Source organism: Sapajus apella, unplaced genomic scaffold (genome assembly GCF_009761245.1).
Source record: "Sapajus apella isolate SASKATOON/1434 unplaced genomic scaffold, GSC_monkey_1.0 scaffold112, whole genome shotgun sequence".
Lineage (NCBI taxonomy): Eukaryota > Metazoa > Chordata > Mammalia > Primates > Cebidae > Sapajus > Sapajus apella.
The window spans coordinates 3696680-3820002 of record NW_022437052.1 but is presented as its reverse complement, the minus strand read 5'-3'; the positions used below and the strand labels follow the sequence as shown (position 1 = coordinate 3820002).

The window sequence follows — 123323 nt, the reverse complement described above, 5'->3', positions numbered from 1 at the left end:
CTGTCTCAAAAAAAAAAAAAAAAAAAAAAAAGAATCCGTTCCATGCTTACAGAAGCTTACAGAATGGAGCCCTGGGCTTCTCAACGAAGTTGCTGTGTCAGCTAGGGCAAGGCACTGCCATCTCTGAGCCCTCCTTGCTTTCCATCTCTGTGAAAGGAAAGGCTTGGGCGTGAAGTTCCTCGCCTCTGACTGGACACCCCTTCCCCCTCATCCCCAGAGGACCTTGCGATCCAAGCAGCTGCAGCTTTGCCGGGCTCCTGCCACTCCTGCCATTGGACAGAAGAAAAGCATCGGAGGCTCCCCCTTGGCCCGCCACATCCAGTCATGGTGACCCCCAGGGCACTGGAGCCTTGGTCCGTGGCAGGAAGAGGCCACATGCTCCTTCCTGCTCTGGCTCCCTTGTTACTGGCCCCTGGTCTGCTTGAGGAGACCCTGGGGGTTTGCCAGGGGGACTGGCTTCAACACTCAGGGCCTCCTTCTGGACTCTGGCCTGGAGGCTTGAGGAGGGAGAGGCCTGTCCTCCCTCACTGCCGCTTCTCCCTTATCAGTAGTAGGAGAGGTTATATGAATATTCATAAGGCATACATGAATATTGATGAGAACACTGCACCGGCGTTCTATCTTCTCGCCCTTGGGTACCTCCACAGCTTGCTAACTCGCCGCACCCATGGGGCTCTGTTGACCCTTGCATGTGAGCGAGCAAGGTGGCTTTGCCTCCCCCAGCAGCCATCTGCCTGGCAGCCCCACGGCCTCCTCGTCCAAGGACATCCCCGGGTGGAAATGATCCTTGGCCCAGGGCTCGGCAGTAGCGGGCCCCGTCTCAGCTCTGACCCCACCTCCTGTGTAGCGGCAAGCCTGTCCCCCAGCCTCAGTTTCCAACCCTGACCAAGGGTTTGGCCAGGCTGACGGGTTTCGGGCACAACACGTCCTCTCTGATTCCTCTTCCCAATGCTCCACTGCGCGGGGACAAAGACAGGAGGCTCCGGTTCCCCAGGGGTGTGCCAGGCCAGACTTCGGGTTACCCAGAACGGGGAACCAGAGAGCCCTTCAGTCAAGCATCCCTGCTGGCCACCAGGCCCACTGCCAGGTGCTATTCAGTGAGCCTTTCCCTGGCACAGGCCAAACTGAAGTGAGCTGGGGGCACTCGGGGGCAGGGACTGCAGGCATGGTTGGGGGAGCAATCAGACTCTAGAGCTCAAGGGCAGAGGGTTAGTGGGGCCACCGGAGGAAGTCAGGCTCCACTGCTCCCGGCCACACGACCTCGGGCAGGTCACACTTCTCTGTGCCTCAGTGTCGCTCTCAGCTGTGCCTTCCCCAGCTGTGCTCAAGGCTGGGCAGCCCTTGGCAAATGTGGATGCTCTGGGTGGGGGAGCACCTGCTCTGAGGACATGTGGCCATTTGTCCAGAGGAGACCCAGCTTGGGGAGCAGTGACACCATCACGGAGCCCAAAGCTTTGAGACTGCAGGGAGACCCAGCCTTACCTCTGCCCCAGATCGGCTCCAGATCAAGCTCTGTGGCTGCCAATCATGTGCAGCCTTCCTCCACCCAGGGGAGTGACACACCCCTCCTTGCCCTCTGCTGATTTTGTCTTTTTTTTGAGACAGAGTCTTGCACTGTCGTCTAGGCTGGAATGCAGTGGCACCATCTCAGCTCACTGCAGCCTCTGCCTCCTGGGTTCAAACCATTCATTCACCTGCTTCAGTCTCCCAAGTAGCTGGGACTACAGGCACCTGCTACCATACCCAGCTAATCTGTGTAGTTTTAGTAGAGATGGGGTTTCACCATGTTGACCAGGCTGGTCTCAAACTCCTGACCTCAGGTGATCCATCTTCCCTCAGCCTCTCAAAGTGCTGGGATTTCAGATGTGAGCCACCATGCCGGGCCTTTTTTTTTGCAGCTGGGACTACAGGTGTGTGCCAACATGCTCAGCTAATATTTTATTTTTCGCCCTGTTGCCCAGGTTGCTCTTGAACTCCTGGGCTCAAGCTACCCTCCCACCTCGGCATCCTAAAGCAATGGATGACAGGTGTGAGCCAGCACGCCGGGCCTATCTGCATATCTGATGCTCACTGGGCCTGGGAGCCGAGGGCCTGCTGGGTCCCATCCCTTCCTGGGTGCCCAGCCTCCCCTCCCCAGGGGATGGACCCTCCTCCAGGGGAAGTCGGGGGCCCTTGGGTTGCAGGCCTTATGCAGGGGGTGCCCCATCAGGGATCCATAGACTGGTTGCAATTGCCGTGGAGCCTAAGCCCTGCCCAGCACCTTCCAGAGAGTTCCAAGATGCTGGGGACCCTGGGGGCATCTTCTCCCGACGTCTCCTGTCCATTGAAGCATGTCTATGAGCTGGGAACTTTACTGATTCTCTGGATTCTGGGGGCCACAGTGTGAGATCTGATTCCTTCCCTTCAAGTTAGCAAAGAAAAGGCTCTGAGAAGTCCTGATCTCTGCACCTGAGCTTCCCAAACAGTCACCGGCCCCTCTCCTCGGGTGCTTGGCTCTGACCTTAGCAGTGGAGGTTCAGAGTGCTTCAGCGCTTGCTGAAGTTCATACAGCAGGCCAGTGGGGCTCCAGCCAGCATCCAGGCCTATCTCACTCACAGCCTGAGCTTCCAGCCGCCGTCAGGGATGGAGGATGCATGGGGGTCCCTGGAGCTGTGAGCTCTCTGCATGGGCTGACCCCAGTGAGCTTTGCAGTTCAGACCCAGCCTGCTGGTGTCGTTTGCCAAAATGTGTTCAACCTCATTTTCCCCCGAGACTGACACGGCCACCGCCAACATCTGTGGGGACAATGACAGAGGAATGCCTAATGAGGGCCCGGCGTGGCCCCGCCACGGAACACAGGCTGGGACAGATGGTCTATCATTACCCATTTTTATTAATTACTGCTCTCCGCGCCGTGATTGGCTCGGCGGCTCAGGCACGTTGGAAGCGCTGTGGCCGCAGCTATTCTGGAAGGAAGAAACACACCATGCCTTTCCTCCCAGCTTCCTCAGAGGCCACGGGCATTTTTGGCTCAGTGAGGTCCCTGGGGGACTAGGCTGTGAGGAGGGAGACGCGTGCAGCTGCCACCTGACTAAGGAGAAGGGGTGGCGGGGCTGGTGTGGGGAGAGGCAGAGCCCCTGTGACTCCAGCCTGGAGAGGCCCTGTAGGAAGACCCAGGACCCCTGCAGACCTGGCCCAGGACCCCGTCTGCATCCCACAGGCTTGGGCCCCATGGTCCCCGCTGCTGCCAATGAGTGTGTGCCTTACCTGGGTTTGTGCTCATGGGTGCGGATCGAGGTTGAGGGCCACAACCTCTCTCCTGTTTATAGACACTCGGGGTCCCAGCCCGATCTGCCCGGGGGGCTCCTTGAGGCTCTGGGACCCCACTGACCTGGTCAGAAGCCCCGAACGGGCTCCAGCATGCAGGGGTGCTGGGTGAGTCCCTCTCCACCTGTGAGCTTTGCACTCCTGCCTGTAGAATGGAGGTGCAGAAGCCCCTCCCATCAAATGCTCGGGTGGCTTGAGTGAGCCAATGCCCCAGGCCTGCCCTCCTCGGGGGATACCCACACTGCCATCCAAGTTTGGCTTTGGGCAAGTTTCCAGCCGCCTGCTGCTCTGTCTCCTCCATGAAGGGCGGTCATGTTCTGCCTGCCCTCCAAAACGAAGGGGATAAAAACGCGTTGGGGTGACGAGGGCCTACTCGGTCAGACCGTCCTGACTGGGGGAGGACCAGGGCCGAGGGCTGGGGCGCCCTACGTGGCATGACATCTCCCTGCCTGCCAGGATGCTGTGTCCCCCGCTGGCCGGCCTTGGTCTGGGCCAGTTAGCCTGGGAGATAATGGGACGTGAAGCTTGAGGTTTCCAGTCAATACAGAGGAGCCGGAGGCTTTTATATCTTGTCCTGTCACCCTGGGCAGGCATTTTATCTGCTGCATGCTTGACAGCCTGTCATAGAGCCAGGCCCTGCCGGAGTCCCAGCCAGCCTGTCCCAGGGAGGCTGCCTGCGGAGCGGAGCCAGCAGAGACCTGAGCAGCCCCTGCAAGAGGGGCTTCCGTGTGGGATGAAGCAAGCCCTCCACCTGGCTCCACACTAGGCTGTGCCCCTGTAGCCGCCAGCCTGGAGTCAGGAAGGCCCTGTCTGCATGAGTCTGCTCCGGCCGAGGTAACAAACCCCACAGACCCTGCAGTTTATGCTACAGGAATTTATCATCTCACATTCCAGAGGCTGGAAGTCCAAGATCAAGGTGTGGGCAGGCCTGGCGTCTCCTGGAGCCTCACCCCGTACCCTGCAGACGGCGTCATTTCCCTGCCTCCTCATGGGACCATCCCTCTGTGCCTGTCTGTGTCCTGATCTCCTCTTCTTTCAAGGACACCCGTCCGATTGGATTAAGACCCACCCGTATGACTTCATCTGGTCTTAATCACCTCTTCAAAGGCCCTGTCTTTAAATACAGTCCCATTCTGGGGTCCTGGGGGTCCGGGCTTCAGCATTTGAGCTTTGGGGGCACCACGCAGCCCATAACACCCCCCTCGTCCTGGGAAGTCCTCTTCCTGCCATCCCCTGACCCTTCCCAAGTGACTCAGGGCAGGCCCCTTTCCCTCCCAGCCTCTGTGACCTTCAGGGATGGTATGAAGATAGGCCAGGATCTTCAGGGTCATTTCTGTGCCAGCTGTGAAGTGCTTTACCTACAGAAGCCTGCAGATGACAGGAAGGGTGGAGAGGGGGCTGGGCCCCACGGAATGTCTGCGGCCTGGGACGCTGGATTCCAACACCTGGGCCTGGCCCCCAGCCCTGCCACTTACTGGCCATGTGACCGTCAGCAAGTTATATAACCTCCCTGGATTTCATGTCCTCATTTGGCAAACAGAGATAGTCATGATCCTTCCCTTAGCTGCATGGCAAGAATGAATGAATGTGGGTAAGATGTGCCTGGTGAACAGTCTGGGCTGAAGGAGGAGTTTGAGAAGGCAGCTATAAGAAGGGTGGTGGCCGGGCACAGTGGTTCAGGCCTGTAATCCCAGCACTTTGGGAAGCTGAGGTGGGTGGATCACTTAAGGTCAGGAGCCTGAAACCAGCCTGGGCAACATGGAGAAACCCCATCACTATTAAAAATTAAAATATTAGCCAGGCTTGGTGGTACATACCTGTAATCCCAGCTATTCAGGAGGCTGAGGCATGAGAAGCGGAGGTTGTAGTGAGCCGAGATCGCACCACTGCACTCTAATCTGGGTGACAGATAGAGACTCTGTCTCAAAAAAAAAAAAAAAAAAGAGGGGGTGATTTGGGGTGGGGGTGGAGCGGGGCTCAAACCCTGGGGAAGCATTTGTGTTTAGCTCAATCCCCGAAGTGGGGATTTCCTCCACAGGGACTCCTGAGAGATCAGTATCTGCAGGATGACCGCCAGTGGCTGGGTGACCGGGAGAGATGGAGGGGAGGGGGGCCTTTGCTGAGACCCCATGGAGGTGATGAGGTTGGGGGAGGGGTCACGTGGAGGAGACCAGCTAAGAGCACGGAGGGGCTGGCCTCAGGGACCACGCTGCTGGTGCAGTGACGGGGCGCTCATACCTCCCAAGCACAGATCCCGGTGAGTAAATTCAGGTACATGAGGCCAGCGGCTGCCACAGCTGGGCAATAGTGAGCTCCCTGGTGCTGGAGGAAATCAAGCACATCCTGATGCTCACTGGGTGGGGAGACTTGACTGGGAGAAACGGGAAGACCAGCATCATGGAGGGGTGGATTTTATTTTTACCAAAAGCAAGAGGCCCCGTAGGAAGACCAGGACACCTGCAGACCTGGCCCAGGACCCCGTCTGCATCCCACAGGCTTGGGCCCCATGGTCCCCACTGCTGCCAATGAGTGTGTGCCTTACCCGGGTTTGTGCTCATGGGCGCTGAATTGAGGTTGAGGGCCACAACCTCTCTCCTGTTTATAGACACTCGGGGTCCCAGCCCGATCTGCCCGGGGGGCTCCCTGAGGCTCTGGGGCCCCACTGACCTGGTCAGAAGCCCCAATATTTTTACCAAAAGCCTCTTCCAAGTCCTGGAAAGAAGCATTGGAGGAGAGATGGCTTTTGGGGTCCAGGGATGGACCCCCGATAGCTGCCCTGTTTTCTGCACATGAATTCATGCTTTCACGGAGGCTCAGGAACCAAACAGCTCTGCAAGTCAGGCGGTGATCTCGGGGTCCCACACAAGCAGCCCTGGAGGAAGTGATTTCTCTGGAGTCAGTGTCTGGTGGGATCTGAGGTTTGCAGCTGGTGATCTGGTCTCTGAGCTGAAGCTCTGCCCTGCAGAGGCACCAGATGCCCACCCAGGGGAGGCTTTCAGGGCCAGCGTGCCCTCAGCCAGGCAGATGAGGGTGGTTATGGATGGAGACCACTGCAGGGACTGTCACTTACTGCCTCTGACCCTAGGGATTGGGCCAGAACTAGGGAGTTCCTGCCACCTTGGAGACTGTCATTTACTGCCTCTGACCCTAGGGATCAGGCCAGAACCAGAGAGTTCCTGCCACCTTGGAGACTGTCATTTACTGCCTCTGACCCTAGGGATCGGGCCAGAACCAGAGAGTTCCTGCCACCTTGGAGACTGTCATTTACAAACCCCGCTAAGGCAGAGCCCAGCCGAGCTCCTACTTCAGCCTGGTTTCCCATCACGATGGGGACTTGGAGGGAGCAGCCTTCCCATGGGAGATGCAGGGGAAGGCCTGTTGCAGACGAAGAGGAGCTGAAGCAGAAATGCTATGAGCTCCTTGTGGTGTTACACCAGCGTCACCCATCACCTGCCTCTGTCCATGAATGCAGACTCACGGCACCTGGTTGGTCCTTCCAGCCACAGGTGCTACATGTAGATGCTGATAGGTGATGGGGGAAAGAAATAGGGGATCATGCATGCACACATACACATGTGTGCACAATCATGCAGGAATGCACACAAAGGCACAAACACACACGTGCAGATACACATGCACACAATGGCACATATATGTGTCATACATGCAGGTCTACATGCACACATATGCATAGGCACACAGAGGCACACGTGTACACACATATGCAGGCATGTTCACACACAGAGGCATACATGTACATACACATGCAGGCATGTTCACACTCAGGCACACATACATGCAGGCATGTTCACACACAGGCACACATGTACACACAGGTATGTTCACACACAGGCACACATGTGTACATACATGAAGACATGCTCACACACAGGCACACATGTACACACACATGCAGGCATGCTCACACACAGAGGTACACATGTACACATACATGCAGACATGCTCATGAGGCTCCAGGGTGCCCACCCCGGGAGGATGATGAGCAGATGGTGGTGCAGTCACACATGGACTCTCAGCTTCTGGAGCAATAAAGGGGCACCTATGCCATGCAGAAAGCTGGGAAACTCTGTGGGGGGAAGAAGCCACTCGCCAGGAGGACATACGAGCCCAGGCGTGTGGAATTCTGGAACAGACGAGAACTACCCTGGACTAACCAGGACTATAACTAACTAGAACTAATTCTAGAACTTACCTACAGTGGAAAACATCAGAACAGCAGTGGCCTCTGGGGTCAAGGGTAGGAAGGGACTGGGCAGGGGGATACAGCAGCCTTTTGGGGCATTGTCTGTTGTTGGAATAGATGTTGGAAATAGATGCTTGCTGCTGCAAAGAAAAATCAGCACTGAGACAAAGAATCTTTCAGCAATGCAATTTTTATTTCTGCCCTGCAGGAAAGGTACCCTCACTAGCCATCATGCCACAAGAGTACAACGAACAAAGGAAAAGCAGACAAATTTATCCCTTACACATTTGGGGTGGTCTTTACTGCTGTGTCTGATCTCCATTGGCTGGAGCCAGACCTTACAATCTAAACTAAAAGCTGATTGGCTAACAGCTTAAAACTTTCTAAACAGGTAAAAGCAATGGAGAGCTGGGACATGCCAGTGAGCACGTCCAACACAGATATGTCCTTAAAGTACAAGGACATAGAATGTACTATGTGCCTGTAAGCATGGCATGCCTAATAGCTACATAGGATAGGGCTTAACAAAGTTATTAGCACACTTATTCTTTACCAAGAAAGGAAGCTTTAAAAAGGAACTTTTCTATTTCCCCCATCTGTCTTTTTTATTTTTTAGAGGAAGGATCTTGCTCTGTTGCCCCGGCAGGAGTGCAGTGGCTCACTGCAGTCTTGACCTCCTGGGCTCAAGACATCCTCCCACCTCAGCCTCCCAAATAGCTAGGACCACAGACATGTGCCACTACACTGGGCTAATTTTTAAATTTTTGTAGAGATGGGGTCTCCCTGCATTGCCCAGGCTGGTCTTCAACTCCTGTGCTCCAGAGATCCTCCCACCTCTGCCTCCCAACGTGTTGGGATTATAGACATGAGCCACCGTGCCTGGCTTGATGTCTGTCTCTTGATAAGGGCTTGGGCTGCAGAAGTGATCCATTAGTCAGAGCATTCAATGGCCCCTTCAGAAGTATACATTTCATGGTATGTCAATTTTACTCAATGGAACAAAAAAATCCAAAACGAATATTGAACTCTAGCTCACCGACATGCAGTCAGCTTGTTAAGGCGGAGAGTGTACTGGCGTCTGCAACTTGGAAAGAGATTGATTTATGGGTGGGCAGAGGGACAGAGAAACGAGATGCAGCAGGTGTAACGAAACGTCAATTGTGGAATACAGGTGACAGCATCTGGGTGTTCACTGTGAAACCATTTCAACTTTTCTGGATGTTTGAAGCATTTCAAAGTTAAATATGAAAAGCAATGAGAAAGAAACTGAGCTTTGCAGACAAAGTGCTGGGACGTGAACTATCTGTGTGGTCCTATGTGGGTTTCTCAGCCTCGTGATGCCTCAGGGTCCTCACTATTAAGCATGGGTGGTAATAGCACCACTGTCCACGGTATGAGTGAGTTAACACAGGCAGGGCACTTAGTGCATGGCATACAGCAGGTGCTTAATAAATGTGCCCTTTGTTGACAGTGTTCCTCAACCCCGAATGTATCCGCCATGTTCGCCTCAGCTACTCAGAGATGCTGAGGGGCAGCTGGGCTTTGTACTGGGTTCAGGTGCAGCGGACCCCAAAGAGCCAAAACAAACTTGGAAAGGAAAGAACAAAGTAGGAAGACTCAGCTGGGTGTGGTGGCTCACACCTGTCGTCTCAGCACTTTGGGAGGCCAAGGCAGGAGGATCACATGAGCCCAGGAGTTCGAGACCAATCTGGGCAACACAGCAAGACTCCCAACTCTACAAAAAAATTTTTTTTAATTAGCTGGGTGTGGTGGCACATGCCTGTAGTCCCAGCTACTCAGGAGACGGGTGGGAGGATCACTTGAGCGTAGGAGTTCAAGGCTGCAGTGAGCTGTGATTGCACCACAGCATTCTAGCCTGGGCAACAGAGTGAGACCCTGTCTCTAGGGAAAAAAAGTGGGAAGACTCACACTTCCCAATGTGAAAACTTCCTACAGTAATGAGGACAGCATGGTACTGTGGTAAGGACAGATATGTACAGCAATGGGCTAGAAAGGACAGTCCAGAAATGAACCCTGTATTCTTACTCTATTTATTTCCATTAAGGGAACCAAGACAGTTGTATGGGGCTGGAGGAAGAGGAGTCTTCTGACACATGGTGCTGGGATAGTTAGCCACATGCAAGGGAATGAAGATGGACCTTACTTAACTCACACCATATACAAACATCAACTCACAATGCATCCAATACTGGGCGCGGTGGTTCACGCCTGTAATCCCAGAACTTTGGCAGGCCAAGGTGGATAGATCACCTGAGGTCAGGAGTTCGAGACCAGCCTGGTCAACATGGTGAAACCCTGTCTCTACTAAAAATACAAAAAAAGTTTAGCTAGGCATGGTGGTGAATGCCTGTAATCCCAGCTACTCAGGAGGCTGAGGCAGGAGAATTGCTTGAATCTCAGAGGTGGAGGTTGCAGTGAACCAAGATTATACCATGGCACTCCAGCCTGGGGAACAAGAGCAAAACTCCATCTAAAAACATCAAAAGCACATCCAAGACCCCAACAGAAGAGCTAAAACCATGAAACTCCTAGAAGACAATACAGAACCAAATCTTTATTGTGGGCAAAATGTTGTCAGATGTGACATCACAAGCCCAAACAACAAAATAAAAAATCGGACTTCATGAAAATTTAAAACTTTTGTGTTACAAATAATACCAACATGAAACTGAAAAAACCACCGACAGGAAGGGAGAAAATATTTGCGAATTATACATCTAATTAGGAACCATTTCTAAAATATATTTTAAAACTCCTACAACTTGATAATAAAATGATAACCCAATTTAAATGGGAACAAAAGATTTAAATGGACATTTCTCCAAAGGATACACAAAAGTCCAATCTCACAGGAAAAGATGCCCAACATCATTAGTCACCAGGGAAATTCAGATCAAAGCCACTAGGAGATACAACTTCACATCCTCTAGTATGGCCATAATAAAAAAGACAGATAATAGTAAGTGTTCAGGTTGGGTGTGATGGCTCATGCCTGAAATTCCAGCACTTTGGGTGGCCAAGGCAGGTGGATCGTTTGAGCCAGGAGTCTAAGACCAGCCTGGGTAATATGGTGAAACCCCAGCTCTATTAAAAATACAAAAATTAGCTGGGTGTGGTGGTACATGGCTGTAGTCCCAGTTACTCTGGAGGCCAAGGTGGGAGGATTGCTTGAGTCTGGGAGGCGGAGGTTGCATGAGTTGAGATCATGTCACTGGACTTCAGCCTGGGTGACAGAGTGAGAACCTGTCTCAAATAATAATAATAGTAATAATATTAATAATAAAAGAGTTGATGAGGATGCAAAGAAATAGAAACCCTCCTACATTGCTGATAGGAACACAGCATGTGGCATCCATTTTGGCAAAGAGTTTAACACAGGCTTACTGTTTGACCCAACAATTCCATTCCTAGGTATTTACCCAAAAGAAATGAAAACATGCACAGGAGAACCAGTACATGAATGTATCTAGCTGCATGACTTAACGCAATTATCTAGCTGCATGACAATGTCATTCCCAATGTGAAAACAACCCAAATGCCCATCAGCTGATGAATGGGTACTAAAATGTGTTCCACCCATTCAGTGGAGTGCTATTTGGCAAGGAAAGGGAATAAAATACTGAAATGCTACAACATGGATGAACCTCAAAAACAATGCTAAGTGAAACTAGCCAGTCACAGAAGACCATATATTGTCTGATTCAATTTATAAGAAATATCTAGAATAGGCCAGTCATGGTGGCTCACGCCTGTAATCCCAGCCCTTTGGGAGGCTGAGGCAGGCAGATCACCTGAGGTCGGGAGTTTGAGACTAGCCTGGCCAACATGGTGAAACCCCATCTCTACTAAAAATACCAAAATTTGCCAGGCATGGTGGCGGGTACCTATAATCCTAGCTACTCGAGAGGCTGAGGTGGGAGAATCGCTGGAACCCAGGAGGCAGAGGTTGCAGTGAGCCGAGATCATGCCACTGCACTCCAGCCTGGGTGACAGAGCAAGACTCTATCTAAAAGAAAAAAAAAAAAATCTAGAATAGTCAAATCCATAGAGACAGAGCAGATGAGTGGTTGCTTACCATTGTGGGGGGATGGTGGGAAATGATAAGTGGTTGGTTGATAGTGGATATAGGATTTCCTTTTGGGATGATGAAATGTCCTAAAATTAGATTGTAGTGATATTTGCACAACCCTGTGAACATACTAAAACCCACTCAATTTTACACTTGAAACGAGCGAATTGCATGCTAAGTGCGTTATCATTGATAAAGCCTTTTAAAAAAAGATAGCCTTGGTTCCCATCCTAACCTGGTCCTGCAGGATCCCCTTTGGCAAATCACCCCTTAAGATTCAGCTTTGTCACCTGTAAAAGGGGGAAGAAAGGATTTGCCTTCCTGGGTTACAGTGGGGTAGATGAGATGATAGAAAACAATTTTCCATTTTCATTTTCACATTTAAATTTATTACAAAGGAACATGTCTGCACATTGCACAGAATTCAAATGGCATTACAGGGGTACACAGGGAGAAGTCTCATTTTCTGGGGTGATGGAACTATTCAGCATTTTGATTGAGGTAGTGATTGCAACCCGTGTATAGATTTGTCCAACTTCAGAGCTGTACTTCAGAAAAGTATAAAACTGAAGAACTTCACATTTCACCTTACTTACCTGTAAGTAAGTGAAATTTCAAATTACTTACCTGTCTGTAAGTAAACAATACATTAAACATATTTTTAAAGTGAGTCCCCTTCCACCCTCTCCCCCAACCTTGCAGCCTCCAGCTTCCTACAGGAGGCCCCACTACTTCTAGTTGCTTGGGTCTCCTTCCAGATATCAGTGTATGCACATAGGCAAATAAAATGTCATTTCATCACCTCCTTTTTGTACACAGTGTAAAAAAAAAAGGTGCCATATACACTGTCCTGCCCCCTTAGCTTTTTCACACTAAAGAGCATCTGCCAATGAACTGCAATCAGTCCACTTTTATCCGGCCAGATATACCATGATGATTTAAGCACTCCACTGTCAGCGGGCACTTAGGATGCTTCCAATCTGCTGCTATTACAGAGTGCTTCGGCGAATAACCTTGTACAAGGCAATATATCATTTTTCACATTTGTGAGGAGTATCTGGAGGACAGATTCCTAGAAGCAAATGCTGGGCCAAAGGGTGTGCATATTTGGAATTTTGACATTGTTTTAGAGGTTCCAAGGGTGTCTGCTTCCCCACACTATTGCAACAGGGCATGTCATTAGACTTTTTAATCTGTGCCTATCTGATGAGTGAAAAATCACTTGTTAGTACAGTTTCAGCTTGCACTTCTGGCTTCAGAGTGGCTGTAGGCACTTTTTCATTTGTTTAAGCATGCTTTTTATTTCCTTTTCTGTTCATTACCTCTGCCTTTTTTTTTTTGCCTCTTGGCTATTTTTCTTATTGATTTGCAAGAGCTCTTTATATAGGGGGGAAACTGGCTCTTTGCCTGAGACAGAAATTGGACACACTATTATCTATGGCTTTGGGGTTTTGCAGGTGTTTGTTGTTGTTACTGTGAAGTTCTGGGAACAGGAAGAGATTATCACCATTTTTCTCTGGTTATCATTTCCTTAGGATGGGTGGTGGGGAATTCTCTCCCCACTCTTTCTTGATTAATCCCAGATGCTCCATCCCTCCCCTGCTTCCCACAAACACACTCAGACAACTGGGTCATTTGCTTCCAGCCAGGCCATCCTGGAGAGAAGGTACAGGAACAACCTGCAGGGATGAAAAGGCATCAAAGCCACCAGGTGAGTTCTCACTTATTCTGGAACTGTGTGCTGTCATGTGGGGCTGGAGCGGGGCATTGAGGCTCGGAAGTAAATCAGCCTGTCCTGCTCTCTCGAGCCCACGCTCTGCTGGAAGAAACGGACACATGAAGACATTGACAGTATAATATGGTGAGAACTTGGCCAGGGAATCCCAGGGTGTCCTGGAGCACAGGCTGGGGGCAGTGGGGAGGTGGGGTGCTTCCAACCACCTAAGAAGGGTGAAGCTCTGCAGCCCCTCAGTCCCAGGCTCCTCTGGCTCTTACTGACCAGCCTCTCCCCCGAGAAGTAGCTGGGTGGGTCATGAGATGGTGGTTGATTTGTTTCCATAAAAATGAGAATCTTACTGGCCCAGTTAGAGTCCTGGTCTCCTTCCCCAGTGGGGTTTCTGTTCAGGCAGTCTAGCTCTTTTTTTGTTTGTTTTTGAGAAACAGCCTTACTCTGTCACCCAGGCTGGACTGCAGTGGTGTGATCATAGCTCATTGTAACCTCCACCTCCTGGGCTCAAGTGATTGTCCCACCTCAGCCTCCTGAATAGCTGGGACCACAGGCACTGCACCTGACTAATTTTTTATAGATACAGGGTCTCACTACATTGCCCAGGCAAGCCTTGAACTGGGCTGTTTTATTCTGAATGAGGAGCTTATCGTGCACATCAGAAGGGCCTGCTGAGCCCTGGATCTGGCAACGGTGCCCAGGTGGGCAGGGGTGCGCCCACCATCACCAGTTCTGCCCTGGGTCCTGGCCCCGTAGACTCATCTCAGGAAAGACAGGCTGTCTGATGGACAGGGCCATCAGGGCTACGATCGGAGCAGTGGCAGCACCTCAGAAAGGAGGCCTGAGCGAGCATGCGTGTGTGGAGCGACTACGGGTGAACATGTGTGCATGCAGATGGGAACATGCTAAGCACAGCCGCCTTTAATTTTGACTGTCGGAATTCCAACCCCAGCTTCGCCATTTCCAGTTTATGATGACCTGGGCCAAGGAACTTGATCTCTGGACCCCTGGATTTCACCCTCTGCGAACTGGAGATCTTCACAGCGTTCACTTCTAGGGTTGCTGTGAGGACTGAAAGACTTGCTGCCAGCCACTGGTCCCTAGGAAGCTCCATCAAGGGAGGGCTCTTTATAATGCCACACCAGTGTGTGTGTGTGTGCGTGCCTGGGGGTTACACGGGGAGGGGGGGTGAAGAGGGGAGGGGCGGTGAAGAGGGGAGGGGCTGCCGGGGTGTGTGGATTCAGGGGTGTGTGAAGCAGGATACCTTTACAACTCTCCGCATAACCATAGTGTGAGCTATGGGGGAGGGGTTTCCAGGTCTTCCTGTCCCTACGAAGCTGTGACAGCTTCACGTGGGGGGACGGGCTTGTGGGGGAGTTGGGGCGGGTGTAGACACGCATCTTCGGATGTGCTGTGATGTGTCTACACAACGTTCATAGGCTGCCTTTGGGTACCTGTGTCTGCTGGGGGAGGAGGATCAGGAAAGAGGAATGTCTGAGAAAGAGACCAAGACAGAGAAAGAAAAGAAGAGAAACAGAGACAGAGAAAGAAAAGGAGAGAGGAGAGAGGGAAAGGGAGAGGGGGACAGGAAGAGGGAAAGAGACAGAAAAGGAGGGGTGAGGGAGAGAGGGGGAGAATAAACATATCCTCTGACAGAGGCAGACAGAGGCAGGGAGAGAAGGCTCCAGAAGAGGCCAGGGAAGGACAGCCTCCCTCCCTCCTCCTCCCCTCGGGTCTGTACTGGGGTCCCTCATTCACAGCCTGAGGTGTGTCCAGTCCTTTTGGGGGACAGTAGCCCGAGGGCAGCCAGGCTCAGCAGGGGCCCTGTCCTCTCAGGTGACAGGAGGGCATATTTCAGCACTGGAAGACACTGCAGAGGGAGTCAGTCGGGGCTGAAATTCCTCAGCACCTGGGAAGCCTCCCAGGACAGCTCCCCTCTTCCAACTTCCTCCAGGGAGCCAGGTCCAGGACTCCCCAGGCCCAGAGAGTAGGAGGTGGGGGGAAGTGAGAGAAAGGGGCTGCGTGCCCACCTAGGCCACTGCCTGCTCCAGAGCAGCAGGGACTCTCCCTGAGGGACCGGGCAAGACACACCCCCGCCCCCCAACCAGGCTGGGTTCTGTTCGCTTCCGCTGCGGTTCCCTGGAGGTCTGCTCGCCCCTGCGAAGGGACAGAGGACTGGACAGCCGCAGGCAGAGTCTGCGTCCTTGGCCGTCACCCTTCGTGTCCAGCAGTCCAGGGAACAGGCGGTGGCACCTCCTCCATCCCTTTCAATTACGGTGTCAGCCCCCTCCCCCCACTCAGTCTTGTAGGAACGAGTTTGGTAGAGGCTGAGGTCGGATGCCAGGAGCTCCGAGGGTGGGCAGCCACCTCACAGGCTGGACGGGGTTTCTGGGCTGCGGAGAGGCCGCTGGACCGGCGTCCGGAGGGGGGCCCGGCGCGCCTATCCCCGGCCCGGCCAACGTCGGGCCGTGCGGCTGGCAGCCTCCCGCACCGCTCCCATGCCTGTCCCAGGACCTCCTCCGGGAAGGACAACCCCGGGAACAGCCGCCTCCCTACCCTCCAGTAATCCCCGCCTCCCCCAGCCGCTCCCCCGCTCCCTGCCGTCGCTGCGGTCTGGGGCTCCCTGTCCTGAGGGTCCCATCCTGCGCGCGCCGGGGGTCCCAGGCTCCGCACGCGGCGGCTGGTGAAGCGGTGCGCGGGCCTTAGCCCGGCGAGGGCGCTCTTGAGCCTAGTTTGGCATTTTTAGCCCACGCCAAAGCCGAAGGCTGGGGAGGGGGCGGTGGGGAGTGGGAGACGCCCTGGAAGCAGGGAGGCCGTTCGGCTAGGGCTCGGGACCACCAGGGAGAGGCGGGGCCCCTCGGCTTAGATCCCAGGGAGATTTCAGATCCCCCAGGATTCGGGAGGCGCCTGGAGGGGAGAGGGGACTGATGGGAGGGAAATCCGCTAAACCTAACCTTCCGGGAATCGGAAGGCGGCGGGCTGCTCCCACGCCTCCCCCTCCTCCCGGCCGAAAGGCAGTGGGCGACAAGCAACGCCGAGGGGAGGGAGAGAGGGGTCGGCGACCTTGGGGTAGGGCGAGTCCCTGGAGACGCGGGGCCGCCGAGGACCGGACCCCGTCTCACTCCAGCTCCCCACCCCCAAGTGCCCCGCTCTCCCCCCCGCCCCGCAAACGCGCGTCCTGTGGGCTGTGGTTTGGTGCCCGCGGAAGCGCGCGCCCACAAAGGGTCTGACTTGGGGTCAGCTTCCACGCGGTTGCTGGGCGCGTGTGCGCAAAGCCATGTCCGCCGCACCCAGGTGCACACCTCCCTTCGCCACCAGGGTCCTGACCCCCAGACAGTCAGAGGCTTCCCTTCCAAACCGAAGCCTGGCAGAAGCTGGGTGGCCTGGGGCTGGGGCAGGGGGCGCTAGGGGCGGGCCGGGGGCTGGGGGAAGGGCGAAGCAGCCTCTCGGCTTCCTACGCCTCCCCTGCGGCTCTCCTACTTCCCCTACGGAGCCGCCCCCGGGCCATCCCCAAGCCCACCGACGTGCCGGCAGCGACCCCGCCCCCCGGCCGCCCCCGCTCCCCCGGCCGCCCCCGCCGCGGCCCCTTCCCCCGCCCGCAGCCCTCCCCGCGCACTCTCCCACATGAAACCTTCCATCACGCTCAGAAAGAATGTGCTGCTACAACCTCGGCGCTGCCGCGGCGGCTGCCGCCGCCACAGCGCCCGCGCCCGAGCGGGAGCAGGATCCGCCCGGGCCCTCGGCGTCGCTGGCGCCGCGGCTCCCCCGCCTGCCCTGCCGGCCCTGGCCTCCTAGCGCGCGATCCCCGCCGCCGCCGCCGCCGCCGCCCTGCGCTCGCCCAGCGCTTGACGCAGTGAGCGCCGCAGCCTGGCTCCCTCTGGCTCCGCTCGGCTCAGGGTCGCAGGCCGAGTCCAGCCGGGCGGGCTCCGGGAGGGGCTGGCAGGGCGGGAGGGGGAGGAGGACTGTCTGGGGCCTGAGAGCCCGGAGGAGGAAGAGGAGGTGGAAGGAGGGGAAGCCGCCGCCGCCGCCGCCGCCGCCGCCGCGCTCGGGGGACTGGGGTGCGCGCGCTCTGCTCGCCCGCGACCGTGCCTCCAGCCCGGGGCCCGCACCCCGGCCCAGGTAAGAAGGGGTCTGCGGGGGAGGGGGCTGTCAGGGGCCGGGGACCCCTCTGCCGCAGCTGCGGGACCGGAGGGTCCCGCCCGTGGGGAGGCAGGGAAGAAGATTCTCTATTGGGGGGCAGCGGGGGCAGCGTGGGGTCCCGAGCGGCTCTCGTAGACCGTGCCACCCCAACCCCGGTGCCCTGACATCGGCGTCCGAGCCCGGGCCGAGTCCCACCGCCCACGGGGCTCTGGATGAGGCGCTCGGGGCCCGCGTCTCCTGGGCGTCTCCATCCACCGACCCGGGTTCGGAGGCGGGAGCACCCGAAGTTAGCGGCCGCTAAGCCCGGGCGGGTCAAACTTCCCACCTAGACGCCAAGGCTAGAAGGGCCAGGACTCCGGACCCCTAGGGCTAGGAGGCGCCGCGGGGACCCCGAAACTTTCCGAGTTGAGCAAACAGCCAACTGGGTAGAAAGCGGGGGAGGGAGTTGGGCACGCCTCTGAGTGCGCTGGGGTAGCCGCGGCGCCCCAAGTTGACCCACAGACTAACCCCTCTTCATCTGAAACCTGGTCTCTGAGTCGGAGGTGGGGAGGGAGCGGGCTGTGGGTGCCTCTCCTTCGAGTAGCCCACGTGGGGGGCGCAGCGCCCCGCCCCGCGCAGCGGGAGCCTCCGGAGCGGGTGTTACGGGACCCCCGCCCCCATCCCAGCCGGTGGCCGGGCTCTGCCCGCCACTGCGGAGCTCCCGGGAAGGACCTGCTCGCGGCTGTTAATAGGCGTCGGTGACCCGAGCCTCTCCTGGTCCGGGAAGCCGGCGTGGCTGGGCTGGGCTGCCGAGCGGGGCGGGACCCGGGACCCAGAGCGGACCCCCAGCTCTTCAGGTCCCGCTTCCACCGCTCTTCCTTCCCCGCCTCCTGCTCTCCTCCCATTATCCCCTCTTAGATCTCAGGGTGTCGACCCCCCCCCAACTTTTTCTCTTCCCAAACTGCAAGGCGTGGACGGTCAGGGCCCTGGGCCGGACGCGCGCCATCCTAGCACCATTCCTGACGGAGTCCTCCGCCGTGGGCTGAGCGCGAGTCCCGCGGCTAGGCTGCCCAGGGAGCAGCGGGGATTTCCTGCCATCCGCGCCCTTCCCAGCCCACGATGAGCGCAACACCTTCGCTCGCTCCTGCAGCCCATCTGGGGGCGGGGGGAGGTCGCCGGGGGCAGCCTCGGGGGCTGTGGAGGGCGCGGAGGTGGGGGAGCCGCCGCGAAGCTCCTGAAGCGTTTGGGGATGCAGCTCGGGCTGCGTGTGCAGGGAAGAGGCAATGTCCCGGCGTCCCCCCTTCAGCGTCGCCTTCGCTCTCCCCGAGGGCCCAGGAGGGTTCGGTCTCCCCCACCCGACCCCAGTACTCGGGTCAGAGCCTGAGTGTTTTTGAGGATCTGAGGGACGGGGAATACGGGGTGCTTCTTCCTGCCTCGGGGTCTGCAGAGCCCAGCCAGCAGGCAGCTTGGGGATCTTTGTCCCCGGGGCCAGCGTCGGCCCCGCCCCCCTCCCGGTTAACCCCGGGACTCCGCCGCCCTCCAGCGCCAGCGCGCCCGCAACCTCCCAGCTTCGCCTTCGCGTCCTTTCCCCGGCTCTGGGTTTGGGGGAGGGGCAGGGGGCGTGGAGCGCGGCGTTGGGACCCTGACAGATGTCCTGGGGGCGGCGCCGGCGTCCCCGTAACAGAATTAATGACTTACACGCAGGCCGCCAATCGGCGTGGCCACGGGGGAGGGGCGGCCGGGCCGGGACTCCGGGGACTTGGTCGCAGCCACACGGCGCAGCCTCTGCTCGGGGTGGGGGGCGCAGCCGCGAGGACTCGATCCCCGCAGTGCAGGCTCCCCTCCAGTCCTCTGCCCTCCCCTCCCCAGCTCCAGGTTTCGCGCTCTGCTGGGGTCCCAGCTCCTCAGGTTGCGTGATCTCCCCTCCAGTTGACCTCCGCGGATCTCAGACCCCGAGTGGCCACAGAACTTACTTCTGGGGTCAGGCAGTACCGCTCAAGGGCGCTCTGAAGAGGCCCCCAGCCTCAGTTTGCACCCCGAGGAAATGGGCTAATAATTCATAATGCCTGCTCCTGGGAAGTAGCAGGAGATCCTGGCGCGGCTCCTCCGGGCAGGCGCCCAGCACAGCGCAGGGCACACGGGGGACACCTGCGAACGCCAAGAAGGCTCCTAACAGAGCTTCTGCGCTCTTCGCCAGCGCAGGTCTGGGGGAACCTGCTGGAAACAGGGAGCCTGTACCTCTCTTGGGGTTTGTGTTATGGCAGGTGGAATGGGTGGGCTGGGGCTTCCGTCCCTCGTGGTCATTTTTTGCACAGGTCTGGCCAGGCCAGAAGCTGGAGGGTAGCTCATCCAGGCCTTCCAAGCCTGACCAGGGAAGCTCTGGGGGCTGACCAGCTTCTCCCTAACGGAGCTGCAGCTGGGGAGACCTCAGAGACGCACAGGGAGGAGAGGGTGCCCCTCTTACTGCCCCCCTCTTCCACCACCCCAGGCCTGGCACATCCCAGGCTTGCAGTATCTATCTGGGTAAACAAGGACCTGCTCTTGGCCTGCGGCCTGGCTCTGACAGTGGTCCAGGTCCAGGCAGAAGAAGGGCCACAGCTTAGGTGTTCCAAACCACGTGCCCTTCCTCCTGGCCCCTGGGGCTGTCATGGTTGTCCAGGCCCCCTGCCCCCAGTACGTGTATGGAATCGTGGGGGCTCACTGGCTTTTGTCCTAGCACTCCCCTTCAAGGCTCTGCACCCCATCATAGGAGCCCCACCCAGCCAGCCGAAGGAGGCCACAAGCACCAAATTCCTAAATTCGGGCCAGTGCTGGAGGCCTGGGGGTCAAGGCAGCTCCGAGCCCATTCCCGCGATTCTAGCTCCTGTAGAGCCCTAGGAGCCAGGGGTGTTAGGCCCTGCAGCCGGGCGAGGCCGGTCCGTATAGGACTGAACGGCGCCGTGGGCGTTCATTCACATTCCCTCTCGCGTCCCCACACACTATAGGATTTATCTTGATTTGCTGCCTTTGAATTGAGTCAACTCTTTTGTATGCTCGTTGAATTGCCCAGCTGCTGGCAGCGAGCGGAGAGCGTGCCGGGGGTACTGAGGCCGGGAACCAGAGGCGGGCGGGTGACAGGAAGCGGGGAGGGGGCCCAGCGGGGGCGCGCGGGCTGCCCGGGGACTGGAGAGGGCCCGGAGGCGCCGGCCGCACTACACACCCGGGCTTGTCCAGGCACCGCCCGGGCCTGCCCAGCCCAAGCATGGAGTCCTGAGAGCTCCCGCCGGGGGTCTAGGGTGCTCCTAGGGCTCTGCCTCCGACGCGCTGTGTGGGGCGAGACTCTGGGCTTCTCTTGACTCAGTTTCCTCTCCTGTAACTTGCGGACGGGGGCTTCCGCACACACAGGCTGTCAGGGTGAGACTGAGCCGAAGAGTGCTCGAAGGTCCCCGAAGTCTTCCCTGAGGTTGGGGTGAGTGAAGGAAGGGAGGCCAGGGCTGGGCAGAGGGGGCCCGGCCTGCGCCCCGCGTTCTCCGTCCCCTAGGTCCCTGCCCTCTCCGATAAGGGGCGGACCGACGGGAGGACCTGAGAACGCCTTGGCTTTGCTTGTGGTGGTGGGAGTCGCGGGTGGCTGGTTCAGCCAGCAGCTGTCGCCCCCACTCCCCCTCCCAACCGTTTAGGTGTGGGCGGGGAGGGCCGGGGGACACGACCGCGAGGACGACCCCCTGCGCTTTCTAGGACCTCTCCTCCTCCCCCGGCCTCAGCTAGTCGCCGGGAGAGAGAAGCAGCAGGGCGGCGCGGGGAGCCGGGGAGAGGCAGGGGGCTTGGGAGGCCGGGAGAGAAGGGGAGGGCCGGAGGCACGGAGTCGGACTCGCGCGGGAGGAAGAGGGGGTGGAAGGGAGCGCGCAGGCGGGCGAGGGAGCGAGGGAGGGAGGAAGGGAGGGAGGGAGGGAGGGAAGGGGGGCGGGCGGGGGCAGGGCGAGCTTGAATCCCCCCCCGGCGGCGCGGCGAGGGGCGGGGCCGCGCGCGCAGATCGATGGGCGAAGCTGGGGAGGAATTTCAATCCCGGGAGCGAAGTTAGAGCTTGAAGGACGGCGGCAGCGGCGGGCGCAGCCCGGGAACGGAGGCCGGGCGGGCAGGTAAGCGTGGAGCTCGCCAAGCCCGAGTCGGAGCGCGGCCGGGCGCTGAACCTGGGGGACTTGGGACCCTACGGAACCCCCCGCCACCTCGAACCCGAGGCGTTCCCGAGCGCGCGGTGTGCGCCCCGGGCCCCTGCTGCGCCCCGGGCCCGGCGCACGATCTGAGCGCAGCGGGCAAAGTTGGAGGAACTTGGTGGCGGCGGAGCGGATGCCGGCTCTTCCCGGCAGAGCCGGGGGGCCCGGGTTGAAGTAACTGCCGCAGCCAGCACGCTGCTGCGTCCCTCCAAGCGGTCCCTTCCCCAGCGCCTCTCTCGCCTCCGTCCCCCTTCGCCGTCTGCACCCAGCCCTGTATCCCCAACGCGGCTCCCTGCCCTTTCCTTCCCGGAAACCTGGGGGTTGTCCTCGCCTCCTGGCCGAGTCGCTGACCCCTACCCGGGCTCGCATTGCCCCCCTTGCTGGGCCGCCCTCCCCCCGACGCTGCGAGCGTCCTCGCTTGGCTCGGGGATGGTCCAGCCAAGCAAGGGGAGGGGTCACATTCCTTGGCGAGGGGATGGTCCAGCCAAGCAAGGGGAGGGGTCGCATTCCTCCGTCCAGGCCCCTGAGTCTAACCCCTGGCGCGGGGATTGGGGTCTTCGCTCGGAACTGAACTTACTGGGTACTCTCCACCCTTCGCACCACCTTGGACCCATCCTCGTCGTCGTCCCTCTGTGGGGTGGGAGAAGGCTGCCAAACCTCCGTGCCCCGACCTGCCTTTAAAGACAAGGGCCCCCATTTCCATCCTTTGAAATCCGCAGGTCACCTGCTTGATGCTCAGGATGGGGCGAGGGGCACTGCCTGCAGTTACCGCACCCGCCCCCCCCCCCCCCCCCCGTAAAAACGACAGCCTCTGAGATGAAAATCAGGCTTTTCCAGGTCTCAGCTGAGTGACCTTGGGCCAGGTGATATCTCAGAGCCTCAATTTCCACACCTGTGAAATGGGGATAGGATGATACTGCCTTGTGAAAAAACAAAGCTTAGCAGAAAGGGTCGAGGCCGGGAGGGCCAGGTGTGCAGGTACCCAGCATGCCAGGACTCTCCCTTCCTGCACACCCAGAGTGGGGCCTCTTTGGACCCTGGCTTGGGTTGGCTGTCTGCCTCTCACTTCTTCAGTTGGGCTAAGGGTGTGAGGGGGGCCTGGTAACAGAAGCTCTGGAGGGACAGAGAGCCAGGAGCAGATATAAATGGCAAATCTCCCCCACATTGCTTCTCTCAGGGGCTGACCCCTAGAGAGGCCCCCAGCCTCCAGAGGTCTTCAGCCTGCACTCAGCTCTGGGGAAACCCCATCAAGTCAGGCGTAGGTTGCTTAAAAAGCACAAACAAGCTCCTCTTCTCTGCCTGGCTTGCCCCTGGCCTCCTGCCCCCGGGGTCCCTGCCCCTGCCATGCCCCTGCCACCTTTTAATTGAACAAGCATTGAGAAGACTGGCTCATAGGCCCCAGCCCAGGTTTGTGCCCCACTCCACCAAAGGCAGGGGGACAAACTTCAGAGGACCGTGGGTGGGAGGGGGTCACCCACGTCACCTGGATTTGAGGGTGTTTGGCACCCAACCAGGACCCCAGCAGTTGGATCCCTCATTTTCCTGAGCATACCATGGTCAGGGAATTCTGGTCCCCACCCCTGGTGGGCAGAAGACCTTGGGGTCTCCAAGTCTGAAAGGTTGGGGGCCATGCCCCTCCCAGGTCCTCCAGCTGGCTGTGCAGCCCCCTCCTCTGTGGCCACAGCAGCAGGCCTGCTGTCTTTGTATGATTCAGGATGATACAGCAGGCCAGGCAGGCAGCTCCCAACTCCCAGAAAAGCCAGTGGGCACCTGAAGCAGAGCCACACTCCTGAGGCCTGGCAAGCTCCGGGCGGGGGTGCAGGGATGTGGTGGCACCAGCGCCCAGGGTCAGAGGAGGGGAGGGCGGGCGGCGTTCCTTCCCCACCATGGCCGGGACTGCCACTGGAAAGCACTGATTTTTCAAAGTGTCTTTGGAGGCAGCCTCCCCATACCTGGGCCGGGGAGGACTGCTGCTCCTCTGCCTCCTTACCTCTGCTCCCACCAAGAAACAAGTGTCTGGGGCCCCAACAAGAGCCCAGGGTGAGAACCTGGAGTAGATGCCTCTCTCGGACCTCGGCATTTGAATATTTTCACCCTAAATGTATCCTTGCAGGCTTCACCTGCTTTCCAGGAGAGAAAAATTAATGGGACTAAAATATGACCACAGTGCCTTGGATCAATGGGCTAAAATCGGAGTGGCTGCATGAGTCCCATGTTGGTGACTGCCTCTGTCTGTTTCCAACACACACATATGCATCAGCTCCAGATTTTGATAGAATTTTCTAAGCACTCAGGAAAGCCTCCTTCTAAGGTCCCCTGGGTCATAACCCTCACCGGGGGATCCCTACCCCTCAACGGGCCCAGTCCCCATTTTGGCAGGGGACTCTTTCTCCATGCCAGACTCAGACGCATAGCGTCGGGGAAAATTTATGAGCAGAGGTTCATGGACTTGGGGTGTTCATATATCTCCACAAGAAGGAAACAGACAGGCTCTGGAGATGCCCGGGTGGGTGGTGCGTAAATACACGAGGGGGTGAGGGGGCAGGATTAAAAATGCAAGTGAGTGACAGGCAAGAGATAGATCTCCAGGGCCGGGTGACGAGGCCATAAATTTCCAGGCGTGAACCTGGAGCGGATGGTGGCATTGCCGCGGACATTGGATACATTTGTCATCTCCCCCCCCACCCCCCGCCCTTCCTTTTTTGTTTTGTCGTGGATTGGGTTTCTTCCAGCACAAGCTCGGGTGTCTAGTGGCCTTTGGTGGGTCTTTGTGGGGGTGGCTGGTGGTGGAGCCAGTGCAGTGGATGTTGGTATCATATATTCCAGCACCCGCTGTGCAGATGGGGAGACTGAGGCCCAGGGTGGGGTGGGGCGTTGTCTGAGGTTGCACAGGGAGGGGGCAGAGAGGGTGGTACAGGGCTCCTGTGCCTGGCACCTGTGTCCTGTTGTGTTGGTTCAGGTCAGGGGATTCCAGCAGGGTGGGACAGGCCTTGGTTGTTGGGGGTCCTTACCTCCCCTCACCCCGGTGCACCCTGAGCCAGTCGGTGGCACCAATGGGGAACAGGAATTAGAGTGGCGGCAGCTACGGCCACTCAAATCCAGCACCCCTTGCCCCCCATGTCCCCTTCCCGAGGGCAGCGAGTTGAAAACTGGCTCTGTCCTGTGTCTCCCAGCCTCCTGGGGAGGGGCGGCAGGTGGTGGAGAGACCACCCTGGGAAATCTGGCCATTGGAGCTGGTGGCAAACGAGGCCGACTGTGTGTGGTGCTTGGAGCCTGGGACAAAGCCCTGATGAGCCTGGCTGCCTTGGAGCTGGCGTTCCCAGATGGAAAGACAATGGTCTCACGAATAAACGCACCTCCTTTCCCATGGAGATCAGCCAGTCCAGCCCCATTTTCCAGAAGCGCCCAGCGTCACCCAAGATCACACAGTGAGGGAGCTTGAGCTGTGGCTGGGCCAGGACTCTGTGCCTGTGGGGCTGTCCTGGGGCAGTTGGAGTTTTGATCTTGGAGGAGAGCTGGAACCCAGGCTGAGGCAGCAGGAGATCCAGCAGGGCTTGAGAGACCTTCAGAGGAGAGGCAGAGAGGACCACTCCTCTCGTCCCTGCTCTGGGCCATGGGGGATGCACAGGAGCCAGTGGGGAAACTGAGTCCTGTAGGCTGGTGCTTGCAGCCCTTCCCCACCCACTTGGCTGGGACTCCTGAGCCGTTCTGTGGCAGTAGACCCTGGAGTCTCCGGATCTCAGGTACTCAGCCCTGGTCTCCTCCCTTCTACTCAGCAGTGGATTCCTTGGGTCTCACAGCTTCCAGGATTCCCTCCCCTTCGAGCTGGACACAAGCTCCTCTTCTGGGCTGCTCTGCTCACAGAGGAGGGGTCTGGCTGGCTTCTGGAGGGTGGGCAGCATTTAGATAACCCTAGAGGAAGAGGTGGGCGTCCAGGCAGGAGAGGTGGTGGGAGGGGAGGTGTGAGCCCCCCGGAGCAGTGAGCAGCGTGGGGAGAGGGGTCTTGACAGGGACGTTGACCGCCTGCCTGCGACGTCCACCCCGATGTCTCCTCTGCTGTTCCGGGACGGACTCCGGCAGCCACAGTGGGAGAGACTGGTGGAAGGGACAGGGCTGGGCCTCCCTGTCTGTTGTGCCTAGTGCCTCCACATAAAGCTGGGGTATGTTGGGAAACTGAGCTCTGGGCTTCCAAGGGAGGGGTGGGGACAGAGGAGGCACAGCCGGGCAGGAAACGTCCCTCGACCCAGCCCGGCCCAGCCATCACCAGGTCCACTGTTTGCTACAGCCTCTGATTCAATCCCTGAATTTTAAAGATAGGGACGCTGAGGGCCAGACAGGGCAGTGGCCCCAAGCTGGCATCAGAGCAGGCAGTGGTATCTGGGCTCAGCCCCCTCCCATGCTGTGCTCCCTACACCTCATATCCGGTCTCAGCTTGGACCCTGCAGCCCACGGAGTGGAGGTGAACTGGCTTGTCTGGGAGGCCACATTCTACCCCTCAGCACCCCCAGGCTCCCTGTGGCCCACTACCCCTCTAGGACCCCACCCCACAGAAGCATGTCTCTCTGTCATCCGCCCTCTCCAATGGTGACTTCTGTAGAGGGCTCGTCACAGAGCACTTAACACCCTGAGAGCTAGGGGTGCACACCCCAGCATTGCTGCCCCCACATTTGGAGGCCATTGGGTCCAGGCAGAATCCTGCCTGGGATGGAAACCCCAGGAGATGATTGACAGCCTGGAGGCTCCCCCGTGTTTACCGACAGATCCGAGTCTTATTTTCAGCAGGATCAAACTTGGGCACCTCTTAGTCATTAAATCCCTCTAGTTTAATAAACACAGATACAAACACAGGCAGCCATGTGCCCGCCCCACATGGATGAGAATCCTGGCTGGCTTCCGGGGGAAATGAGGGGCCATTGGGGGGCTCCCTGAACCCTCGGCCAGGGCACGGGAGGCATTGCAGGGAGAGGGCTTTGCAGAGCACACAGTGAGGCAGCACTGGCCTGGAGGGATGGGTCAGGGACAGCTGTGTGCCTTCATAGTCCTGCACTGCTGAGACAGAGCCTGGATGGCTGGAAAGCTGTCCTGGAAATGCCTGCGGCACAGATGCCCCACTAGGGCTGTGTGAAGGGGCAGCCAGCCTTTGGCTCCCTCGCCACCATCATGACCTCCACGGCCTCCCTGGAATCCCAGGAGGCTGAGGACCCTCAGGATGTATCTCGTGGGCCTGGACTCTGGGCTGTGCTAGGGCTCCTGCTTGGGTGGCCCTGGGTCAGAGTGCTGACCGAGGGAGGCTGGCTGGGAGGGGGACTGGGACGCTTCCCGGACACATCTGGAAAGGTGGCAACTGTTTCCTAGACCAGATCCCAAGGGAGATGGCATTAGCCAAGTGCCTGCCTCTGCCTGGAGGGTGCTGGTAGCGGCTCCAGGGCACCCTGGCTCCTGTTCCCCGGGCAACAGTGTTTCCTGGAAATCTCCAACCCCCTGGTTTGCTGTGGTTCCTGGAGAGGGTCCCCTAGTCTCAGTCTCCCTGCTAGAGGGGAGCCCTGAGGCCTCTACCTTCCTCACCGAGGGACCACCCCTGCGTCTATCTGCCCTGGGGAAGCCATGGAAGGGCCCAGCTGCAGATCACGGGGTGGCCTGAGGTGGGTCCCTTCCCCTCCTGGAGCCTTGGCCTCCCCTCTGTCAGGTGGGGAGGATGGTGGATGGATTGCCGTGGGTAGTGTAAATGGCTGACGCCAGTTCTGGACAGTCAAAGTCCCCGCGGTCACTGGCAGAATCCCTGCCCTTCTGATGTGCCCTGCGAGACCCTCAGACCTGCAGCCCTGGATCCTGGATGGGGTGCAGATTCGGTCCCTGCCTCCCTCTGTGCCCTGCTGTGTAATGAGGCAGGGAAGGAGGATGCCAGGGAAGGGATAGCAGGTGCAAAGACCCTGCAGCCGAGACACGCTTCATGTGGGTGAAGGGCCAGGTCAGTGCGGCTGGCTGTGGGGGCTGAGAGGCGAGCGGGAGAGGCTCCAGGGTCCAGGATTCTCTTGTGTCGGAGCTCTTGGGAAGAGTCGGATGGTGCTCGGATTGCCTTGGGAGTCTCTGGGGAGTTTGCAGCAGCTGAGAGACAAGGCTGGCTTTAAAGGATTCCTCTGGTGCCAACAGAGAAACGGATTTTAGGGGCACACCAGGGAATGAGCCACCCAGGGGACTGCCGATGTCTGAGAGCCATGAGGGTAGCCCGTACGGGGTGATGACGCTGGTGACTGAGAGACGGAGAGGCTGTAACTTCTGTTTTGACAGTGCTTAGAAATGGAGCTACGTTCCTATGGAGAAAGACATTCTGTAAGGCAAAACCCATTTTCCTATTTATATTTATTAAGAAATGAGGGAGGCGGTCCCGTGGCGAGGAAGGCTGTGCGAAGCAAGTCCTGCTTCCCTCTGAGCCATCAGCATCTCTGAGCTGCGTCCTGGGGGAGATGAACTCCCCCAAAATGGTTTGGTATGATACAGCGGGGTTAGCTTGGCATGGAACCCCTCAGGGTGCCCATAAGAGTGGGCCCATTCCTCAGGCATCTGGCATCCCGGCTTCCGCCAGGGAGACAGGATTTTCAGATCTTCATTTGTGTGTGGCTCTGAGTACAGATGGGTGTCCGAGTAAATCGAGGAGCAGGCACATGTGTGCACACATATAGATTAGCACCTGCATGAACATAGGAGTGTGCACACGTGTATGCGTGTGGATTCACGTCTGCCTGGCTAGAGGAGTGTGCACACACATGTGCATGAGTTCACGTGTGTGTAGACTAGCACCTGTGTGAATAGGAGTGTGCACCTGTGTGCATGTGGATTAATGTCTGCCTGAGTTCACATGTGTGTTGATTAGTGTCTGGGTGAATGGGGGGGGTGTGCACACCCTCCTGGCCCCCCTACCTTTTTCACCTCTCAGATACCACAGTGGGCAGCTGATGTGGGTTCTTGTATGATGGTGGCTCTGATGTGAAATTCCTTCAGTCTGAGGGTTTAGGTTCTGTAAAATGAATTTATTGTCTGCTTTTTCTTTTCTCTCTTTTTTTTTTTTTTTTTTTTGCAAATTCAGTCAAGTGGATGGAGGTTCTGAGATGCAGGGAGTGTGTGGAGCTCCCGCGGGCTCCTGGTGGGTCTAGGAGCGGCCGGCTCCCTGTCCTTGGGGTAGGCGGGGAGGGCCATTGGGAAGAGACTCAGGCCTCTGAGGCGTGTGCTGTCTGACAGACATCCGGGCGTATTTTTGTTGCTTCATTATATTGTCCCCACAGAACAAGAGCATGCTACATCTGAGGGCTGAGTCCCTGGAGACAGCTTTTCAGGGAAGCAGCTCACCAGAAATCCAGCCTTCCCGCGACTGAATCCACACCAGGCAGGGACCAAAGGGGACGCGGCTGAACAAGCATGCAGCTCCCAGCCCTGGGCACTTGTGCCCTCACCATGCACGATGTGCTCCCACACACACTGGGGAGGCATGCACAGGTGTGCGCAGGCACAGGTCACGCAGACACACACCATGCGGTCCTGGAGTGCAGCCCGTGCCAAGATGGGACCTCGGCTTCCGTCCCACCACGACCACCCAAGGCACCTAAGCCTCACACCCCACACCCACCTGGGCTCAGAGCAGCTCACTTTCCCACCCTGTGCCCTGCATGCCAGTTGTAGGTGAGGCCTACACCACCGGGCATCTTCACGCAGCCCAGAGGGAGGTGCTGTGTGCCCATTTCACAGACCAGAAGGCTGAGGCATGGAGTGGGGAAGTCATATGGTCCAGGCTCAAGGCTCATGTGTGCCAGAACCAGCATAGCCTGTATCAGACTCCCCTGGGCCCCCACCCCATATTTTGCAGACAGGTCTGTAAATAGGCTCAGGACATCCCGCGGTGCCCAGAGTGCCCCCAAGCCTCCTCCAGCGTCCTCTTCCTGCACCTACCACCAGCCTCAGCCCCAGTGCCCTTGCCTGGCTCCAGCAGTTGTGGGTGTGGCCCCTGAGCCCCAGCTCTCACTGTGCCCTCTGCCTGCCCATGTGGGTACCAGGGCATTCCCCATTTCTTTGTGATGGTCTTGGTGACTACCCGGCTTAGTGAGCAAGGGAGCATTTGACACAGTGAACAGTGGCACAGTGAAATTGGGAGTGTGGGGGTGAGCAGGCGTGGGGGGAAGCAGGTGGCAAGCATTGCATGGACACACTGTGAGTCAGGATTCGGAGCTCGGGTGATGCCAGAGTGAGCGATGCCAGGGACTGGCCTGTGCTCCCAGGAGTGCTTACCCTGAGGAACTGGCTTTGGTGTGGGCAGAGGAGGAGGAGAGAGCCTGAGGGAGGTGCTGACCCTCATCTCCCATCACCTCCACTGGCCTGCATGACCCTGAGTTACACATTAATGATTATGTCCGTCTTGCAGGGATGTTGGCACCAGTTCAGCTACAGCCCATCCCCCGTTTGACAGAGGAGCAGCCGGGGCTCAGTACGCTGCTAGAGTCCAGCTGGTGACCGGGGGCCGGGTGGGGGAGCCCCAGCCCAGGCCTGGGTCCGTTGTGCCTGGCACCATCACAGCTGCATGTTCCCCTCTCTGCAGGAGGCCCTGGCCCCTCCCCCAGCCTGGAGGTGCCTGGCCTGACCAGCTGGGCCATGGGCAGGACGCTCTGGGCCTGGGCCCTGGAGGACAGTCCCTGAGACTGCTCTGGGCTCCCCTGGAGCTGGCTGGCTGAGGGAACCCACAGGAACGTTCTCTGGAGGTTGAGGCAGGAGAGGAAACTGAGGCCCAGGCTGCTGCCTCAGCCCCATCTCCACCGAGCTCTGCTGTGAAGGGTGTGGGGAAGGGAGCAGGGGGTTCCCGCAAGCCTCACTTTTGCATCTGTGCATTAGACCTGCTAACTCCCGTCTGCTGGGGTGAGTCCCACCAAGCAGGGCAGCATTTACAGGGCATTGGCAAAGCCTGAATCCCATGGTTCTACCTGTCATTGTGCTCGGAATGAGGGCCCCTTCCCCTGCCTGCCCTGCTCCCCAGCCACACTCCAACAGTGACTCCCTGCTGTGACTCTGCCCCTGTCCTTGGCATCATCCACTGTCGTGGATGTGGCGTCCCCTCTGCTCCTCTGAAAGCCCTGTTATGCAGGGTCACCTCTGCCTTGTCCTGTCCACCGCAAGGCTCTGGCACCCAGATCTCCATCCTAGAGGGAGGGAGAGGGCAGGGACAGAGATGGAAGGGGGAACAGAAGGGGGCGCATGTGCTCCTGAGCGCACCTGTGTGTACGCACACAGTTCATTGCACGACTGTGAAATCAGGACATGTGGGAGTTACTCATTAGAGACAAAAATGTACGTTTATTCATTCACTCATTCATTCCTTCACTCATTCATTCCTTCACTCATCCATTCATTCACTCATTCATTCACTCATTCATTCCTTCACTCGTCCATTCATTCATTCATTCATTCATTCACTCATTCACCTACCCAGTGGACATTCTCCAATGCTGGGCTCTGAGCTCTGGTTTTGAAAGCCAAGCAGACATTATCCTGGGAGTAGCCTGGGCTTGCTTTGGGCATTCTGGTTTGTTCCGACCAGTTGTATCAGCCCAGGGCAGTGCTGGAACATCTCTCACTTGGAGGTGTGTCCAAGGCAGATCATGTGAGGGGAAAAAATTCTGCGTTCAATCTTTAGGAAGCTACCCCAAGATCATGAGGAGATCCTCCTGTTTTGAGTGAAAACCAAGGGGGCAGGATGGTCAAGACACGGATGGCCTGGGGGGTCTGCTAAAGTCATTCTGGTTCTCACCACCCTCAGAACAAGACGCTGGTCACCCAGGAAACTATGTAGAAAGGGGCAGCGACTGTGTTGTGCTTGTTTACCTTGCATGAGCTTGCATCTCCTTCCTTCCTGAGCAGCTTTACAGATGTATCATGTGCACCATGACACCGTCAGCATGCCTTCCACTGTCCATCTGCATGCCCATTGCGAGGGCACCAGGCAGTGGTGTTTGTGCATTCATAGAGTTGCGCAACCATGGCTGCAAACCAGCTATAGGACATTTTTGTGCCCAACTGTAGTGAGCATCCCCCACCCCATCCCCAGGCACTGATCTGTACCCTGTCTCTGTAGATTTACAATGATTTATTTATTTGAGACTGAGTCTTACTCTGTCACCCAGGCTGGAGTGCAGTGGTGTGATCTTGGCTCACTGTAACCTCCACCTCCTGGATTCAGGTGATTGTCCTTCCTCAGCCTCCTGAGCAGCTGGGATTACAGGTGCCCACCACTACACCTGGGTAGTTTTTGTATTTTTAGTAGAGACAGAGTTTCACCATATTGGCCAGGCTGGTCTGGAACTCCTGACTCAGGTGATCCACCTGCCTGGGCCTCCCAAAGTGCTGGGATTAGAGGTATAAGCCACAGTTCCCAGCCTGTGGATTCACATTTAATGGACATTTCACATCAGTGGAATCCTGCAGCGTGCAATCTTTTGCACCTGGATTCTACTTAGTGTAATGTTTTTGAGATTCAATCATCTTGTAGAGTGTGTCAGTAGTTTTTGTGTTTTATTGATGAATAGTATTCCATTGTATCGTTAGAGCAAGTTTTATTTATCCATATACCAATCAGTGGACACTGTGATGTGTGGATAATAGATTAATATATTATCCAAAATGTAAGCAAAGCATGTGTGTCCAGCGTGGGGCCATTATGAATCACGCCTCTGTAAACATTTGTGCACAAGCTATTGTGTGGACACATCTTTATTTCTCTTGGGCAGCTTCCTGGAAGTAGAATTACTGGGTCATCTGGTAAGCTCATATTTAAAATTTTTTTTTTTTTTTGAGACAGAGTGTTGCCCAGGCTGGAGTGCATTGTCTCGATGTTGGCTCATTTCAACCTCTGCTTCCTGGGATCAAGTGATTCTTCTGCCTCAGCCTCCCAAGTAGCTGGGGTTACAGGTGTACACCACCATGCCCAGCAAATTTTTGTATTTTTAGTAGAGACTGGGTCTTGCCATGTTGGCCAGGCTGGTCTTGAACTCCTGACCTCAAGTGATCCACCCACCTTGGCCTTCCAAAGTGCTGGGATTACAGGTGTGAGCCACTATGCCCAGCCATATTTAAATTTTTTAACAAGCTGCCAGTTTTCCAAACTAGCCAGACCATGTTACATTCCCACCAGCAACACATGAGGGTTTCAGCCCCCGTGTGTCTCACACCACCTGCTATTGTCAGTCTTTTTGTTACAGATCTTCAAGCGGATGTGTAGTGGTATCCCATGTGGTTTAAATTTGCATTTTCCAAATGACCGACGAAGTTGAACATTCTTTTTATGTGTCCATTAGGCATTCATATTTCTTCTTTGATAAAATGTCTATTCAAATCTTTTGCTTATATTTAATGGATTTGTCTTATTGAGTTTCAAAATTATTCAGAACTATTGTGGGTTCTGTGTATATTCTGGATACAAATTCTTTATCAGAAATGTAATTTCTGATTGCTTATCCCAGCTGGAGCTTGTCTTTCATTTTCTTAATGATATCTTTTTGGAGCACTAAGGCTTTTTATAAAGTCCAATTTATCATTTTTTTTCTTTTGTGGAGCATGTTTTGGGTGTCATATTTAGGAATTGTTTGCCTAACTGAAGGTCACAACGATTTTCTTCTAGGACTTCTATAGCTTTAGCTCTTGCACGTAGGCCTGTTGTCCAATTTCAGCTAATGTCTGCCCATGTATGGTGTGTAAGTCAGAGGCTATTTTTCTTTATACATGTTTTTGAAAAAGACTATCATTTCTGCATTATATTTTATTGGGATCATAAATGGAAAACTTTATTTCTGGACTCTGAATTCTATTCCATTGACGTATATGCCTATTCTTTTTCTTATTATTTTTTATTTTCAGAGACAGGGTCTTGCTCTGTTGCCCAGGCTGGAGTGCAGTGGTGGGATCACAGCTCACTGTAGCCTCAAACTCCTGGGCTCCAGTGATCCTCTCACCACAGCCTCCCAAGTGTTTGGGAACTACATGCATGTACCATCATGCCTGGATTTTTTTTTTTTTTTTTTTTTTGTAGAGACAAGGTTTCGCTATGTTACTGAGGCTGGTCTTGAACTCCTGGCCTCAAATGATCCTCCCACCTTGGCCTCTTGAGGCACTTTTTTTTTCTTGCCTTATTGCACTAACTGGGACTTTCAGAACAATCTTGAACAAAGAGAGGCGCTTTGTTCATGGCCTTAGAAGAAAAGCATTCAGTCTTTTACCATATAATGTTAGCTGTGTGGTTTCATAGATGATCTTTATCAGGTTGAGAAGTTCTATGCCATTTTTAGTTTATTGAGAGTTTTTCCATGAGTGGGTGTTGGATTTTGTCAAATTCTTTTTCTGTATTTATTAAGGGGATCAAAATTAGTTGATTTTCAGATGTTAAACCAACCTTGCATTCCTGGGAAAAATTCTACCTATATTTATATGTTGTTGGTTTTGGTTTGCTAATATTTTAAGGATTTTTAAATCATGTTTGTGAGGTATAAATGACTGTTATTTTTTGTGATTTTTTTGGTTTTGATGTCAGGGAAAATATTGCTCTCACAGAATAAGTGAAGTTTTTCTCCTTTTTATTTTGAAAGAGTTTGTGAAGTTTTGATATTATTTCTTTAAATATTTGACAAAATTTACCACTAAAGTCATATGGGCCTGGGCTTTCCTTTGTGGGAAGACTTAAAATTAATCAGTTTGTATGTTTTTTAACTTATTATATCTTAGTTTTGTTTTGTTTTACGGGTTATAAGTCTGTTCAGATTTTCTATTCTTATTAAATGAGTTTTGATAATTTGTGTCTTTTTAGGAATTTGTTCAATTCATCTAAATTCTCTAATCTGTTAGTGTACAATTGTTCATAATATTGCCTTATATTTCCACATACATTTGAAAACATTGTGAGGTCTTCTGGGTGCAGTGTTCTATAAATGTCAGTTAGGTCAGATCGGCGGTAGTGTTGTTCAAGTCATCTGTATCCTCGCTGGTTTTCTTTCTAGTTGTTCTATCAGTTATTGAAAGAGAGTGGAGTCTTGAAATCCCCAACTATTGTTGTTCATTTGTTTATTTCTCCTTTTAATTCTGCTAATTTTTGCTTCATGTATTTTGGGGCTTTGTTGTTAATGAGAATTTTCATTTAGAACTGTTACATATTCCTGAGGTATTGACATATTTATCATTATGAAAACTTCCTTTTTATCTTTGGCAATGTTTCTTGTCTTAAAGTCTTAAAGTCTATTTTATCTGACATTAATTTACCTACTCTAGGTTGGGTGTGGTGGCTTATGCCTGGAATCCCATAAGGCAGGAAGATTGCTTGAGCCCAGGAGTTTGAGAACATCCTGGGAAGCATAGGGAGACCCTATCTCTACAAAAATTTTTAAAAATTAGCTGGGCATGGTTGTGCACACCTGTAGTTTTAGCTACTTGAGAGGCTGAAGTGGGAGGATCACTTCAGCCTGGGAGGTTGAGGCTGCAGTAAGTCATAATTGCACCACTGCACTCCAACCTGGGTGACAGTGTGACACCCTGTCTCCAAAAATTTTTTTTTACCTATTCCAGCTCTGTTATGGTTTCTATTTGCATGTATATCTTTTTCTATCCTTTTATTTTCAACATATTTGTATATTTGAACTAAAATATACATCTTCTGGACAGCATATATTTGCGTTGTTTCCACACTTTGAATATGCCATTCCACCACCTTCTTCCCTCTGTAGTTTCTGATGAGAAATCAGCCATTAATCATATTGCTGTCCAGTCTGTCAATCCCTGCCTTTTATTTGGTGTGTTTAGACCATTCACATTTAATATAATTTTTAAAATTTCCTATGATTGCCATTTTCTTAGTTGTTTTCTATGTCTTATGTCTTTACCCCTTCTTTTCTCCTGTGCTGCCTTCTTTTGTGTTAGGTAAATACTTTTCATGTGCCATTTTAATTACTCTGTTAATTTTTAAACTAATTTTTAGAGTTATTTTCTTATTGGTTGCCATAGGGCTACAGTATGCATACCAACTTATTACCATCTATTTTGCATTAATACTATTATGGTAAAATACAGAAACTTTACTCCAAATAGCTCAATTTGCTTCCCTCTTTTGTATTATTATTGTCATATATTTCATCAATATATGTTGACATATGTTGTGTTATATAACAATATAGTGTTAAAATTATTCCTTTATACAATCTTAAAATTTTAAAGAAGTTAAGGGAAGGAAAGAGAAAATAATACATTTATAGAGCTTTTTATATTCATCTACATATTTTCCATTTCTGGTACTCTTCATTTCTTTCTGTGAATTTGAATTACCATCTGACATTTTCTTTCAGCCTAAAGGACTTCTCTTGGTATTTCTTCTAAATAAGCTGTGCTAGCCCTAAATTCTTTCAGTCTGTTTTGACATGTAATGTTTTTAGTTTGCATTCATTCTTGGCTAACAATTTTTTATTTGTTTTCACACTTTGAATATGCCATTACACCACCTTCTTCCCTCCATAGTTTCTGATGAGGAATCAGCCATTGATCATATTGCTGTTACTCTGCACACTGTGAATCACTTTTCTCCTGCTCCTTTCTTTGTCTTTCAGCAGTTGGGCTATGATATGTCCAGGTTTCGATTTTTCTTGTGTTCATCCTATTTGGTGTTTGTCGATCTTCTTGAATCTGTAGATTAATGCTTTTCATCAAATTTGGGAAGTTTTCAGCCATTATTTCTTCAAATCTTATTCTTGCCTCTTTTTCTCTCTCCTCTTCTCTTGAGACTCCCATCACAACTTTGCTGGTGCACTTGATATCTCAGGGATGTCAGAAGCACAGCTTATTTTTCTGTTCAATTCTTTTCTCTGTGTTCTTTATATTGAATAATTTTTATTGATTGATATTCAAATACACTAATTTTTTCTTTTGTCATCTTGCAAGCCTCTCATGTGTAATGAATTTTTCATGTCAGTGATTATACTTTTTACAGTAATTCCAAATTTTCCATTTTAAAATAATTTCAGTCTCTTCATTGAGGTTCTGTGTTTTTAGTCATTATTATTATCCTTTTCTTCAATTCTTAAAACATAATTGTCTTTATTTCTTTGAATGTATTTTTATTAGCTGCTTTGAAGTCTTTGCTATATCTAATATATGGGACACTCAGTGACACTTTGCATTGACCTTTTTTTTCTGATCATGGATCACCCTTTCCTGTTTCATTGCATGTCTTGTAAGTTTGTGTTGAAAACAAACAGTTCAGGTAATATATTGCAGCAGTTCCAGATTCTGATTTTTATCCCCAAGCATTTCTAGTATTGCTGGGTTTTGTTGTTGTTGTTGTTGTTTGTTTGTTTAGTAATTTACCTGGACAGAAGCTGTGAAATTCATTTTCCCCTGATGTGTGATCACTGTGTCTCTGTTAATTTGTCCTTGTTCTTTGTTTTTCTGTTTTGTGTTTTGTTTTGTTTTCTTTTTTCTTGTTGAACTTCAACACAGGATTTTTTTTTTTTTTAACACAAAATAGGACAAGTATCTTCCATCATCCTTCACCGATGCTGGTTTTCTTTTTTTAAAGAAGAAAGAGAGAAAGAAAGAAAAAGAAGAAGAAGAAAAAAAAAATGAAGGAGAGGAAGAAAGAAAATAAGGAAGAGGGAGAGAGAACGGGGGTGTTGCTTTATTGCCCGGGCTAGAATGTAGTCTAAAAATGGGTATGCCTATAATTATGCTTAATAATAGAGACATGAAAAAAAATGAGGGAAGAAAAAATCAAACAGCCAACCAATATTTCATTTAAACCTATAAGTAGGTGTGATGTGGTACTGATAAGAGTGTGTATTTTGTGTATTTAAAGTAGAGAGTTCTATAAATCTTAATTAAGTTTACTTGTTCCGGATCTGAGTTCAAATCCTGGATATCATTGTTAATTTTCTGTATCATTGATCTGTCTAATATTGATGTTGAAGTCTCCCACTATTATTGTGTGGGAGTCTAAGTCTCTTTATAAGTCTTACATATCTGGATATTCCTGTATTGGGTGCATATGTATTTAGGATCTTTAGCTCTTGTTGCATTGATCCTTTTATCATTATGTAATATCCTTCTTTGCTTCTTTTGATCTTTGTTGCCTTAAAGTCTATTTTATCAGAGGCAAAAATTGCAACTCCTGCTTTTTATTTATTTATTTATTTATTTTTGCTATCCATTTGGTTGGTAAATCTTTCTCCATCTCTTTGTTTTGAGTCTTTGTGTATTCTTGCATGTGAGATGGGTCTGGATGCAGCATACCAATGGGTTTTGGCTTTTTTTGCCTGTGTCTTTGGATTGGGGGATTTAGTCAATTTAAATTTAGAAATAATAATAATATATGTGAATTTAATACTGCCATTTAATGTTAGCTGGCTGTTTTGCCCATTAGTTGATGTAAATTCTTGATTATGTTGATGCTCTTTAATTTTTGGTATTTTTTAGAAAGGCTGATACTGGCTGTTCCTTTCTATGTGTAGTGGTTCTTTCAGAAGCTCTTGTAAAGCAGGCCTGGTGGTGATGAAATCTCTGAGTGCTCGCTTGTTCACAAAAGATTTTATTTTTCCTTCATGTATGAAGCTTAGCTTGGCTGGATGTAAAATTCTTGGTTGAAAGTTCTTTTCTTTAAGGATGTTGAATATTGGCCCCCACTCTCTTCTGGCTTGTAGGGTTTCTGCTGAGAAATCTGCTATGAGTCTGATAGGCTTCCCTTTATGGGTAACCTGACCTTTCTCTCTGGCTGCCCTCAGCATTTTCTCCTTCATTTCAACCCTGGTGAATCTGGTGATTATGTGCCTTGAGGTTGGACTTCTTGGGGAATATCTTTGTGGTGTTCTCTGTATTACCTGGAGTTGAAAATTGTCCTGCCTTGCTAGGTTGGGAAAGTTTTCCTGTATAATATCCTGAAGCACATTTTCCAACTTGGATTGATTCTCCTCGTCACATTCAGGTACACCTATCAAACATAGATTAGGTCTTTTCACATAGTCCCATATTTCTTGGAGACTTTGCTCGTTCCTTTTTATCCTTTTTTCTCTAATCTTGTCTTCTCGTTTTATTTCATTAAGTTGGTCTTCGACCTCTGATATCTTTTCTTCTGCTTGATCAATTCGGTTGTTAAAACTTGTGCATACTTCACGAAGTTCTCATGTTTTTCAGCTCTGTTAGTTCACTTATATTCCTCTCTAAATTGTGTATTCTTGTTAACATTTCATCAAACCTTTTTTTCAAAGTTCTTAGTTTCTTTGCATTGGGTTAGAACATGTTCTTTTAACTCACAGAAGTTTCTTATCATCCACCTTTTGAAGCCTGCTTCTGTTAATGGAACACACTCATTCTCCATCAGGCCTTGTTCTGTTGCTGATGAGGAACTGTGATCCCCTGTAGAGGGAGAGGTGTTCTGATTTTGGGTATTTTCAGTCTCTTTAGGCTGGTTTCTTCCCTTCGTTATAGATTTATCCACCTGTGACCTTTATAATTACTGTCTTTATAATTGGCTTTCTGTGAGTGGACGTCCAACTTGTTGATTCCCAGCGCCAAAATCTGAGCAACCCACAGTGCTGGCCAAAACAGCGGCGTTAAGATTGATGGTGCTTTTCTGACTCTGCACCAAAAACCGCCGCACCAAGGCAGCGGCAAAACCACCTCACAGGCCACAAGAGTCATGCTGGCGACCCGTGGCGCTCCTCCGCTGGGAATTTCCTGATGTGTGAGCAACAAAAATTCATCTGAAAGTGTGGCATCCTCTCGTTCTCTGCGCTTTCATGGGGAGCTACAATCCTGAGCTGCTAGTGATCAGCCATCTTGGCTCTCTCTCCTTTTTTTTTTTTAAGAGATGGGATCTCACTCTGTTGCCCAGTCTGGAGTACAGTGATGTGATCATAGCTCACTGCAGCCTGGAACTCCTGGGCTTGAGTTGTCCTCCCACCTCAGCCTCCCAAGTAGCTGGAACTACAGGTTCATATCACCATTCTTGGCTTTCTTCTCTTTTCTTAAATCCCTACTTGTTTTAATTCTGGCCTCCTAGATTACCTCTGTGTCTACATAGCTCTGTGGTCAGTCAATGATTGGTTTGGGGTTGTTTGCAAATACCTTGAGCCAGTCAGGCTTACACACTCCGCTGATAGATCTGCATGTGGGTCTGTAAGCACACCCAAAGGTCAGGTAGTTTTCAGGCCTGGCTTGGTTTCTATTTTCTTCAAGACACCTTTTGCCTCCTCTGCATATGCCTAAGGCTCTCAGTAGGCCAGAAATTTGTGAATTGTTTGGGCCCTCTCTCCTCTTCCCATGTATGTGTACTATCCATCCTCTGGGCACATGTGGAAGGCTTATCAGGTATCTCTATGACTGTCATATTTCATACATCTTGGTCAGATTCCCAGCTAGTCTGCTGGTCTATTGCTGCCTCAGCCAGGATCACAGCTTCAGCCTAGCGGAACCACTGGCTTTCCCCATTCACTTGTCACCAGGATTGCTGCTTCTTACTGACAACACTTCTTCCAAACGAGAGTTTGTACCTTCTGCTCCAAATCAAATCAGCCCCTAACAGCAAAGCTGCTAGTTATTATGGTTTACCCTGCCCTGCCCTGCTCTGTTGGAATGATTGCATCAACTGAGTGGGGCAGGGGGGAGATGGGAGAGCTTCAGGTAAGAATTCCAGAGATTCCACCTGTCTTAGCCTAAGTTCAGCAGTTTTTCATGAGTAAAAGCCTTTGGTTAATTTCAAGGATGTGGGAATAATTGTTTTTGAGAATTTAGACTACAGGTGTTGATCGACTTATGACCTATGCAACTTACGACCATTCGACTTTACGACCACAATTGCTAGCCACAGCTGCTCTGCGTCTGGCAGCACAAATGTTGCCCAGCTGGGCATACAACAGCGCAGGACAATAAACATATATGCTATATCATATCATTATTAGTCATTTTCTTGCCTTTCTTACTAAAATGTGAGTGGTTTATATCCCTATATCTTTAACAATATTAGAACATACTAAGTTTAAATTATATTTGAACAAGATATCCAGATGACATCTTTTATGATGAATGCTATATATTTGTATCCCATGGAAAGTCACATAAAATTGTGATGATTTACTTTTCTATTTACAATGATAATGAATAAATATCTGGCAACTAGTCCTTTTTAACCCTAAGACTTAACATAGTTCATACTCTTCTGCTTTTCAAAACTCATCATGTGCCGTGGTTTTTCACTTCAAACCATAGACCACCGTGGTTCAGTGATCTGTGAATATTCCACAGTTTTACATAAGGCTGCGCCTTTACCACAAGTTAAGGTGGCTTTTTAAAAATGAGATTTGACAAGAATGTTTTCATAATAAGCATTCAGGTCAACCTTTACTGGTAATGCAGCGTTTTATAGTACTTAAACCTGACAAATGTAAAAATAAGAAACAAAATGGTGTAGAGATGATACAAATGGCATAAAATGAACAAAGAAAATTATGATAAAATATGACTTAAAGATTTTTATAACATCATTTCACAGTACTGTACATATAGCCTACTCAACTTACGACCAAATCGTGTTACGACTGGTCTGTTGGAACCAATCGTGGTCGTAAGTCGAGCACTAGCTGTAGTTTTTAGTCGTTTTTTGGAGAGAAGATTTGGTGACCTTTTCACTATTCTGTGCCAGAAGTCCCACCCTGTGATATCTTTTAAAAACAAAACTTAAAAAAAGGTAACATATGCAAAGTGAAATTTGTGTAGGAACCATCTAGCTCAAGAAATAAAAATGGTACCTGTATCTCAGAAACCCCCACCCCATCTCCTCCTGATCACTACCCTTCCCTCCTCCAGGGGAATCTCTCAACTGCATAGGACTGTACGCTTGTTTCAAAATAGAAAAATTAATTCTAAGGAAATAAACTAATGCCAATGAAAATGGATAGTATATTTCAATAAAAGGGGTAAGATCAACTGGATTGGTATACCTGGGAAGAACTAAAATTGATCCCTACTTGACACCATAGATTAAAAAATTAATTCCAGGTGGATTTAAGGTCCAACTGTCAAATATAAAACAATATTTTAAGTCTTTGTCAACACTTGATGTTGTCAGTCCTTTTAAATTTTGGCATTGCTAGTGAACACCATTTCATATGTATATTGGCCATTTGGATATTTGGATGACATTTTTATTACATATCTATTTAAAAGTCTTATTTTTTTTCTTTTATGTGTTTATTTTTTGTATAGAGACAGGGTCTCACAATGTTGCCCAGACTGGGCCCAAGCTTCTTGGCTCAAGTAATCCTCCCACCTCAGCATCTCACATAGCTGGGACTACAGACATATGCCACCATGCCTGGCTAATTTTTTTTTTTTTTTTTCAGAGACAGAGTCTCCCTTTGTTGCCTAGGCTAGTCTCAAACTCCTGGACTTAAGCAATCCTCCTGCCTGCCTCAGCCTTCCAAAGTGCTGGGATTACATGTGTGAGCCACTGAACTCAGCCTCCTTTTCTATTGAGTTGCTTTCTTTATCTTATACATTTGTAGGAATTGTTTTTATATCTATTAATTCTTAATTTTTTGATTATATATGTTGCAAATATCTTCTCTCATTCCGTGGCTTGCCATTTCATTCTTCCAGTCCTGTATTTTAATGAGAAGTTCTTCATTTTAATGTTATTCAAGTTCTCCTCCATGGTTAGCACTTTCTGTTAGCTTATAAAGAATTTTTTTGTCACCTTAAGTTCTTGATGATGCTCTCCTATGTAAACTTCTAGAAGCTTTATTGTTTTACATTTGACATTTAGACCTTTAATACACCCAATTTTTTATCTATGACGTGAGGTGTAAGGATCAAGTGTCAGCTCTTCCCACAAATACTAATCCAGTTGACTTTACTCCTTTTATTAAAAAATACTGTCCATTTTCAGTGACATTATTTTATTTCCTTAAAATTTCTATTTTGAGACAATTGTACAGTCCCATGCAATTGTGAGAAATAATATAGAGTGATCCCATGTACCCTTTATCCAGTTTCCCCCAGTGGCAACATCTTGGAAAATTATAGTACAATGTCACAGCCTGGATGTTGACAGTGATACAGTCCAGATACAGAAAAGTCCCAACCCATAAATATTCCTCGTTTTGCCCTTTTATAGCCACAGCCCTTCCCTCACCCCTATCTCATCTCTGACCCCTGGTCACCACTAATCTGTTCTCCATTTCTATAATTTTGTCTTTTCAAGCGCAGTTGCTCCTCAATTTATAATAGAGTTACATCCTGATAAGCACATCATAAGTCAATAATATCATGTCACAAATGCATTTAATACTGTAATAAGCCCATCATAAAGTCAAAAAATTATAAATCAAAGCATCATCTTAAGTGAGGGACTGTCAGTCTGCTGTGTAAATGGAATCACACAGTATGTAACATTTTGGGATGCATTTGTTTTCCCCCACAAAATTCCCTGATGATTCATTCAAGTTGTAATGCTTATCAATAGTTTGTTCTTTTCTATAATTGAGTATTGACATTATTTCTTAACCTGGGCCTGTCTACACAGCATACTGTATGTAGTGTGTATACACGCGTGCATGCTCATGCATGTGTGTGAAAGTATAATTCACATAATTCATCCACGAGTGTGGAAGTATAATTTCAGCATTGCACAGGCTTGTAGTCACTATTCCAGTCATCTAATGTGTCTGAGGGCTGAGAGCTCAGATGGATAAGTAAGGGGAACAAAAGATGAAGTGAGATGCTGGGACAAACACAGATTCCTGTCTCAGTCCCCAAGCCACCGGTTGCTAAGGAACCATGAATACATTTCTGGGATTGCAGACTGACCCTGTTCCCCTGGGATCTGCAGAAGGCTCAGCTGGGCAGGCCTGGTTCCACCTTCACTGGGGGCTGGGTCTGGTGCACCATGGACCCTTGAGATGCTGTGGAATTGGTGGCAAGGGAAAAATATACCCTGTCTCCTAATTTTTAATCATGTTGTTGAATCTCATAACTACATTATCCATTTACAGCCCCCTGAGCCAGCCAACTTCCCTGGCATGGCCCAGTTGAAAGCCTCTGCAGCCATGTGTCCATTTCAGGTGGTGAGTGTTATACTGAGATGAGTGTCTTTCCCAGATTCACACTGTCCTGAAGCAAGGCCAATGGGGAGTCCTCTGGTTCCTTAGCTTTTGGTTATCTCCATGAGACCTAGAGTGGTAACAGGAGCTCTTCCCCAAGGAGTCAGGGATCTGAGGAAATGCAATGACAGAGTGGGAATGCCTTGAGCCCTTTGGACACCTGGCATCCTGGACAAGGCATTAGGAATTGGGGACTGGGACTCTCCCCTGGCACAGAACTGGCCCATTCCCTTCTTGACATAGGCATCATTAGATGGAGGAGTGGATGGATGTATAGATGGATGGATTGATGGATGAGTGGATGGATGGACGATGAATGGATAGATGGATGCATACATGGGTCAAAGGATGGGCAGGTGGATGGATGAGCAAGTGGATGGATGGATGAGTGGGTGGATGAATGGATGGATGGATAAATGGATGAAAGGATAGGTGGGTAGAGGGATGGGTGGGTGATTAGATGGGTGGATGAATAGGTGAATGGATAGATGGATGATGGGTGAATGGATGGATGAAGGATGAATGGATGGGTGTGGATGGGAAGACTGGTGAGTGAGTGGGTGGATAGGTGGATAGATGGATGAATGGATGGATGAATTGTTGGGTGGGTGGATGCTAGAAGGATACATGGATGATGAATGGATGGGTAGGTGGGTGGATGGATGAATGGATAGGTGGGTGGATGGATGGGTGAATGATGGGTGAATGGATGTATGAAGGATGAATGCATGGATGGATGGGTAGATGGGTGAGTGGGTGGGTGGATAGATGGATGGATGGATGGATTGGTAGATGGGTGGATGCTAGAACGATACATGGATGATGAATGGATAGATGAATGGGTGGGTGGGTAGTGGACGAACGGATGGGTGGATGAATGGATGGATCGATGAATGGGTGAAAGGATGAATGAAGGGTTGATGGATGGATGGATTGATGGGTAGATCAGCGAGTAGGTGGGTGGATAGGTGGATGGATGGATGGATTGGTGAGTGGGTGGATGCTGAAGGATATATGGATGATGAATGGATGGGTGGGTGTGTGAATGGATGAATGGATAGATGGATGGATGGGTGGGCAGATAAATGGATGGATGGATGAATGGGTGAATGGATGGATGAAGGATGAATGGATGAGTGGATGGGTGAGTGGGTGGGTGGAGAGGTGGATGGTTGGATGATGGATTGGTGGGTGGATGCTGATGTATATATGAATGATGAATGGATGGATGGATAGGTGTGTGTGTGTGAATGGATAGGTCGGTGGATGGATGGGCGGATGAATGGATAGATGGATAAATGGGTGAATGGATGGATGAAGGGTGGATGGGTGAGTGGGTGGGTGGAGAGGTGGATGGATGGGTGGATTGGTAGGCAGGTGGGTGGATGCTAGAAGGATACATGGATGATGAATGGATGGGTAGGTGGGTGGATGGATGAATGGATAGGTGGGTGGATGGATGGGTGAATGATGGGTGAATGGATGTATGAAGGATGAATGCATGGATGGATGGGTAGATGGGTGAGTGGGTGGGTGGATAGATGGATGGATGGATGGATTGGTAGATGGGTGGATGCTAGAACGATACATGGATGATGAATGGATAGATGAATGGGTGGGTGGGTAGTGGACGAACGGATGGGTGGATGAATGGATGGATCGATGAATGGGTGAAAGGATGAATGAAGGGTTGATGGATGGATGGATTGATGGGTAGATCAGCGAGTAGGTGGGTGGATAGGTGGATGGATGGATGGATTGGTGAGTGGGTGGATGCTGAAGGATATATGGATGATGAATGGATGGGTGGGTGTGTGAATGGATGAATGGATAGATGGATGGATGGGTGGGCAGATAAATGGATGGATGGATGAATGGGTGAATGGATGGATGAAGGATGAATGGATGAGTGGATGGGTGAGTGGGTGGGTGGAGAGGTGGATGGTTGGATGATGGATTGGTGGGTGGATGCTGATGTATATATGAATGATGAATGGATGGATGGATAGGTGTGTGTGTGTGAATGGATAGGTCGGTGGATGGATGGGCGGATGAATGGATAGATGGATAAATGGGTGAATGGATGGATGAAGGGTGGATGGGTGAGTGGGTGGGTGGAGAGGTGGATGGATGGGTGGATTGGTAGGCAGGTGGGTGGATGCTAGAAGGATATATGAATGATGAATGGATGAATGATGCCTGAATGAGGGAGGATGTAGACAAACGATGATGGAAGTAGATAATGAATGAATGGATGATGAATACAGAGACCTGCAGGGACTGGAAAAAGTCAATGTCAGTATGGACAGGAGCTTGGAAGAAATGGGAATGTAGAATCCCCCAGGTAAAGAGACTGCTTTCACCAAATGGCAAATGGAGACCCTAAGGCCCTGAGAAGTGGCTTGTCCAACCCCAGGGAGTCGGACAGTGGCAGAGCCGGGACCCAAACCTAGCCTTGCCTAAGTCCAGATCCAGGTTTCCCCAAACCACTTCATATCTGCAGACAGTAAAGGGTGACTCAGGATGCCTCCGGGATGCCGGCAGTGATCCCAGCAGATAGGATGTCCGTTTGCACCCTCGGAGGCTGGTACAGGTGGTCTGGGCATCAGGGCTCTGGGGTCTCCACCCATGGCTGCTCCTACTGCTCTGTAGCCTTGGGTGCTTACTCCTGGCAACAAGCATTGATTAAGCACCAACTGTTTTTGGTGCTAGACGTTAGGCCCTGTGCTGGACGGTGAGCAATTCCGTCGGGTAAGCACTGTGGTCCCTGACGTTGGGGGACTTATGGCCCTCTGTCAGCTTCCTCAGCTGTAAAATGGTCAAGGGGTTAGAATCAACACCTCTGAAGACTGTGTTCGGCTGGAATTCCCAGCCTCACTGGCCTGCTCCTGCAGCCCAGACCTGACCCACTGCTGGCTCTGTGTCCCATAAGCTGGCCACCGGGTAGGTATCTGTTGGCATTGGTGGGCGGTGAGAGCCGAGGGCATCATGGAGATCCATATGGACCATGGCTTCCCTGTGCAACTCTCTCAACCCCACACCCAGGACATCACCAGGCTATGTCTAAAGGCTGGGCCAGGGAGCCCAGGAAATGTTTAACTTTGAAAAATGGACCTTCACAGCTCATTAGGCCTCAGCGGCGCCTCAGGCAGCGTGGGGAAGAGGGAGACGCCAGGGCATGGAATCGCTGAGGTATTTAAAGGCCGATTCTGCATTCCTGACCAGCAATGTCTGCCTGCCAAGGCCGGCAATACCAGGCTCCAGGCTGGGCTGGCACAGTGGTGCTCATGTGCCCAGGATGGCCGCGGTGGCTGGCGGGCAGGGTAGTGCTGGGCGCGAGGGACTCCTTTGATCTCTGAATGCCATGACCTTCCTGGCATCTGCTCTTTTCTGCCTCCATGACCTTGGACGAGACACTTTTTGCCACCGGGCCTCAGTTTCCCCACTTGCACTGTGGTCTGGTGTGCCAAGCAGCACTTCTGTATTTGGAAACAGAAGCTGGTTGTGAACCGCACAGATCTGTCTGGCCTGGCCTGCCAAGGCCGGATTGCCAGAGGGTTCCGTTAGTACTGAAGGTTCTGTTAGTACCGACAGTGGCTGCAGGAACGGGCTTGGCTGCGCTGTGGAGCCTGGGATGAGGGCTGCTCCCTCTGGCTGTCCAGGTCCACTCCGGGTTCACTGCAGTGTAGGGTGCACCTGTCTCCCAAGCTTGGACTGGGAGAGCATTGCAACAGGCAGGGGCTGGAAGCTTGGGGAGCTTGAATTGAGGATGCCTCTGTGGCGCTGGGGAAGAGATGGCGAAGAAAGATCAGGGCTGATCAGCAGAGCTAGGACTGCTGCGGCACTGTAAACGTGGAAAATTGTCTTCATCATGTACGTGACATGCAGAGGCATAAACAGGGCATGCCTGGGGCCAGTGGTCCACCTGTGGGCTGCGCCTGCCCCTGGCTGAGTGGAGGAGGGAGGGAGATTCTCAAGGCCCTCCTGGGGCCCCCTCCCCTCAGCCTCACCAGCTCCCTGACTCTGCTCTGTGACCTAGGGTCAGTTACTTTCCATCTCTGAGCTTCTATTAATATTTCCTTCATTGGAAACTGGGGATGTTTCCTTAATTCCTAGGTCTGAGGATTGTGGAATCAAAGGAGAGAAAGTGAAAGAATGCCTGGTGGGGGCCAGATGAGCTTCTGCTTCTTTCTGTGTGCCCTGCAGGGAATGGCAGAAACCTCGCAAGGCTGGCCTGGGCCTGTGCCACGCTCTGCCGTGTGCCGGCTGGGCTGTCACTCAGCCTCAGTTTCATTGTCTGTACAATGGGTGCAGGTCAGCCTCTCCCTGTGAACAAGGCTGTGAGGATTCAGCCCCAGCTGGGGCGGTCCATCCTTCGCCCTCCTTGAGGGGTGCAGGCCCCCAGGAAGTGACTGCTCACGCAGGCCCATAGTGACCAAATGCTGGGCTTCTTCCTGGATTCCGCTGGGTTCCTGGCAGTGGGCAGTGCAGGGCCTGGAGACATTCATGGCCGTGTGGACACCTTCAGAGTCCAGCAGGCCTAGGATAAGGGCGAGGGGATGTGCTGGCTGGGGAAGGAAACACCCATCGGGGCAGCCTCAGAAAGTGCCTGATTCTGAGAGCCTGGGCAGACATGTACACATATGTGACCTGGCCTTGGACTGCCAGTGTGCCTGGGCTGGCATGCACACATACTGGAGCACCCGGGTTAGTGTGTACACATACATGTACACATAGGTGACATGGGCTCGGACTGCCCGGTGCACCCAGGCAAGTGCATGCTCCAGGGACAGAGTGTACGGTGTGTGGTGTGGGGGGGGTGACCGCTTCCTGGTGCGAGAACACATACACCCATGTGGACGTAGCCTTGCTGTGTGTGTGCACAGCTGCACAGGTGTCCGTGTGCCCCACTGTGTGGACACCTCTGGCGGTGCTCAGCCCATGTGTGACAGGGAGGTGAGCACTGAAACAAGTGTGCATGTCCTCTGTGTGTTCCCGGACAGCTGTGCGTGCCACACTCACCCCACACGCTCGTCCCCATGGCAACCCCAGAGCCAGTGCCTGGGAGACCCTAATCAGTGCTGATGGACACAGGGTGCGGGGCATGTGGGATGGGGCTCCCCAGGACCAACTGGGCCCATCGGGGTTCCTGGGCAGAGGCTCCAGCAGGAGTGAGAATACTTCCTCCTCCCCAGCCTGTGCCACCCCTCCTGCATGCTGGCCATGGGGACAGCACTCGGGAAGCCCGTCTGGCTGCGATTCCTGCAGGGCGATTGGAGCAGTGCAGCCCTGTCTGGCCTGGCCGTGCGCCCATGCTTAGAGCTGAACAGCCCTCAGGGCCACAGACTCAGCAGGGAGCCCCCAGTCTGAGCTACTGGTCTCACTTCCTAGAAAGAGAAACGGAGGCTTGAAGCAGCTCCAGCCAGGGGTCCCCACCCAGCCCAGGGAGACCCAGGCTCCTCACACTCTAGCATGCCCACCTCCATCTGGAAGGAGGCAGGGAGCCCCCAGGTCCCAGGCTTGGAGGGGCGGTGACAGGCAGGGCTGGGGAATGCCATCGCCTTAAACCCACGCCAGTCTCCCTGCTGGCCGTTTTCCTGCCTCCCTTTGCTATTTTGCTGGTTATCAAAGACCTTTGCTGTGAGACCCAGGCCAACCCGGCCCAGTGCCTCTCCATCCTCCTGTGAAGTCATCCGCTTGGTTGGCAGGGTTCCCATGGCAACGGCAGTGATGTCACAAAGCGCTGGAGGAGGCCGGCTGGAGGGAGGAGTGGGGTGAGGCTCTGGGAGGGGATTCCTGGCTCCTCACAGGCCTTCTAGAAAGATAGAGCTCTGGTCCCTCAGTCGCCCAATAGGCTGGGGCTAGTGCCCCTAGAAGGAGATCTCAGGGGTACCCTCCACCTCCCCAAGACAGGAAACCACCTCCTTCAATGAGTCAGCTCCCCCAGCACCCAGACACCCACCTGCCTAGATGCAGAGGCCCTTGCAGGAACGAGGGTATGAGACAGGAGGCCCCGACACCAAAATGTCACCTTCACCATGCCTGGCCCACGTGGCTGCCATTTGCCAAACTTAGACTGGCTCTGAGGGCCGCTGGCTGTGCACGTCCCAGGGTGCATTCAAGACCACCTGTCAGCCGCCCCTGCACTCGACTTTTTTTTTTAATCTCTGCTGAACTATTAAAGAAACTGTCTGTTAGACACAAGTGGGGGACTCTGAGAGTCTCCCTGACCCTGGCTGCCGACAGCAGCCCTGTGCCCAGCTGGGACAACTTCCAGCTCCCTGCCCTCCCTGTTGAGTGCCGCAGAGGGGCGTTATGCACAGTGCCCGTCCCCCTCACTTCGAGTTAGGCTGGACAGCTCCGGATGCCCGCAGCCCTGCCAGGCAGCAGACGTGGGCGGCAGACACACAGTGGGACCCACCCTGTGGCTCCAGAGCTCATGTGCAGCTTGCTGGGGCTGTGAGGATTCTGTCTCTGCCATGAAAGCCACGAGGACCCTGCTCCTGCCTGAGAACCCTAGTGGGCCAGGTGTGTGGCTGGCTTCCCAGCCCTTCCCAGCGCCAGCTGCGTCCTCCTCCCCCAGGGCTGCACTTCAGGGTTCAGGTGTCTGCGTCATGGGCACTCGCTGAAGGGCAGGAGCACGGCCATTGGCACAGGCCTGGGTGAGTCTCCCCGGGAGGCTGGAGCAGGCTCATGCCTGTAATGCCAGCACTTGGGAGGCTGAGGTGGGCAGATCGCTTGAGGTCAGGAGTTCAAGACCAGCCTGGCCAACATGGCAAAACCCCGTCTCTACTAAAAAATACAAAAATGAGCCAGGTGTCGTGGTGGGTGCCTGTAATCCCAGCTACTTGGGAGGCTGAGGCAGGGAGAATTGTTTGAACCTGGGAGGCAGAGGTTGCAGTGAGCTAACATCATACCACTGAACTCCAGCCTGGGCAAGAGAGTGAGACACTGTAAATAAATAAATAAATAAATAAAAGAAGGAAAGCGTACTGATTTGGTTTCACTGACTCCCATTCATTCGTTCACAACCATTCACTCAGCAAATCTTGTTGGGCCCACCAAGCCCTGGGGTTACCAAACAAAGTCTGTTTCCTCCTAGAGTGTACGTTTATTAAATGCCTACTGTGTGCCAAGCAAACCAGCCTGGTTTAGATGTGGGACACAGCAGTGAGCAGGGCAGACGTGACTCCTGCCTGCCGTTGTCCACCTAGGCCCATAACAAAACACGGACACTGGGGGCCTGGACGGGAGCATGCAGTCTCCCCGCCCCCAAGACGGAAGTCCCAGAGCAGGTGCCAGCTAGCTTGGCTCTAGGAGGGCCAGTATCCTGATTTGTAGACTGCCACCTTCTCACTGTGTCCTTCCAAGGCAGAGAGAGAAAGAGAGAGATGGAGAGAAAGAGAGAGAGACAGGGGAGATGGAGTAAAAGAGACAGAGGGAGAGAAAAAGAAAGAGACGGAGGGAAAGAGAGATGGAGAGAAAGAGAAACAGGGAGGGGGAGAGAGAGACAGGGATGGGGAGAGAGAGACAGAGAAGGAGAGAGAGCGTGCGCAAATGCTCTGGTGTCTTTTTTTTTTCCCAGAGATGATCTCCCTCTGTCACCCAGGCTGGAGTGCGGTGGCACAATCACAGCACACTGCAGCCTTGACCTCCTCGGCTCAAATGATCCTCCCACCTCAGGTTCTGGACTAGCTGGGATCCCAGGCGCATGCCACCACACACACATGCTGATTATTGTTTACAACTTTTTTCTGTGGAAATGGACTCCCTGTGTTGCCCAGGCTGGTCTTGAACTCCTGACTCAATCAGTCCTCCCGCCTCAGCCTCCCAAAGTGTTGAGATTACAGGTGTGAGCCACGGTGCTCCGCCTGGCATCCTTGCTTGTAAAGGTGCTAATCACGTTATAGGCCCCACCCTCCTGATCTCAGCTAACCCTGATCACCTCCCAGAGACCTCGCCCCCTGCTCTCATCCACCTCCAGTCAGGGCTTCAAGCCAGAGATGCTGGACACACTGCAGCCCACGGCACTGCCCTTAAGGAACTGAGGGTCCAGTGGGGTGACTCGAGCAAAGGAGGGCGTTAGGAAAATGATGGGGTGACAGGAAATGGCCATGGACAATGCACTAGTAGGGACTGGGCGGCCCCTTTCAGTGGGGCGGGCTGGGAGGCTTCTCGGAGGAGGTGAGGTGGAGATGGTTCACCCAGGCTGGGGTCCAAGGCCCAGCGCCCCTCACTGGCTTTGAGACCTTGGACTGTGTTGACCCTGCCCACCGGTTCCCACACAGCCGAGGCCAGCCTGGTATGCAGCATGTGTTAGGGCTGGGATTCCCAGCCTCCCACTGGCCTTGGGACCCCTGAGCCTGTTTTCTCATCCATGTACCCAGGGGTACAATTGGGAAAATCGGTATTTGCCAAATTTGCAACAACTCCTGTGTGATCTCAGGTCCTTCTCTAGGGAGGCCTCCGCTTCCTGCCCCTACCCCTCCTTCCGGGACTTTGTCTCTGGTTTCACTCGGCTCAGGGCTGCCTGCCCGTGAACACGTTAAGGCATGTGTCATCATTCAGCAAGTTCACCTGAACAGATTTTTTTAAATATTCCATTGGCTGGGCACGGTGGCTCACGCCTGTAATCTCAGCACTTTGGGAGGCCACGGTGGGTGGATCACGAGGTCAAGAGATCGAGACCATCGTGGCCAACGTGGTGAAACCCATCTCTACTAAAAGTACAAAAAATGAGCTGGGCGTGGTGGTGTAATCCGAGCTACTTGGGAGGCTGAGGCAGAAGAATCACTTGAACCTGGGTGGCGGAGGTTGCAGTGAGCTGAGATCATGCCATTGCACTCCAGCATGGATGACAGAGTAAGACTCTGTCTCAAAAAAAAAAAAAAAATTAATTGTAATTTATTTTTAAGATAGGGTCTTTCTCTGTCGCCCAGGCCAGAGTGCAGTGGTGCAATCACATCTCACTGCAGCCTTGAACTCCTGGCTTCAAGCGATTCTCCCATCTCAGCATCCAGGTATGGGAAGAAAGGAGAGACAAGTAGGGCAGTGGAGCTGGGGCCAGGCCTGGGATTCCTGCAGAGCCGGCTGGCAGAGGGGCAGGTGCTGACTAAGGCAGCGGGCTTGGAGAAGACCCTGGACTTTCTTTCCTGTTTCTAATAAGTATTTTCAAATGTGCCTGACATAGCAGTTACTGTCTTTCCTAGACTTTCTGTGTCCCTCTAGATGTCTTTTTTTAATGTGATGCCTACATTTGAACATCTCGCCAAATTTTTAGCCAATTAGATTCCGAGGGAACCTCGGCCTTCATTTCAGGCAAACAAGCAAATTTCAAGCCTCATTTTCTATTTCTAATAAGCACTTATCAAATTTACAGCTCTTATATACAATTCGTCAGGTTAATGCCTTCGGAATATTCCTGCCTCCCTTTCGTGGCAATTTTCTTCTCCTGCTTTGCACCCTCGGCGCTGTCTCTGACTTTGCTAAGCAAATTAGCACATCAGCTTCCTGTCGGGTGAGGAATGGCTGGACCACAGCAATGAGAGGAAGAGGATGGGGTGAGGGGGCCCAGCCACCCTTAGCAGCCGCAATGAGATTTTTTTACAACATAGAAAACATTGTGCCTTCCTGAATCACAAAGTCCTAATTAAACACGAATCCTTTTCTGGAGGGCTGGCATTTAAATATACGTAATAACATATTCTCTTTTTAATTTCAAAAGCAACGTACATGTGTATACACTAAAGAAAACTAGGAAAATGCTAAAACAGGAGATGTAAACTCTGACTCTACCATGCAAGAGAAGCTCGTCAGCATTTTCAAGCTTCTCCTTCTGGTCTTTTTTCTTCTTTTGAGGACCGGTGTTTGTTTCAGGGTTTGTATCACCCTTAAAAGAAACTTAAAAATCTGAGATGTAAGTTACATACGGAAAAGTTCACAAATCCTCGTTGTGCACAGAGTGACAAATTTTCACAAGCACCCCAGGCCAGAAACAGAACGAAACCTGCCCTCCTGCCCTAGAAGGCTCCTCAGGGCTCTCCAGGCCGTCTCTTCCCACCTCAGGGTAAATGCTACCTGGGCTCCTTCCAGCGGAGCTGAATTTCACCTGTTTTTTGGATGTTGTATAAATGGAACCATTTCCTATGGAACTTCGTGTCTGGCTGCTTCTGCACATTTCTTTTTTTTTTCTTTTTTTTTTTTGAGACCAAGTCTCACTCCGTCACCCAGGCTGGAGTGCAGTGGCCCCATCTCGCCTCACTGCAACCTCTGCCTCCGGGGTTCAAGCGATTCTCCTGCCTCAGCCTCCCAAGTAGCTGGGATTACAGGTGCCTGCCACCATGCCAGGCTAATTTTTGTATTGTTAGTAGACATAGGGTTTTACCATGTTGACCAGGATGGTCTCAAACTCCCAACCTCAGGCGATCCGCCCACCTTGGCCTCCCAAAGTGCTGGGATTACAGGCGTGAGCCACCGTGCCCAACTGCTTCTGCACATTTCACCTGCAAAATCCATTCATCCTTGTTACATGTAAAGATGGTTCCTTCCTCTTCATTGCTGTATAGTATTCCATGTAAGGCTGTACCTCAGTTAATGGATTCCTTCTCTGCTGATGGGCATTCAGTTTGTTTCTAGTTTGGGCTACTGTAGGTACTGTGAGTAGGATGCTTTTCCCAGTACCTGTGTTTTGTGGAGACATGTCAATCTCTCTGTCCATCTTGGGAATGGACTTGTTGGGTCTGATCATTCACTGACTTTCAGTAGTTTCCAAGTTGCGGCTGGGTGCAGTGGCTCACACCCATAATCCCATCACTTTGGGAAGCTAAGGTGGGCAGATTGCTTGAGCCCAGGAGTTTGAAACAAGCCGGGACAACATAGTGAGACCCTGTCTCTAAAATTTGTTTTTAATTAGCCAGGTGTAGTGGCACATACCTGTGGGCCCAGCTACTCAAGGAGGCTAAGGTTGGAGGATCACCTGAGCCCTGGGAGGTCCAGGCTGCAGTGAGCTATGATTGAAATTCAGGGTTTGTTTTGTTTTGTTTTTGTTGTTTATTTTTTGAGATGGAGTCTTGCTCTGTTGACCAGGCTGGAGTGTAGTGATGCTATCTGGGCTCATTGCAACCTCCACCACCCAGGTTCAAGCGATTCTCCTGCCTCAGCCTCCCTAGTAGCTGGGATTACAGGCGTGTGCCACCACACCCAGCTAATTTTTGTATTTTTGGTAGAGATGGTTTCACTATGTTGGCCAGGCTGGTCTTGAACTCTAACCTTAGGTGATCTGCCCACCCCGGCCTCCCAAAGTGCTGGGATTACAGGCATGAGCCACCACACCTGGCCTAGTCATTCTCTTCTTGTTGAAAACTTTAGTGATGTCCTTTTATTTTCCTTCTCTATCAAGCAGCAATGGAAATCTTTGGCTGTACATGGCTTTCTCTCTGGGATTCTCTCCTTCTGATAGGTTCTCAGGAGAGGGGCTGCTGGGTGAAAGGCATGCCATGATGTAGACCATTAGTTGGAAAAAACCATCTATACAGCAGGGTGCAAATGTCATGTCTGAGCCAGGGAAAGCATAAACGCTGTGTGAACCTTATGTGTATGCATCCATGTAACCACAGTTGAGGTGAAGACCTAGAACATTGGCAGCTCTCAGAGACTTCTGGCACATTCTTTCCTGATCCCAGTGCTCTGTCATTCCTGATTGTAGCAACGGGCATTCCAGGACAATTGATTCTGGGTTTGCCCGTTTCTGAACTTCTGTAAATGGAATCATTGCATACTTCTTCTCTGTTGGAATCAGATGCTTGGTGCGCACAGAAAATCAGCACTGAGACAAAGGATCTCTCAGCAAGGCAATCTCTACTTCCTGCAGAAAGGGTACCCTCACCAGCAGTCTTGCCACATGAGTAACAAACAAAGGAAAAGCAGACATATGTATCCCTTCCACATTTGGGGTTGTCCTTACTGCTGTGTCTGATCTCCCGTTGGTTGGAGCCAGACCTCACAATCTAAAACTGAACACGATTGGCTGATAACATAAAACTTTCCTGAATAGGTAAGAGCAATGGAGAATAAAAAGGAAGTCCAAATAAGGAAGGGGCATAGGCTGTGAGCTGGGACATGCCTGTGAGCACGTCCAGAATAGGTATCTTGGTTGAAGCACAAGGACATAGAATGTACTACGTGCCTGTGAGCATGTCTAACAGCTACATAGGATAGGGCTTAACAAAGAGCTACCAGCAAAAAGCAAGAAGGCTTTGAAGAAAGTTAGTCTTTTAAAGAGACTATTATTTCTAACATTTATTATCATTATTCTTTAACCAGAAAGGAAACTTTTCTACTTCCCACATTCTCTTCTGACCTTGTTCTTCTGTTCAACACTGCAAGACTAGACATACCCATTCATTGTGCCTGGTGCTGGTTTATTCTCATCACTGAAGAGTGTTCCATCATAAGAGGGAATCAAGGGTCTTTTCCAGTTTGGGGCAGTGATGCGCTCCCTTGCATATCTCCTGCTTCACATATGTGGGACCCTTTCTGAGGTTTACACCCCAGAGAACAGTTGCGGGTCTCAGATATGCACAGCTTCATGCCAGCTGTTTCCCAAAGTGGTGGTGAGGGTTCGCGACCTCAGAACAGCAGACAAGAGTTCCCTTTGCTCCACATCCGCCTTCCCCAGCTCAAGATCCTATGAGACGCTTGAAGCCTCTGGCGGGTGTGTCCTGGTATCTTACCAAGCTTTCATGTGAATTTCCCTGATGAATAATGAAGTTGAGCACGGGTTTTTTGGCCGTGTGGATGTCCTCGTTTGTGAAATGCCTTTTTAAGATCTCTACTCATTTTATGACTGAGGTGTCAGTTTTCCTTATTAATTCATAAGAGGTGTTTATAGATTCTGAATGAGATCACATTCTCTCAGAAGATAACCATCTTGTGGCTGGTGTTTTAATACTTTGTATGGTGTGTGTGTGTGTGTATGTATTTTAGAGACAGAATCTTGATCTGTTGCCCAGGCTAGAGTGCAGTGGTTGGATCATGACTCACTGCACCCTTGACCTCCTTGGCTCAAGTGATCCTCCCACCTCAGCCTCCAGAGTAGCTGGGACTACAGGTGCACTCCATCATGCCTGGTTAATTTTTTAAACAATTTTTTTGTAGACACGGTGTCATATTATGTTGCCCAGCCTAGCTTTTCATAGTATATTTTTAAGAGCAGAAATTCTTTTTTTTGTAGTAATATTTAGTAGTATATTATTGCATGAGTGGGAAGAAATTCTTCCCTGTCTTTACGTCATCAATATATTTTTTTCTGGCTGAGTGCAGTAGCTCATGCCTGTAATCCCAGCATTTTGGGAGGCTGAAGTGGGAGAACTGCTTGAGCCCAGGAGTTCAAGACCAGCCTGGGCAACATAGCAAGACCCCTTCTCTACAAAAAATTAATGAGGCATGGTTGTGCATGCCTGTAGTCCTAGCTACTTGGGAGACTGGGGTAGGAGGATCACCTGAGGCTGAGAAGTTTGGAGCTACAGTGAGCTGTGATTATGCCACTGCATTCCACCTTGCAAAACAGAGTGAGACCCTGTCTCAATACACAAATATATATTTGCATTGTATATACATATTTTATCTTTTTATCTACTTTGTCTTTCAAAATGTATAGTTCTTTTTTCCCATTTAGGTCTGTAATCAGCCTGGAGTTGACTTTATATGTGAGGTGAGGCAGGTGTTCAATTTTATTTTTTCCAGTATACATTTAATTTATTGAAAAGTTATGCCTCCTCTCTCATATTAAGGGCTGTTTCATGGGTCAGTTTCTGCATTTTTCTGTTTGTTCCATGGGCTTATGTGTCTAATCTTATACTAATAACAATATCTCAGTCACCACAGCTTTATGATTAACTATCATTATCTGACAGAAGAAGACCCTCCCTCACTCCACCTTGTTCTTTTTATTTAGGGGCATTCTTGGTGTTTTTTTTTTTTCTTCCATATACATTTTAGAATTAGCTTGTCAAGTTCCAAAAAAAGAAAAAAATATGGACTGTGATTTTGATTGAGATTTCCTTGAATGTATAAATCAATTTGGAAAGTGTTGACTTTTCATAAATGTTCATTTTCTATTCATTACAGATGTATAGAAATTCATTTTATATTTAAACATGAATGTTATGCTAATGTTTTATTAATTTTGGTAATATGCACATTCTTTTGGACTTTTTATATACATAATCACATCGTCAGTAACTAGCTAATGCTTCATTTCTTTCTTTCTGAATCTTATAATTATTCTTTTTCTTGCCTTATTGCAATGGCTGCAATTACTAGCACTGTGCTGAATCAAAGTGGTGGCAGCAAGTATCCTTGTGTTGCTCTTGATTGCAAAGGAAAGTTTTAATTGCTCCATGATCTCATGTGCTGTAAGTTACACACATGGTAAGACTGTTTGATACGTGTTGCCAAGTGACTTTCCAAAAGAATTGTGCCAGTTTCACCGTAACCATGCCAGCACTGCATTGCACTGGGATTTATTTTTAGTTTAGTGTTTTTATTTTTTTAGATCATGTCTATTTTGATGAGCCCATGGTGTCTCACTGTATTTTCTAAAAATTTGCATTTCCCTGATTATACGGGAGGTTGAGCCTTGGGCCATATGTCTCCTAACAACCTGTATTTTCTGTTTTGTGTTTGTTCTTTTATCCATTTGTTTATATGCTGTTGATGTTTCCCTAATCATTTTGAATGAGTTCTTTACATAATGAAGATAGTTATAGTTTGTCTGTCACATTCACCACAAATATTTTCCCCTCTCTGCTGTGTAGCTTTGGGTTACTTTTTATTGTTCCTTTTCTTATTTTTATTTGGTCAAGTCTGCCTCCTTTTTCTTTTAAAATTTATTCTCTTCCTTCTGAGCTTAGGTAGCCTGTCTCCCTCCTGAGAACCGATAAGTATTGAATTCTGTTTTCATCCAGCTATTTTATGGCTTAATATTTCATATTTAACTGTTTACCCCATCTGGAATTTGTGGGGCTGTGGGGTATGAAGTGAGGAGTTAATTGCTGCTTGCAGTTTACCAGGGGATGGGGCCTCATTTGCACTTCCAAGTCTCTGGGCTCAGCTTCCTCCTTCAGTGCTGAGCGGGGGAGATTAAAGGAAGCAGGGAGGTGGCATCTTGTGCAGCCGGAGCTGGGACTGATTGTGGAGCCCTAATTACCACAGGGACAGTCCTGCTTGCAGGCTCTGCCTGAGTTTCAGTCCAAAGCGAAGAACTCTCGGCCAGTTTGGTCACATCCAGTATATCCTTGGGGAGGTCTTGTCGTGTGTGAGACTCGGTTTCCCAGTCTGTGAAATGAGGGTCCTGAGGTCACCTGTCCTATAAGAGCCGTCACCAGGACTGTGTGTGCTGGGGGGTTTGTCCTGCAAAGAGCAAGGGGTTGGGCGGGCTCAGTACAAATCCCGGCTCTTCTGTGTGACCTTGGGCAAGAGGCGTCACTGCTGTGTGCCTCAGTTTCCCCATCTGTAAACAGGGCTAATAGAGCTGGAGCTTCCACCTCCTCGTGGAACTAGGGGAGGATTCTGCAAGAGAGCCCGCGGGAGGGCCTGGTGTTTACAGCAGGTGCACAGCCCTGTTGTTCTTGTTAGGACTGCCATTCAGGAGAGCAGAGCCTGCAGCTCTGGGTGGGGGACCCTGCCAGCTGAGAGTGGGCTGCTGGGTGGGGTTACTCCCCTTTCCCAGCGCTGATGGGGGCCTGGACTCTTCTCCTCCTCACCCCAAAACTGGGCTGTGGGGAGTGGGCACCCGCAGACCTGGTCTCTTGTTTCCTGACCCAGATGAAAGGACCAGAGTTGCCTGGAGAACCTAGAATACACACAGGCATGCATGCATTCACACATTCACATGCATGCGCACACACAAGCACACATGTATACACATACCCCCACGCATGCACGCACATGCATGTGCATGCACACACACACGCACACTCAACGCACATGTATGCATGCACCCATGCCACACATACACACACACACACACTTGCACGCACATGCCCACACAGTTGTGTGCACATATGATTTACACACACATGCACACACAGTTGTATGTACACATGCACACACACATGCACACACACAGGCACACATGCATGCACACACGTGCTCACACACAGCCAAACCTTCCGTAAACACATGGTTATACACACTCAAACCCATGTGTGTCAGTGGGTCTGGGCTCCTCCCCACTCCAGGAGGCTCCACCTGCAGCAATACTGGGAGGGGTTTGGCTTGGGGTCCTGAGTGTGGCCTGGGGTGTGCAGTCAGCTCACCCACTGCCCCTGCTCTCAAGTTCCGTCCCCCTCACTCTGAGACCCCACATCACATTACCCCTGCGAGGTCAGTGCCAGGTCTGGGCACCCCTCCCCAGCCAGGTGCCTGGCACCTAGTGGGCAGCAGGCACTTGAGTGGGAAAGTCCCCTGCCCACTGAGGGCCTGCTCTATGCTGGCTGTGGGCTGGGCAGGCCCCGCACCAACGGTCAGCCCTGTCCACCGAGGCTCAAGGTCAACTTGGACCCTCATGGAGAGCTCCTGGCTGGGGGAGAGGTCAGCCCTGCATGTCCCCATCAGAATGTGGAGGCAGGGACACTGAGAATGGGCCCTGAACGGAGAAGCCAGAGCCTGGGTGGGTGTGCAAGAGGCTCCTAGGGTGGGGGGCACATGCAAGTGCAGAGGCCGAGGTGGGGGCCTGCTGCGAGGGGAGGGCGTGTTGGAGAACAGAGGGGCACCCAGTGGCCAGAGGGCAGAGCTCACAGGGGGGTACAGCCCAGCCCAAAGGCTGCACATCACAGGAGGCACCCACAGGGCCCAGGGGTGGGCAGCAAGGAGGTGCAGGGTGGCGGGGACCCTGGGCGGGGCGGCACAGCTGTGCGGGAGGCTGGGCTGCTGGCATCAGCAGGCGCCCCTCCTCCTCACCTCGCTAAACAATCATCGCACAAAATATGCAAATGGTATAATTACTGTTATTTGTTTTGCTGATATAAGTGTTTGAAATGCAAATGTCAAGTTTGGGCGCCTTCATTTTTCCAACCCTCTCACCCGGACATTTGCAAGTTGATGAGTTGTTCCTCGTCCTGGAAGGAGGAGGAGGAGTTCCCCCCAACTGTCGGTGCCAGGGGAGTGAGTCCGGCGCGGCAGCCACCACTGCCTGCCCAAGGGCACCGCTGGGCCCCCCCCTTCCGATGGCACACAGTGAACACCTCAGAAGGGAGGCCTCACAGCCTCACCTTGTATCTGTGTGATAGGCCCCTCGGAGCCTCAGTTTAGCCTAGCCTCTAAGGACTGCTGTCTCTCTGGGCCCCTGCCTTTTCTGCCTCATGGCAATTCAGTGGATGGCTTTGGGCCTCAGTTTCCCGTCCACAACATCCTGCACAGTTTCTTTGCCCTTGTGTAAAAGTAGAGCCTTGGTGTCTCAGGATTGTCTTCAGGGAGGGCTGATGAAGCCCTGAATATCACAGACAAAACTGCCTGTGTATTTTCCAGGGCAGGTTCCTAGCTCTGACCCCTCCAGCCCAGTGGTCTCTGAGTCTCCCTGGCCTGTGGTTCCTGACAAGATTGAGCTGTGAGCCTGCACACTGACAAAGGGATGGTCACCATTGTCCTCATTCTACAGTGGGGGAAAGTGAGGCATAGCATTTCAGGGGCTTGTCAAGGTCACAGCAGCCTTGACCTTGGTGATGCTGCTCAGCTGCCAGCATAGCCTACCTCTGGGCTCCTCCTCAGAGCCAGCATGGACCACATGCATGGACAGGAGCCGTCACCTCCTCAAAACCCAGCAGCCCCACATCCTCCAAGTCCCACTGTGCACTGCTGCCAACCACACCACCCTGAATCTCCATGACATGCAAATCTGGGTGTGCCCCCCACACCCGCCTTCCCAGTGCAGCCCCTGGGCCAGCAGCTGCTGCATATCAGATCACCAGCGATCCCACGAATCCCTGATCAATGCTGGCTGCTCAGAAGCATGGATTTCTAGCAGCAGTACAAAGGCCTCCATGAATTTGTCTAATCACCTTCACTCCGGTAAAGTACACAGCCCCAGAGAGACCCCCCTCCAGGCCTGGCTGGCTTCTAGCTGGTGGATGAGTGGGCCCCTGCATCCTGCCTTGTGTTTAGCCCCTCAGGTGCCTTGCGTTGGCAGATGCCAGGGAGGATGTTGGGTTAAAGCTCAGGCTGTGTCAGAGGGGGTGCGTTGGATGCCTGGGCCTGGATGTGGCTGAGTGGGCCTTTGTGGAGAGTGATAAGTGTGTGTGCCTCTGTGTGTGCAATGCGCGTATGAGTTCATGTGTATGTGTGCACATGTGCAACATGTGTGTATGTGTATATATGTGTGTATGTGTGTACATGTGTACACTCAGTCTGCTGGTGATGCTAAGGGACAGTGAAAGCCCAGGGCAGGTACCCTGACCTGCACACCGTGCCCAGCACACACGTGTGAGAACACGCAGAGCCCGCTCCATGTCCTTATGAGCTCCTGCTCTCTGGACCTCTGCTCATAAGGACAAAGTGGTTCCACAAGGCCTGGCTGTTCCTCCTTTAGATGGCTTTGCTGGAAAGTCCAAGAGTAGCTGGAAACCCACGTCCTGGCCCGACCCCTCCACGTGACTGCAGGCTGGCCGCACCCTCTTGTCTCCTAGTCTGTAACATGGAACACTTTGCAGAGCTGGGCTGGGTATACCGTAGACACTCCACAAGCATGCATTCCTGCGTCTCCCCTGGGGCTTCGCCGGAGGCTGCTGGACAAACGCCCTGTACCCCCGCATTTGCCCTCCCAGTGCAGGAAGTGGGACAACCCTGGGGCTGATGGGTGCCCTGGGAGGGGCCTCGGGCAGGACCAAGCAAAGGAAGTGGGCATGGGCTGGGTAGACAGCAGGGAGACCCACAGGGCAAAGGCCTGGGGCAGAGAGGATGTGGACTTGGAATCCTCCTCCTATTTTATTTCAGTTACCTTTTCGAGCACAGGTTCAGCCTCATTAGCATATTCAAATACACACCATTATTTCAATTAGTGGTTAAGTAATTATCTCTAACTGATGAGCATCCCCCCACTTCCCTATGTATTTTTTGGTTATTTACATCTGCTTCTAACCCACAATTTTAGGTAATTACATGCCACTCACTCATCTGTGTGTGCACACACACGCACACACACACACACACACTTCTGCCAGCGACAGGTTCCTGCTCGCCTTCTAGCACTTGCTCTGGTCCTGGAGCTGTGGGGGCGGGGTATGGGCAGACAGACCAGGGGGCCCCTCCTGGTCCCCACCGGGGTCTTCTGAGGCTCCCTCAGCCTCCAGGGGCACAGGTGTGGCAGAGCCCAGCACGGCCCCTGCAACCTCCACACCAAGCCCTTTGCACCCAGAACCCCTGTTTGTCCTGCAGATGCCACCTGTTCTGGTCCCTGCACCCCACAGCGCTTCCTCTCCTGCCCTCCAGGTGCAAAGGCGTCCTTCCTGGAGCTGGGCTCTGCACCACACCCCAGCTGTGCAACCCTGGTAGGACAGCCTCCCTTCTCAGCCTCAGTTTCCCTGTCTGCAAAATGGGATAAGGTGCCGCATTGTGATGAAGGAAGCAAGTGTGCTGGTGAGATGAGATGACGCCTGGAGAGTCCTCTGCACCAGTGCTGGGTATTCAGAGCTTCCTGGGATTGGTACGGTGGCTGGACGGATGACCTAACCTGTAGTCAGCATAGTTCACTGATCAGCCCAAGGTCTCTCGCTCAGCAGACTGGCACAGAGCAGGGCTTTGGCTTGAGGCTTCTGCCTCCTGACTTAGTTTCCTTCTCAGTGGTTGGCCTGGCCTGGCACTTTGCAGCTGGGGTGGAAGGTGCCGGGGAGAGGGCCCTGCTGGGGATGTAGCAGTTCTGGTGAGCATGCCCAGGGTCTTTTCCTCATTATTCCAACCTTCTGCCTTCACCTTGTGAAGGGATGTTTGATGTGATGTGCCTGGAAGGGTCCCACAGACCCAATGGCCCCAGAGCCTCCAGGGCTGCAGCACCACAGGTGGGCCTTCACCCCAAACACCCAGGCCACCGCTGAGTGACTGGAGTTGGAACTGGCTGCAGTGACCCCAGGTCTGGCTACTCCCTCGCTCTGCAGTTCAGCTCACATCTTGCATCTGCTGTTGGCTCCTCTCCCCTCTGTCCCAGCTGGCACATGGCTCATGTATCAGCCTGCTCTGTGTGTCAGGAAGTCCCTAGCTTCTCCGATTTGTTCTTGAGGTGTGTGACGTACCAGCAGTCCGGTGCACATGTGACCAACGGCTGGTGGCTCTGGCAGATGGGGTCTTCCAGCAGCTGAGATGGCTGTAGGAGGCAGTGCTCCTCCCTCCTCACCTTCCTCCCCTCTGTCTCTGTGCAGGTGCGGCTGCCTTGGCGACCATTTGTCCTGCAGTTTGTCCGGACCCAGGCTGTCCTTCTGTGTGCTGGAATGAGGTGAACATGTCCATGAGCCTGGCAGGGAAGAATCCTCCAGCCTCTTCTTCTCTGGTGCACCAGGTCGTTGGCGGGCCCTGACATACAAGTAAGGTATGCTTTTGTTCATCATGCTGTCTGCAAGGGTTGCGGGGAAGGGGGATGGGGATAATTCCTAATGACCTGTGAGTAGGTGTGCCTGGAAGGAGATGGAGACAGAACCAGGTGTCCTGCAGAAATAAACGCTCCTCAGGGATTGACTCTTGTTCGACAGTGCCGCCCTGAGATGAAGAGAGTGGACAGAGGCTGCAGGGACTGCCTCAGAATTGGACAAGAGGAGCCTGGGGCTGCCAGGGGACCCTGAAATGGTCTAAGTAGGTGTGGCCATACTCAGGGTATACCCATTATCCTTCCCTGACAAGACAGGAGCAGCTCTGAGGATTAAAGGAGGCTTTATCTTTCACCACTTTTGTGAACAGATATGGTCCAGCATTTGAGTGTAAAACCACTATATGAATAACATGGCATAGGTCACATAGGTTAATATTTACTTACACTATATATTTGACCCAGGTTCTCTATCTGGAAAAATACATACAAATTGTTGAATTGAATACCTAGGTGATTAGAGGGGTGGAGGTCTCCATCCTAATGGCTTGCCAGATCTTCTAGTGATCCAGTTGTGCTGTGTCTTTTCTGAGTTTCATCCTGCTGTGGGAAGGTAGCTGGACAAGTTTTTTCTGCAGCTTTTTTCAGAAATAGCAGATATGTCCTTTTTGGGCAGCTATACTTTGGATTTGGACAACTGTACTTTACCCAGTTCTGGGACTCTGACTCAGCAGTTTTCAAACTTAGCAGGTCCTGTTATGTAGTTTCTTGGTCTAATAGAGCTGGGTTGTAATATCTCACTTGACCAGAAGGAGGCGCTATTGTTAAGTGACACAGTACACTGAAAAGTCTGGATTTTAGGCTGTGGGTTTCCTCAATAAATAGATTGTCTTTCATATTAAAGTGTTCTGTATATTGAGTTTATTTAAAGTGGTTGTAATGCCTATGTTCTGCCAATTCCAGTGGACCACAAGAGGAAGGCATCTTGGAATTTTTGGGTTCTCTTTTTCATTACATGGGGGACAGACACTCCATCTAGAACCTCCCAAGGCATGCCTTTTTCTGCTGATGGTCAGATGGTTCCCCAGACCTCTCTGCAGCTTTAGAGGGAGGCTTCTCAGGAAGGCAAGTTGGACTGGGCTCTGGGGAGGGATCCCAGAGGACCTTGTTTCCCGGGCTCTGTCCTGCCCCTTCACCCCTGCCACTATGGCATTATTCAAAAGCCTCACCAGGACTTGGTAAGGAGGGGTTCAATGCACAGCACTGGCCCTGCCAACACCTTGTAGCATCTCCAATTTGGGAGGCCCTCAAGTCTCATCCACTGGAGCTGTCTCATGTTACAGGTGGGGAAACTGAGGCCCAGGGGACCACATAGTGATTCAGAGTCAGATTGGGGGAATAGGTCTCCTCTAAGTCACAGTCCAGTGTTCATTTCTCCATGTCTTTCTCCTTCCTTCCTGCAAAGGCTGGCAGGAAGTGGGGTCCCCAGGTCAGGCTGCTCCACTGCTGCTGTTAGCTCTGTCCTGGTCTGCTGCCTTGGGCTTCTAGAATACTAGGGCTAGAAGGAACCTTCGGGATCATGAACCCACCTTTCTTGTTGTATAGATGAGGAACTCGAAGCCCAGAGAAGGGAATGGACTCACTCCCGAGACAAAATCTTCACAAAGCAGGGGCGAGGCCCCAGACTCGAGCTCCCTGTGGCATAGTGGGCTGCCCCGCCTGAGCCAGGATCAGCAGGGCGTCAGACGCCAGCCCTGCCTGGCCCCATCTGTGGTCTTCCTCCTCCCCAATGGGCTATTCTCCTCCTTCCCAACAGGGTCCCTCCAAGCCCTGCTGACCTCAATACCACCTCTGTATTTCAGAAAAGATCCCCCTGCCCCTGGGAATCTGTGGACCAGGCTCCTAGGGGGCTACACAGTGAGAGGCCTGGGCCCGGCTGCACCTCCTGAGTGGAGTGAAGTCCTCCTCGTGTGCAGACGCTGTGCTCCATGTGGGTCTGGTCGGTTGGCCTAGAAAGTGGAAATGTGGGAATGAACCTGGGGTGGGTCTGCTGCCCAGGGGTGGGTGGGGGCAGGTGCCACTGAAGCCAGCCTGTGGGACCCCGACTCAGCCTGTGTCCTGAACATCCCAAGGCCAGAGGAGGGGAGGGAAGGGCAGGGAGGGTGGGAAGGGGAGAAGGAGAGGCGAGAGGAACAGAGAGACCCAGAAAATATAGACTTCCAGAAAGAGGAGGAGACAGGCAGAGGCTCAGAGAGACACAGAAAAAAAAACCTTGAAGAGAGAGCGAGAGCGAGAGAGGGAGAAAGAGAGAGAGTGAGAGAGAGAGAGAGAGAATACTCAGAAAAGAAATCCCAGTTTTTAGTTCTTCATGTATTCAACCAATCTGTGCTGATCCCCTACCAGAGCAAAGCCCTGCGACAGTGGCCTGCCCCTGCCCCTCTGTGGGTGACACTGTCCCCACCTGAAATGTGACAGTGTCCCCACAGACCCTCTCTTGATGGGGGCTTCCCTGGGCTGGGAGCTCTTGGGAAGACACGGAAGTCTGGGGGAGGAGACAGCAGCTCAGACCATGCCAGGAGCCAAGAGCCCCATGGCCTCCAGACTGAGACCCACATTGCAGCACACAGACCACCACAGAGGCCCAGGGCTGTGGCAGACTGCACACTGTTAGGGTGAGGCCGGCAGACTGGGCTGTGCTCACCCCAGCCCATCGCACAGCCGCTGGGGATGGGACGGTGATCGGGAGGCTAGGGCTGGGCTTTGCCCGATATGTCCGGCGGTAGCCACAGGCTTTCCCTCTCTGTCTTTGCATGTGGGAGTCCCTTTGCCTGGAATACCCTGTACCCCAAGTTTATCTTTTGCTTTTCTTTTTTTGAAACGGAGTCTCACCCTGTTGCCCAGGCTGGAGTGCAGTGGCATGATCTTGCCTCACTGCAACCTCTGCTTCCAATTTTTAAGCGATTCTCCTGCCTCAGCCTCCCAAGTAGCTGGGCCTGGCTAATTTTTATATTTTCAGTAGAGACGAGTTTTCGCTATGTTGGCCCGGCTGATCTCAAACTCCTGACCTCAAGTGATCCACCTGCGTCGGCCTCCCAAAATGCTGGGATTACAGGCATGAGCCACCACGGCCAGCCTTTCTTTCCTTTTAAAAAGTCAGCCTACCTCTGCCCTGCTGGGTTTTGAGTGTGAAATGCTGGGAGTCATTTTCTACCTCTCACCTCCCTGTTTTGCTATAAAATGAGGACAATAAGGCCCCTCCTGGGAGGGAAGCGTTCAGTGGGCTGTGTAGACAGCCTGGCTTCAAGTAGGTGCTCATTCAGCAGTGCTGGATATTGCCCTGAGCATGGAATGGGAACTCAGCGATCTCTGGAACATGGATGTTCCACACATGTTAGTCTTTCCTTGCTCCCAGAGATACCTGTCCTTCCATTCCAGCCCAAGTTCAGGCTCCTCCAGGCTCAGCGCAGCCTGAGTGGGATCGCCCCAGCCCCGTAGCCTCCGGAGTCCTCGCCAGGCATGAAAACTCCGTCTTCTCTTGCGCTCTCAGCCCCAGGCTGCTGGCTCTGCGCGGCCGCGAGCCTCAGAGCCCGGCAGATGGGAGACAGTGCATAAATGTTTGTTGAATGAGTAGATGGGACGCTTCCCAGCCCGGCCCCACCTCAGAAGGCAGGTGTCAAGACAGATGGGCCTGGCTCCTGGGCGGTCTGATGGTGGAGGCAGCCGCACGGCTGAATCTTCCTCAGGAACCTGGGGGCGGAACTCATTGTTCCCGAGATCCCTTCTAGGGACGTCCTTTTGTCACTCAGCGAATTCAAGGTTCCCAGCTTCCCAGGCCCCTGCCCCGCTCCTCCTCCACTTCCTGCTTTCAAAGCATGGTCCCTAGAAGTTGCTTTTATCCAAGCAGTGATTGAGAGTCTAGAAAGGGGCTCTCTGGTGTCCTGTGACCCTGGGTGACATTGGCGGGACTCTTTCAGCACCAGGGACAGAGGCCAGATGTGGGCCAGCCTGTTCAAGACAGCAGAGCCTGGGAGCTGAGGGAGGTGAGCACAGACCCTCTCTGCAAGCCCCTTCCCCGCTGTAGGTCTTGGTTTCCCGCCCTGGGGAGTGGGGGTGATGCTCTTGCCCGCAGAGGTGCTGCTGAACTGCAGAGCTGACATCCCAGTGACTCACCCAAGGCCACCCCGCCAATCCCCGCACCTTGCATACCGCCGCTCCCCTCGCTCCGCGGCACGCCCGGCTCCCCTCCCCCACCTCTCCAGGAACAGTTATTTATCTGCCAGAGGGTGACAGGCAGCTGTGGCTGGCATGTTGAGCCGCCGTCCAGAGATCGGCTGGCGGCTGCTGAGCAAACAGCCTGAGCTAATCAGCAAAAGGTCATGCCGGCTCCCGGAGCCCCCTGCATTTGAAGTCTTGCCTCACACTGGCGGGCTGGAAGGAAGCTGGGACATTGAGTTAGTGGCTCAGTGACCAGGACAATTTCAAATCACTGCTCATTGCCCAGTTGACCAGCCTGCTCTTCTGAGGCCACAACTTCTAGAGATTGCCCAGCCCCAAGGGAAACCCATCTCCTGCCTCCAGGCTGAACAAACTCTCTCACAGCAGAGACTCAGCCCCTAGCATTCTGAGGGGCCAGGCTTAACTACCCTGGCCCTGCCCACTCCTCCTGCCCGGGACAGACTGTCCCTCAGGCTGCAGTGCAGGACTGGGCAACATCCCCAGCAGAGCCGTGTTTCCCCCCACACACACCCTCTCCAACTTCAAGACTACTGCCTTCCTCTAAATCCATTCACTTTTTAAAAATTTAAATACTTTTATTTAAAAGAGAAGCTTTATAGCACCACTACAAATGGAAAACAAGCCTCTCTTGCCATAAATAGAATTCATAATCATAAAAGTAAATTCAGTGGAAACAAAACAATGTTATTAAATTCTAGTTGGATGTGATAGCCCGGGGGGAGGCTCTGAGCCCAAGGCCGGCTATTGCTTTATTAAAAAAGGGAGAGCAGTAAGTGTGCAGAGGTGTTCCAGACTCACCACCCCGATCTGAGACTTTCTTTTTGTTGTAATCAAGAGTATTAAAGTGACAGTAACTTTCTAATAAAATGATTCAGTATTAGTTTATGCTATGTTAGCTAGGGACTGAATTTGGCTGCACAGGACAAATCTGAACACTGTGTGGTTGAACTCCACCTGGGGGTCATTTTTCTCATGCAAAGAGGGTGGCAGTGGGGCTGGTACACAGCCTGAGGGGGTTGTCAATGGCCCAGGTTCCTTATAGCTTCCTGCTCTGCTGCTTTGGGCATTTGTCCTCATGGCCTCAGAATGGTGGCCGCACCTCCGGCCATTGCATTTGTATCTCAGGCAGGAAACCAGGAAGTAGGCTAGAGGCAAAGGAGAAGGGGACTACACCAGCTAAGTCTGTTCCTTGTCATTAGGAAGGTAGCAGCCAACACCTGAGCCATCTCTTGCCCATGGTGGTCACTGCTGCCTTTGGGTTGGTGCTCACTACATGTTTTATTCATTTGCCAAGTAGCTGGTTGGTGCCTGCTAGTTGCCAGGCCTTAGACCTTGTCCTGGTGGTATTCACAGGGTTGCATGCTGGCATTTATGAGATGAGCCACAGCCCATTCTGGAGCATCCACCAGAGGCGTCCCTTCCGTCAGCCAGGGTTCTTCCTCTTCCACCCCATACCTGGCTTCTGCTCCTCACAGGAGCCCAGCACAAGGGCGGCCCCTGCCTCCATCCTGTCTCCCTCCACACACACCCGGGACTGCCCAAGCCCAGCCTGGACTGAGTCACCCTGTGAGCCGCCCTGGATGAGAAGAGAGCTAATCCGTTCCCCTCCCCAGCACCTGGGTCTCCTGCCCTTCCCCCCGCTCAGCAATCCGCCGCCTCTTGGAGGCAGGCCAGGCTGCAGGGATCAGGCTTCTGCTCCTAGATCTCCATTTGTCTTTTAATTTCCTCCTGTAATTTATATCCTGAGATTCCTGTAACTTAATTAGCAGACAGAGGGTGTGGCTGCAGATGCCCAGCCTCTGGCCTCTCCCACTGGCAGGTCCCGAAGATCCCTCCTCCCTCTGGCCAGGGCTCCTGAACGCTGCCTCTCCACCTGCCTTTGAACTCTGGCCTCTGATCCCTGGTCTCTGACCTGCTCTTTGGCTCCTGGTGGGAGGGAACTTTCCCAGGCCCAGGTTTAACTGTGGACGCCATTGCTCACCAGTTGTGCACACAGAGGCAAGTCCTGTAAGCTCTCTGTGCTCCTCCTCAGTGAGTCGGGGGCAAGGGTCTCTGAGTAAGTGAATGGGAAGCCAGGAGCCCTCTCAGCTGCCCCTGCTCCAGTCCCCTGCCCACGCTGAGGTCCTGCCTACCCAGAGGTCCTACGTACCCTGCAATCCAGCCTTGGCTTGAGCTACCTCCAGGTTTCCCTCCAGGGTCATCATGCCATGTGCTGTGGAGGCCCAGGCTCCAGGGGCTTATGCAGCATCTAGTGAGATGATGGCCTAGGTAAGGTCAGAAGCCGTCTTGGGACCCTGACATGTGCCCGGCAAGCCCTCTGGGCAGTTGCCACCAAGTCTTTCTCCCCCATCCTCTCTCCAGAGCCTCAGCTGTCTTCTTTGCTGCTGCTGGATGTGGGAGTGTGTCTGTGTGTGCACGCATGTTTGCATGCCCCAGGCTGGCCCAGCTACGTGCCTGCACATGTGTGATCCCCAGGACCCCCGCGTGTGCAAGGATGCCCACATTCTGCACACACAGGCATATGCATCACTGTGCATACATGTTGAGTGATGACCCCTGGGGGCTGCAAGCCTGTTGTAGCCATCCCCTCCCCCTGCAGACGCAGCCCCAGTGACTCACAGCCAGGGCTGCAGCCGTGCTCCCCCAGCCCCAGTCAGGGAAACTGTGAAGCCAGCAGCCAAAGTGGGTCAGAGAGTGTATGGGGAAACTGGAGGGCCTGGGGAGGAGGCCGACGCCAAGGTCTGGCTTGACGGCAGCCATGGAGAGTGAGGGGGGAGGAAGGAGAGTTGGGGAGAAAAGGAGGATCTGCAGGGGCTGGGGTACAGGCAGCCGGCATGGGGCATGGGAGCCAGAGGGGAATTAGCAGACAGGGCCGTTGCTGTTTCATAGCAGTGATTTGATCTGGAGAGACGTGGCCCAGAGCTCAAGGAGCTGCTTCTCTGCCAGAGCGTGCAGGAGGGAGGAGTGGGGGAAGGCATGGGAGGAGAAGGACGCATTTACTGAGCACCTTCTAGATGCAGCCTCTCCATAACACCACAGCCCTGAGTGATGGGCATCAATGGTGCTGCCGCGCTCAGGAAATAGAGGCAGACAGGGGCCATGCATCTGCCCAGAGTCGGAGTGCGGGAGAGCCACCCATGCTCCAGTATCAGAGCCTTGCTGCTCTCTGCGTGGAGATCACAGGCACCTGGAACAGCCCTTGGCGCTCTCTGCCTGCCCTGGCTTATGCTGCTCCGGACATTGGAGCATCCTGGCCTGGCTGCTTGCAGCATGGCCCCGAAATGCCATAAGCACCTCAGTGGGCTGCAGTTCCAGACTCGCTCAGCTGACACGCTGAGACTCTGGGACACCCAGGAAGGGGCAGGCGGAGGCAGGCAGTGTGCCCTGTCTATAAGCACATGCTGCGGTCCTACTGTGTGCTCCACTCAGAGGAGGGTGTGGGGTAGCTGGAGCCTGAGCTGTGCCTTTGGAAGCGCAGGCCTGGCTGGCAATGTGGTTCACTGTGGTTCACTCTGGTCCTGACAATCCCAGAGAGGAACAGTGCATGCATGCAGAACTCAGAGAATCAGACAGTCAGAGTGGCCTTCTAGGAAGGAAGGGTGTATGGAACTTAGAAGGCCACAGCGGCTTTCAGGTGTGATAGATGGCAGAAATAGTGGTGTCTCCACTGCGTGTGGCATGTGCAGAGTGTAGGGATGGCTGGGGTGGGGTTGTGGTGCCAGGATGGGAAAAAGAAAATTGGGCATGTCAGGGACAGATTGCAGGGGAGGAGGAAGTTGTATTCCTGCTCCTCCTCCCTTCCCCATCTGCCCAGAGTACCTCCAGATTGTGCCAGGCTCCTCCCTCCCCTGTGTGTAATCTGCTCCTCTGAGTGAGAAGCCTCTCATCTGTATTAGGTAGGACAAGCAGTTGAAGAATGGCGGTTTAAATAAGATTGAAGTTCATTTCTCTTTCACAAGCAGCAAGAATTCAGTGGTCCAAGGCTGGTAGGGTGGCTCTGTCATCGTCACTTGTAGTTTCATTTCTGGGACCAAAGTGGCTGCTCCCACTCCAACCATCACATCTGCATCCTAGCTGGCAAGGATCATGCATGCCCATTCCTTATAAGAGAGTGGTTCACCATGGAACACTTCGACTCCACTCACAGTCCACTGCCTAGAATGTGGTCCTAGCTTCAAGGGCAGCTGCAAATGTACTATTTAGGCGAGTCCAGCTCAAATTAGCAGTTTAATTAGTAAGGAGGAAGAGGAGGATAGGGATCAGCAAGAGGTCTTGGCCACTCGTTCCTCTAGACATCCCACAGTGCCTTGTGGGAAGAAGGGAGAGTGGGCTGCCCTCAGCAGGCCTGGCTGGAGAATGGGAAGTAGCGCTGGGGGTGACGGACCCATCCATAGGGCCTCTCCTTGGTCCTGGCTAAAAGCCTTCCTTGCTAAAAGTTGAAACAGGAGGAGATCATCAGCACACTTTGAATGGAAAGGATACCCAGAGAGAGGTTTTGTGTCCAAACCAGAGCACTTCTGAGAGTACAAAGAGGTGGCATTTGTAGTGACAGCGGGACAGTAGGGCAGACCAGGATGTGTGTGCAGTCACTTCACCCGGAGACCACTCCGTCTGTGTTCTGGCTGGGGAAGCTGACGTCCTGGGTCATACTAGAGTTAATGATGGAGCCACCCTAGGACTGCAGAAAGGCTCCCCACTCCCTGGCCGTATTGGTTCAGTTTCCTTCTTGCCCATTGATTGGCTTATGGACCTCAGCTCTGACCTCTCTGGCATCCACCCTGGGCCGAAGGGTCTTAGACCTCTGCCCTCATTTCTCTTCCAGAGAATCTCACCTCCTCTGAGCTGCACTTCAGGGCTTCTTAGGATGGGTTGCACAAGATGCTGGCAGCTTCCTTTTTTTTTTTTTTTTTTTTTTTTTTTTTCTTTTTTTGCCCCCAAGAGAGTCTGGGAACCAGCTTGGAGCTGTCCAGGGTCTTGACCGCCTGCATATGGTCTGGGGTTGAATGAGTGCTTCCATCTCCACCCCCGGGGTTACCAACAGAGGCCCACCCACCAACAGGACCGGCTCTGGGCTAGGCAGCACCCTCTAATTCCGGCTTCTGCGGCCAGGGCCTTCTGGACACACCCAACCCTGGAGACTCCTGTGTCTTAGAGATGGCCCCATTGTTCCCCAAGCCTCCCAGCCTACACAGTGCCCTCCCTCCCTCAGCCAACAGGAGGAGAAGCTGAGTTTGGATGGATCCACAGACTCTGCTTCTGTGAGGACGCTGCCCTTTCCAGATCTGTTGGCAGACCTTTGGCATCTTCTTGAAAACCAAAGATACAACAGGGCCCAGAGGAATCTCCCCAAATGGCGGGGCTCGAAGCACTGGGATCAGGCCAGGAGCAAATGGCTACAAAGCAGGGGCCTCCTCCACATCACCTCTGCAAACCCCAGCCCCAGCCACCCACACTCCATGTCCTGGGCTCCCCTTTCTCAGCCCAGAAATAAGACTCAGCTGATAGCATCCTGACATGGTGTCCCTCGTGAGCCTGATGCTGCCTAGAGATGTCCCAGCCAGATACCTCTCCTTTTAAACTTTACCCTCTGCCCATTTTCCCTGCCCCAGGGAAGCCAGTATCCTTATACTCAGGCCCAACCTGGGTGGAGTCCAGGGCCTCTGCCCTTACTCCTGTGGGAAGACGAAGCTGGGGCGGGGGACTGGAAGTCTCCACCATGGGCCCCAGACGTCCCCTGCCTGCACTTGAGTTTCCCAGAGGCCTGCTGGCTCATGCCCGCTGGGAGGCCCATACAGCCGCTGGAAAGGGGCAGCCAGCCATGCCCCAGCAAGCCTCAGGAACGGCACCCCCTACACCCCAGCCTCCACCCAGGCACAGCAGAGAACACCAAGGCCATGAGCCAGGAAACCAGCGTGCAGGTTTGTGGCATGAATGAATGGAAAGCCACCTTCAATAACCCGGCCCCATCTCACCAGGCAGGTGGTAGACCAGATGGCTCTTTGCGCCAGCTTGTGTGCCAAGAACCTCAGCAGGTTGTGATGCCTTTCTGAGCTCTTCAAAGCACCTTCGTATTCCAGCATATCTCGGGCCCTGGAGACCACCTCTCCCCTTCCTCCCCCCAGCCTCACTTCCCCACCTAGTACTTGGATCTCTCTTCCACAGAGTACGCTCCTACTTTCATTATGTAACTTAGAACATCACTGTGCTATTGTCTAAGGTAACAACTACTAAATACTGACCATGAACTCAAACTCGGACCTTGCACACTCCGATGACTGTGTGGCCTCTGGTACAGAGGCAGCCCCACCCCCATCCTGCCTGGGCCAGGGTCCCAGCTGTGTCCCTTACCACCGTATTACTTGCTCTCTCTCTGTGCCTCAGTTTCCTCTTCTGGAAAATGAGAATGATCAGAGGACTCTCCACTTTATAGTGCTTCTATGTGTTTAATAACATGTTTAAATAAACATGTACCAGCACTTGCAAAATTAAACATTGGATAAAAGCTGTCTGGCATGACTGTAATGAATTCTCTCATCCCTGTGAGGTGGCTGAGAGGCACGGAGAGGTTTAGCAACTTGTACAGGGTGAGAGAGAGCCGGGGGAGGCAGTTATATGGCTGATCACTCACTCACCCTCCTCCTGGCCGCCCAACCAGGCCTGATGTTTTCAGGGAGGAACGGGGGTGTCACCTTGGAGAGGATCAGGAGAACCAGGCCCTTGTCCTGGTTCTGCTGCTCCCTCACTGTGTGACTCAGGGAAGCTTCCTTTCCCTATCAGGGCCTGCATGTGTGAGTGCAAGCTCTCAGCGGGCAGAGGCCAAAGCTGGGAGGTTCTCTTGATGTGACTCCAGGCCCGCTGGAAGGCACACACAAGGCAGCAAACCTGCCGGACAGCACAGCCCATCTGCCCGGTGCAACACCCTAGCGTGGTGCCTGGCACGTAGTAGGTGCTTTAAACTCCTTGTCGGCTGGATGAAGAACAGCTGGGGACTTAAAGCCATTGGCTTGTGAGATGAAGGTTCAACTTCTCACGGGTACCATCTGCAAAGCATTGAGTTATGCACCTGCCAAGCCCACAAGCTCAGCCCATCAGGTGTTTCCTTGGTGCCCAGAGGAAGCCAGGCCCATCAGGGTCAAAGAGGGTGTTCTGAGAGAGACTGCCCCAAAACCATGGGTCACCATCTGTTGTCCAGGAGTTTGTGAAGGCAGTCTGTTCCTCTGCCCGTGACACAGGCAGATCCTAGAAGGGAATGGGAAGGCCCGAGCTCAAGTCTCCCTCTGTCTGCTGTGATTCTGGGGCACTCCCTTCCCCTCTCTGGTCTTCAGTGATTCCATCTGAGCTTTCGTGTGACTCACCGCTTACAGCTCCAGGAGTGTTCTGGGGTGGGTACATCCCCTCCTTTACTACAGCAGGTGTGAAGTGGACAGACTTTTGCCCCAGGCCTGAGAATAGCTGAGCTGGTCAGGGTGTCAGCTGGCCCAGGCCTGGTCCTTGGGACTAGAGGAACAATACTTAGACCAGAAAGTGTTCCAGCTGGGGGAGGGCACGTGAGCAAATACAGGTGCTTGGCCCTTCCTCGACTTACCGCATCAGGACCCCGGAGTTATGTCTTGGAAACCTCTTTTTTTAAAAAACTCATGAGTGATTCTGAGCTATCCCAATTTAGGAGCCACTTTTTTTTTTTTTGAGACCGAGTTTCGCTCTTGTTGCCCAGGCTGGAGTGCAGTGGTGCACTCTCAGCTCACCGCAACCTCTGCCTCCCAGGTTCAAGCGTTTCTCCTGCCTCAGCCTTCGAAGTAGCTGGGATTACAGGTATGTGCCACCACGCCTAGCTAATTTTGTATTTTTAGTAGGGACAGGGTTTCTCCATGTTGGTCAGGCTGGTCTCAAACTCCCAGCCTCAGGTGATCTGCCCACCTTGGCCTCCCCAAGTGCTGGGATTACAGGCATGAGCCATCACCCAACCTTTTTTTTTTTTTTTTTTTTTTTTTGAGATGGAGTCTCTCTTTGTCACCCAGGCTGGACTGCAGTGGTGCAATCTTGGCTCACCTCAACCTCCACCTCCCGGGTTCAAGCGATTCTCCTGCCTCAGCCTCCCAAGTAGCTGGGATTACAGGTGCCCACCATTATGCCCAGCTAAGTTTTGTATTTTTAGTAGAGATGGGGTTTCACCATGTTAACCAGGCTAGTCTCGAACTCCTGACCTCAAATGGTCCACCTGCCTCGGCCTCCCAAAGTGCTGGGATTACAGGTGTGAGCCACTGTGCTGGGCCAGGAGCCACTTTTTTAGTCTGCCTCCCACCCTGTTACTTAGGTGCCATCTCTTGTGTCCTGCCTCTCCTTGTATACCTCCACTGACGGGGAGCTCAGTCTTACATGGCAGCCCATTGCTTTCCAAAACATTTTAAAATTGATTATAAAATATTTAAGATGTCTCAAATATTTAAGAAATCCCTTATAAATATTTCACTAGTTATAAAATATTTAATACAATCAATGATATAAGGAATAATACAATAAATACCTAAATGTCCACTTCCTTCCCAGCTTAATCCTGGTACACTGAAAGCTTCCCCTTTTAGATCCTATATCCCTCTTTGTTTTTAAAAAATATTTTGGCTGGGCATTGTGCCTCATGCCTGTAATCCCAGCACTTTAGGAGGCCAAGGTGGCAGATCACATGAGGTCAGGAGTTCAAGACCAGTCTGGCCAACATGGTGAAACCCCATTTCTACTAAAAATACAAAATTAGCCAGGTGTGGTGGTGGGCGCCTGTAATCCCAGCTACTTGGGAGGCTGAGGCAGGAGGATTGCTTGAACCTGGGAGTTGGAGGTTGCAGTGAGCCGAGATCATGCCACTGCACCCCAGCCTGGGAGACAGGAATGAAACTCTATCTCAAAAACTTTTTTTTCTTGGCGGTCAAATATACATAAAATTCACCACCTTATGAATTTTTAGCCTGCAGTTCAGTTCAGTGGTGTTCAGTGTATTCACAGAAGCGTTGTGTGGCAGATCTCCACAATCTTATGGTGAAACATTTTTTACACTTTGACCATATTTGCATAAAGGCCTACGTAATATGCTTTTGCAAGCTCTGAAGCTTTAGTTATGGGGTGTGATACAGCAGGTGTCTTGGACAGCTTGCTTGTTGGCTGGGAAGTGTATTTGCGAGTGGGATCCACTCTGTGCACATGGCTTTGTGGTTCCTTTTTCACTACTGCATAGTACTCCACCAGGCCATGACTCACAAGGTTCTAGTCCACTCTCTTGTGGACATCTGGTGTCCATCCTGTCACCATTATAAACAATGGTGTTATGAACATCTTTGGACAGCTCCCCCAGCTTCTCCAGGGCTATGCCCAGGCCTGGGGCATGGACTCTTGGACCAAAAGCATCTTTGCCTTGAAGAGAGGCTGCCTAATTGTTATCTCACACTGCATTCTGGGTCCCACTCTCATTGTCAGGCATGGAGAAGTCTCTGGGAGAATGAGGGGAGGCCACGTGCAGGGCCTGCCCTGATGGGGGAGCTTTCTGGCATAGGCAGCTCTGTAAGCCACAGTGCACCTGACGCCCCTTCCCTCAGCCAGATCCCTGTCTTCTCCCGCTTTTTTTGGATGAACTGATGTTGTATCCCCTCCCATTGGGGTCCCTTATTCACCTGGGGACCCGTAAGCCACATGGGATGTGGTTAGTCGCAGGGGCTCTGGGGCCAGGCTGCCTTGGCTTGAGCCCCGGACCCACCACTTAGTTGCCATGGGAACTCAGGCAAGTTCATGAACATGCCTGTGCATCGTCTGTAAAATGGAAATAACAGCACAGATGACAAAGCGTTACCATAAGTATCCAACATGTTAACATATGCAGAGTTTCTAGTACAGTGTCTGGTGCATGGTGGGCACAATGTCAGCATGAGCTTGTTTTTTTTGAGACGGAGTTTTGCTCTTGTCATCCTGGCTGGAGTGCAGTGGTGTGATCTCGGCTCATTGCAACCTCCACCTCCCAGATTCAAGCGATTCTCCTGCCTCAGCCTCCCGAGGCAGCTGGGATCACAGGCACCCACCACCACACCTGGCTAATTTTTATACTTTTAGTGGAGACATGTTTTTGCCGTGTTGGCCAGGCTGGTCTTGAACTCCAGAGCTCAGGCGATCTGCCCTCCTCGGCCTCCCAAAATGCATGTGCACAGCCTGCATGAGCTTTTATGATCTCCCTGGAGGTCTGGAACTAAACCCTTTGTTGTAGCTAAGCAGTGCTGGACAGAACCAGATCACCTCCTCTATTCTACCTAACATACCTCTATTAAGTAGCCCGTGTTGCCTTCTCAGGTGGCCACATTTACCCTGGAATTTGCTCTTGGTCTTTCTGTTCCCTGAGGTGATGTGTGGCCCTGCCTCCCTGCTGGCTGACTTCATGGGTGTGAGTTTTGCCCGGTGTGACTTGTGGAGATGAATTTGACCCTTAGGAGGGAAGGCTTGGGTCTTGGTCCCGGCCCTCCTGTAAACTCTCAAATTTCATCCAAACTGCTATTCACAGGCAGAACTGGGTGAAGACAGAGCTCAGGACCCCCAAATGGACTCCCCTTGGGGAACCCCGGCCCTTTGAGGGACTCAAGCATAAGCGATCACAGAGCACAGCCTTCCCGGACGCCCGGCTCCCATGAACACAACTCCCCTAGGGCCTGTCACAGGGGCCGGGTGTGTCTCACCCGATTCTTCTTGGTGGACCTGCAGGTTCACGGCCACCACTGCTCCTTCCTCCAGGTCAGGGTCACCTGTGCCTCGCACCCACCTCCCCTCCGGCATCCCCCGCACCCCTTTTGGTCTACATCGGCCTCTTTGCCAGGTTCCAAGGGCATCGTCACCTTCGTCTCCTTACCTCACAGTGGACACTGCCCCTGCCCCAACAGGTGCCAGCTCCCTCCCCACCATGCCAGGCGAGGCCCCTGTGGGGAGGGGCGCAGCTCAGGAGGCAGAACAAGGTGTCACAGCCCAGCCCAGTACCCCAGAGGACCTCACCCTGCACCCTAGAGGGCCCAGCCCTGTACCCCAGAGGGCAGTTCTGTCCCTGAGTAAGGCTGGGCTGAGGATCAAAGAGGGGTCTTCCAGAAATAGGGCAGAGGCCAGGATTAGGGAGTGGGAGCAGGTGACCTTGACATCCCAAAACCCAGTGGGTGCAGGCAGTTTGGCTGGCAGCAGGGGCCTGGCACCGTGTTTAGGGAAGAAGGAACCCAGGGAATAGGCTGATGACTCCCAGAAGGAGGCTGCCCGGACAGAATCCCACCCACAGCCGTCGCCGGCAGGGGCCTCTGGCAGCTGGCCGGGGCCCTGGCGCGTGAGGAGGAGAAAAAGAGACGGTGGGACGGGTCAGAGCTCGGCGAGGCCAGTGACAGGCGCATATCTGCAGGTCAGTGCAGCTAGACAGAGGGAGGGTGGCAGGCGCAAGGGGCGTGGCGTGAGCAGAACGCAGGCCTCCCTCCCAGGCCGGGCTGCGGTCTCATTGATGAAGTCACTCCTGAAAGGGCGCGCTCGCACCCCAGCTGGGTGCTTTCCAACGGTGTCAGCTTCACTGAAAATGGAGTGTCCTCTGGCTGCCCCAGCTGTTGGACGCTTGCCTGCAATGAAGCAGCAATGAGACGCTCGTGTGTGCAACACATATGTGTGTGTCTGTGTGTGCATGTCGGGAAAGGGTGGGGAGGGGCCAGGGTAGACCCATGGCTGGAGGGGTCAGAGGCTGAGAACACACCCATACATGTGCACACACTCATGCACACACACAGTACACGTTCACACAAAAGTCACACTCAGACACAATGCACACTCACACAAAAATCACACATAAAATGCACACACAGAAATCACACACAAATATACACGTGTACAAAACTCAATACATACTCGCACAAAAATCACACACACAAATACACTCCCACGAAAATCGCACACACAACACACTCCCACACAATCTCACAATACAGAAATCACACTAACACACACACAAATCACACTCACAAATACACAAAAATCACTCACAGACAAATACGCAAAAATCATACTCACACACAATGCACACTTGCACAAAAAACACACAATACACTCCCTCACGGAAATCACACTGACACTCAGGGAAATACACCCTTGCACAAAAATTATACTCACATACAAATACAAAAATCACAGACACACAGATACACACTTGCACAAAAATCACACACAAATACACACTCCCACACAATCACACACACAATACACACTCATACAAAATCACACACATACACACACACACTGTTCTCTCCCAGGTCCTAGCAGGTCTCCGGCTGGAGAATGCAGGGCTCCCAGGTCTCCACCCTCCACGGGCCTGACCCCTCCTTGTGCCGTGGCCACCTCACCCAAGCTCTGTCCTGGCCACTGTGCTGGGATGGGGACAGGGTCACTGGGCACCCAGGCCAAGAGCCGCAGCCCTGCCTGCACAGGGTCTCTCCAAACTGTCTCTTCTTCCTCACCTCGGCCCTTTGAAGCCTAAATGAGAAGATCCATTTATAGCAGTCAGCATATGGACCCTGCCGAATGTGCCTGCACAGACATACGCTGGCGGCACGCACAGCCCAACACCGCGCCAAGTCCCTCCCCAGAGCCCAGCTGGCCCAGCCTCCCCGAGGCCTCATGCCCACCTGCCTGTGCTCTCCAGGGTCCCTGGATCCCCTGGGGTGAGGCAGCAGCTGCAGAGGGGACCCAGGCCTCCAGGGAGAGCTAGCCAGCCACTCATTTCTAGCCCAGGCTCTGTCCAGGGAGGGTCCCCAAGTCCCTTCCCTCTCACCTGCTCACCTGGGTACAGAGAGGTGGGTCAGTAGGAGGTGACAACCAGAGGCAGGGTGAGGGTGTCACCCCGAGAAGAGGGAACGGGCCATCATCCCAGCCTCAGGTGGGACATGAGCCCAGCTGTTAGTAGGGCTCGAAGGCTGGGATACCCCCTCCAACCAGAACTTTCCCCTGCACGCCCCAGGTTCTTCTATGGGGGACCCATGTCTGCTGAGACAGGAGCCAGCCTGGGTTCTTCCCATGGGTCCTTTTATTTAGTCCTCCCAGGGTCATTTTACAGATGAAAAGATTGAAGACCAGAGTGGGTGGGCCACTTGCCCAGGGGCACACAGCAACAAGCCACAGGATTGGTGTCCAGCATGGGGTTGGGCTATAGGATTCCGTCACTCTTGGTCTCTTCAGAGCCTCTGTGATCTATGCAGACAGCAACCCTATTCCATCCATCTTGGTTCCCCACCCCGAAGCACTCAATAAATACTGAGTGAATGAATGATTGCAGGAATGAAGGATGAATGAGAATGGGAAGAGGGTGGAGATGGCAGGTGTGAATCCCCAAGCTTTTGCCAGGCCTCTCCACCATGCAGCCTTACACTTCTCCCTGGGGTAGCTAGAAATGATGAGACAAAGTCTTTTATTCTGGAAGGGGTATGTCCTGAGTCTTTTATCCTGGTGGGGGTATCTCCTAAAGCTTAGACATTTCCAGGGGCTAGGAAACTAGGGTGGAATCCTCCCTTTTCTCTTTTCCATAGGAGCAGGGAGGGGAGCTAAGTCTTGGGACTTTAAGTAGTGGGATGACCCTATGGTCAGTCCTGGGCTGCCCCAGAGGAGTGACCCCAGGCTGTTCCCCAGCACCACTCAAGGGGCTTCCTTTCACTTCCTCATTCAATTTGAGGACTCCACTCCCTTTCCAGAATCTGTCTGCCTGGAAGCTTTGGCCTTTTCCAGTAGTCTTTTTGGTCACCCAGGGTGGTATGCAGTGGTGCGATCATGGCTCACTGTAGCCTCCACCTCCTGGGCCCAAGGAATCCTCCTGCCTCAGCCTCCCGAGCAGCTGAGACTACAGGCATGTGTCACCATGCCCAGTGGATTTATTTTTTGCAGAGATGGGGTCTTGCTTTGTTGCCTGGGCTGGTCTTGAACTCCTGGACTCAAGCAGTCCTCCCGTCTTGCCCTCCCAAAGCCCTGGGATTATAGGTGTGAGCTGCTGTGTGTCACCTCCACTAGTCCTTATTTCCAGCCTGTTGGACTTGTGAACGCCCAGGGAATGGGCCTTCTCTCCACCCTGTGTGCAGGGGAGGGGTTTGAGAGAGGCCAAGAGGTCCAAGCACTGCCCCTTTGTAGGGGCCGTATTCCATCCAGAGCCATTGAGAGGTAGGGCTGGACTTGAGTCCCAGGCCGTCCTGCTCCGCCCAGGGGCCTCTCTTTCTGCCTCTCCTACTCTAGATTGTGAGGACAGGCTTTCCCTTAGGACGCCAAACAGCGGTGAGAACAGGAGGTCTCCCCCAGTACCTGGGAGTGTCCTCTGCTCCTCAACCCCTCCCACGGGAGCCCAGCCCCTGCCCACCCCCTTCCCAGAGGCTCACTGACTAACCAGGGGCAGCCTCTTTCAGACCAACCCCATTCTTCAGCCTTTCATCTGTAATTAATGTTTGCTGTGCTATTAGAGAGATTCTTGATAGGGTCCGAGACACAGAGGGTTTGCAGAGCTCGCTGGGCCAGCAGAGGCCAGCTGGCACCCAGTCCTCCTCACTCAGGGTCCTGGCCACCTTCCCTCCCAGAAAGCCACTGCCCCAACGCTCAGGGTCCCCTGGTTTGGGGCACCTCCTGGGCTTTGTTCACCATCCCCCCACCTTTCATTCTGTCCCCGCAAATCCCACCGACGGCTTTGCAGACCACTTCACAGCCCTGGCAGCACGCAGCATGTGCATTTCCTCACGTCCCCCCTCCAGGAACCCACAGGGTGATATCAGTATTCTCAGTTTTCAGAAGAGAGAAAACAGAGGCTGGGAAAGATCCAGTGTTTTGTGAGCATCGGAAACGGAGTGTGAGGATCCAGCCCTGCCTGGGTTCAGCTCCTGTCAGGAAGGGGGTTTTCACACCAGCTCCTCCGTGTGCCCAGTGTGTTCACAAACACCACCACATCTCACTTGCATGACGGTCCTGTTAGCGGCTATCAATGGCCCCATTTGTCAGAAAGGTAAATCAAGGCTCAGAGGTTAAGGACATTCTGCAAATCACCCAGCTGGGGAGCAGCCGGCTGCTCAGGAGGCAAACTCAGCTTAAAGCCCAGCTCTGGCTGGGCGCGGTGGCTCACGCCTATAATCCCAACACTTTGGGAGGCCAACGCAGGCAGATCATGAGATCAAGAGATCAAGACCATCCTGGCCAACATAGTGAAACCCCATCTCTACTAAAATACAAAATTTTAGAGATTGCACCACTGTACTCTAGCCTGGGGCCTGGTGAGAGTGAGATGGCTGTCTCCAAAAAAAAAAAAAAGTTCAGCTCCTTCTGCCCCGTGGAACTGGTGCTGCCCACCTCCCTCCCTCCCTCCCTCCCTGCCTCCCTCCCTCCCTCCCTCCCTTCCTCCCTCCCTTCCTCCCTTCTTCCCTTTCTCCCTTTCTTTCTCTTGTTCTCTCTTTCTGACAGAGTCTCACTCTGTTGCTCAGGCTGGAGCGAAATGGTACAGTCTCAACTCACTGCAACCTCCACCTCCCGGGTTCAAGCGATTCTCCTGCCACAGCCTCCCGAGTAGCTGGGACTATAGGTGCCTGCCATCACAACCAGCTAAATGTTTTTGTATTTTTTTTTTTTTTTTTAGTAGAGACAGGTTTCACTGTATTAGCCAGGATGGTCTCTTGATCTCCTGACCTTGTGACCCGCCTGCCTCAGCCTCCCAAAGTGCTGGGATTACAGGCATGAGACACTGTGCCCAGCAGGAGCCCTCCAATTTTCCGGTGGATTCTTAGAGCCATATTTCAGCCCCCTGTGGTGGATGGGGAAAGTGAGCGTGGAGGGTGCCTGGGATCCCCACCCACTCCTTCTTACTTGAAGACTTGGGTTTGGCATGAGTCCGTGATCTGCACTACCTGACCAAGTCCTAGCCCCCAGGGGCTCCGTGCAGGCTTCTTTTGCTCAGGTTTCTTGGGTCCAGTGCTGGGAAGGGCTCAGCAGGTGTTTCACCTCTGCTCAGCCTCGGCTCCTTCACTCCCAAGCCAGTGCCACAGCCCTGGCCTCTCTGTCTCGGCAGGACCACACCCCCCACCACCTAGGTCTCACAGCAGGGTGTTGAGAAAGTCGCTTTTCTCAAAAGTAGCTGGCGTAGCCGGTCTAGCTAGGACCTGTGCCCAGGACAGACAGGGCCTTGCTTCTACCAGCACCATTGGTCAAGGCTATCTCAGGCCAGCCCAGGTTCAGGGGTGCTGAGCTAGACCCTGTGTCCCAGCAGGGGATATCAAAGTCTCTGCAGACTGCAGGTAGGAGGTAGAGACGCAGCCGTCTTTTGCAGACGGGGTCTACCCTAGCACTCCTGCCTTGACCCCCTTTAATTCCTGCCTGTGTTCCTTTTCTCCTGTGCTAGAATGGCCGTCCCGAGGGGGCTGAGATTACAGTTTGCTTGTTTTGTATTCTCTGTGCCCTCCCCTCCCTAATGCCTACTGGGATATCCATCTGCCAGTTGGATGCCTTGGCACATAGACCCAGGAGGTGGGCAGGGTGGTCTCACAGGCCCAGCCTCCCAGGCAGGGAGCTGGAGTTTCCCTCCGAGGCCCTTGGCAGCTCCAGACGGCAGCCCCTCCCAGGCGCCATCTCCGAATCTGCCACATCAGACGCCTTCCAGGCTGTCGTGAGCACTCCCAGAGGAGGCCTCTCTGTCGTTTACCCTACTTTGAGCTGACCCTGAATCATGAAAATCTGGAAAGCACAGAAGACAAATCAGGGGTGACATTTCCCTTGAGAAAATGATCATTTGCTTTACAAAGCGGTGCGTGGTGTTTGCCCTCAGTGCTTCCTGGAACACATCCACTGGGGAGGGGGCCTAAGCCCACAAAGCCGGGGGGGGGGTGGGGGCTTCCAGCTCAAGCAGTGTTTGATGATCCAGAGAAGGAAGCCAGGACAGCCTCAAACCCCAAACCAGCCAAGACCCCGCAGGAAATGAAACCCCACCTTGATCTCACTCAAGAATACTGGATCAAAAAAGCCTCAAAGACACTCAAGGAAATCCAGTTCCACAGAATACCGCAGAGATAAGAATCTGCCATGATTAATGTAGAATTTATACAAAGAATTCAAAGTTGGCTTAATATTAATCTATTAATAAACTACACAGTATCCGCAGGTCAGCTGTAATGCACATTCATAATGACGAAAGGCGTTTGATAAAATCCAGTGCCAATTTCAGATTTTAAAGTAACTGCTGGAAATAGAACCAGAAACATACTTCTTTATCGAAGTCAAGAATCTGTCTCAGTTCAACGGCCAGAGTCATTCTAGGTGATGAGATTTTTTAATGATTCCCATTCAGAAACTTTTATTAAAAAACAGCAATGCTTTCATCATTGTGCAGAAATTCTGGACATAGCAATAAGACACGAAACAGAATTAAATGGGATGTCTACAGGGAAGAATTGTAATTATTTGCTGACAATATGATTCAAGACCTTGGAAACCCAAGAGAACCAACTGAAAAAAAAATGACTTAATATAAAAATTTAATACAAAAGTGCTGGGCTGGAAATCAAACAAACATATACAGATCAATAATTTTCCTCTGTACTAACAACAGCTAATCGAGACACATAATTAAATAAATGGTCCCCACTTACAGTGTGGCACCAATAAAATAACAACAAAACCCTCACAATTCCCAGGATTAATTGACAAGAGAAATTAAGGATCATTATGAAAAACCCTATAAAGTTATCCTGAGACAGATCAAAGAAAACAAGAATGGTGAGATGTGCCGTGTTGCAATATTACCTGAAAATTCTTCCAGAATTAATTTATAGGCTTAAATGCAATCCTGTCAACAGGTTGGTGGCGTATTTTACAAAGCGAGATAAAAAAATCTTTCTGAAAGTTCACCTGAATGAATACTCAAATGACAAGAGTAAAGAAGTGCAGAAAAGGGAGAATGATACAGAAGTCTTTCCTGCCAGATATGGAAGTTTATGACAGAGTTACGATGATTGAAATTGTGCTGAAATTGGTAAAAGGAGAGGGGAGGTGTTATTAATAGAACAGGAGAAACGGTCCACACAGACGCCTCATGAGATGGTGACCGTATGACAATTTATTGCCTCAAATAGGATAGAGTGACAAGGAGATATATTCATCATTTTACCAGGAAGTAGACATGTGCAGTGCCCATCCCAGGAAAACCATAAAATATAGTTGCCTTCTTTTATTTGTTTATATATTTTTTGAGACAGAGTCTTGCTGTGTTGCCCAGGCTGGAGTGCAGTGGTGTGATATCAGCTCACCACAACTTCTGCCTCTTGGGTTCAAGTGATTCTCCTGCCTCAGCCTCCCAGTAGCTGGAATTACAGTCCCCCGCCACCACACCCAGCCTAATTTTTGCATTTTTAGTAAAGACAGGGTTTTGCCATGTTGGCCAAGCTGGTCTCAAACTCCTGAGCTTAGGTGATCGGCTTACCTTGGCCTCCCAAAGTGCTGGCGTGAGCCAGGGCGCCCGGCCTGGTTACCTCCCTTTATAGGCAGCTATGGAGTTAATATCTCCCTGGATTCATTCAGCATGCATTTCCTGCTCGTTGCCTGGAAAGGAAGCTCCCCAGCTCCTACCCTACCTGCCCTGAGCTTTCAGTGCAGAATGTGGACTCTAGGTGGAGAGAGACGGGAATCAGATCCCGGCAGCACAAGGTCACAGAGGGGCAAGTGCAGGCAGCTATGATTATAGACGGGAGGTTCCAGCCCCAATCTGGGCTCTGAACAGAGAAGCCCAGTGAGTGGGGGAACACTGGGGTGGTGGGAGGGACTCATGTCCCACGCAGAGGAAACAGCGTGTCAGCAAAAAGTCAAGAAGCCCGGGCCAATCACAGCCTTATAGGACAAAATGAGAGGGTGACAGACAGCAAGGACCCTCACTGAGACCTGGTCAGGGGCCCCCGCTTGAGACGGAGTCTCATTGTATCACCAGGCTTGAATGCAGTGGTACAATCTCTGCTCACTGCAACCTCAACCTCCCTGGTTCAAGCAGTTCTCCTGCCTCAGCTCCCGAGTAGCTGGGACTACAAGTGCGCACCACCACGCCCGGCTAATTTTGTTTGTGTTTTTAATAGAGACGGGGTTTCACCATGTTGGCCAGGATGGTCTCAATCTCCTGACCTTATGATCCACCCACCTCGGCCTCCCAAAGTGCTGGGATTACAGGCGTGGGCCACCGTGCCCAGCCCTGATCAGTTTTAAGTGCGGACTCCCTCCAGGGCACTGGGGAGCCACATAAGGTTGCAGGGGGTAGGAGGAGAGGCTGGAGACGCCCCAGCCTAGGTGGAGATGGAGCACCAGAAATCAACCCAAGTGAGCAGATTACTCAACAGAGTGTCAGGGCAATTTGTTGCCTATTTGGGGGATGGGAGAAAATCAATTCTGAGCCTTCTTTACGCCAGAGAAATAGTTTCCAGGTAATTGACAGTTAAATGTACGAATCCAAACAGTAAAGAGGTTGGCAGACGGAGGTGGATGTCCCAGCTCAGGATGGCGTGAGTTCCCCAAGCCGCAGAGCGGTGGAAGCCATGTCAGTGGGGAGAAATTTGCCCCCACAGAGCTGCTGACATGCAAGTCAGCAAGTCAAAAGCCAGCGTCTCCAGGCTGTGGCACCGGCTTTGTCTGCAGAAACCTCTTTCCTGGGAGGTGAGCTCAGGCCACAGCAGGGACAGTGCTAAACAGAAGCTTCGAAGAAAGGCCGTGTGATGAGGTTGAGAGATGCCACATTTTTATTTTCTTTGTTTTTGAGATGGAGTCTCACTTTGTCACCAGGCTGGAGTGCGGTGTTGCCATCTCAGCTCACTGTAACCTCTGCCTCCTGGGTTCAAGCGATTCTTGTGCCTCGGCCTCCCAAGTACTGGGATTACAGGTGCCTGCTACCATGCCCGGCTAACTTTTTTGTACTTTTAGTAGAGATGAGGGGGGTTTCACCATGTTGGCCAGGCTGGTCTCGAACTCCTGGCCTCCAGTGATCCGCCCGCCTCAGCCTCCCAAAATGCTGGGATTGCAGGTGTGAGCCACCACACTCAGCCCGAATTTTATTTTCACAACTCAGCCAGATCCAGCTGAGGTTCCTTGGCAGCTGAACACCAGTCCCCAGGACACACAGCAAACGACAGGTAGCCTGGGGGAGTGGAAATTGTGTGAACGTGTGGCCAGGGAAGCCTCCTGGGAGGAGTGACAGGTCTCGTGGGCGCTGATGAGCATGGGAACAACAAATGCCTTCCCTGTCATCTTGAGGCACGAGGTGCCCTGGGAAGGACAGTAATGGCCTCGTGATGTTGTGTCAGCATCCTTGGGGTTGTGATAGAACTTTCTAGTAACAGACAGGAGATGGCACCACTTCCGACTGTGGAGACATCCTGGTCACTGGGCTTACCCCGGGTTGGGCCACTTCCTGCCTGGGGCGGCCACATCCCAGACCTATCCCAGCCCATCTTCCGTGGCTGATACCTCATAGGCTAGACTTTGCGTAGTCATTTATTTCCTTTATTAATTTAATGTTTGAGGGCTCATTTCTAACCTTCAAAACCATACCCCAAATCTCCAGCACAATTGATAGCCACAAGGAAATACACACAGATTCAGTCATCATGGTAACGGTGCTGTGAGGCAGGACCTGTGCATGCAAAGGCCTGGCCTGGTGAATGGGCTTGCCAACAGCCCACAGGCCTACGCACCTGTGCCTGGGAGAGGGGAACCAGGCCTCAGTGCCCCCCCACACCAAAGGGTCTTTCCAGCGTCTTAGGAGGCAGTCCTATTCTACCACCAGGCTGGGTTCCAAGCTCAGAACAGGGACAGATCTGCAAGCTTGCGATCACCAGAAAGGCTTTTCCAGAATTCAGGGGCCTCTGGAGCTCAGGGTACTACTAGGAAGAGCAGAACCAACACCTCTCTGCCTTTAGTCTCAAACCTGCCATCCCTGAAAGCAACTGAAGAGATTCAGGTCAGACTAAAGATAGAACTTCCCACTGCCAGGGTTATGAGGGTGTGGTGGAGAAAGTGCCAGGCATCCTTGGACACCTAGACCCTTGCCTGGCTTAAGTGATGCGCTTTCCGAGAGCGGTGGGAGGCTGACCAGTGTTCCTAGAGCGGGTCACGTCATCCCTCCTCTCCCGGGGCCAGCCAGCCACCCACACCCCACATCCCTGCCAGCGCCGGAGCGGGGAACCATTGCAAAGTGATTTCTCCCTCCAACGGCGCCATACATCATGTTTTTTAATTTAAAAGATGCCCCGTGGAAGCATAACAGACCATTAAATGTTTGGGTCTCTAATTAACTCCAGAGCAGCCTGGGGCTGTGGGCCGGAGGTAGGGCGGCAAAATAAGCCTGGCACATCCCAGGGGGCCGCACTCAGGGTCCCAGCCCCAGTCCTGAGCCCTCCCCGCTCTGGTTGGGAGGAGGCAGAGGGGACCAGGCACCCCCCTTCCCCACCTGCCATGGCCAGGGCCTTGGGGAGGGGCTGCCTCACCCAGCCCTGCGCTCCTCCTCCAGGGCCTGCCTGTGCACATTCTGGGGTGGGGCAGAAATCTGCATATTTACTGTTTTTTATTTCTGAGACAGGATCTCACTCTGTCACCCAGGCTGGAACACAGTGGGACAATCACAGCTCACCACAGCCTCGACCTCTTGAGCCTGAGGGATCCTTCTGCCTCAGCCTCCCAAATAGCTGGGACCACAGGTGCACACCACCACACCTGGCTAATTTGAAAAAATTTTTTTGTCAAAATGGGGTCTCACTATGTTGCCCAGGCTGGTTTCGAACTCCTGGGCTTAAGCCATCCTCCTGCCTCAGCCTCCCAAATTGCTGGAGTGACAGGTGTGAGCCACCATGCCCACTTTGGGAATCTGCATTTTTAAGCAGCAGCGGAGTGGGTGCTGCTGCCTTCCTGGGCCTTACTGTGGGGGAGTCTCAATTTCCTGGCTGGACTTTCCCACGTTGAGCCTCTGTTTCCCCATCTGTCCAACTGAGGTAATAGTAACCTTTGCCTCTCTGAACACCGGGGAGGGGCTCTGCCTGTGGGAGGCATGGCACACAGGTGGACTGTGGAGGAAACAGTTTTCCTCTGTTGCAGACTCGTAGGGTGTTCCTGTTCTCGGGGGAAGGAGGAGCCCTGAGGCTCCCATGAGTCTCGTGGATGGCCCAAAGGTCTCACAGCAAGGTGGTCAGGCACTCGGCAGGGTCCCCACAGCCTCTCGACCTTCCCCAGCGCTCACTGAGCCCTTGCGGGGTGGGGATGTGGTGCAGGCTGTGGTCTCCTGTCCTACTCCCCAGCCCAGCCTCCTGGAGGGCAAAGCCGAGGTCAGGGACCTGCCGGACCCAACCCTGTGGCCATGTCCCCAGGAGCCAGCCCCACTGAGTCTGCCCTCCCAGCCCTGGCCTTACCTGCAGCCTGTGCCAGCCCCCACTGCACAATAGGATGGGAGCAGGGAGCGGAAGAGAAGGCCAGGCCTGGGGGCCATGTAGAAGTCCCCAGATCTGGCAAGAGCCCTCAGTGGGCCCCTCTGTGTGGGTTCCAGGGCCAGAAAATGCTGGGATTGCAGGCGTGAGCATGCATGAAGGAAAACCCACATGCATCCAGCGTGCGGCTCCATCTCCCACACTATCTTGCACTGACCTCTTCTCCCCTACTGAGGAGGAAGTGAGTGTCTACTGGGCACCTTCCTGTACCCAGCGTCATGCCAGGAGCCTTAAGTAACTGGTGATACATCCCCACCACACCCCTGGGAGCCAGACACCATGATGGTCTGTGTTTGACGGATGAGGGGACTGAGGCTAAGAGAGGTTAAGTGGCATGCCCAAGGTCACACAGCAGGTGCATGGCAGAGCTGACACTTCTCCTGGCTACCATGGTTCTGTGCCCCCTGACGCAGCAGGTGGACTGGCAGGCCTCCCACCTGCTCCTAGCTGGGCCAGGTCACCATGGCAGGCCTTGTGGCTCAAGGCCCGACCGCTCTGAGACGCCCATCACTCCCCCATGGGCTCTGCGGCAGAGCCCAGGGAGACAGGTCCTGGCAAGAGCCAAGCTGCAGAGGCAACATGATCTGTTGGCAAAACATTGGAACGATGAAAAGTTATCGATCTATAGCTTTCCACCCATCTCCCCGCCTACCCCTCGTGCCTGGCCCTCCGCCGTTTTCCCCTGGAGCTGGAAAGTCCGCTCCATCAGCAGAATCCGTCCAGTCCTGGCCCTGGCCCCAGACCAGCCCTGGCCTCTCGTCTGGTTTCAGTGATCGAGGAGAGGAGCAATATTTTTAGACAGATGCACGCCCGTCCCAGCACGGCTGCTGTGATTATGCAAATCCAGTCGTAAGGAGTTTAAAAGCCTGGAACCACCATATTTCTTGATTTCATTAGTGATGACACAGGCTGCAGAAGGAACTCGGTGCCCGCCTCACACACAGTCCCTACCGTCCCCTAGGTGACAGGGGTGCTCTCTGCAGGGACAGTGTGCGTGGCTGTGTGAGTGTGATCATGAGACATCACGAGGGCTCCAGCCAGGGAAACACCAGGCCCCAGACACAATCCCAAGAGTCTTGGAGGTGCCTGGTTCAATGATTTCATGTTAGAATGGGGGAAACTGAGGCCTGGAGACAGGAATTGGAGATGACCCGGGACTCTGGCTCTGGCCGGATGCCTGGCCTCTCCTGCTTTGGCCAGTTCTCCCAGAAGCTCCAGTACTCAGAGGGGAGAGGGTCTCCCAGGAGAGGGTTCTCAGGGAGCAATGCCACGCTCTCTCCTCCCTCCCACCCCTTCTGAGCAGAGAGGCCCAGGTAGCGGGGATGACCTGGTGGAAGCACAGGCTCCTCTCCCAGCTCTCAGGCCGCTCCACCTGGCCCCGCTACCCCTGCAGCCCCACCTCCCACCTGGCATTGCCCACCACTACCCTCACCCTGGGTACCCCACACACCCTGGAGGGGCCTCCTGCCTTCATTACTCAAACACACCTCCTCTGCCTGGGATACCTGTCACCCTCCTTCCCTAACAAACTCCTATTCATCCGCTGGGGCCCTTTGAGCAGTAGGTCCTGCCAAAGCCCTGCCTGGTTACCTGCCGTCCTGCACACCTCCCTAGCTCCGGCCAGGCCTCCTTTTTCCCTGCAGGCCCCACTCTGGTCTGTAAGCCCTTCAGGGGCCCCGTGGCTCCTAAATGTCCAGTGCCTGGCAACCCATCTTGAGTGGACAGAGCAAGGTCAGGAGGCGGACACAGGCTTTCCTGCTCCAGGTCTCAGGGGCACGGCAGGTGGGAGACCAGCTGGCCCCCAGCCCTGAATCCCAGCAGATTCCAGCTGGAGTCTGGGTCTTTTCTGCTGCCCAAGGGGCTGGGTCCCACCATCAGATGCTGAGCCACTCCCTCCACCCATCTAGGAGAGAGTGCTGCTTCAGGAAGGTCAAGTGTGCCTAATACTTGGTCCTTTTGAGTGTCCTGTCCACCTTCAATGTTCCCTGAAGTGGCCAGCTCATTCCATCAGGGGCATTCCCGCTCACACCACCTCCCCGCAGCTCTGCCTTCTGTACCAGCTCCTGTTTGAACACCCCTGGTGACGGGGTACTCACTACCTCTCACAACTTGTTGGACAACTCTTTAGCAACTGGGTCCCAGGAGTGCTCCTGTTACCAGAGGCCACTGGTGGTTCCTGCCCTTTCTCACCCTCCAGATGGGCCAAGAGCTCAGCACATTTCCAGGGCCACCTGGCCTGAAGTCTGACCCCTTTCTCTGTTCTCCTGGCTTTTGTGTCTATACCCCAATCAGCACTTGCTGTGGATAGGATGTGCCGGCCGCCTCTTCCAGCTCCCCCCAGGCCCTGGCTATGCAAGGCAGAGCTGTCCCAAGATGGAGGCCCAGGAGGCCTGGGCAGGGCAGATGTCCCAAAGACAGCCAAGGTGTCAGTGCAACGCATCCTGGGTGCTGAGCAGACTCGGCAGTGGCTATAAGTGAACGCAATGGTTCTGGGAGCCCATCTCCCCAACTAGCCCAGGGGACCTTGGCAACACCTTTCACTCGAGGGGCTTCCCACCTGGACCACGGAGGGCATGTGGTTCTGTGTCCCATGGTGTGGCCTGTGCTGCTCTTGTGGCTGCCCAGGGCCAGGCATGTGGAGGCCTCTCTCCATCTCAGTGGGGGGTGTCAGACTGAAGCTGGTGGGGACGTGCACTCCTGACCCTACCAGATGTGTGCAACGTGACCTGAGTGTCCAGTCCTGGCTGCCAGACCAGATGAGAGCTGGCGGGGCATGGCCCAAAGCTGAGATGCAGAACTCCCTGTGGGAACCTCATCTCCTTCCCAAGGGGGTAACAGCTCCTATAGGCTTGATCAAACATGAAAAGGATGGCCGGACGTGGTGGCACACACCTGTGATCCCAGTGCTTTGGGAGGCTGAGGCAGGAGGATGGCTTGAGTCCAGGAGGTCAAGGCTGCAGTGAGCTATAATTGCACCACTGCGCTCCGGCCTGGGCAACAAAGTGAGACCTATCCCTTTAAAAAAAAAAAGGAAGCTAACGTTTGTGAGAAACCACAAGCCCTTTGGGAGTTTTTACTCCCATTGGACAGAAGAGAAAACAGAGCTGACGCATCCCAGCCTGTGTGCAATGTGGCCTGAGTGTCCAGTCCTGGCCGCTGGGCACCGAGCTGGCCCTGGGATGCCACAGCAGTGACCAGGATGCACAGCTCCTGCTTTTGTGGAAGCAGGAGGAGCTCCACCATGAATTAAAAGTAAAGAATCAAGTAGGACATCAGGGAGAGAGAAGTGTCAGGATCTAAACTAGGTAGGGGGCTAAGAGTGAGTTCAGAGTGCAGAGTGAGGAGAGCTTCTGCGTCTCGGAGTGAATGACAGGAGGGAGCTGGAGCTTCCCAGGCACAGGGGCGGCTGGTGCAGGACCTTCAGCCAGGAAGGGGCTGTGCATCAGGGGAAGGGGAGTAAGAAGGGGCAGAGGCCGATTGGTGGGCACTGGAGATGGTGTTTGGAGGCCGGATTCTCCTCTCCGCACAGAGGACTGGATGTCCTTAGGGCTGCATGAGGATGGGGTGGCGGGCCCGCCTTGGTAATTATCGAGGCTCCTTCCAGCCACGGAGGGAAAGTGGATTGGGGTGCAGGAGATGAGGTGGAGCCATGAGTGTTGTCACCGCCGGAGGTGGGTTTGGGCGTTTTGGACCAGGGTGGTCGTGGTGGGAGTGGAGTGATTCCGGATGCTTCTGCAGGTGGAGTGGATGGTGCCACAGTTGGACCAGGTGTGGGGGGAGGTAAGAGAGGAGTGTAGGGGGTGGCCTCGACTTTCAGTGGAAGAATGCAGTGAATGCTGAGGCAAGGAGATGCCAACTGGGGCAGGAGCTGAGAGCAGCCACTTAGACGCCACGGGGAAGAATCTTCAAGTTGAGATAGATCGGGAGTCGGCCACACGGAGACAAGACCACAGGGAACAAGACCCCTGGGCGTGCTTGGGGGAGGAGGCAGTGAGGACCCAGCCTGGCCTGGAACAGGTGGAGTCGGGGAAGGTGAAGGAGCCTGGATGGAGAGGGTGTTGGCTGGGACACCAGAGCCGAAAGGGCTGCAGGAGGGAGCCGGCAGCTGTTTGTGCCAAGGGCTGCCGAGAGGCTGGGAAAGACAAAAGTGGGCACTGCAGGGTAGAGGTCACCGGTGACCTTGCTGAGAGCGGCTCAGAGGGCCCAAAGGGGGGCGCTGGACTGGGCAGGGCTGAGGATGGAAGAGGAGGTAAGGAGGGGGATGGAAACCGCTGGCGATCCTTCCAAGAAAACCTGCCTCGATGAGGCAGAGGCCAGAGGGTCAAGTTTGTTTGTTTCATGGAAGGTTCTAGAACTATGAGTTCCAATATAGCAACCACAACCCCGTTTCCGGCGCTCCAGAGCCACATGGGACCCATGGCCGCCCTGTTGGATGGTGCAAGTACAGAACCTCTGTGCCATCCAAGAAAGCTACGTGGACTTTCTTGGTGTTGCAGAGGGCTGGAGGTATCAGAGAGACCTGGGGGGTGTCCATTCCAGAGGGGCCATGGCCTCTGTGTGTCCCTGAGGCAGGAGGTCAGGCCCCAGGAGCAGGTGCAGACAGGCTGAGCAGAAGGGGAGCACCTTTGAGGCTGAGGAGAGGAGAAGCCCTCCCGAGGGGCTGTGGGCCTGCCAGCCTCCCTGGGGCCTTATGGTCCACATCCACACAAGGCCCTGGGTCTGAGGCTGCAGGTGTGCTGCGGAGGGCAGGGCTGGAGCCAGGTGTGCACAGGAGAGCGATGCCCGTGCAGGGTCTCTGCACCTGCCCTCCCCGCTGGCCAGCACTCCTTTCTAGAAATGTTTAATAAGGGGATCATTGGATGCAGCGTGCAAGGCAGGTGTGAGTGTGGATCAGTAAGGGCACGGGCTTGGGGGGTGTCGAGAATGACAGTGAGTGAGCCCAGCTGGAAAGGGCCGTGGGAGGGCCTGTGCTTTACACAGAACCTTCCTAGGTGGTTCCCTGTTTCCTGTGTCGGGGCCACAGCCTCTGCCCCTGGGGGCTCCCCGACCCAGGGGTGCCTCTCAAACCCCTCCTAGTGCAGACCTGTCCAGCCTGTCCCCCCAGCCCCCAACAGGAGGCTGCACAGGGCTGACTCACAGTGTGACCTTGGACAAGTCCTTCTCTCTCTGGGCCTCAGTTTCCCTGCCATAAAGTGAGCTGCAGAGTGAAAACTTTGGGGTCCCTCAGCCGGGTGCAGTGGCTCACACCTGTCATCCCAGCACTGTGGGAGGCTGAGGCAGGTGGATCACCTGAGGTCAGAAGTTCGAAACCAGCCTGACCAATATGGTGAAACACCATCTCTACTAAAAGTACAAAAATTAGCTGGGTGTGATGGCAGGCACCTGTAATCCCAGCCACTTGGGAGGCTGAGACAGGAGAATCCCTTGAACCCAGGAGACAGAGGTTGCATGAGCCAAGATTGCACCACTGCACTCCAGCCTGGGTGACAGAGCAAGACTCATCTCAAAAAACAAAAAAAAAAAAAAAAAGAAAATTTTGGGGCCCCTCCAAAGCTGGCGCCATAGAGGAGGCAAAATCCATGCCTCCTAAGAGGCAGCAGGCCCACCCTTTCTCACTGGCAGGGTGCTGGCCACACTGGGGAGTCCTGCTCACACGCCCTGAAGATCTTCCTGCCCAGGAGACTTGATAGTAAGGTCAGGCTGAGAGGGGGAGCAGGGGGAGGACTCCCCAAGCCTCTGCAGGCCCCAGGCCCCTGCTCACCTGGACTCTGGAGCAGAGGCAGAGCAGGAAAGTGGGGGTTGGACACTGGGCTGGGGACAGCCTGCCTCCCTCATCACACAGGCTGCCCAGCCCAATGGAGCAGGGCTCAGAGCCGGGTGGAGAGGTGAGGCTGTGCTCCCAGCACCCCTCCCAAGGAGCCTGAAGCATAGATTCCTGGACTCACAATGCGGGGACTGGGACATGGTGGCAAGGAAAGGGCTGGCAGGGGAGCAACCAGGTGAGTGAGGAAGGGGGAGAGGGTCTGGCACCCAGCCAAGTCCTGGCAGTGTTGGCCACCTGTGCACACTTACAGTGTGTTTCCTGTGTACATGCAGCATGCCAGACATGCAGACTCCCATGCATGTGTGAACATGGGGAGGAAATCTGGGGGGCTCGGAGCTGCACCGTTCTACCCCCACCTGCCTCCACGCAGCCCCAGACACACCAGGGCCCCAGGGCTGGCTGCCCAGACAGGGTGCCCTCAGTGACAGCTGCTCTGCCCAGTGCCCCAATGAGCATGGTCTGTATACTCATGTACACAAATGCCTGCCCTGTGCATACACACCTGTGCACATACACATGCAGACGGCCTGGCACACACATACAAGGGCTCACGGGTACCAAACACGTGTGGGTGGACATGGCATACATGCGTCCACAACACACATGCACACAAACACACACATGAACCCCATGTGCATGCAGCCCTCCAGCCCTGAGCTGCCGGGCCCAGGAGAACCTGGGCAACCCGGGCCCCGAGCCTCCTCTCTGTGCCTGCGATAAGGGCTTTTAGGCCCCATAATCCTCCTTACCTTGACTTTGGGTTATTTTGAGCAAGAGATTAAAGGTGATTACGATTGGGGCTGAGGCGCCACACCTCCTACACGCTTCCTGTGCAGCTGCTGGTCAGGCCCGCCCTTCCGGAGGCTGGGCACAGCCAGACGCCATCAGCCCCACACCGTCAGCCCCATGCCCTCGGCCCTCCCCCAACCAGCACGCACCTCTGCCTGAGACCTGGGCCCCCAAGAGGCCTGGGAGAGCTAAATCCCAGCGTTGGCACAGGTTGTCTGGGCACAGTGGAAGGATGGTGGGGAGGTGCGGAGGGGCTGGCATGGGCACGGGCAGGCGGGTGCACACGGCACACTGTGTGACAGTGACCAAGACACCGCTGACTCCCATGATGGTGGATTTCACATCCAATCAGACCACATGGGGACCCCATTGTCCCCAGCCAAGCTGCCCCCAGAGCCATTTCTGAGTGGGCCTAGTCAGATCCTGCCCGGCTGGGCTGGGATAGGCGTCCCCTGGCCTCTCCAGGCCAAGCCCTGGGTTAGCTCCCTGGGGCCTGCTAGGACCTCTCGCTGCAGCCCCCATGCCGTCTGACTTCTCCCTCTCTTTAAATCAGAAATAGACACTCTTCTCCAGGAGCTGGAACAAAATTGTTCTTTATGAAGTTTCCAAAGAGAGGAAAAAACCCATTTCACATCATTATTTTTTTTTCTCTAATTTAAACCGCTTCAGTGCAGACTAGTTGCAAACGTCAATATCAGTGAAATACACCCAGCTGGCTGCCTGCCAGGCCACGGCATGGTGACAGAGGCCGGCTGTAAATCCACATATTAATAAGCAAACACACACCCATTTCTCTATCCGTCAGGGCAAACACAGGCGGCCGAGAGGTAAGGCTGCACATCAGGGGCTCCCCTGCCTTGAGGTTGGTGGGGGAGGGTGTCTTCTGGGGAGCCGGAGCCCAGCACCTCCAGCCCTGTCTGCAGGGTCCTTCCTGCCTGGGGCTCCCTCCCCTATGACTTGATTGGCACATCGTCTGTGTGCGGGCTCAGGAGACACTAGGGAGATGGATGAGGCACCATCCTGCCTGGAGAAAATCAGGGTCCCGTGGAAGCGGAGGGATAAAGCAAAGGACTCCATGCGGTGGTGGGGAGGATGATGGGAGGGGCATCCAACTCCCCGAGGGACCTTGGAGCAGTCCCTCTCCCAGCCCGAGGAGGATGTGCAGAGCCCAGGAATGCTCAGCAGAGCAACCGGCTCTCTTCCTTCCAGAAGGGAGGCAGCCATGCTCCACCAAGGTGAGGTTCGGACAGTGCCAAGTCCAGTGCCAGGTAGACACCCTCAGAGACCAGACAGCCAGCTCATTTGGGGAAACTGAGGCCCAGAAGGGGCACGGCATGCCGGGGACACAGGGCAAGTGAGCTCAGACCGAGACCTGGCAGGTGCAAGTCCCCAGACAGGCCAGAATATCTCCCAGTGTCTACCCCCTAGAGGGCTGGAGAGAAGCCCACACCCTGGAAGGATTCTGGGGACTCCAGGCAGGTGTGCGGGTCAGCTCCTGCAGGCAACTCCTGGGGCATTGTGGCTGGGCCTCCCGGGAGCAGAAGTGCCAGGTGACAGGGATGGAGCCCAGCAGGGGCCTTCACATTCATGTCCTTGGCTGCAGTCGGCCAGCCAGCAGGAGAAGCCCTGTCACTCCTCAGCCAAGTGACTTTAGGCCACAGTCCCCTGTCTCAGTTTCCTCATCCAAACAGGGTTGCGCCGAGAGTGAAATGGGCTGCAGGGGTCTCAATTCTGGGCCATCAGTACCTTGGAGCCCAGCTGAGCAGGTAGTGCCTCATCCAGTTTGCAGATGAGGAAGCTGAGGCCGGGGAACCGAGGAGGCCCCTCCACTGGAGGTTGGAGCATTTCCTCCATTATCCTGGCCCATCTCAGGAACTCCTAGGGGCTTCTGTTCTCTTCTATGTTTTACAGAAGAGGCTCAGGGGGCTTAGCGGAGCAGGACTCAGGCTGCATTCAGAAGTCACCGCTGTGAGATGCCAGATGTCCCCTGACCGCTGCCTTCTCTTTTGTCTTGCAGCAGGAACGTCAGAGCAGGAGGAGCCAGTGGAGACATCAGGATACCCAGGCCCATGGGGCAGGAGGCCCTGGTCACCGCAGGATTGGGGTGGAAGACAAGAGGCTGCCAGCTGTGAGGGAGGCACTCTCCCTCCCGGCGCTTGCGCCTCGCGGCCATGTGGTTTGGGACAGGACACCCCTGAGAGTACAGGCACCTCCCCCTCCCACCCCTCCATCCCTTCAGGGGCCACCACCTAGCCCTCCACCCGGTCCCCCTGGGCAGGCTGAGTAGGGGCTCCCTGCAGGGCGGTCCCGATGGCCGGGCTCAGGTGGGGCGCGCTGTGGGTGTGTGTGGCGGCTGCCACCCTGCTTCATGCAGGTGGCTTGGCCCGCGGGGACTGCTGGCTGATCGAGGGCGACAAGGGCTTCGTGTGGCTGGCCATCTGCAGCCAGAACCAGCCGCCCTACGAGGCCATCCCACAGCAGATCAACAACACCATCGTGGACCTGCGGCTCAACGAGAACCGCATCCGCAGCGTGCAGTACGCCTCGCTCAGCCGCTTCGGCAACCTCACGTACCTCAACCTCACCAAGAACGAGATCGGCTACATCGAGGACGGTGCCTTCTCGGGCCAGTTCAACCTGCAGGTGCTGCAGCTGGGCTACAACCGGCTGCGCAACCTCACGGAGGGCATGCTGCGCGGCCTGGGCAAGCTGGAGTACCTGTACCTGCAGGCCAACCTCATCGAGGTGGTCATGGCCAGCAGCTTCTGGGAGTGCCCCAACATCGTCAACATTGACCTGTCCATGAACCGCATCCAGCAGCTAAACAGCGGCACCTTTGCCGGCCTGGCCAAGCTGTCGGTGTGTGAGCTCTACAGCAACCCCTTCTACTGCTCCTGCGAGCTGCTGGGTTTCCTGCGCTGGCTGGCCGCCTTCACCAACGCCACACAGGCCTATGACCGGATGCAGTGTGAATCACCACCCGTCTACTCCGGCTACTACCTCCTGGGCCAGGGCCGCCGCGGCCACCGTAGCATCCTCAGCAAACTGCAGTCGGTCTGCACCGAGGACTCGTACGCAGCCGAGGTGGTCGGGCCCCCCCGCCCAGTGCCGGGGCGCTCACAGCCGGGCCGCTCCCCACCTCCCCCACCTCCCCAGGAGCCCAGTGACGCGCCCTGCAGCGACGACGAGTGCTTCTCCGGGGACGGCACCACGCCACTGGTGGCCCTGCCCACGCTGGCCACGCAGGCTGAGGCCCGTCCCCTCATCAAGGTCAAGCAACTCACGCAGAACTCGGCCACCATCACTGTCCAGCTGCCCAGCCCTTTCCACCGGATGTACACCCTGGAGCATTTCAACAACAGCAAGTCCTCCACTGTGTCCAGGCTGACCAAGGCCCAGGAGGAGATCCGCCTTACCAACCTGTTCACGCTCACCAACTACACCTACTGCGTGGTGTCCACCAGCGCCGGGCTGCGCCACAACCACACCTGCCTCACCATCTGCCTGCCCCGGCTGCCCAGTCCACCCGGTCCGGTGCCCAGCCCCTCCACGGCCACCCACTACATCATGACCATTCTGGGCTGCCTCTTCGGCATGGTGCTGGTGCTGGGCGCCGTCTACTACTGCCTGCGCAGGCGGCGGCGCCAGGAGGAGAAGCACAAGAAGGCCGCCTCGGCTGCCGCGGCCGGAAGCCTGAAGAAAACCATCATTGAGCTCAAGTACGGGCCGGAGCTGGAGGCGCCCGGCCTGGCCCCGCTCTCCCAGGGCCCGCTGCTGGGCCCCGAGGCCGTGACGCGCATTCCCTACCTGCCGGCGGCCGGCGACGTGGAGCCGTACAAGCTGGTGGAGAGCACGGACACGCCCAAGGCCAGCAAGGGCAGCTACATGGAGGTGCGCACTGGGGACCCTCCGGACCGCAGGGACGGCGAGCTGGGCCGGCCAGGCCCCGACAGCCAGAGCTCGGTGGCCGAGATCTCCACCATCGCCAAGGAGGTGGACAAGGTCAACCAGATCATCAACAACTGCATCGATGCGCTCAAGTCCGAGGCCACCTCGTTCCAGGGCGTCAAGGCGGGGCCGGCGTCCGCCGCGGAGCCGCCGCCGCTGGTGCTGCTGTCCGAGCCGCTGGCCGCCAAGCACGGCTTCCTGGCGCCCGCCTACAAGGACGCCTTCGGCCACAGCCTGCAGCGGCACCACAGCCTGGAGGCGGCCGGGCCCCCGCGCGCCGGCACCTTGTCTTCCGGCGGCTCCGCACGCAGTCCCCGCGCCTTCCGCCCCGAGGCCGTCGGGGTGCATAAGGGCGCGGCCGCCGAGGCCAAGTACATCGAGAAGAGCTCCCCCGCCGCGGCCGACGCCATCCTCACCGTGACACCCGCAGCCGCCGCGCTCCGGGCCGAGGCCGAGAAGGGCCGCCAGTACGGCGAGCACCGGCACTCGTACCCCGGCCCGCACCCTGCGGAGCCGCCCGCGCCCCCCGGGCCACCGCCGCCAGCCCATGAGGGTCTGGGGCGCAAGGCGTCCATCCTGGAGCCCCTGACCCGGTCACGGCCCCGCGACCTGGCCTACTCGCCGCTGTCCCCGCAGTACCACAGCCTGAGCTACTCCTCCAGTCCCGAGTACACCTGCCGCGCCTCCCAGAGCATCTGGGAGCGCTTCAGACTGAGCCGCCGGCGGCACAAGGAGGAGGAGGAGTTCATGGCGGCCGGCCACGCGCTGCGCAAGAAGGTTCAGTTCGCCAAAGATGAGGATCTGCACGACATCCTGGACTACTGGAAGGGCGTGTCGGCCCAGCACAAGTCCTGAGCCCCCCAACCCCTCTCCCCCAGACCCGCGACGCCCACTGGACCAAAAAGGATACAGGATCCACCCAGAGACTCAGCACCAAACTCAACACACGCACAACACGACAGCAACTGTGAACGCCGGGGGCAGGGGGCCCTGCAGAGGCGAGGTGGGGGCGTGGGCAGGGACAGACCCGGGGGACACGTCCCCAGCTCATGTGGCCGCCCCGGGCAGCACATGTACACACACACACACACACACACACACACACACACACACACACAAGGGACTTCGGAAAACTGTGTCTTAGGGATGGGGGTGGGGGTGGGGATTTTTTTTCATTATCTTTCCTCTTTTGAGTCTTCTCTGCCTTTTCCTCTCTTTCTTTTCTTCCTTTTTTAAAAAAATATATAATAAAAGACAAGTTCTTTTAAAAAGACATAAAACACGGTCTGTCGGGGGTGTGGCCACCTCGGGGCCCCTGGCGTGATCTCCTCCGTCCGTGGTTTTCTGTGGATTCTCTGTCCAGTCTGTCTCTTCGTTGCCGCCTCCGGAGTTCACCACAGAGGGGCGGAGTCAATGCCGGCGGCCAAGCGGCCTCCGGAACTGGAACTGGCGCCCTGCTGGACTCAGGGTGGGTGGAGACTGTGCCTGTGGACGGCCGGGGTGGCCGGGAGGGCCGAGGGCGGGGAGGCACGTCCCCCAGCCCAGCCCCCCTGTACACTGTAGTCGTTCTATTGTACAGAAAAAAATATTTCTATATTTGCAATGTTTGCTGTAAAATGAGAAAGATAAAAAGACTATGTCTACTTAAAAAAAATCTGCGAAGGAAAAAAATCAAATGCTTGTTTGTCCTGGGTTTTTACTGTGGGTTTCAGGGGAAGAGTTGAGGTTTCTTTCATGTCCCGTTTAGGGGGTGGTTTTGTTGATTTTGGTCTTGGGGTGGGGGCACGCTGTGCTCTCAGTGAGAGCGTGGTGGGACCAAGGGGTGTGAGTGGAAGCCCTTGGGGAGGTGGGCGGCCCACACTGACTAGAGCATATCTGAGAGCCGTTGTGGACAGGGCAGGCAGGAGCCGAGCTCACATGGTGTGTCGGGCTGGGACACCCAGAGGCTCTTGGGTGAGGTTCCGGGTCAGCAGATCCTGTGGGTTTGCATGTGAGTGAGTGTGAGTGTGGGGTGGTTGGAGGGTGGTCTGAGGGTGGGTTCCCCTGCTGTGACCAGAGCCCCACCTATAGGAAGTGCCCAGAGATCCCTGATTCTGCAGGGGTCTCTCGGGATGCTGAGCCTGGAGCCAAACCCTGCACTGTAGCCCCCTCCACATGCATCTCATCCACCACCCCTTCTCTAGGCAGCCTGCCCTAGAGTGCGCCCCCGTTCTGAGTGAATGAGAGGCTGGAGACCACGTGGGACCAGCACCAGCTTGTTCAGCATCCCCGGGGAAGGGTGGAGAGAATCCCTGGCTTCCTGCTGCGGAGAGCAGGGGGTGCCTCTCATCCCACCTACAGGAGTCAGAGTGAGACGCTGAGGAAGGCACTCCACTCCCGGGCCCTCGAATCCGCCTGCCAGCTGAGTAGGGGTCTGTGCCCATCCCAGGGAAACTGCCCCCAGCCCTGCATCCCACACAGAATTGCCTTTCTGATCGGGGGAGGGCCTGCAGGGAAAGGGAACGCCTCGCCCTGGCCCCCTCCCTCCCACTCGGCCCCCCTGGGGTGGGACACCTGCCTAATGCCAGCACCACCTGTCACCCCTCCCTGCCTGCCTAGACACCCCCTCCACTCTCTAAAGTCCTGGCTGCTGAGCCCCCACCCCGCCCCTCCATCAAGGGTAGACCCACCCTTAACCTGAACTCTGGAACAGACCCAGGGAGGCAGGAGGCTGCAGCTGGAGCCAAGTCCCAGAGGCAAGAGGAACCCGGAGGGATGGAAGCCGGTCTTCAGGCTCTGACAGGTCCCCAAGAAAGGACCCAGTCTCAGCCTGACCCAGTGGGGGACAAAGAGGGAGGGAGGAAGGGCCAGTGGGGGGTGGGAGCAGGGGCAGCCTCTGCTTGCATGCCCTTGGTGACAGGAAGCTCACCCCTCTCCTCTGTAGCTGTCTCCAGCTTTCGGGACCTTCCTTAGAGAGCAGAAGCCTGGGGCCACAGAACTGAGGGCTCATCTATCCCCTCCGGGTTAGTCAGCCCTGTCCTGCCACCTACACCCAGGTCACCCCACCAGGGTTCTGGGAGTATGAGGCCTGCTCTGGGGGTGTATGCCGTGGTGGGCTGCATGGGTGCCCTGTGACTCATCCCTCCAAAGGGGGCCATTACCCAGGATGCTGCATCACCTGTTCTTCCCTGTTTGACCCAAGGTTTCTGGCCAGGCCGGGACTCCCAGCCCTGGGCAGCTCCCCGTCCTTTGTGAGGGGGTCCCTGGAGGGCATGAGAGACCACTGGAGACCACAAGTCCAGGCCCAGGGGAGTGGGACGAGGACCAGGATCGGGATCCAGGGCTGGCAGCTGGAGGCCAAGGGAGGGCCCCAACCTGCCCAAGGTCACACGGCAACTCAATGACAGTCTGGTCATGGGACAGAGAGGTGGCCAGGCCTTCTCAGCCCACCGCTCCCTTTCACTGAGGAGCGAAAACGGGCTATTTATAGGAAGTGCGGGAGAAGGGCAGACACAGAAGAGAGGCACCTGCCTTGGGGACACCCGGCAGCTAGCCAGGAAGGGCGGGTGTGCAGGAGGGCAGGTGCCTGGGGAGAGTCCAGGGCCCGAAGAGGAACAAGGAGAAACAGCAGGCGGGGAGGTGCTGGGTCCTTAGCAGCCAGGACGCCCAGCCTGGTAGCTCAGGCCTCCCAGGAGCCGCAGGGCTTGGCCCCGAGTGTCTGGGAACGCCCAGCCGACCAGTCCTAGGACAAAGAACCCCGAGTTCCCATGCCCTTGCTCGAAGGTATCATGGTGGAGGTGACAGCACGTAAGCAGGAGGAGACACACCTATGAAGCACCTACTGTGTGCAGGGCTCTGTGCCAAGCTCTGTGTGGGCATAGGGAGGAGCCCAGCCAAGCCAAGCCCTGGCCACCAGGAAGCTCACAGGCTGGCAGGGCACTTGGTGTGGAGGGGTCACCTGGCTCAGAGCAGCAGGGGAAACACTGCAGGTCCAGGAATAATGGGAACTCCCGACTGGGAAGAGCCAGGAAAGTTTCCTGGAAGGGGTGGTATTCGGTTTGGGCGAGGAAGGAGGTAGAGGCTGGGAAGTTGAGAGGGGTCGGTGCCCCGTGGGCTCAGAGCTGGGCTCAGGAGCAGGAGGAAAGCCTCCTAAAGCCAGCCTTGCCCTGCAGCTGGGATGGGTGACCAGCTTCCAAGGGACGGCCCTGGAGGGCAGCTCTTTCTCGTCTGTGAGACAGGTGCTTTGGAAGCCACAGAGAAGGCTCAGGCCCAGGCCATGCCCCTACAACTGTGTGACCACAGCAAGCCACTGACCCTCTCCACCTCAGTCTCCTCATTTGTCCAGTGGGCGGAACGCCGACGTCTGCCCCCTCCTACACTGCACTGGTTATCCATTGCCATGATAATGCTGCCTAACTCACAATGGCCCACTCGGGGAGCGATTGGCAAGGGGGCACACTCTCATGTCGAGAGATGCAGGGAGGACCGGGTTCTTCCCCACAGTCTCCCATCCTCCAGCGAGCCAGCGTGCCCTGGTCCCAGTGGCGATGGCTGAGGGAGCAAACCCCATGGTCACATCTGCTGGCGTCCCATGGGTAAGGGTGAGCCACAGGGCCGAGCTTAGAGGAAAAGGGTGGACAGGGCACCCTAGCCCAGGGACCCATGGCCAAGGCCACAGACATGGAGGGAAGAGACGTGGGGTCCTCTGTGCACCAAGGCTGAAGGCATGGCTGAGTCCTGGGGTCCCTCCCCAGGGCAGAGGGCAGAGCAAGAAGAGCACGGAACTCAAGGCCCAGGTCTCCGCCACCCACGCATTCGCTCAGCACACAAATGCAGAGAGCCTTCTGTGTACCAGACATGCCGCCTGCCCCTCCCCACCAAAAATATGTTAGTCATGGTCCCAACACAAAAGAGCAGACACCCCAAAGTAGAATCCTTCAAGGGGCTGCCTATGAAGGGGCCATTTGCAGAGAGACCAAGCTGACAGCACACCTTGGCCCCCCGGGAGAGGGGGAGGAGAGCCCCAGAACCCGGAGGGAAACAGAGAGAGAGAGGTGCAGAGAGGCGCCCCGGGCGCTGGAGAGGGACCTCAGGGGAGGTCCAGTGGGCCCGGGCAGCCTCTGGGGAGGGCTGGGGATACACACCCGCCCCGCTCTTGGGATCTCCCTCTCACCTCCCACTGGGCTCCCTGCTGGCTGCATAGCCAGACACCAGGGACTGAGATGGGGCCCATTGCACTCAGTTCACAGACAAGATAGGCAAGAAGGTTCAGAGCCAGCCCGGAGTGGGTGATGGGGGAGGCTGGCCTGGGGGCAGCCACAGAGGAGGGGGCTGTCATCTCCATTGGGGACAAGGAGGCTTTTAGGGGAGGTGATTGCTCAAGACCCTGAAGGTGATTGGGTGCAGTGGCTCATGCCTGTAATCCCAACACTTTGGGAGGCCCAGGGGGTCGGGGAGTGGATCACCTGAGGTCAGGAGTTTGAGACCAGCCTGGCCAACATGGTGAAATCCCATCTCTACTAAAAATACAAAAATTAACTGGCATGGTGGCGTGTGCCTGTAAATCCAGGAGGCAGAGGTTGCAGTGAGCCAAGATTGTGCCATCATTACACTCCAGCCTGGCAACAGAGTGAGACTCTTGTCTCAAAAAGAGAAAAAAAACAACAGCAACAACAAAAAACAGGCAAAGAAAAAGATTCTGAAGGACAAACAGGAGTTGGTGTGGCAGAGACGGTTTCGGGGCCAGGGAGCAGACTCCGCTCAGAGAGGACAGCAGGAATCAGGGTGCGGAGATCACAGACCCCTGGACACAACACGAGGGGTCACCACAGGGCAGTGAGGGGCCTGGCCTGAGACCAGGGATGGGGTGCAGCCAGGCTCTTCGGTCTGCTTTGCAACCATGAAGAAATGAGAGCCAGGTTCTGGGCAGAGGGAGCCATTGACAGTTTTCATTTTATTGAGACAGGGTCTTGCTCTGTCGCCCAGGCTGGAATGCGGTGGTGCGCTCATGACTCACCCGGCCTGAATTTCCTGGTCTCCGGTGATCCTCCTGCCTCAGCCTCTCAAGTAGCTGGGACCACAGGTGTGCACCACCACACCTGGCTAACTTTTTTTTTCTTTTCTGTAGAGACTTGTTTTGTTATGTTGCCCAGGCTGGTCTTACCTGAACTCAAGTGATCTGCCTGCCTTGACCTCCCAAAGTACTGGGATTATAGGCATGAGCTGCTGCGCCCAGCCAGTATGTTAAAGAATAACAATTTTATTAAAGATTTTTTTCTTATCTCAAAAATAATTCTTTTGCTACATGAACTTTAGAAAACAATTAAAGAAGGAACTAGAATCATTCGCTCTCCCCACCCTGAGCAAACCATGGGAAGATGTTGGTATCTGCCTTTCTAGCCCTTTCCTTTTTTTTTTTTTTTTTAGATGGAGTATCATTCTGTCTCCAGGCTGGAGTGCAGTGGCACCATCTCTCACTGCAACCTCTGCCTCCCAGGTTCCAGCAATTCTCCTGCCTCAGCCTCCCGAGTAGCTGGGACTACAGGCGTGTGCCACCATGCCCAGCTAATTTTTGTATTTTAGTAGAGACAGGGTTTCACCATGTTGGCCAGGATGGTCTCAATATCTTGACGTTGTGATCTGCACACCTCGGCCTCCAAAGTGCTGGGATTACAGGCGTGAGCCACCGCACATGGCCTCTAGCCCTTTCTTTCTAAAAAATGTAGCAGGCTCAAAAGCTCTACCAGGCAAGCAGATGTGCACCGAGGCGTCTCTTTATTTTCTGTAACAACAGATGTTTGGAGCCTCTGTTCCCCCAGATGGGGTATAGGGCGTGGTACATGAAGATGGGGAAATAACCGTGTTTTGGGATCCAGTGAAGAAGACGTTGATGGTGAATGGAAGAGGGAAAGAACTGCCAAAGCAATGTTCGAGTAAGACGGGACGGGATGCTGTGCTCCATGGAAGGGCTGGCCTTGACCAGACAGGCTTTGGACTTGGCTGTTGCTCCTCTTCCTTAGCAGGAGGGAAGGTGGGGACGTGGGCTCCGGCGTGGGAGCTGGGGGCACACGCGGGGCATAGGGACAACCTCTTTTGGTGACTGTGATTTTCTCAGCATCTCTTCTCACTCCATTACATTGCCCTTTTGTTCTACTTCTTAGGAGTCTTTAAAAATTTTGTTTCAAATTTGAAGTAATTATAGAGTCACAGGAAGTTGTAAAAATAGAGTCACCCCACTTCCCCCAGCGGTGACACCTTACATAACTGGGGTACAGTATCAAAACCAGGAAGTCAGCTTGCACCTTGGTGTAATTCTGTTAACTAGACTAAGAGCTGATTCAGTTCCTACCAGCCTGCACACACATTCATCTGTGTGTACGTGTGTGTAGTTCTTTGCAAACTCACCCCACATTATACAGATTTCAGTAACCATCTCTCCAGCTGAGATTCAGAACTGTTCCCTCACTGCAGAGATCTTGCCACCCCCCACTCTGCCCAACCCTACCCCCGCCTGGCAGCCACAGATCTCTTCTTCATTTCCGTCATTTTCAGAACGTTATATGAATGGAATCACACCCTGTGTAACCTTTGAGGCGTTTTTTTTTTTTTCCCCCGCTAAGCCTAAGGCTCTTGAGCTCCACCCAAGTTCTCTCTCTCTCTCTCTTTTGTGTTTTTTTTTTTGTTTTGAGATGGAGTTTGCTCTTGCTGCCCAGGATGGAGTGCAATGGTGTAGTCTCAGTTCACTGCAACTTCCGCCTTTCAGGTTCAAGCGACTCTCCTGCCTCAGCCTCCCAAGTAGCTAGGATTATAGGCGCCCACCACCACGCCCGGCTAATTTTTGTATTTTTAATAGAGATGGGGGTTTCACCATGTTGGCCAGGCTGGTCTCAAACTCCTGACCTCATGTGATCCACCTGCCTCGGCCTCCGAAAATGCTGGGATTACAGGCATGAGCCACCGTGCCCGGCCCACCCAAGTTCTATCATGGATCAACAGTTCGTTCCTTTTCATCACTGAGTAGTACTCCACTATATAATGACACACCCAAGTTTGTCTGCCCATTCACCTGTGGGAAAACATTTGTGTTGTTTTGCACTTTGGGGCCATTACAAAGAAACTTTGTGAAAATTCATGCACAGGCTTTTGTGGGAACTTGGGTTTTCATTTTTCTGGGATGAATGTACAGGCGTGCCATTGCTGGGGTGCAGAGGAAGCACATGTTTGCTGCTCTTCACTGTTTTTCAGGGTGGTTGCACCATTTTTTGTCCCCACCACCAATGTTTGCGAGATGCAATTTCTCCACACCCTCACTGGCATTGGGTCGTATCACTGTTTCTGTTTTAGCCATTCTAATAGTGTGTAGTGATGTCTCACCGTGATCTTAATTTCTATTCTCTAGTATTTACTGATGGTGAACTCCTATCCTGTGCTTATCTGCCCTCTGTATCTCTGATGAAATGTCTCCTTCCATCTTTTTTCACCATTTTCTTTATTTCTTTTCCTTCTTTCCTTCGTTCCTTTCTTTCTTTCTTTTTCTTTCTTTCTGTTTTTCTTTCTATTCTTCTCTCCCCCACCCCCACCCCACTCTTTCTTTCTTTGTTTTCTTTTTTTTTGACAGAGTCTCGCTCTGTCACCCAGGCTGGAGTGCAGTGGCCCATTCTCGGCTCACTGCAACCTTCGTCTCCCAGGTTCAAGCGATTCTTCTGCCTCAGCCTCCCGAGTAGCTGGGATTACAGGCACCCACCACCACACCCAGCGAATTTTTGTATTTTTAGTAGAGACGAGGTTTCACCATGTTGGTCAGGCTAGTCTCAAACTCCTGACCTCAGGAGACCACCAGCCTCAGCCTCCCAAAGTGCTGGGATTACAGGCATGAGCCCCCATGCCCAGCCTTTTCTCTCATTTTCTAAGTTTTTTTTTGTTTGTACTGTGGGGTCTTAAGTGTTCTTTACATTTTTTTTTCTTTTTTTTTTAATTGCATTTTAGGTACATTTTTAGAGAAACAACATATTTGTCAGTCGTGTGCTTTGCAAGTATTCTCTCCTTGCCTGTGGCTTGTCTTTGCATCCTTTTAAATCAAGAGTTTTTTAACTTTTTGAAGTCTAATTGATCCATTTTTTAATTTCATATATCATGCTTTTGGTGCCACATTGCCTAGTCAGAGGTCCTGAAGATGTTCCGCTATTTCTGCGATATTTTAGATTATAGTTTACTTTTTACTTTTAAATTCATGGCCTATTTCAGATGAATGTATAATTTTTTTCAGGGCTTTGGTAGTTGCATTTTTTTCTTCATCTAACTTTTAAAACACAACCATAGTAGGATATTCTTTTTTTTTTATTTTTTTATTTTTTTTGAGACGGAGTTTTGCTCTTGTTACCCAGGCTGGAGTGCAATGGCGCGATCTCGGCTCACCGCAACCTCCGTCTCCCGGGTTCAGGCAATTCTCCTGCCTCAGCCTCCTGAGCAGCTGGGATTACAGGCACGTGCCACCATGCCCAGCTAATTTTTTGTATTTTTAGTAGAGACGGGGTTTCACCATGTTGACCAGGATGGTCTCGATCTCTTGACCTCGTGATCCACCCGCCTCGGCCTCCCACAGTGCTGGGATTACAGGCGTGCGCCACCGCGCCCAGCCATAGTGGGATATTAAGACAAGAAGAGCGGCGAGTCAGGAACATGTGATGACGGCAATCCCTCACCCATTCCCTACTGTATGCGAAGTTCCTGGAGTGAGTGTTATTCACAGGTCCCATTAAGAGGTTGGACGTTAGGCTGGATGCCGTGGCTTACGCCTGTAGTCCCAACACTCCGGGAGGCCAAAGTGAGAGGATTGCTTGGGTCCAGGAGTTCGAGACCAGCCTGGGCAACATAGCAAGACCTAGTCTTTACAAAAATAAAAATAAAAATTTAGCTGGGCATGGTGGTGTGCACCCATGGTCTGGGCAACTTGGGCAGCTGAAGTGGGAAGATCTCTTGAGCCTGGGAGTTTGAAGCTATGTGAAGCTATAGTGAGCTATGATTGCACCACTGCACTCCAGCCCGGGTGACAGAGCAAGACTCTGTCTCTCTAAAAAAGAGAAAGGAGGCCGGGCGCAGTGGCTCACGCCTGTAATCCCAGCACTTTGGGAGACCAAGGCGGGCACATCATGAAGTCAGGAGTTCGAGACCAGCCTGACTAACGTGGTGAAACCCTGTCTCTACTAAAAATACAAAAATTAACTGGGTGTGCTGGCACGTGCCTGTAATCCCAGCTACTCAGGAGGCTGAGGCAGGAGAATCGCTTGAACCTGAGAGGCAGAGGTTGCAGTGAGCTGAGATCACCCCACTGTACTCCATCCAGCCTGGGTGACAAAGCAAGACTCTGTCTCAAAAAGAGAGGAAGGGAAGGGAGCAGAGGAGAGGGAAGAGGAGGGTAGGGGAGGGGAGGGGAGGGAGAGGTTTGACCCTTACTCCTGCTCTGGGATGATGCTCGTTGTCCTTAGGTTGCTTCTGTATTGTAATGGTGCCATCTTTCCTGATGTAGATCAAAGTCCACCAGTTCTACCTGACCCATCTTATCCATCTCTTCTCCTTCCTTCCTCTGAGGTAGGAGTTTTTCCAGCAAAGAGAGTTGATCAGGAGAGAGAAATCCATTAACAGGAAAGTTTACCTTAAATTCAATGACTGGGCGACCCTTTTCACATGGTCTGCGATAGATTGACCTGATTTACTCAGTGCACACTTGACATCTCCATTCTTGGCGATGTAACCTGGAAGAGAGGCAATGGGTGTGGTTCAGTTGCCAAGAGTAGATGCTGGGTTCTGGAAACCACACAACACTTCCACCAGCTGTGTGTTCATACACACAAGAAAGGTCTCCTCACCGAGTGAAAACAGCATTGTCAGCCAGACACAGTGGCTCACGCCTATCATCCCAGCACTTTGGAAGGCTGAGGCAGGAGGATTGCTGGAGCCCAGGAGTTGGAGACAACCTTGGGCAGCATGGCGAGATCCCCAGCTCTACAAAAATAACAAAAAATTAGCTGGGTGCGGTGGCATGTGCCTGTGGTCCCAGCTACTTGGGAGGCTGAGGTGGGAGGATGGCTTGAGCCAGGAGGTTGAAGCTGCAGTGAGCTATGATTGTGCACTGCACTCCAGCCTGGCCAGCAGAGCAAGACCCAGTCTCAAAAAAAAAAATTAATGGTTGGAGGGCGTCTCTTTTATCATTCTTTTATTTTCAACCAACCTAAATAGTTATATTTGAAGTGAGCTTCTTGTGGGCAGTATATAGTTACATAATGTGTTTTATTTTAAAAATCCACTCTGTCCATCTCTGTCTTTTAATTGGTATGTTTAAACTATTTAAAGTAATTACTGGCCAGGCGCAGTGGCTCACGCCTGTAATCCCAGCACTTGAGAGACTGAGGCCGGAGGATCACAAGGTCAGGAGTTCAAGACCAGCCTGACCAACATGATGAAACCTCGTTTCTACCAAATATGCAAAAATTAGCCGGGTTGCACTGAGGCAAGATCATGTCACTGCACTCTAGCCTGGGTGACAGAGCAAGGCTCCGTCTCAAAAAAAAAAAAAAAAAAAAAAAGAAATGATAAAATATTGATACCAGTAGGCTATGGTAAGTTACATATGTATACCGTAATATCTAGAGCTACCACTAAAAAAACTATACTGCAAGATATACTAAAAAACACTATCAATCAGTAAAAACTGAATTATTAAAAACGTTCAAGTAACTCATAGGAGGACACAAAAGGGAAACAGAGGAACAAAAAATAGAGGAAACAGGACGAATAATAAAATATCAGCCTTCAGCCCTAACATATTGATAGTTACTTTTTAAAATTATTATTTAAATAATATTATTATTATTTATTTATTTTTGAGACAGTCTTACTCTGTCACCCAGGCTGGAGACCAGTGGTGCAATCTCAGCTCACTGCAACCTCTGCCTCCCGGGTTCAAGCAATTCTCCTGCCTCAGCCACCCAAGTAGCTGGAATTACAGGTGCCTGCCACCACGCCAAGCTAATTTTTGTGTTTTTAGTAGGGACGGGGTTTCACCATGTTGACCAGGCTGGTCTTGAACTCCTGACCTTGTGACCTGCCCGCCTCAGCCTCCCAAAGTGCTGGGTTACAGGAGTGAGCCACCGCACCCGGCCCCAGGTGACTGCTTTGTTTGCTTGTTTCTGTCTTGGTAAAGGAGTCCGGAGTAAACAGGCAACACCCATCTTGTAATGAAACCCAGGTTCACCTGCTCGCTGTTATTGTAGACGGCAAAACTTGAGAGATGAGCGCTAGGGGGAGGAAAAGCAGGTGTATTCAGAGGCCCGGCAGACCGGAAAGATGGCAGACTAGCGCCCTAAACACCGTCTTTAGTACAAGTTTCAGGCTTGTAAGTGTAGGGGAAGAAGAGGGGATTGGGACCAAGTGGTGGCGGATGACCACAGACAACTGGACACTAGCGAGGGTCAGAAAAGGTCGGAGGCTTCTCAGTCCTTGGCCAGTTCACAGTGCGCCTATAAATCTTTGACAAAATCAAGTTAGTTGTTTATACACCTCCCTTTAATCCCAGAGTTAGTTTTGAAAGTCACGTGATTGCTGTTCTTGCATTTTTCACTCAGTGCTCTAAAACTCCCCCAGCCTATGTGCAGGAGTAGGAAAAGGCCCCTTAAGCAAGAGCGGACTGAGTTGTGCCCATTCTTTTGCTGTTTTGCTGCTGTAATCGCTTTAAACATAGTGGGACCCTGTTGTATCCCCTGGTGGAAGCCTCTTGCCTCTCAGAACCAGGATCCTTGGAGCCGCGAAGCCTAAAGTTGTGGGATGGAAAGCAGACATCCCCGCGTGGGTCACTGGTGGTGATGGACAATGGGGCCCCCCTACCTCCTCCCCTCTGACTCTCAGAAACTGTCTTTTATTCACTGGGAAAACAGCACCGCTGTGTTAACCTGTATGCCACACGCTGAAGGACGTGGCCTTGTCCTCACAGCGTCATCTCCAAGCAGGTCCTCTTAGCTGTCATTACAATTCCACCCACCACTCTATCTGACTAGCAGTTTTGGGGTGAGGTGCTATGTGGCGGGATCAGAGAATCCCATGGTCCTGTGCTCACCAATAACCTTCTTCTCCATAAAGCGGGTCCCTTGAGCCAAAATGATGCCATGCGGGTCCTCGAGCCAGCGCATCAGGCACTCCATGTGCCCGGGTCTGGTCCTGGCTGACCCAGCACGAATCCAGGCCAGAAGAGATCCAGTGACACCCTCTTGCTGCCACCACCTTGAGAGATAGCCTCATACATAGCAAGGTCTGGATATTTGGCCATGGCAGAAACTAGACACACCCTGGTGAAGGGACATTCTTGCTATTGGGTCCTGTAGAGCCTCCCTCCCTGCTATCATGGCTATGCCAAAGAAGAGCCCATGCAACAGCATCGAATGGCCAAGGGTGATGCTGGGATGGCTGAGGGTGGAGGCTGGCTGGCTGAGGTTAGAGGCCGGCTGGCTAAGGATGGAGGCTGGCTTGTTGAGGGTGGAGGCTAGCTGAAAATGGAGGCTAGGCTGGCTGAGGCTGGAGGCTAGGGTGGCTGAGGATGGAGTCCAGCTGGCTGAGGATGGAAACTGGCTGGCGTACTGAGATAAGCCATCCTTTCCACCTGGTTGCTCAGAGCCTCGTTCTGCAGTGGGCTCCCTCTGGTGGGGGCCACCATGAGCTGCAAAGGTTCTCGTGCTTTGAGCCCACTCCTGCAGGTCCCCCATATCTCTTCCACAATTATTTGTCCCCAGTATTCCATTCTTGCTCCTCCCACCTCCGCAGCCCAGCAGCCATGCCATTCGCTGCTCATGAATCCATATGGATCCCTACGCTGCGCCCCTTCTCTCTGCACACGGGAGCGCTGCCTGGCGGGCTGCCTGCTCTCAGCTCCCGTGAGCCCAGCCTTTTCTCTCTCATCAGCTGATCTTTGAACCCACGGGTGTGAGCTGATACAGACTCATGGGCGCAACAATCAGGAGACACGGGTGGCCAGGCCATGCTTCTGTGCAGCTGGCCAGGCCCAGTCATGGAGGGACTGCTGATGGCTAGCGTGGGCTCAGGATTTGTTGGGTTTCTCAGCCCCCAGCTCAGGGTGGGCAGCCCACAGGCAGCACAGTCACAGGACGCCCTGTGGTTAGATGCCCAGCCAGGACCAGGTCCCCCGGCGCGCCAGGAGCTGCAGTTTGGAATGGGAAGCAGTTCTCCACTGTGGCGTTGCCCGGCTCTGGGACTGCAGTCTTGCCCTGTACTATGGCATTGAACATGGCTGGCCTGACATCCGACCCGGCGCATTCATCCACTGTAGGTGCCTTGAGCGCCACAGGATCTGCTGGCCAAATGGCCCAAGTGTCAGGATTCCTTGTACCTGAGTCTCTGTGGCAGAGTCCTTGCATCAAAGTGCCACTTAACCTTAGCATCATCCATGCCTCTTGATAAGCGTGGGGGAGCCGTCTCACCTAACGCAGCCTACGTAGAGTGGCGCTCTGCCTTAGTGGTAGAAGGTGCTAGGGGCGTTCACTTATCTTTTACCTTTCAGGGACCATCCCAGCCTGCCTAAGACTGTTACCAGGTGCCTCCTGGCCATCTGCCCAGGCGGTGGGGACAGGATCAAGACTTCCTTCTTCAGGCCTGTAGAGCCATGCCTGGTACTCACTGTTTTAGGTTGAGTTCTCTTGAGGCAGAGTCTGAAACAGGAATTCTTTGCAAGTAATTAGGGAGTGCTGTCAGGAGGAAGAGATTTGTTTATTTTTGTTTTTGAGACGGAGTTTCACTCTTGTTGCTTAGGCTGGAGTGCAATGGCACAATCTCGGCTCACTGCAACCTCTGCCTTCTGAGTTCAAGCGATTCTCCTGCCTCAGCCTCCCAAATAGCTGAGATTACAGGCGTCTGCCACCATGCCTGGCTAATTTTGGTATTTTTAGCAGAGACGGGGTTTCATCATGTTGGCTAGGCTGGTCTCGAACTCCTGACCTCCGATGATCCACCCGCTTCAGCCTCCCAAAATGCTAGGATTGCAGGCATGAGCTACCTTGCCTGGCCGGAAGAGGAGATTCCAACACCGACCATAGAGAGCTGGTGCTGTGAGGACTCAGTGAGAAGACGGTCATCCACAAGCCAAGCAGAGGCCCCAGGAGGAGCCAGCCTTGCCACACCCTGACCGAGGACTTCCGGCCTCCAGAGCTGTGAGCAATAAATGACTGGTTTAAGTCAGCCAGTCTGGGGTGTTTGTTATGGCGGTCCTCACAGGCCAGCACGGCCAGGACTCTGCCAGTTCCCCACTCCACCTGCCCTTCCTCTGATGGGAGTAGAGGGGAGGAAGTTCAATTGCTTGACTCAATGCCATATAAGGTCTCTACCAGACCCCACAGAGGATTCCGTAATGCAGACTGGATCATGGAATCTGTCCTGCCCTGGGTCCATCGGGAACTCACTGCAAGCAACCATGGGTGAGGACCAAGCTCCCTGACACATCATTGCATCGGGGTGGGCAGCTCCAGTCGCCTGGGGCAAGACTCCAGGGAGTGCTGCAGCACCGCCACCTGCAGCTATGGGACTGGGGGCCAGACCAGCAGGACCCTGCCCACCAAAAAGCCGCCCCGAGGCATGTGCCCATGTGCCTGTGTTTATTTTGATGTAAAGATGTTTTGAAAGTTTATTTAACAAAATATATCCATCTCTTGTTTTTACAGATTCTGTTTTGTTTCAGAATTTCATAATAGTCCCATTCACAACAGCCAAAAATGGAAACAGCCGAGATGTTCACCAGCAGAGAAAGGGCCAAATTATAACATTACCAGAGAGCTAAACGCTAGCAGCAGTGAAGAGGGACGGATCGTTGGCATTCGGAACAGCACGCATGAAGTTCGAAACCGCCATGCCGCGCCGCTGAAGGCTTCGCGATGCAAGATTCCCACGGGTTCTATTTTTAACCCACTAAGAAACCCAGCCCACTCCTAATAGAAAATAATATATAATTTCCTTTTTTTATATATATCTTTTTTTTTTTTTTGAGACAGAGACTTTCGGTGTCACCCAGGCTGTAGTGCAGTGGCGCGATCTTGGCTCGCTGTAACCTCCACCTCCCGGGTTCAAGAGATTCTCCTGCCTCAGCCTCCTGAGTAGCTGGGATGACAGGGGTCCACCACCACATCTGGCTAATTTTTGTATTTTGAGTAAAGACGGAGCTTCACCATGTTGGCCAGGCTGGTCTCAAACTCCTGACCTTAAGTGATCCTCCCGCCTCTACCTCCCAAAGTGCTAGGATTACAGACGTGCGCCACCGAGCAGCGAGCCCGATATCTTTTTTTTTTTGAGATGGAGTCTTGCTTTGTGGCTCAGGCTGGAGTGCAGTGGTGCGATCTCGGCTCACTGCAATCACTGCCTCCTGGGTTCAAGAGATTCTCCTGCCTCAGCCTCCCGAGTATCTGGGATTACAGGTGCCTGCCATGGTGCTTGGCTAATTTTTGTATTTTTAGTAGAGACGGGGTTTCACCATGTTGGCCAGGCTCATCTTGAACTCCTGACCTCAAGTGGTCCTCCCCCCTCGGCCTCCCAAACTGCTGAGATTACAGGTGTGAGTCACTGTGCCCGGCCTGATATCTTTTTATCTTAAACATTTACTACTCTGGGTCTTATTTTGGTTTGGCATGCAAAGTAGAGAGCATCTGAATCTTCTTCCAAATGATCGACCAGATGTCCTGCGCAGTTATCGAGCAGTCCATTCTACACCCACTGATGCGAGACGCCACTCCCACCTCTCACTAAATCCTCATCCAGGCCTCGTCTCTTCCAAGTGCCTGCATTCTCACTCATTGATCTATCCGTTTCTTTCTCCCCAGATTCACGTTGCTTTAGTTGATCTAGCTGGTGATGCATTTTAATGTCTGATAGGGTAAGCCCTCTTCATTAGTCCTTTATATTTTCACATTTTTCTTGGCTGTTCTTATGCGTGCATGAGCCTTAAAATCACATTACCACATTTCAGAGCACTTGCTGGGCTTTTGTATGGGATCGCTTTAAATTTATTGACTAACTCGGAAGGAAATTACATCTTTATAATATTGTCTTCAATGCGGCAACATCATAACTCTCTCCTTTTATGCAAAGTGGTTTTTTATATGCCCTGGTGGAGAAGACATTTCTTTTGCTTTTTTCCCATGCGTGTGCGTGTGTGTGTGTGTGTGTGTTAGTATCTACCCAGCAACCACTTCCACAGCCTCGGAGCCTCTTTCCTTTCCACTCCCAGGGAAGCTGTCCCCACCAACAGGGTGGAGCCGTGAACCAGTAGGAGCCAATCAGAGAACTCCATCTCCTTGACCACAGCGATTGATCACAGCCCAGATCAGATCTGTCGGCCCCTTTGTGAGATTTGATACATGGGAGTTGGGAAATGAAGGAGTTCCCTGTCTCTGGAATTACCATCTGTAAGGATGGGGTGGGTCTGGGGGGAGTCTGCCTGCCTGATAAACTCAACAATAAAAATAACATTCCTGGAGCCCTTGCTGTGTGCCAGGCCCTGTTCTCCAAGGTTTACATGAATGGACTGATGTCCTCACAATAACCGTGTGGGGACTCTTAGATAGGAGTGGTGTTCAAAACATTTAATAGCTGGGCTGGGCATGGTGACTCACACCTGTAATCCCAGCACTATGGGAGACGGAGGCAGGAGGCTCACTTGAGGCCAGGAGTTCAAGAACAGCCTGGGCAACATAGTGAGACCCTGTCTCTAAAAAAATTAATAAATTATCTGAGCATGGTGGTGTGCACCTGTGGTTCCAGCTACTCAGGAGGCTGAGGCAGGAAAACTGTTTGAGCCCAGGAGGTCAAGGCTGCAGTGAACTAGGATTGCACCACTGTACTCCAGCCTAAGCCACAGAGTGAGACCCCATCTCAAAATAATAATGATAATGACAATGACTGGCAGGACCCCGGCACTGCTTGGTTGAAATGGACCCCACACTGGTGTGTGCCAGCCGCATCTCAGCTCTGATGGTCAGAGTTATCATCATCCCATTTACAAGGGTGGAGACAGAGCACAGAGAAGTTTCACAACTTGTCCAAGATATGGCAGCTGGTCATGGTGGAGCCTGGGTTCCCTCCTAAACCTGGAAAGTCGACCAGGAGTGGGTGCTACAGGGGACAGACCTCACAGTGGCCTGCCTGAGGGGGGCAGGTCTGGGGAGCAGTGGAGACCCCCACCCCCATCTGGGAGGACAGTGGTCCTCATCTGAGGGCAACAGGTTGGTTAAGGGGCCTTGCTACTGGGATGCATCCTCTGCCTGCAGAGCCTGGAGCTCCAGGGTGGGAAGTGTTCCCAGCATGGAGCACTCACGGAGGTTCCATGTGACTTTATTTATTTATATTTTTTGGGATGGAGTCTTGCTCTGTTGCCAGGCTGGAGTGCAGTGGGGCGATCTTGGCTCACTGTAACCTCTGCCTCAGCGATTCTTCTTCGTCAGACTCCCGAGTAGCTGGGACAACAGGTGCCTGCCACCACATCTGGCTAAGTTTTACACATTTAGTAGAGGCGGTGTTTCACCATTTTGGCAGGATGGTCTCGATCTCTTGACTTTGTGATCCACCCACCTCGGCCTCCCAAAGTGCTGGGATTACAGGTGTGAATCACCATGCCCGGCCCCCCTTATGACTTTTGATACAATCCCATACGGAGGCCATGTGGTGGCTCTCACCTGTAACCCCAGCACTTTGGGAGGCCAAGGAGGGAGGACTGCTTGAGCCCAGGCACTAGAGACCAGCCTGTGCAATACGATAAAACCCCATCTCTACTAAAAATACAAAAATTAGGCAGGCATGGTAGCACAAGCTGGTGGTCCTAGCTGTGCAGGAGGCTGAGGTGGGAGGATCACCTGAGCCTGGGGTAAGTCAAGGCTGCAGTGAGCTGTGATTGTGCCGCTGCACTTCAGCCTGGATGACAGAGCAAGACCCTGTCTCAAGGAAATTAATGATAATAATGGCAAGGGCAAGAATGCAGCTGTACACATTTTATTTTATTAAATTTCATGTATATAATCATTCCAGTCAAAAAATAATAAGTGAATTTTATAAAACCAAAATATCTCCAAAGCTATAATTTAGGCAACATCCTTATTTTCTTGACTCATTCTTTAGTTTTAAAATAAAATTGGCTAGGTGTGGTGGCTCATGCTTGTAATCCCAGCACTTTGGGGGGCCAAGGTGGGTGGATCACCTGAGATCAGGAGTTTGAGACCAGCCTGGCCAACATGGTGAAACCCCATCTCTACGAAAAATATAAAAATTAGCCAGGCATGATGGCACATGCCTGTAATCCCAGCTACTCGGGAGGCTGGGGCAGGAGAATTGCTTGAACCCGGGAGGCAGAAGTTGCAGTGAGCTGAGATTGCGCCACTGCACTCCAGCCTGGGCGACAGAGCGAGACTGTCTCAAAAAAAAAAAATTAACAACTAAGAATAAATTTCAATTAAAAATATTAGTCAATTTCAGTAAAACATCTCACATACGAAAATTTGCATTCACCAAACCAAAATATTATACTTTGCAATTCATATTCTGTGTCACCTTTGAATTTTAAACCCAGATACAATCTCCACGTGGTCAAAGAGAATAAAGGGCTGATGGAAGTCGGGTTCTGTGTCTTTGCTTTTACGTTGCTATGTGTGCTGGACAGAGCAATGGCCCTGAAGATGCCCAGGTCTGGACCTCCAGGACCCATGACCCTGGTGCCTTGTGTGGCAACAGAGGCTTTGCAGTTGTGACCCTGGCTGCCTCTGCAGAAAAGGAGTTTCCTGGGTTCTCCAGGTGGGCCTGGGGTCATCACTTGGGTCCTTAGAAGAGGGAGGCCTAGGGCATCTGGGCACAGGAGATGGTGCCCTGCAGATTCTGAGGATGGAGGAAAGGCTCCTTGCCAGGGAATGTGGGTACCTCCAGGAGCTGGAAAGGCCAGGAAACAGATCCTCCCTGAGCCTCCAGAAGGAATCAGCCCTGTGGACACCTTGATTTTAGCCCAGGGAGACCCAATTTGGACTTTACACCTATCCTATGGAACTGTATGAATAAGTGTATATTATTTTAAGCCACTAAATTTGTGCCAATTCATTACAGCAACCATAGAAAACTAATGCACTGGGTTACAGTTTTTTTGTTTTTGTTTTTGTTTTTGTTTTGAGATAGAGTCTTGCTGTCACCTAGGCTGGAGTGCACTGGTGCAATCTCAGCTCACTGCAACCTCTGCCTCCCAGGTTCAAGTGATTCTCCTGCCTCAGCCTCTCAAGTAGCTGGGATTACAGGCGCCTGCCACTACGCCTGGCTAATTTTTGTATTTTTAGTGGAGAGAGGGTTTCACCATGTTGGCCAGGTTGGTTTCGAACTCCTGACCTCAGGTGATCAGCCCGCCTCAGTCTCCCAAAGTGCTGGGATTATAGGTGTGAGCCACCATGCCCAGCCTGGATTATATATATATATATTTAAGACAGGGTCTTGCTCTGTCACCCAGGCTGGAGTGCAGTGGCAAGATCATGGCTCACTGCAGCCTTCGGCTCCCAGGCTCAAGAGATCCTTCCACCTCAGCCTCCTGAGTAACTGGGATTACAGACATGCGCCGCCATGCTGGCTAATTTTTTAAAATTTTTATAGGGACAAGGGTCTCACTATGTTGCCCAGGCTGGTCATAAACTCTTGGACTCAAGCGATCCTCCTGCCTTGACCTCGTAAGGTATTGAAATTACAGACGTGAGCCACTGTGCCTGGACAATTGTTTATTTTATTTCATTTCATTTATTTTTTTTTTTTTTGAGACTGTCGCCCAGGCTGGAATGCAGTAGTGTGATCTCAGCTCACTGCAGCCTCTACCTCCCAGATTCAAGCGATTCTCCTGTCTCAGCCTCCTAAGTAGCAGGGATTGCAGAGATGTGCCACCATGCTTGGCTAATTTTTGTAGTTTTAGTGAAGACGTGGTTTCACCTTGTTGGCCAGGATGGTCTCGATCTCCTGACCTCATGATCCACCCACCCTGGCCTTCCAAAGTGCTGGGATTACAGGCGTGAGCCACCATGCCCGGCCTGCCAATTGTTAATTTTGAAACTATTATGCAAAGCTAGGGAGATATAAGACCACAAGGTGAAAACCAAAACTGTGAGCCCAAATGATTCCAAATCTTTGTGAACTTACACCCAGAATAAACATGTATCACTGTGTGTGTATGTGTGTGTGTGTGTGCACTGTGGCCAGGCATGTCACTAGGAATTCTCTGAATTAACTTCATGTCTTCCACAGTGTTTATTAAAGGCTAAGAAGTACAAACCCACTAAGTAGCAGGGCACGCACTGCATCACTTTGCACAGGCTGCCTTTACAAAGTGCCACATGCTAGGGAGCTCCAACAACAGAAACAGATTGTCCCAAGCTCGGGAGACCAGATGCTCAAAAGCAAGGCATGGGCAGGGCTGGCTCCTTCCCAGAACTGTCAGGGAGAGTCCATCCCCGGCTCTCTCATTTAGCCTACAGTTGTTGGAGGGCAGCCTTTGGGGATCCCTGGGCTTGTAGAAGAGTCATCCGATCTCTGCCTTCATCTTCACACGTGCATCTCTGTCTCTGTGTCCAAATTTCCCCCCCTTTTTTTTTCATAAGTTCCTGATGTGCTGCTGCCCCTTTTCAAAGCGAATTTCCC

The 123323-nt window shown here is 53.1% G+C and overlaps 1 protein-coding gene and 1 pseudogene across 4 annotated transcripts; one reads left to right on the top strand and one right to left on the bottom strand.

Annotated features, from left to right (window-relative positions):
* The first annotated feature begins 17323 nt into the window (after nt 1–17323).
* ELFN1 (extracellular leucine rich repeat and fibronectin type III domain containing 1) lies at nt 17324–103325 on the top strand. Of its 4 annotated transcripts, none has more exons than XM_032259855.1 (3): nt 17324–17445; nt 64198–64364; nt 99724–103325. In XM_032259855.1, exon 3 carries the CDS (start codon nt 100017–100019, stop codon nt 102507–102509), a length of 2493 nt encoding a protein of 830 aa, XP_032115746.1. In that variant the 5' UTR covers nt 17324–17445; nt 64198–64364; nt 99724–100016; the 3' UTR covers nt 102510–103325. The 4 variants fall into 4 exon arrangements, with proteins under 4 accessions (XP_032115746.1, XP_032115747.1, XP_032115748.1 ...); XM_032259856.1 differs by lacking the exon at nt 17324–17445 and adding an exon at nt 21433–21560 and having other exon boundaries at nt 64198–64359; XM_032259857.1 differs by lacking the exon at nt 17324–17445 and adding an exon at nt 21433–21560 and having other exon boundaries at nt 99727–103325.
* LOC116537607 lies at nt 48304–49355 on the bottom strand (annotated as a pseudogene).
* Nucleotides 103326–123323: the final 19998 nt, after the last annotated feature.

Excerpts from the sequence above, each read along its gene's own strand:
- ELFN1 (XM_032259855.1), top strand. The coding sequence starts at position 100,017 with ATGGCCGGGCTCAGGTGGGGCGCGCTGTGGGTGTGTGTGGCGGCTGCC.